Source organism: Nyctereutes procyonoides, unplaced genomic scaffold (assembly GCF_905146905.1).
Source record: "Nyctereutes procyonoides isolate TBG_1078 unplaced genomic scaffold, NYPRO_anot_genome, whole genome shotgun sequence".
Classification (NCBI taxonomy): domain Eukaryota; kingdom Metazoa; phylum Chordata; class Mammalia; order Carnivora; family Canidae; genus Nyctereutes; species Nyctereutes procyonoides.
Window position 1 is genome coordinate 90671685 of NW_026575125.1, and position 144179 is coordinate 90815863.

Below are 144179 nucleotides of genomic sequence, written 5' to 3' on the forward strand. Positions count from 1 at the left end.
ATGGTATTTCTCATAATTTCCAGTTTAAGCAGAAGACATGCCACAAAATTGTCTCAAGTAATAGATACGTTAGGAAAAGACTTTTAGAGCCCCACTCACCAAGAGGAAAAAAAAAAGGAATAAAAAAAATTACTCCTTTATTGTGATGAGCCAAATCATAGTGCCTAATAGGAGACCAAGCTTGGATTCAGTTCAGGCAGGACCCAGCAGCAAGCAATGCACATTCAGGGAGACAGCAATTTGGTTTTAGAGAATCCGAATTAGTCCATTCTTTGGCTGGACCCTCAATCAACGGCTGATCTTCACTAGAGGTAGAAACCAGCTCCCTCTCCTAGCCAAATCCTGACAAACACTGAACAAGCCTTGCCTGAGGACCTCTTATAATCCACTCACTGAGTATACAAAGACAACCCTTGCCCTCAAACAGTTCTCAATTGGCCTAGTGGGTGAGGCAGACAATTAGAGGACAGAGTGATAAAAGCTGCTGTAGGAACACAGAGAGACACCTGCACAGCCTAGGAAGGTGGGGTGGAGTAGAGAAAAGGCGGAGGTGGGGAGTTACAAAAAGCTTCCAGAGAAAATAATAGCTTCCAGAGAAAGTAATTCAATTTAAATCTGTGAGGGTAAGTGGGAATTAGCCAGGCAAGAAGAGTGGGAGGGGGCAAGGGGTCCAAAGAAGGAAAACAGGGCGCAGGTTTAAATCCTGAAGGTGAGGAAGACTAAGACATACTTACTATCTTCAAGGAAACTCGTTCTCAGGGAACAGTTTGTCCTAACCAAAACCCCTAGAGTATTGAGGGAAATCAAGGCAGCATCTCTGTCTAAAATCTGGTACAGTAATTCCTAGGCCTCTTAGCACCAGGCCTTACTTACCCCTACTTGCTGTTGGAGTGGTGGCTACTGATAATTCTTACTTTAAGCCACTAGTTCAGGAACTGGGGGGTGGAGGGGTGGGCATGAGGAGAGATAAGCATGGGAAATAAGGTAATGAGAAAGAAATGAGATAATACTTGTGCACATGTGACCACAATACTGGACAATGCTACAGGAACCAGATAAACTAAAGCAGAGTTTGGGAAAGGGCAGTCAGTTGAATGAACCCAGCCAGCTGCCTATTCTTATAAAGAAAGTTTTATTGGGGGGGTGCCTGGGTGGCGCAGTTGTTCAGTGTCTGACTCTTGGTTTCAGTTCGGGTTTGATCTCAGGGTAGTGAGATAGGGCCCCATGTTGGGCTCCATGATCAGTGCAGTCTGCTTGAGTTTCCCTCTCCCTTTGCCCCTCCCTGCTGCACGTGTGCACTCTCTCACTGAAATAAATCTTCTTTTAAAAATAAGAAAGTTTTATTGGAATACTGCCATACTCATTCATCTACATATTTTTTGTGGCTGCTTCTGTGCTAAAACAATAGAGTTCAATAGTTGGGACAGGCCATATGGCCAGCAAGAGCCTAAAATATTTCCTATGTAATCGTTTACAGAAAAAATAAATTTCTGACCTTTGCCCTTGAATATATTAAGTACTAATAATAGATATATGGAGACTGTTTAGTGGTGGCCTAAGGGGGGAAGTGATTCAAAACATGCTACAGATTTTCTGTTCCTAGTCTGTATCAACTTTGATATGGACCTCAAAACATGACAAGAGAATATTCTTTAATAGAATGACTAAATGGGAGTATATTTGCACAAAGAAATACTACACGACAGTGAAAAATTAATTACAGCTATATGCATAAATCACAAAATTAATGTTACACGAAAAAGGCAATAATTACAGAATATATGCAATTGATAATTTTTTTTTGTAAAGCTCAAAATTAAGGAAAACAATGGATAGAAAATATAGAAGGGAAAAAAAACAAAACAAAATCCAGGGTAGGGGATTGCTCTGGGGGAAGCAAAGGGGAGAATTTAGGTAGATTCAAAAGCATTGTTAAATGTTCCAGTTCCTAGTTTGGTGATGGATTCATGGGTGTTTGTTTTCTTACTATGCTCTATAAATTATATGTCACACATATTCTTCTGTATGTATTAAAATTGTATAATAGTTTTTAATTTTTATTGTTATTTTTTTCTTTAAAGATTTTATTTATTTATTCATGGGAGACACAGAGACAGAGACACAGGCAGAGGGAGAAGCAGGCTCCATACAGGGAATCTGATGTGGGACTCAATCGAGGTCTCCAGGATAATGCCCTGGGCTGAAGGCTGCGCTAAACCAGGCTGCCCCTATTGTTACTATTTTTTTAAGTAGGCTCCAAAACAGTGTGGAGCCTAATGTGGGGCTTGAACTCCTAACTGTGATATCAAGACCTGAGCTGAGATCAAGTTAGATACCTCACCTCATTTGACTTTTACTAGTTTATTTACTCACCATTATCTTCTGAGATGGCTGCATCATCTCTTCCATTCCCTGATTCAGAGAACTGTGACATGGTCCATCTTTGGAGGACTACATTAGAAAATAGAGAATTCAGGTTAACAGCAGTTCTCTCCCATATCTCTAGTTTTCTGGATCCATTGACTCTGGCCTCTCAATCAATTGCATCCTATTTCATATCTTCAAGAAAATATTCACAATTTTGGCTGGCTCATCACACCCTTCCCGGTTATCCCTTATGGTTTCGGCTCTAATATTTAGTTTTCTTCTTTCATTTAATGCTAACTTGGGAGAAAAAGCACAATTGTTCAGACTAACATCTTAAATTGGAAATCTGCCATGCCCTTTTAAATTACTATGGCTCGTGCCCCCCCCCCACTCCCACACCCACCCCGGGGGGATTCAAGGCCAACAAACAGACCCTGGTCAAGGGGTCCTCCAGCTATTTCAGAGGGTCTCAAAGTCCAATCTCACTATGATCCAAACCAGGTCTCTATCTTCTATGTTGGCCTCTTCATCAGACTACAGAGCCATGGTTGTTGGGGTCCCCCTTCCATGCTGTGGTCACCACATGGCTGAGAATTTTCTCTGCAGGTAACTATGGCTCTGACATGCTTTTGCCTAACTTACCCATATCACCAGTGAGTAAAAGCTATAACTTCTATAGCAACATACCTCTTTTAAACGTTTGAGAATAACGAAAAGAAGTATACCACAAAATAATTTAAAGTGGCCAGAGATGAGCCTTGGCTTAAAGTCTCTTGGCTCCAAGGCAGGCACACAGCCAGTAAACTCCTAAAGGATACCCTCCTCTTTCCATAATCTCTAAGGAGCTTTTAACGCACTGCCCCAAGACCAACAGGATTTGTTGTGGTTACCAGTGTTCTGTTAACATCAGAAAACCAATGGCTAGGAATACGGACAACTGACCACCGACGACCGTTAGGCATGCTAGCAATTCACGGGCTTTTTCCTAAGTAAGTCCTGCCCACTGAAGCTTGAGTTCTGGTGCTTTTAACGGTTTTCAAGGATGATTGATTGACAGCAGATCTGATCAGTCCTTTCATGGGAAACCCCACTCGCCTAACAGGGGCCTGATTGGAACCAAAAGCAAAAACATAAAACTCAGTCATCTCTCCACCTCTCTTCTCTGTATTGCCTCATTCTCTAAGACTCCTTCACATGATAGAGACATGGCTACCAACTGCTTTGGGGTCACATCCTTACAGTTTAATATCCAAGGAAAAGAGAAAGCTACTTCTTTACCTCTGATTTGGATTATTCCAAGGAAGGTCTTGTATCTCTGGCCTACCCTTTGGAGCTGCCATTGTGTCCAGCAGAGTTTGATATTATGGTTAGCCCATCCTGGGTTAGATGCAGAGCTTGGTCTGTGGAGGGTGCAATGGGGCAAGTTACTATCATTACCTGTCCCACCAGTACTATATTGAAAGGACAGTGAAGGAGAAACAGCACTCCAAACGAAGAGGAGTGCTACTACTAGAAGCAGGGAAGAAAGAATGCTGGGCAAACCAAAACAGCAGATGTCCACTATATAGCCTTCTCAGTTTTAATAGTGTTTAAATTGCATTTCTTGGATTCTCAATGCATATCATATCATCTGTAAATAATTATCCTTTTTTTCTTTTTTCCTTTTATATTTATATAACTTATTTCATTTTCTTGGTTTATTACATTTTAGAACCTTCAAAAACACTATAGAGGACATCTGTACCTTATTCCTGAAATTGATGGGAGAGAACTTGATCATGATGCTGGCACATGGCTTTTGAAACTCTTTCCTATATTTAGAAAGTTGTCTTCTATTCTTTTGTACTTAGAACTTTTTAAAGATTTTATTTGAGAGACAGAGAGCCTGACCTGAACAGGGAAGAAGGGCAGAGGGAGAGGAAGAAGCAGGTTCCCTGCCGATGCAGGGCTCAATCCCAGGACCCCAGGAATACAACCTGAGCCAAAGGCAGATGCTTAACTGATTGAGCCATTCAGGTGCCCCTGTACTCAGAATTTTTATAAGGAATAGCTGCTGTTTTTTATCTGGTACCTTTTCACTATCCATTGACAGACAAGACTATATAAAAAATAAAAATTTTGTAAGGAGTGAAGTACAGAAATCACCTGTAAACAATAAGGAAAATAAAAACAGAATGTAGACTCCACCTTCCATGAAACTAAGAGATAAATGTTACATGAAAGCATAACTTGTGAGAATGGAAAGCAGGTTGACAGGTAACTGAATGATGCTAGCTAGAACTAGCAAAAGTACTCACAATATACTATGGACTGTTCTAAGTTCCTCACATATGTTACCCCAGCAAAAAGGTTTATTATTTGTAAAACATGAACCAGAGAGTGATCCGGATGCTTATGATATGGCCGGTTCTGCTTGTGAAAGTTCATTGAACTATATGCTTATCATTTGTGCATTTCTGTATGTTACTTATAAGTAAAAAAGGTTTTAAAGTAGACTAAAAAACAAGTAAATGAAAATGAACCAGAGAGATTATAGATTTGAAGACAAATAAGGATAGTGGAGTGTGCTCCATTGAAAATAAGGGGAATAGGGACGCCTGGGTGGCTCAGTGGTAAAGTGTCTGCCTTTGGCTCAGAGTGTGATCCTGGGGTCTGGGATTGAGTCCCTGCATCAGGCTTCTTGCGGGGAGCCTGCTTCTCCCTCTGCCTATGTCTCTGCCTCTCTCTCTCTCTCTTTCTCTGTCTCTCATGAATAAATAAAATCTTTTTAAAAAACAGGGCTGCCATACATAACTGCACAGGCCATGCACTGTACAACTCTATGGAACACCATCGAAAATTAAGCAAATGGAAAGGAGAGATAATTATTAAATCCAGGGAGAGAAAGTTGCTTAAGAAAGGAAACCTAGTGGAATTCCTCGGAGGCTCAACGGTTGAAAGTCGGCCTTCAGCTCAGGATGTGATCCCGGAGTCCTGGGATCAAGTCCCACACAGGACCTCCTACATGGAGCCCGCTTCTCCCTCTGCCTGTGTCTCTGCCTCTTTCTCTGTGTCTCTCATGAATAAATAAATGAAATCTTAAAAAAGGAAAGGAAATATAGTTAATTAGAATTTAAATACAAACTTAAAAACTAAAAGAAGGAGGAGAAGGAGAAGGAGAAGGAGAAGGAGAAGAAAGGAAATGTAACCATAATATACTCCCTGGCTCAGCAGTGAATCATTTTTACATAATCATAGTGATACTAAGATAATAGTTTATCCAAAAAATGCTATGACTCTGTTGAGAAGATGAAGAGGAGAGGATGGGGGAAGCTAAGAGAGCTAAATAGTCTGTGGCCATAGCACACTGAACATGCCCAAACTCACCTGATCTTAGAAGCTAAGCAAAGTTGAGCCTGTTTAGTACCTGGATGGGAAAGCTAAACAAATCATGGTATATCTGTGCAATGAAATACTATGAAGCCACAAAAAAGAAAATGATGGAACTATATGTATCCATCTGAAAGGTATCTTTGATGCATTAAGTGGAAAATAAAACAAGTTATAGCCCAATGTGTATTAACTAATTCCACTTCATTTTTGTTTTAAATATAGATATATTTGTCTTATATACTTGCATAAGCATACTATCAGGTTGAGAAGGCAATGTAACAAGCTGTTAATATAGATAATTTCTGGGATATGGTATTAGAGAGGCAGAAGGGCATATATGCATATATGGATATATATATGGTATATCTATATCTATCTATATCTATATCTATATACCTCCTGCAGGGTTGCCAAGAGAATTACTTCTGGTAGATATGTTGATGGCCCAAGTTATGGAAATGGGTAGGTTGTGGAGAGCAGGAGAGGGAGGGGGCACTCTGGGATGGTCAATAGAGGTCTTGTCCCTAGTTTCTGAGGACAACTCCTGGAGAGGCCTATTGGCAGTTGATGGTCTTTAAGGTCTGTTGGTGACATTTGTATTAAAGACCTCTCCTCTTGATGCTGAGGGTGGCAGCTCTCTCTCCATTGAAGAGGGCCTAGACTTTAAAACCAGAGTTCCCCAATTGTTGGAGGTATGATCTCTGGCTACTCTACAATGTCAGCTTTGCAGGGGCTTAGGGAAGTCAGAGGCCTGTCTCTTGGGGCAGAGGGTGGTGAGCAGTAAAGGTTGCTGTCATAGGAAGCCTACTTGAGCAAAGTCTTTCTAAGTTTGAACTTGACCTCTTAGCCCTGTACATGTGTGGAATTGGGAGAAGCCCAAGAGGGTGGAGGCTTTGTCTCTGGGCGTTGTAGTTGGCATTAACCTAGCTACCATTTGCTGTAAATGGTTCTGCAGGATATGTCCTGCACAAGGGTACACATTTGAAGGTGTATGCAGGAGGAGGATGAGAGGAGCCTGTAGTCGGCCAGCCTTGAGCCCTCATACAGGAATGTCCCTATTAGCAGAGAAAGGCAAGCTTTTTTTTTTTTTACCCTGAAGGGGCACCTTCTGTGTGTGTGTGTGTGTGTGTGTGTGTGTGTGCGTGCGCGCGCAATTTTTCTACTCTGAGGGTTCTGACTGCTAGCAGCCAGCTTGGTTCTCTGAGAGGCACTGATATGCAGATACTAGGTTTCTAATGGGCCTTAATTAGAAGTCCTGCCAAATTAGAAGCCAGGGCTGCAAGAGGCCCTTTCCACTTGCCTCTCAGAGTGAGTCCTAACCACTCTTCTTCGCCTTAGGCAAATTGACATAAGAAAATTACTTTGGTCAGATTAGATCAAGATGAGAGTTGAAGCACTGGTAACTCTGTCCCTATCTTCTCCTCCCCAAATCTTTTAAAAGGACCAAGAGGCATAATTTAAGGAAAGTGTACCATCAGCAGTTCAGAAATTGTGAAGAATCTCTTGAGGATAGAAATCAGATCTAATCATATTGATAAGAGAAGAGGAGGAGCCCCGTCTAAAACACCCAAGAGAAAATTGATGGAGCAAATCCAGAGAAAATCAAATCTCAGAATGAATACAAAAAGCGGTGGGAAGGGGGTGGTCCCTCAGGGCAATTAAAGAATTGCATTCAGAAAAGAAGGATCAGCTTAGCCTCTGAGCGAGCAGCGGTGCCCCTCCATCCCTCGACTCATTCCAAAATTAAAGCCAAAACGTTCACACTAAAGTGAGCTATTTGCTTCTCAAAGTTGTCTTGTGTGAGTGCAGGATTCTAGAAAGAAAAAAAAAGAGCAGACCTTAGTATGTATAATCTAGACTTCCACAAAATATAGGGAAAAATAAAAAAAGAGAGCACCTCTGGCCAGGAGAGAAATAATACACTTAAGTCCTGTGCTGCCAAAGTAAAATTGTTTTGGCAATTTGCAGGAATTCAGGGGAACAGCCTTTCCATCACCTCTATACCAACCCACTTTAAAGAGAAGCCTTCAGGGGTGCCTGTGTGGCTCAGTCAGGTAAACTGACTTCCTCCTCTCCCTCTGCCACTTCCCTCTCTCTCTGTCAAATAAGTTAATTAATTAAATATTTTTTCAAAGATTTATTTATTTATTTATTTATTTATTTATTTATTTATTTTTGATAGACATATATATATAGAGAGAGAGATAGAGGCAGAGACACAGGAGGAGGGAGAAGCAGGCTCCACGCCGGGAGCCTGACGCGGGACTCAATCCCAGGACTCCAGGATCGTGCCCTGGGCCAAAGGCAGGTGCCAAACCGCCGAGCCACCCAGGGATCCCCTAATTAAATAATTTTTTAAAATAAAAATAAAATCTCATCCAAATCAGGGACTTCGATTAGCAGCTGTTCATATATCTAATAAATTTATATCTCCAGCTTTTCTCTGAGCTCCAAACGTTTTTATCCACGTGTCTACTGTACATCTCCTCTTGAATGTCTCAGAAGCACCTCAAATTCAACATATTCAAAACCAAACTCTTCTCTTCCTCTTCCCTCTAAAAACCAAGAACAATAATCTGGTCCTCTTGTAGTGTTCCTATCTCAGTGAATGGCACCATCATTCGTCTGTTTGCAAAAGCCAGAAACCAGGGAGTCATCCTTGCCATGTTCCCTCTCTCTCTTATTTTCACGCACAACCCATCCTGAAGCCCTATCAATTTTGCCTACTAAGCATCTCTTAAAGCTCCATTCTCTCTCGATGTCTACCACTCTCCCCACCACTAAGGTGCCTTTTTTTCTCACGACACATGTAGTTGTGATCTTCTAATTGAGCTCCCTGCTTTGATGTTTGCCCCTCATCTAATACCTTTTACAGATGGAATAGTCTTTACCACTTTTAATCTTTTCGATAATCTCTACTGTGCTTAGGATAAAGACACAAATCACCACCATAGCCTCTAGGGCCCTGCACAGCCTGGCCAATGATATCTACCTCATCAATGTCATTTTATAAAACACTCCACCTGCTGACTGAGTTACAGCTGCACCAGCTCTCTTTTGTCCCTCACATGCAATAAACTTCCTCCTGCCATAGGGCCTTTGCACATCCTTTCCCTCTGCTTGGAATGTCTTTTCTCCCTCCTCATCCAGTTAACTTCCATGTACTTTACAGGTCTCTGGGGAGGTTTCACTTGCTCAGGGAAGCTTGCCCTGACCTCTCATACCTTTTCTACAGAGCACTCATCACAGCTGTGATTTTACATGTATTTGAATTAGTATTTGAATAATGTTTGTCTCTCTGAGTAGACTGTAAATTTCACTGGCAGGCACCGAGGTTGTTTTGCTGGCTACTGTGCTCATAGTACCTAACACAATACCTGACACATATCAGGTGCTAAATATATCTTTTTAGAGGAAAGTAGGGAGAAAGATAGGAAAGGGATAAGGACAGAAGGAGGATAAGGAGGAAAGGGAGAGCAAGAGTGGTGACTATCCCCCCCCCGCCATGATTGGTTATTTGTAAATTTTTATTCTCCTCTTATTTCTTTTTTAATATATTTTATTTATTTATTTGACAGAGAGAGAGAGAGAGAGAGAGAGAGAGAACACAAGCAGGGGGAACATGAGAGGGAGAAACAGACTGCCCGCTGAGCAGGGAGCTGGATATGGGGGCTCCATCCCAGGACTCTGGGATCATGACCTGAGCTGAAGGCACACACTTAACTGACTGAGCCACCCAGGTGCCCCTCTACTCATGTTTCTTTTTTTAAAAAAGATTTTATTTATTTATTCATGAGAGACACACACACACACACAGAGAGGCAGAGACACAGGCAAAGAGAGAAGCAGGCTCCATGCAGGGAGCCTGATACAGGACTCGATCCCGGGACTCCAGGATCACGCCCTGGGCCGAAGGCGGCGCTAAACCACTGAGCCACCCAGGGATCCCCTCTACTCATATTTCTAATACATTTTGCTTTGTATATCTTTAATTCATTTGTCATATGCATTAATGTCCATGATTGTTACATGTTCTTGATGGAGTCTACCTTCTTTTTTTTAATATTTTATTTTTTATTTTTTTGGTAATCTCTACACCAAATGTGGGGCTCAAACTCACAATCCTGAGATCAAGAGTCATATGCTCCACTGACTGAGCCAGCCAGGCACCCTGTGTGTACTTTATATCAGTATTAAATGTCCCTTTGTTTCTTTCAATGTTCTTGGCTCTAAATTATATTTTCCTCTGATTCAGATGGTGCTCCTTTTATGCTAGCATTTGGACAACTAAAACTTTTACTATTTCTTTGCTTACTACTATTTCTTATATTCCACAGTGTTCCTCTTTGGGGGATTCATTTTTCATTTTGCTCTAATACCTACCTGAGTAATTCATAGAGGTTCTGAATCTGCCTGCAATGCATTCTGAATATACCTCAAAATGAGAATCTAAAAATCGAAGTTTTGTTCCATTTATTATTTCTTTTTTGGTTGTTGTTCCATATATTATTTCCCTCCTCCTCCCCCTTCACCACTTAGGGGCAACTGTACTCTTTGTTCATTTTGGTTCTTCTCTTTTACATTGTAGATTTTCTCCAAATATTTTTGGTAATCTTTTGTGTCCATATCTAGTAGTGAAAAAGGGACAAATCATTAGTAAACATGTATAGCTTGCCTGAGTTTCTTGTGTTCCCCTGACTGGCCTGTCCCTCGAATAGGAAGGCTCTGTATGAGTGGGTTGTATGTGTTGCTTTAAAGTGGCTGAGTATGGATGCTTCACTTTATTTTATTTTTAAAATGTATTTATTTCTTTTAGGAAAAGGAGGGGCAGAGGGAGAGGGAGAATCCTGGAGCAGACTCCCCACTAAACGCAGAGCTGATTCAGGGCTGGAAACCATGACCCTGAGATCATGATCTGAGCAAAAATCTAGGCACTCTAGTTATCATATCTCCTTACCCTCCTCTTGGCTGTGACCATTTCTTAGACCCTCCTTGTTTCGATTGTCGTTGACAATTCTAAGGAGTCTGGTCAGATATTTTGTAGATTCTTTCTTTCTTTCTTTCTTTCTTTCTTTCTTTCTTTCTTTCTTTCTTTCTTTCTTTCTTTTTGTAGATTCTCTTTCAATTTGAGTTTGTCTGATGCATCTCCCATAGGTAGACAGGTTATGGATTTCTGGGAGGAAAACTACAAAAGTAAAGTGTCACTCTTATCACATCTCATCAGAGGTCACGCTATCAGCATGACTTACCATTGATGATGTGAAGCCTGATTGCCTGTCTGAGGTATTGTGTATCAGTTTCCTTCTCTTCAGTACTACTCTTTTTCTCTTTCCAAATTCTGGTCTTCTTAAGGAAGTCATAATGTGCATACTACCCTTAATGAGTGGAGAATTATATTCTGTGGCTTGAGAGAGTACCTACATAAATTACTTGGAATTCTGTACAGATTTGTTTACTCTCCTTTTGTTTATTTATTCACATATTTGTATCAGTGTGAATGAATCAATGCCTATTTTATATTTGGGATTATAATCCAATGCTATTTTCTTTTATTGCTCATATTGATCCAACTTTGGCTATTGGGAACTTTCAGCTAGCTCCTGTATCCCTTTGACATATCTCTGCCATTGTGGGTTATTTTTTTGTCTGTATGCTTGTTTAGTTTTTGACAATTTGAAAAATTTGTGACACCCCAGGTTCATCTTATATTTTCCCTGCTCTGATCCTAGAGCCAATCATTTCTTCAGGGAGCCCAGGTTCCTTCTATTGGAGAATGGAGGAAATTTGGTAATAGCTATTAAATTAAAAATCCACTTAAACTTCAATCTTGTAGCTTAAAGAAATATCATTGTTTTGAAAGAGGTATGTGCCAGCAATATTTTGTGTCTAAGCACTTTAAATATATTACTGTATGTGTTAATAATTCATTTAACAAATAGTTCTTGAATGCTTATCATGAGTTCAGCACTATTCTAGACCTTGGGAATACAGCAGAGATTTAGACAAAGTCCCTACCCTCTTGGAGCTTACATTTTAGTGGGAGAACAGACAGTCAACAAAACAAATATGGATAAATAATATTAATGTAAGGCAGTCCTGTCAGTCAGGATACTGGCAAAAAATAGATGGTACATTCAAACATAAGAATTGTTGAGTTTAGGGGTGCCTAGGTGACTTTGTCAGTTAAGTGTCTGACTCTGATCTCAGCTCAGGCCTTGATCTTCAGCGTTGTGAGTTCTATCCTCATGTTGGGCTCCATGCAAGTGTGGAACCTAATTAAAAAAAAGAATTGATGACTTTAATGAAAGATTATTTACAAAATTGTGAATGCAGTTAAGGGAAATAACAAGGAATGATTAAGCAGCCAAGATGGGAGAGGGATGAGGAGACATTACCACACCTTGGCATTAAGAGGCAAGAGGAGGGAGAATTTAACCGGAACCTGGAAAGAAACATAGTAATAGCAGAGACTCACTGGATAGGAATGTGGCAGCTGTTGAAAAAATCACGGGAGGGAGGGAGCTGGGAAATAAATACCACAACTTCAGTCTCTCCCACCCTTCTATCTCTTGAGGGTATCTCTTATAGGAAAAACCCAAAGGGGAAGCCAGAGGGCAAGGAAGCCTATTGTTGCAGGGCTCAGAGCAGAGTGGAAAGGCATAGAGTAGATCTGGACAAAGTAAGAGTGTTCAACATAGTAGTGATAAGTCTATGGGCAAAGAAGGCTAGAACAGATAGAATAAAATGGGGCACAATTTTAGATAGTATTAGGATAAGGTGGCATTTGAGTAATGGCATGGATAAAGTGAGGGAGGGAGTCATGGGGATATCTGAGAGAAGCACATTCTAGAGGGAACAAAGGGCAAAGGCCCTGAAGTGTTACTCATATGCACAATGAAATATCATACAATAAAAATAAATGAACCATAGCAGCATGCAAATATACATGGATGAATCTTAAAAAATTAAATTTCGAGAGAAGGGCAGCCAGGTGGCTCAGTGGTTTAGTGCCGCCTTCAGCCCAGGGTGTGATCCTGGAGACCCGGGATCGAGTCCCATGTCAGGCTCCCTGCATGGAGCCTGCTTCTCCCTCTGCCTGTGTCTCTGCCTCTCTCTCTCTCTGTTTCTCATAAATAAATAAATAAAATCTTTTAAATAAATAAAATTTTAAAAAATTAAAAAAAAGACTCGAGCTAAAACCAAACATCAGAGGCTTAACTGAATGAGCCACAAAGATGCCCCTATATTATGACTTATGTTTTAAAAGGTTCACTCAAAAAAAAAAAAAGGTTCACTCTATTTGTTGTGTAAAAAGTAGACTGTAAGGTGGGGGCAGACACAGGAATGGAAGCCAGAGGCAATTTTAAAGGCTAATTTGGGAGCCATGGTGAGAGATGATAGCAAATTTGACTAGGTCACAGTGGTGGAGGTATGTGAGAAGTGATCATATTTTAGATAAATATATATTTATATATATAAATAAATGTATAAGCTGTAGGTGCAACATGGACCTTGAACTCGCAACCCTGAGATCAAGTGGTACATACTCTACTGCTTGAGCCAGCCAGGCTCCCCAGATTTTGGATATATTTTGAAAGTAAAGGTGATAGAATTTGCTGATGGACTAGATACAGGATGTGAGAGAGACAACTTAGATGATTTTTGACTCAAGAAGATAAGTGGATGGAATTGCTATTTACTGAGAAGGGAAGACAGCAGGCTGGGCGATGGGGACAGAATGGGGGATGTACAGAGCCATAAAGATGAGAGTGGCTGAGATGAGGGATGGCTAGGGAGTCTGGGGCTTTTTATGGGACTAACATAAATGGAGATAGATGTTATAATGAAGGCAATCCCTGGTGGACTCAAGGTAGATAGTGATGGTGAGGTTGTAGGGAGCACTGTGTGTCTGGTGCTCCCACTTGACTTTTGTAGATAGAAGTGAGGAAGTTTGGGGAGGCTTGAAATTTGCCCCACTCTGGGCCTCCTTTGACTACTGTTGACAGTGGGTAAAAACCTCCAGAAGGTTTTAGTCCCAGTGTGAGTTTGTTCTTGGCTTCTGCCAGGGGCAGGGCTGTGTATGGGGTCCCCAGCGACCTCCTGTTGATTCAGTTGAGGACTTTTGAGGTTAAGATAAGTGTCAGAGCACAGGGCCCTGATCCCTGATGAGAGGCCAGTGGAAGGTCTGAGGAGCATTAGAGTTCTATGGCTCCATCCTATCCTTCAATCCTCTCGTAAGTGACCATCAGAAGGAGAATACTTAAATCAATTACGGTACATACTATGGAATGTTCTACAGCCATCAAAAGCAATGAAGTGTATTTATCTATTTGCCTCTCATCTATGATCTGACAGAGAAAAATTGGGAGAGGAGCAGGCCCCAAGCAGCCACGACCTCGTGGAGCCTCGTGACCTCGTCTTCAAATTCCCGGTGATCGGCAGAGCGGGAACCAGTAGATCCCGTCTCCTGCAGCGGTTCATCGAGAAGAAGTTCAAGCAGGACTCCAAGCGCACAGTCGGCGCGGCGTCTGCAGGTCGGCTGGCCAGCGTGGGCGGGCAGCGCGTGACGGTCCACACTGGGGACGCAGCGGGCCGGCGCTCGGGGTCGTCGACACCGAGGTACTGGCGAGGGGCCCTGGGGGGTGCGGCGTCCCCAGCCCGGAGCGGCTAGTCTCCCTGGCCTGCGTCGTCGTGGGCGGCCTCCGTGGCAACGGGAAGGACGTGGGCGCGAGGCCGCTTCCCTAGAGCCTCCCGCCGCGCGGAGAAGGAGCCCAGGTGCCTGGAGACCAGCGCCCTCACGGGTGAGAACGTGGGAGAGGCTCTCCTGAAGCGTGCCCGCGCCGCCCGAGGAGAGCCGCCACCCAGGCCAGCGGGAGCCCGAGAGGGTGGGCTCCCCGGGGCTGCTGAGGTGGGCGAGCCAGCTCCCTGTTCTCCAGGACCAGCCCTGCCCTTCCGGCTGGAGCCCAGACCCAGGCCCCGGGAGGCGGGCCCCTCCTCTGCCCTGGCCCCAGACCAACTGCGCCGCCACCTGTCCCCTTCCCTGGCCTGCTGGCGCCGGGCGGAGGGCAAGACTGAGTCCGTGCCCACTGCTGCTGCCTCTGTCTTGGCTAACCCCTGACCCCCCTGAACTCCCAGCCATACTGAAGAGTTCCCGAAGCCTGAGACCAGGACATATGGCCCCAGCTCCCTGCCATATGAGTGTGTGTTATTTATTGCCTGGAGGCCTGTCCAGTCCCCACTCCACCCCCATAAAGCATTGTTTCCACACATGATAAAACCTCCAAGATATATTTCACCCATAAAGTGAAAAAAGCAAAATGACATGCATAGTATGATCCTACCTATGTTTTTAAGAAGCATGTATGTACAATATATATGTAAATACACCAAAGAATTTCTGGAAGGATACACACAAAACTATCACTAGTTATTACCTATGGGGAAGGAAGGGAAACAAAGGAAAAGCTGAGGACGGTGACGTGGAGCGGAGCAGGGAAGCACAGGGGAGAGGAGGACTTAAGGGGTTGTGATTTATTTATTTTTTTAATTTTTTTTATTTATTTATGATAGTCACACAGAGAGAGAGAGGCGCAGAGACACAGGCAGAGGGAGAAGCAGGCTCCATGCACCGGGAGCCCGATGTGGGATTCGATCCCGGGTCTCCAGGATCGCGCCCTGGGCCAAAGGCAGGCGCCAAACCGCTGCGCCACCCAGGGATCCCAAGTGTTGTGATTTAGAGAGCAGAGTTGTGACTACCTGGGTTAAATTCAGATTCTGGTACTTCATAGATTGCTAATCTTGGACACATTACTTAACGTCCTTTTTCCTCAGTTTCTTCATTTGTAAAATGAAAATAATAATAGCATTTACTTCATAAAGTCACTCTGGGAATTAAATTAGTTGATATGTGAAAGCACTTGCAACAGTGCCAGGCACAGGGTAAGTATTCAATAGCGCTATTATTATTGTCATTGTACTTCTGTGTCATTTGAATATTATAAGATGTGGGCATAATGTATTTTCTTTGAAAAAGCTGAGAGGAAGGAGCCAGTAGAGAGAAAGAGGTTGAATATATAGGAAAGAGGTAATAATAGATTGAGTAAAGTTATTGAGAACCCATATTTAAATGAGATCTGGAACACAGACAGAAGAATTAGCCTGGATTGGACCAGGTATATCTCTCGTTTTAACAGTAGAAGGATGGCTGTGAACATACTCCTAGTTTGGTAGTTGTAGGTAATAGGAAATTGGTTTTCCATGTGGAGACTCTGTCTTCTTTTTTTAATTTCTTTCTTTCTTTTCTTTTTTTTTAGAGAGAGAGGAGAGAGAGAGAGAGAGAGAATCTCAAGCAGACTCCATGCTGGGTTTGAAGCCTGATGCGGGGCTCAATCTCACGACCATTGAGATCATGACCTGAGTCAATTTTTTTTTTTACCTGAGTCAAAATTACGACGCTTAACCAACTGAGCCACCCAGGCACCTCAAGACTACTTTCTTTAAGGGATGAGTTATTTGGTAAGATTGCAGGGGCTGCTGAGGAATCAGAGTTTTGAGAATGGAGAAACTTTGAAATAATCATTGGAGAGAATAAGAGAGTGGGCTGAAAGCAGGAAAGGATTCCCCAGGAATACTGCTAGTCCACTTGTGGTTGGCAACCACAAATTCAGTGTGGTGCCAATTTATTCAACTATGTGCTTTTTCTCTTGCAGTGTTGAATAACTCTAAGGTGGAGAGGAAAGACTGTGAACCGATGCCAGGATCTTCAGTGAATGAGTAAAGGTGTCAAAGTGTAACCAAATAGTATGAAACTTAGAGGAAGAATCAGGGTTTTTCATCTGAGGGTAAAGGAAGAATTATCCGGAGGTTGTAATGTGGATGGAAAAGGATGCCTGTCTTACCTCCTGACTCTTTGGTACATGCATGTGTTGGTATAAGTCATTTTCACTTGAAAGAGCTGCTAGGGAAGTTCTATCCTCATGGAAAATCCATGAATATTCAGGGATGAGCTGGAGGATGGTAGGAGAGTTTGTTAATCACGGAATAGTGTTCTAGAAGCCACAGCAGAAACACCTGGAAGTTAAGGTACAAGTGAAAGGTCAGGTGGGGGGAGAAGAAACACAGGGAAACATGGGGAAAGCAGTAACAATATAGTAATTAATAGTAACAAAAATAGGGGTGCCTGGCTGGCTCAGTCAGTAGAGCATGCAACTCTTAGTCTCAAGGTCGTGAGTTCAAGAAACACATTGGGGGTAGAACTTACTTAAAAAAAATAACAATGCTTTGCATGAATTATCTCATTTAATCCTCATAGAAACCTCATAAAATAGAGCCTTTATCCTATAGATGAGAAGACAAGTACAGAGTTCCAGTCACTTGTCCAAGATTACATAGTAAATAAGTTGGATTGGGTGCTTACATGTTGTCCAGGGACAGAGGAAAACAAAGAGGTGAATGAGCATGTGAGTTTGACTTATCACAAGTTTGGCAGGATGGTTAGTCCTAACAGTCTTCTCCTACATAGAAGGCTGTTAGCTCTCTCCAGATTTACCTGTATTTGGCACTGGAGGCGGGAGCTGCTGTTTTGTTGGTGTTCCTTATATTGCTCAGTATTGAAGGATTCAGACATCAGTGGGCCCAGTGCATTTTCTCACCTGTGCTCTGCAGAGTGATTTGTGGTGGGGGTAGTGGTGTGATTCTTAAGTAAGCTGTGCCCTTGTAGGGTTATAAAGCCAGGCTGCAGAGGGCTCTAAGGTGTAAGGCTGAGAGGCAGTTTGTGGGAGAAGTGAACTTAATGGAAGACATCACAGGCTGTAGATTCTGAGAGATGTGAGCCCCAGCGGGGGTCTGGCAGTGGCCCAATTCTTTCTCGCAGTAAAAGCAGTTCCTCCAGTGTTCAAAGCTGTGGCCTAGCTCCTAAAGAAATGTCTCTTTACTGGGTGCTCAAGGGTTTTGGTGCCATGCTTGTTGCTCAAGGAAGCTTATGAAGAGGAAAAAGTAGTCTTACTGCACGTTTCCCTGGGCAGCATTTTAGAGCCTTGTGTCAAGATGACCCTGAAAAATCCTTTCCAAAGTTTAAGAAGGCAAATACATTTGCTAAACACTTAATGTGTACTATAGCTAGGTTATTTATTTTATAAAAATGTATGATAGACTTGGGTTTTCTGTGTGCTATGTTGCACGTACATTAAAGAACCATGTAAGTTGCACAGAACACTTATGCTCAAATGACAGTACAGAGAGCATATATGTTCAAAACATAAAGGGCCTTCATAACTACTTATTGCATGAATAAATGAAGTTCATTATTTTACTTTTTAAAAAAGATTTATTTATTTATTTATTTTAGAGAGAGAGCGAGAGAGAGAGAGAGAGAGCGCACAAGCAGGAGGGGCAGAGGGAGAAAGAATCTTCAAGCAGACTCCATGCTGAATGCAGAGCCCAAGGCGAGGCTCAATCCCACCACCCCAAGTTCATGACCTGAGCCAAAACCAAGAGTCAGGCACTTAAGCAACCATGCCACCCAGGTGCCCCATTATTTTAATTTTTTCATGATTTTTAATTTTTGAAGGGGTTTAGTTTGAGGTAGTTCTTCTTTTATGACATATTTTTTGTTATAGCAATAATTTGTTTGAAGATGAGTCCTTTGTCAGGAGCAAACCCCCAATTATAATCTTGGAAAAACAAAATCCACCTTATGATGATACCATTTACAACACAAAACCAGAAACACATTGCAGTGACACATAAGCAGTTGGGCCCTGCTTATGTATCTGTGTAGGTTGGGTATGAATGAAGGTATTCATGGACACATGCAGAACTAAATACCTCATTAATACTAATGACCTAATTTGGCATTTGTCACAATTCAGATTCAGTTTCTGTGATTATCAGAATGTATGAAAGTAGACTAAAATATGTATGTACATGTTGCTATATATCAATTCCCATGCATATGAGATTTGTCATAATTTGGACAGAGTATGCATGATTTTATAGAATTAAAAGCCAACTATTTTTTCTAGCACTGTAAATATTCGACTTTTTAATAAGTCTAAAATTAGTAGGTTTGTCAAGTAGCTCAAGAAAGTAGAAATTCCATCTAAGTATTATTAATTTTGGGGTCTATCAAGTTAAATTTTATTTACTAGTGGAATATATAGTTACTGCTATGTTGTTATCATGTATAGATTCAATGGGATCTTTTTTCCACTCATCTCAAACTACTTAATAACAGTTTTTTTGCTGTTATAATGCATTTATTGTTACATGGCAGGCTCCCAGGTGAGGAAAGCTGTTTGGCAAGAAGCCTAACAATGTAGCACCAACCACAGCTTGGGGTCTGGGCTTCAGTTTTGCATGTTCATAAACTCAATATTCTAAACATCACAGAGTTGATTGATGCTGGGAATGTAGATTCATGCTAAGGACATTTACAAGAGACTGATGTATAAATCAGAATGACAATTTATTAATTTATAGAGACAAACAATTGTTCATGAGGATTTGAATTGAAAATGGTGAATTCTTGTCAGGGAGATCTTCACGGGAGGCCAAATTATAATCAGAAGATTGTTCCTACCATAGAATCAAGGTAAGGTGAGTTAGTTGTGCAATTCAAATACATAATAGCATTTGTTACGATTTAACAATATAGACTATTTGCTCCTTGGAGAGACTGGTGTGTTTTATAGGTGAGTGTTCATCCCCTCCAATGCCTGGGTGGTGCCTGTTTAGTTAGGTTTTGTGTTTTTCTACGGTTTCCTTGCTGATCAAAATTTGGATTCACTCTTTTTAAAATTATACTAGTAAAAGGTGTTTCTTTAACTGTTATCTCTTCAATCAGATTAGTCTTGTGTTGCTTGCCTAGAGGCCATTCTATCGTCAGGGAAATTACTTCCCTTGAGTTACAGCCCAATTTATAGGTATGGTGGTGAGGCAGGGGACAGCAACCTAGCGGATAATTCTATGGGGGCACCTCACTGTGACCGGTGAATGTGGTTACCAGATTAAAATACCGGACGCCCAATTACATTCAGAGAACATGGAAATTTATTTTTAAATTTTTTTTTTTATGATAGTCAGAGAGAGAGAGGCAGAGACACAGGCAGAGGGAGAAGCAGGCTCCATGCACCGGGAGCCCGACGTGGAACTCGATCCCGGGTCTCCAGGATCGCGCCCTGGGCCAAAGGCAGGCGCCAAACCGCTGTGCCACCCAGGGATCCCGAGAACATGGAAATTTAAAAAAAATACAAGTATGTCTCAAATATTGCACGAGGTGTAGTCACACTAAAAAAATTCATTGCTTATCTGAAATTCAAAGTTAACTGGATGTCCTGTATTTTTGCTTGCTAAACCTGGCAAGCCCACGAATACATTAATAAGATGCTATGAGGCTTGCCTGGGTTCACAGTGGTCGGTAAGCACCGATCCATTTGGTTGTCTCAGGACACAAAAATCGTTCCTACCGAAAGACTGCTTAAGTCAAAAAGCAGATAGCAACCAAACACGGAATAATCTTGACCCTTTGAAGAACCCGTAACTGACGCAACTGCCATATGATCGACTACCCCACCCCCTTCATTCTTCTCTTCCTGCAACTAGAATGATTGTTCTATCTCTTCTCCTTCTCTAGTCCCGCCCTGCCAGCTCTCCTCTCCGGAGGGGACTCGGTAGCCCGAAAAGGGCCGACAAAAGCGCCGACGTGTTCAGAGGAGCGGAAGTACTCAAATTTCACCGAGAACCGTAAAGTGCGGCTGGCTGGCTTCCTTTCCGGATAACGACACAGCTCCGACTGTCAGTGCCGGCCTTCCTCGTGTTAGAGACCTGCTGGCCCCTTACTAATTCAGTTTTTTCCCCATCCGAGCCCTTCCCTATCGTCGCCCCCTTCACTTTGGATCATGTTCAAGAAGTAAGGACATGCTGTGGCCTCAATCGGCTGCTCACAAAGGGGGTGGGGGTGGGGGTGGGGCAGAGGGCGAGAGCAAAGATCTGCTTTCTCTCTCCCCCGCCCCTACCATCCTGTCTCCCTAAGGTTTTCTGTAGTACTGTGCTCTCACTCGCAGCTTGCAACACTGTAACCTTTCTATCCCTAATCTTCAATCGGGTTTTGATCCTCCCACCCTCATTTTTTTTCCTTATTTCTTTCTTTTTTTGCCCCCTCTCCCAATCCTATCCCTGTTCCTAGGGTTCTACCAATCACATCCTTGCACTGTGATTTAAGGGTCTATCCTCTTTAGCTGAGAGGAGAGCCCTGCACTCACTGCCATATGTTTATTAGTTATGAACTGAATAAGGGAAGGCTTGACTTCCTGGGTCATGAGAGTGAAGGAGTCTGGGTGACAGGAAGCAAGCGGCCTGTCCTGCCTATTGCCTAGCTGCCAGATTAACCTTGTCTTGAAAATAGCGTGATTGCCCCGTAGGCTATTTAGTGTAAGGAAGACAAAAATTCTTTGAGAACCTACCTGGTGGGTTTACCTTCCAGACTTGGTAGACGCAAAAAGCAAAGGGGGAACATGGGCAAAGGAAGGTGGGTTTTGCGCATGACATTTTGAACAAAAATAAATAGGGATCTTAGAAAACATTGTCATCATCACTTTAAAAAAAATCTCAGCAGATTTCATAGCCTAGAAGGGCCAATTTTCTGTGTTATATTTGGGTTGGTGTTTTTGTGTCTCAGCGCCTGAGAGTTTTTTGTTCTGTTTTACTCTTGTTTTTTTTTCACACAGGTTTTGTTATAGGTGGGAATCTGTTTCTTCTGGGTAGAATTGAGTAGGGTTTTCCAGGAAAGCTATTTGTGTAGCTATTTGCAGATTATAATGTGAAATATACTTCATATCCTCCCCCTGCCCTCCCCCCATTGTGTATACATGGCAGTTTTAATACTGTATTAAGACACTGATTTTGTGCTGGATAGAATTTAAAGGGAAATGGTATTTTAAAAGAATTTATTTCATAGTTATTTTAGACATCCAAATACTTGGGAATAGATGACTAATTAAAACAATACCTCTAGGTATTTTGTTACGTCTGCTAAGAAATGCCTTTTTTTCTTGCAAAAATCATTTGACAGATTTGATGAAAAAGAAAATGTGTCCAACTGCATCCAGTTGAAAACCTCAGTTATAAAAGGTATTAAGAACCAATTGATAGAACAATTTCCAGGTATTGAACCATGGCTTAATCAAATCATGCCTAAGAAAGATCCTGTCAAAATAGTGCGATGGTAAGTCTTTATTTTTCTCTATGTAAAGCTCAGAGTAACTGAATATTGTATGATTAGATTGCACTCATAATAAATGGAATTATTTTCACATTAACCATCGGTAGATTAATTATAGGAGTAGATAAATAGAATAACTCTAAAACATCAATATTTGTATTTTCAAGTTTCTCTGTGTTCCTGAAAAATATGGCTTTGTGTGCTGATTGTTTTATCAAAGAGTTAAGTGTTTTTATTCAGACTTTATTTCATATTGTTCTGTAGATATTTGTTTTATTGAATTATCTAACAATGAAATTAAAATAATAAAATGTGAAATAAAATTGACATTTTTTTTTCTCTACTAGATGGGTATGATAGGTGAAACAATTTAAACAATTTTTTTGCCTGGATATTTAAATTAAAGAGGTTACTGTATCTTTGTATATGTATGTTTCATATTTTTTGTTATTTAAAGGATGTTTGGCATATTCATTTTTGAAAGAAAATATCTAACTTGCTACTTTATGACATTTGTCTTACAGCCATGAACATATAGAAATCCTTACAGTAAATGGAGAATTACTATTTTTTAGACAAAGAGAAGGGCCTTTTTATCCAACCCTAAGGTTACTTCACAAATGTAAGTCTTGTTGGAAAATATTTATTTGGGGATATGGAAAGATATAAAAAGAGTTTTTAAAGTGATTTCTGGTAGTTAACTTACTAATACTAGGTGATATGGAATATAAAACTAAAATGAATTCCCATCTTGTGGTAAATCTTAAGATCGCAAATTCTCTCATTATGCATTCCAGAAAGGCTAAGAAAGAACATTCATTCATTCATTCATTCAGCAAATATTTGTTGAACTTACTATGTGTCAGGCACTGAGCTAGGTATTGAGAATATGATGAGAAACAAAGGCAGACATTGTTCCTGTCCCTATGAAGCTAACAGTCTAGTTGGAAGAATAGACAATTAGACAATTACACGAATATATATTCACAAACTGTGATAAGTGCTGTAAGTACTTCCTTCTTTTAAATTTATATCTAGATTTGCCTCATAGAGATAACACTGTATAAGGGAAAGCATTGGCTAATTGTGGGAGTCCCAGTTATTGTTAGTTGAATGCCAAGGTCAGGTGTTATAAAACAAAATAATGTTTCTTACATACCTACATTTGTGTGTTGTTATATTGAGTACATTACAAAAGAAAGTCCAAAGGAGATATAATCCTCATGCACAAGAGGTTTTCAACTGAGAAGTTAAAATTTCTGCTTCTCAAAAAAAAAAAAGTTTCTGCTTCTCAAACCAGTATATTTCTGACATTCTAGCTAAGGGGCAGAAAGGGAGTGACTGGTGGGCTCTGTAGGTAGTAGTGGTGACTTAATGGGTTTGGCTTTTGGTAAGAAGAGATCAATTTTGAGTTACCTAGTGGAGCCAGAGGTCTAGAGCAGTAATGAAAAGATTTGGTGATAGTAAGACATTTTGATGACGTGAATTCCTGCTCAACTAAAACAGGAGAAAGACAAAATACTTGAATGTATTGCATGAAACTAGATTGGATACTGGTTTGAAAAACAAAATTGAAGGGCAGCCTGGGTGGCTCAGTGGTTTAGTGCAGCCTTTGGCCCAGGGCATGATCCTGGAGTCCCACGTTGGGCTCCCTGCATGGGGGCTGCTTCTCCCTCTGCCTGTGTCTCTGCCTCTCTATCTCTGTGTGTCTCTCATGAATAAATAAATACAATTTTTTTAAAAAAAGAAAGAAAAACAAAATTCAAGCCCTCCTCCTCTGCCTCAAAAGATATAAAACACTTTCTTAGACTCTTGGGGGGGGAATTTGAATATGCTTTGGCTATAAGAGGATATTGTGGAACTATTGTTAATTTTTAGGTATGGTGACAGTATTGTGGTTATGTAGGAGAATGACTATTTTTAGGTGATGTACTTATGGTGAAGCGTTATATCTGAAATTTCAAATGGTGAAAGACAAAAAATGTGTGTGTATAAATAGAGATAAAGGAGGTAGAGCAAAAGGGGTAATAGTTATTCGATCTAAGTGGATGTTGTCCAAGTGTTCATTGAACTATTCTATGGTTTTCCTGTATGTTAAGCCTTTGCATAATAAGTTGGAAGAGAAAGATGTTCCTATTTAATAATAATTTGCTCAGAACCAACCTTTTAGAACATTGTGAAGTTATTGATATGTAGGAAGCAGGGTAATATGGTGGTAAAAGCATATTTGGAGTTAGGTACACCTGAGTTTGATTCCCAGTGCGTGTCACTTTTGTGAAGTCACTTAAACAGGTCAAGTCACTTAACTTGTTTAAGCTTGATTTCCTTGTCTTTAAAAATGGATATATTAGGGCAGCCCCGGTGGCCCAGCGGTTAAGCACTGCTTTCAGCTGGGGGTGTGATCCTGGAGACCTGGGATCGAGTCCCACATCGGGCTCCCTGCATGGAGCCTGCTTCTCCCTCTGCCTGTGTCTCTGCCTCTCTCTGTGTGTGTCTGTCATAAATAAATAAAATCTTAAAAAAAAAAAAGGATATATTGGACAGCCCGGGTGGCTCAGCGGTTTAGCACCGCCTTCAGCCCAGGGCATGATCCTGGAGTCCTGGGATCGAGTCCCAGGTCGAGAGCTCCCTGCATGGAGCCTGCTTCTCCCTCTGCCTGTGTCTCTGCGCCTCTCTCTCTCTCTCTCTCTCTCTCTCTCTCTCTCTCTCTTTCTGTGTCTCTCATGAATAAATAAGTAAAATCTTAAAAAAAATGGATATATTGTCCCTGTAGGAGTCTCTGTGGTGGAATCTGTTTGAAATCCTCTCTGTTTCCTTCTCCCCTCCCCTGTGTACACACATGTGCGCGCTCTCTCTCTCAAATAAATAAATAAATAAATAAATAAATAAATAAAATCTTTAAGAAAAGGGGTATATTGTATATTATATCTCCCAGAGTTGTGAGGATTAAATGAGACTGTGCATATAATGCATCTAATGTGCTGCTTGGAACACAGTAATGGCTCAATATATGATAGCCATTGTAATGATGTAGTAATTGTTCAATAAATGTCCACTATTACTATATATTATTATCATCATGATCAGGATCATCATCATTATTATTATTAAAGGACACTTATTAATGAGGATGGAGAACTAGAAAACAAATTATGTATGAATGCATTCATTCAGGTTCCTTTGTTTTCAATAAGATGTTTAATTTGGAGCCATGTTTAAATTAATTTGTAATCTTGGTAGGAAGAAGACTAACTTATTCTCTGACTAGTGGGAGAGCTAGTAGTAAGACATTAAAGTGAATAAATTTTACCAATTATTAATATTCCTAGAAAGCCCTGAGAGGTCTAAAAAGTCTCCACCCCAGTCATTGTTTTGAATCCTTCAGGGATCCTTTAATTCTTAGATTATGAACTATTAGTACACACACACACACACACACACATTTTTGAGATTATGGAAGGAATTCATGTTCATTCTAGAGGGTTGGAAAATACAGAAATAAAATCATCTGTATTTCTATGACCTGGAGATAACCATGGATAGTATATTAACGTATTTCTATCCAATTATTTCCTGTATAGTGTGTGTGTGTGTGTGTGTGTGTGTGTGTAAATGCATATATTTTTGTTTTTTAATTTTTTTTAGATTTTTGGTAAAGATTTTATTTATTCATGAGAGAGACATAGGCAGAGGGAGAAGCAGGCTCCCTATGGTGAGCCCGATGTGGGACTCCATCCCAGGACCCTGGGATCACGACCTGAGCCAGAAGTAGGCACTCAACTACTGAGCCACACAGGCATCCCCATTTTTCTTTTTTAAATTGGGCTCTCTGTTAAATAGTTTTTAATTGGGATCCCTGGGTGGCGCAGTGGTTTGATGCCAGCCTTTGGCCCAGGGCGCGATCCTGGAGACCCAGGATCGAATCCCACATCGGGCTCCCGGTGCATGGAGCCTGCTTCTCCCTCTGCCTATGTCTCTGCCTCTCTCTCTCTCTCTCTCTCTCTCTGTGTGTGTGTGTGACTATCATAAATAAATAAAAATTTAAAAAAAAGTTAAAAAAATAAATAGTTTTTAATTAATAGACTTTATTTTTTTTTAGGACAGTTGTAGGTTTACAGGAAAATGGAGCAGTGTAGAGTTCCCATGTACTTCCTACCGCCTTCCCTTGTTATTAACACCTTACATTGATGCATTTGTTATGATTGATGAACCAATATTCATACAGTATTATTAACCAAAGTCCAGTTTACATTAGGGTTCATTCTTTGCATTGTACATTCTGTGGGTTTTGCCAAATGCAAGTCATGTATCCACTGTTATAATATCACTATGTACTATCATAGTATCAAAATAATTTCACTGCCCTAAACATCCTCTGTTCCACCTCTTTGTCCCTTCCTCTTCCTCCTCCCTTTCCCCTCAACCCCTAGTACCCACTGATCTCTTTGGTACTTTTTTTATTGTTTATTTCTCTTAACTTTATATTATGAACATTTATCAGGGTATTTTGTAGTCTCCAAAAATATGGCTCATATATATATATATATATATATATATATATTATAGATATACCTTAAGTCATATTATAGGTATACCTTAAGTCATATACCTCTTTATTGTTGGACATTTAGGTTGATTCCAATTTATTTCTGTTATAAATAGTAGTGCTGCAATGAATATATTTCTACCTAAATATATTATATATCTTTAATTTTTTCTTAGGATGAAGCTGTAGAAATAGAAATACTGGGTCAAAGAATTTGAACCTTTTCAAGGCTGTTGATACATGTTGCGATGTAGTCCTAAAGGGAGGTTGTACCCAATTTTAAGCCTTCTAGCAGTGTATAAGAATGCCAGTTTTCCTACACTCTTGCTAGCAGTGGGAATTACTTTTGTTAAAAATATTTACCAATTTGATAAGTGAAGGATGGTGTTTCAGTTTTCTTTTGCATCTGTCAGAATAGTGTAGTTTGGAGAAATATTTGTTCATGTCCTTTGCCTTTTTCTGTGGAGGCATTAGTCTCATTAATTTATGTCATGTATTTCTTTTCTTCTAGATCCTTTTATCCTGCCACACCAGCAAGTTGATAAAGGAGCCATCAAATTTGTACTCAGTGGAGCAAATATCATGTGTCCAGGCTTAACTTCTCCTGGAGCTAAACTTTACCCTGCTGCAGTAGATACAATTGTTGTATCCTTCCCAAGGCTATAACTGCTGAAAAATGTATTCAAAGTATTTCTGTCATTACTGAAAGATCTATTGTCCAAGAGAAGACTAGATGTACTTTTTTTGGAGGTTACTGTTACTGTTGTCTCATGCCTTTCTGGTTACATTTCAAGGTGTGGGAAATAACATCATTTCTTGAGACTAAATTGTGTCCCATCTTAGAAGCTAAATAGGAACAACTAAAAGAGTTCTGGCTGCATTTCAGCCCAGTTACGGCCTAGTGTGATCTGACTCAGGACACAGTATAAAACTTGATTATTAATGGAGAGGATATATATGATATGATTGGATCACTTCTTTGGACATCAGCTTGCTATTTTTACCTTTGGCTTACCCATATACACTGGAGTAAAAGCACTCAAAGGGGAAAGAGCTTTGGTACTAGGTAGAGTTTAGAAGTGGTTAGAGGGAAATAAGGACAAATCCCAACTTTTATTTGATTTTTAAATTTTTATTTATTTTTTGAACTTTTAAAAAAGATTTTATTGATTCATGAGAGACACAGAGAGAAAGAGGCAGAAATATAGGCAGAGGGAGAAGCAGGCTCCCTAGGGAGCCTGAATCGGGACTCGATCCCAGAACCTTGGGATCATGACCTGAGCCAAAGGCAGATGATTAACCACTGAGCCAGCCACCCAGGTGCCCATTCTCAACTTTTATTTAATTAATTAATTTTTACAAATATTTATTTATTCATGAGAGACACCAAGAGAGGCAGAGACACAGGCAGAGGGAGAAGCAGGCTCCATGCAGGGAGCCTGATGCAGGACTCAATCCCAGGGCTCCGGGATCATGATGTGAGCCAAAGGCAGATGCCCACCTGCTAAGCTTCCCAGGCGTCCTTCAACTTTCATTTTATTTTATTTTTTATTTTATTTTGTAATTTTTATTTATTTATGATAGTCACAGAGAGAGAAAGAGAGAGAGGCAGAGACATAGGCAGAGGGAGAAGCAGGCTCCATGCACCGGGAGCCCGATGTGGGATTCGATCCCGGGTCTCCAGGATCGCGCCCTGGGCCAAAGGCAGGTGCCAAAGCGCTGCGCCACCCAGGGATCCCTCAACTTTTATTTTAAAGTTCATTTTTAAGTTGGCTATTTGGGCCTTAGAACATATTTTCCCAAAGAGAAATATTTAAGTTTAAGGGATGCCTGGGTGGCTCAGCAGTTGAACGTCTGCCTTTGGCTCAGGGTGTGATTCCTGTCCCAGGATTGAGTCCCACGTTGGGCTCCCTGAGAGGAGCCTGCTTCTCCCTCTGCCTACATCTCTGCCTCTCTCTGTGTATCTCTCATGAATAAAGAAATAAAATCTTTTAAAAAAGGAGAAATGTTTAAGTTTCAGATAGCCCTTAAAACTCATGATGTAGCTAAATAATTGTGGGTTATTTTCATTTCTACAGCGGTGGGCAGCTATATTCTAGATTAAAAAGGTTTTTGTCAACTATCTGGACAGGAGGGTATCTTCTCTTTTGTGATAGATAAAGTGGCCATTTGCTTTAGGTTGAGAAGATACTTGGTAGGAATGGGGAAATCACTGGAGTGCAAAGGCCATTGGAGTGGGTTTTAAAATGTTTCTTGTACTTGAAAGAACAGTATCCTCTTGTGGCAGTTATGTTTAAGGGGTAGTATAAAGTATATGTTTATATCTTAGGAACAGACATAGATACTGGTCGTATAATAGGTGCTCAAATATTTTTGGAACATCGAATGAATATGAATTGAAAGTGATGTGGAGAAAAGGGAGGACAGTATTCTGTGAGGACAGGTTTTTTTAATGTTTATTTTTTTTTAAGATTTTTATTTATTTATTCGTGAGAGACAGAGAGGCAAAGAAAGAGAAAGAATCAGGCTTCCCGCGTGGAGTCTGATGTGGGACTCAATCCCAGAACCCCAGGATCACAACTTGAGCCAAAGGCAGATGCTCAATCATTGAGCCACCCAGGCGTCCCATTTTTTTTATGTTTATGAGTTTTCTAAGTGTTGTAGGTTGATAGTCCTGGAGTTTCCTTTAAATGGAAAAATTTTCCCAGTACCTCAACCTTTGCTTTTTTTTTTTCAACCTTTGCTTCTTAAATAATTTTTGTTTTGAGATAGTTATAGTTAAAGTTGCAAAACTAGTTCAGAGAGATCCCATGTACCCTTGAACTTTTACTTTGTAAATGTACTGCAATGTTTCACATTCTGAACGCTTCAAATGATAACCAAGAACATTTTGGTCATTCTAGGAAGGTTAAAACTTAACTTGGGGTTCTTAAAGACAGATTGGAGATATAATTATTGTTTTAATGTTTCTATTACATAAAACCATCATTCAGTGATTGAAACAGTAGAACAATTCATATTTGTTTATTTCAGTTTTTAATTTAGACATGCAAGAAATTTTTTCTCCTTTTTGCATGACTTATTTTGGTTTTGTTGGCATTGGGTTATAGTATTAACATTTAACTTAAAAACCAGGAATTATTATTAGATTCATTCATTAGGCATTTATTGAATATTTACAATGTACCTACAGACTCTGCTAGGTCCCTGTCCTCAAGGAGTGTTGATGGTCTGGGTAAGGATACAAGATGGGTTCAAAGTGTCTTAACTAGTAATGTGATCATTGTTTGACATCCCCTCTCCAAGGCATTTTGATATATAGTTTTCTTAGCTGTGTGTTTTCAGGCAATTATGGCAGAAGGAAAACAGCATGCTCTGTGTGTTGGAGTCATGAAGATGTCTGCAGAAGATATGTAAGTCTCATGTTAGGCCCCCTTAGCTTTTGAGATCTGGGTCACCGACGCAGAATTACAGGTGAAATTTGCTTTCATTCACACCACATCTTACAAATATTTAAGCACAGAAGCATCATTTCTGATTTTTCCTAGGACTTAGGAAGCCATTGAAAATATGTTTCAATGGCTTCCTAAGTCTCTGGGATTGCATTCTTTCTTAAGCATTCTGAAAAGAACCGTGTGCCAACACAGCTGTTTTATATGTATGTATGTGGTATTTTAGGAACTTTTTATTTAGTATGATTTAAATTGGGTGGGAGGAAAGATGCTTGCCTGTTTTTTTTTTATTTTTTAATTTTTTAAAAGATCTTATTTATTTATTGAGATAGTGAGAAAGAGCATGAGCGGGGGTGGGGCAGGCAGAGGGAGAGGGAGAAGCAGGCTACCCACTAAGCAGGGAGCCTGATGCGGTGTTAGATCCCAGGACCCTGAGATCATGACCTGAGCTGAAGGCAGACACTTAACCAAACAGCCACCCAGGCGCCCTATGTTTTAATTGTTAAAAGGTTTGTTTGTTTGTTTGTTTTTAGAGAGAGAGGAAGAGCAAGGGGAGGGGCAGAGGGAGAGGGAGAATCCTTGAGCAGACTTCCCACTGAGCATGGAGCCTGATGTGGGGCTCAATCCCAGGACCTTGAGATCATGACCTGAGTCAAAATCAAGAGTTGGCCACTTAACCATCTGAGCCACCCAGGTGCCCTATTAGTTTTTAAAACAGTGACATAGTTCAGTACCACACAGTGCTTATTTTCTATTATTACCTGGTGGTGTAGAATATTAAGGAAATCTTAAAGATATATTAACAAAATATAGTCAATATACTGAAAAATTTTGGAACTCATTTGATGACCAAATTACTCCTATTAATTTTGTTTCACTGCTAAATGTAACTCTTTAGTGTTCTCCTGGTATGGTGACATCATGACTTTGTTTCTATAGACTCACTAGTTAGATCACTAGAATCATTTTAAGACAGGAACTGCAGCAGAGTAATGTAGTTTAATGTAGTCAATAATGTTAATGTAATATAAATAAATTCCCTACATGTGGCTCAATAATTGCAAAATAGCAATGCACTTTGAATTATATTTACCATAAGTAAGCCTATAAAAATTCATAACAATATGTTTATATGCTTTTTTCCTTCTACAGTGAGAAAGTCAACAAAGGAATTGGCATTGAAAATATCCATTATTTAAATGATGGGCTGTGGCATATGAAGACATACAAATGAGCCTCGGAAGGAATGCACTTGGCTAAATATGGATATTGTGCTGTATCTGTGTTTGTGTCTGTGGGTGACAGCATGAAGACAATACCTCTGGTTATGCTGAATAAATTCAACAGATGCTAAAATTCTGTTAGCTTCAAAAATTATTTTAATTTTTCTTAAAGTCAAGTTAAAATTGGGTAGCAAACTTGGACATTAAGAGGTATCTGGTAAGTAATCAAACTCAGACAACTTGATGTCTTTTCTTAGGCTAATGATGTAAAATGAAGGGTAGGACTTGGTAAATGAACTTGATAGTATATGGCTGAGCCCCAGAGAGTCTGACTATTTTTGGGGCTGGAAGCTATCCTGGGAATTTTCTCCCATTATCCCTAGAAATGCCCCTTCTATTTGTGTGTGTTTTTTGTTTTGTTTGTTGTTTTTAATTTTTTTTTGCTTTTAAATTTTTCATTATGGAAAATTCCAAACATATCCGAAAGTATGTGGGGGATAGTATAATGGACCTTTTCTGGATCCATCACCCATCTTCCATTCATGGTAAATCTTACTTCATCTGTATCTCCTTTACTCCTTTTCACCTTATTCCCCAATTATTTTGAAGCAAGTCCCAGATATATAATTTTATCCATATTTTAATATGTATCTTTAAAATATAAGTGGTTTAAAAAAAAACTATAATCACAAAATATCATTATCACACCTAAACGATTTAACTTTCTTAATATGATCAAATATCTGGTTCAGATATGTGACAAGTGAACTTGATTGCCTCTTTTGTTTTTTTAACCATTGGTTTGCTTGAAATAGGTACCAGGCAAGGTCCATATATTGCATTTGGTGGTTATTTGTTTCTCTTAAGCTAGAAGTTCTTCCTTTGTCTTTTCCCCTTTAAATTAAAGATTGAAGCTATCTGGTTGTTTTGTCTTCGTGTTTTCTCCCACATCCTGGATTTTGTCGATTGTATCATAAAGTAATTTAACTTATTTTTATGCCTTCTGTACAACCCGTAAACATATAGGCTTGATGAGATTCATGTTGAATTTATTTAATGCCCTGTCCTGAAGCTGGGTAAACTCATACTACACAGATGCCCAGAACTGTATTCCCCAAAGAACGTGTATCTCCTATCATAAATGGCATATGAATGGCATGGACCTGTATCAGTAAGAACAGTAAGCTGTTTTGGAGATTAATGATAATTAAATGGGAATTTATATAGCGACAATAGGTATTTGTTCTTAATGACCTTACTGTTTTAGTGTCTCAGCCATTTAATTTGGTTGTTTACAAATATATGATATGTGATTTTATTTTTCAGATGGATACAGACATTTACAAGATTGTGGTGATCCGTATTACAGTTAGAAGTTGATGAGAAAGGTGATGGTGGATAGTAAAAAGAGAGAGACCATTTGGCTGGCTGTTGTAGCTGGTCCCCAAAGATATAGGTGAAGGTTGTAGATCTGGGGTCTGGCTCTCAGTCTGAGAAACTTTCCCACTAATGAAACTTTTAAGACTTGGAGAGGCCCACATTAGAATGTAAATGTGTTAATTTATAGTGCTAAGTCTGCTTAGGGTACACAATTAGTGAACAGGGAGTTCCTTGGTGAACATGGATAAGAGTAAAGGAAGGTTGAAATTTGAGGGAGTATTTCATCTGGGCTGGGGTAAGGCTTAGAGAATTTTTCCTACTTCATCATTAATTAGAATGCTTATGTCTGCCACAGTCTTTCTTTCCTAGATTGTGGAGGCACCCTGATATTTTACTCCCATATCCTTTTTTAAGTTCTATGTAGAATATTTTCCTTTGTCATGACAATTATGTTCTACAACTTAGTATATTGTTCTTTTTACTATTTATTCCTGATAGATAAAGTATAAATAGTCTCATCAGTAACCCATTTATAAATCATCTTTCAGGGTAGGTTTCTTCAACAGTCTCATTTTATGATGACTTACTGGTTTCAAATTCAGATGTTTCTCCATTTGAGGGATGAGGTACCCTATTTGAGGCCTGTAGCACCGTATATTCTTAAAAAGAGAATATCTGAGTCATCGATGTCAAAACCAAACTTTGAGCCTCTATTTTTGGTACTAGGTTAATGTTAGTTGACCAAGATTGCTTGTGGAGTGTTAGCAATGAGAAACAAAGCACACACATATTAGAGAAGTTAAAACCTTTAATTGCCTGGTTTCTGAAATAATTTATCCTTATGTCTCTAACCACTGTTAACAGTGGGTGTAGGGAACACTTTAAAAATATTTAACATCATCATCTGTGCTTGTTTTTCCTACTATGCTGAGGTACAGTGACTCTGTTGCCTTGGTGATGTGGACTAAATATGTATGTTTTCTCCTTCCCCTGGGTTTGAGGCCTCAGGTCATGGTGTTAATCAGGGGTATCACTCTACACTGGGAGCCTGGTCAGTTTCTAAACATTAGATCATGCAGGAAAGCCAATTCAAAGAGGTTAAACTAGCATATCAGCCTCTTGAGGTCTTAATGCTTAAAGGAAACCTAGTCTACCCATTCCAGAGAGTAGGAATACAGGGAGAGTCTGTTTTCTCTCAGGCAATGTGTCTTCAGTTCATTTTTAGTTTCAAAATTAATTTTATGTCAGGCTAGCCTACAATCTAGCCATTTCTGTGTATCTGACACATACTTACTTAGCCAAGGTCAGTTCAGCTCAATAAACATTTATTACATACCTGCTAGGCTCAAAGATAAACAATACACAAGTGGCCCTTATCCTTAAGGAGCTTTCAGGCTAGTGAGTAAATTTACATTTAAAAAAATCTGGGTTATGGTGACAGCCCAATGCCAATTTATAAAGCCACTGGGAAGTTGCTAATGCTTTTCCACAATTTCAGTCACCAACATTTGCAGATTACACATGAGCTAAATATAAAAAAATTCCTTAGATCGTATGCAATGTGAGAAGGTTAAAAACATCCAGATGTCTTGGAGTTGCAGTGATTCAGCATTCCAACTCAGATGGTTGTCCCATTGTGCTATAATATAAAGGCCTGATCAGCCCTCTTCTAGCAGACTATTATAGTGGTTTGGTGGTGTTCTTTTGGCAGCTGCATTTTTCCTTTTCTTTTTCTTTTTTTTTTAATGTTCTGGACCCAAAACAGGCAGCTGGATTTATCCCAGGGGTAGTCATGAACGTTTCCAGTTTGAGGGATTTGATAGTCCCCAAACAGAAGGTCATATGGCATTTGTCAAATAATGATTATATCCGGTCAAGTACCTCCTCATATACAAATCGGCTACTAAGGATACAATATTTCTAAGCATAGTACTTCAGAAGATATAAGAATGGCAAAAGACTCAATTTGCATAGGTATTTCCTTACAATAAGTATTTTGTTGTTGTTGTTCATGAGAATATTAATCATGTAGCAGTTATATGTTAATGGGAACATGAAATGAATGTATGCCCAAACAAAATGTGGTAAATATTTTAACTTTGTTTATCTAGGTTCCTTAATTTTGAGAACGTATCTCTCAAGGCTCTTCAGGAAACTCAAAATGTTCCAATTTCTAGGAGTATCCACTAGAACTGACTTATAATAAAAGGAAAAAATGAAAATGTATGCATCATATGTCAATATAACCATCACTTCTGAGGTCTCAAGCAATCAAACTTATTCAAGTTATAGTCTGTAAGAATTAGGCCATTAACATATATTTGGAAAGCCCTTCAGAACACTTATGTTTAGAATGTTATTACTTGTGTTACGGTAGTAAAAATTAGATTATATATAATTGTTCTTAATATCCTAGTCTCTCAGCAATAGTTCCTAAAGAAATCATGCCTGTCAACATGGAGACTGATGCATGTGAATGTATACTTTGTATTATGTTTTTATATTTTGTATTATACTTTATTATACTTTTTATAGCAGGTAAAAGAATGACTACATACAATGAACTATAACACTAATTTGTTTAATATTATATTAAAACTAATTAAGTACTTGTAAAGGACTACAATTCCATCAGAAGAGGAGTGAATGAATGTGACTGAGAACCAGTTTTTAATCTGTGTTGAGATTATTAGGCAATCAGGTTGGTTGGTGGATTGGTTGGTTTGCTTAAAAGGATGGCCTTTTGGAGGATATAATTTATGTATGGGAAAATAGACTGGAGATGATTCGCTGAAATTCTCCTAGTAATATCCTGTTCATCCAAACTACTTAGTACTATTAATATTTGCCTCTGGGAGTGAAAACCGAAAGGATATCAAATTTTATCCTTGAACACTTTGAGAAATAAAAGATCAATTAGTGAAATAATTTCTAATTGAAACTAATTGTTACAGAGAATGATATGCCTCACTATTGTTCAACTCTAATTAAATGGGTTATTTTACATATTTTAAAATTTCATTTTAAAGTAAAACATTATGGATTTCCACATGATATCTTTTTATTGCTTTTGTTCCATTCCTCAATTTTAAAGTACTTTAATTCCAGCCAATATGTGAATAGAGTGGACTTTTGGGGCATAGTCATTCACTGCCTTCAGGTTTATTTTAAGTGTTCCCAGAACTCTACCATAGGGGGAAATAACTCTAAATTTAAAAGATGCAAAGAGGAGTTTTCTTTCCTTCTAATTTTAATTTTATCACAGGGCATGATTATGAATGATAACTGAACTTTCATTTAATCTTCTGTGGCAAAATAAGTAATTTCTATTGATTTTCACAAGCATGTGAGCAAAAAACTGTTTTAATAAGTAGTAAATCATGTAAGCACTTGCTTGGAGGAAGTGCCATTTCTCCAAACATATGCCTTGAAAACAAATCAAATTCAGTTCCCTTTTTACCTCAGGGAAAGCCATAGTGGGGAGACTTTTGAGGTCGGCAGTCTGTTTTGATTCTTCCCACTTTCTATTTCAAAAGTGGACACTCTCTGTCTTTTTTTTTTACTCTCTGGTCTTTGTCACCAAATGCTGGGGTTGTCCTATGCTGGTGCATGATGAAACCCTGAGGCTTGGAAACTTGCAAACCAGTGAGATGATTTTGTGATGAAATTGCATGTTGGATTGATACTGCCCATGAATAATCTTAAATTTGAGATAACTTTTAAAAGGAGCCCTACACTTTCTTCTAGTTTTGCTTCCCTTTTAGCAGGGCTTGAGATGTGTTTCTGCATACTGATGTCTTAACAATAATTTTTAGTTTCTCATGACCTGAAAGATTTTGTATGCACTTCTTGGTCTGGATTCTGGTTTCATCAGGTCTAATGCAGATGAATTAATTTTGTAAAGCTAAAATTCACTGTTCACTTAAACATCTGGACCAGATTGGGCAGGATGAGTAGGATGGAAGGAGAGTCCTTTTTGCCTTGTAGGTTCTGGAAGGTTACTTAGAGTTGATTTATCCAGGATTAAAAGGATGCTTTTGCCTAAGATATTTCTAAAGTTTGCTTGTGTAAGCATTTTAGATTTCAGAAGGTTCAACCTGAAATGTATATGAATATAGAGTACAGACAGTTTTATTTAGTGGGACAACAGCTGTCACTAACCCATCAAGTTAACATGTTTCCTAAATGCTTTCAAAAAGTACAGGACTAGAAAATATTTTTCACTGGCAATGCTTTATTCTGTTTTAAAAATAGTAGGGGCCAAAATCTAGTAAATACTTGCACACTTATTTTATATTGTGACTTACAATGTATAAATTTTATATTTTGTAAAATATTTTGAGAGAAGTCTCCAAAATAATTCCCCTTTCTTGTTCCCAAATGCAGAAGTCTGAGAGAAGGCACATGGCCTCACGAGCTCCTGGGTGTTGTCAAACTCAATTCTTTCTGAACTACCAAATGCCATTTACTGAGGATGCAGGAGTCTCTCTTAAGCGGTAGTTTTTGTCTATATAAAGAGAAACATCTTGATTAAAGTGAGGAGATAGAAACCATACCAATTTGGGCAGTTTGGGCTCTAATGATGTCTAATTTGCTATGAAAGGGGAACTTGTTCTAAGTTAATCTTCTTAAAAGCAACATCTGAATTTCTCCTAAAAAATACTTACTTTATAAAAAAGCGGTTTGAGGAAGAACTGTTTTATTGCATGGCACAGATTAAATGTACAGATGTTATCCTAAAATTTAAGGAGGTCCCTTATGAATTCAAAGATTAAACAGCTGTTATTCACATCAACATTTTAATATTTTACCATCTAGGTATTTAATAAAAAGGATTGATACATATTTAGCTGTGTAAAGTGTTAAACTTGTTCACACGGCTAAGAGGGAAAGGGAAATAACATTCCCTGAGCGCCTACTATATGCACAAGCTCTACTTCAAATATCTTGCTTAATCTTTAGTATGATTCTGTGAGGTAGATTTTAATTCTCATTTTACAAATGAGGAAATAAGGCACCTGAGGGATTATAGAAGTTTCCTGAAGACACATAACTAATAAATGGCAGAATTGGGATTTGAACCTAGGTCTGCCTGATTGCAAACCCTGTTTTGCAGAAAGTCTCCCCTCATATTTCATAAAATAGCCTCAGCCCAGTCATATCACCATCTTTATTTATGAATTATTGGAGAGGAGTATAAGTTGGCCAAGCCTCTGTTCCACAGTGGGAAAATACGAGTAGGATTTGAATGTGTTAAGAATGGGCTGCTTGCACAGTGTCTTATTTTGTGCTTCTGAGGGAATGTTTTCCTCTTCATCAGTGGGGTCTATGCAGAGAAGCTTTTGAAGTTGGACTCAGTCCTGAGGTCTGAACTTTTTCTATTAGTCACCTTCAAGCCAGGTGATTTGTGACCATTTAAAGATTATGCCATGTAGAAGCCCTTGCTGGATCTTTTTAGAAAAGGATACAAGGGGGAGTGTTACTTAAGTGGGGGAGATTATAGGGTGTAATGTGCAAGGGCAGGGCTAGCAGCTGCTTTGTGACTATCAATATATCCAAAACATAAATGGGGGAAAGGATTAGTGAATATTAAAATTAATGACAGGGATCCCTGGGTGGCGCAGCGGTTTGGCGCCTGCCTTTGGCCCAGGGCGGATCCTGGAGACCCGGGATCGAGTCCCACGTCGGGCTCCCGGTGCATGGAGCCTGCTTCTCCCTCTGCCTGTGTCTCTGCCTCTCTCTCTCTGTGACTATCATAAATAAAAAAAATTAAAAAAAATATTTAAAAAAAAAATAAAATTAATGACAGGAGCAGTTTGGTTCAGTTACAATCTAAGGAAAAAAGCTGAGGGGTCTAATCTATGTATTGCTCCAGATCCAGTGATTTAATTTTCAGAAAGAGGATCCAATGATTTAATTTCCAGAAGGAAGGTCCAGTGATTAAACTCGGGCAAGGAGATGGCCTGGGGCCTGCTAAAAGTCAGGTTGCAATTTACATAGTATTCAAGACAACCAGAACAATATATAGGACTTTTAAAAGAAACTTCCAAGTTTTCTCCTATTCCACATGTTAGCCTTGGGGTAGGGGGGTGGGGGGTCTTACACTTCTGGAATTGGCTAGACCTGTGCTGTAACTCTAAAATACATACTGGATTTCAAAGATTTAATAATAAAAAAATAACATAAACTATCACAATTTTTTCCCTGCTGATTACATGTTGAAATGACAATACTTTGGATATACTGGGTAAAATAAAATACTAAAAGTAATTACACCTGTGTCTTTACTTTTTTACTATGGCTACTAGAAAATTTCAAACACATGTGGCTCACCTATTTCTATTGGATGGCACTGGAGTGGAGAATGGGCAGTGTTCCTTGAAGCTTCCCTCTAGTGGTGAGTGCCTTAAGAGTGGTAAATACGGAAGATTGCCAGTATTCACTCTTCCATCAAGCGAGGACCAATTTTTCCCTTTTCCCCTCAAATCACATAGGACTAGTGTTCTATTAGAACATCCCCGTTTCTTCAACACTACCTATGTGGATGTCTCTTCTCAGATGTCACTCACTGGATCAAAGCATTCATTTAAAAAAAAAAAAAGCAAGTCCAAGGCATCTGGGTGGCTCAGTGGTTAAGCATCTGCCTTCGGCTCAGATCGTGGTCCTGGAGTCCTGGGATCGAGTCCTGTATCAGGCAGGGAGCCTGCTTCTCCCTCTGCCTGTGTCTCTGCCTCTCTCTGTCTCTCATGAATAAACAAAATCTTAAAAAAAAAAGCAAGCCCACCCCATTAAGGACAACCTTGTTCCATCACTCCTCCATCCATGCATCCAGTGAAAATCTGAGTCTTGTTGGGTCCTGCTCTTCCTGTTAAAGCTTTTGCCAAATTGCCAAAGCAATAGTGTAAGCAAATGTGGACGGACATTCTTATATGGAATCCGTGAAAACTACCAAAGAAATGAGAATTCTGTGGGTTAAAATATATAGTATTTATCCAATTGAGGACTTGTGAGGCAAAAGGAATACCATATTCTAATAAACTATAGCTTGTTTGATTGCTCATGCAGAGCTTACATGAAGTGGTTGTTTGACTCCCTATATGAATTATATGAGTTCGGGCTCTTTTTGCTTTCCACAGAATACCAGGCCTAGTGTTGAGCTCACAGATATTCAATTATTTATACAAGGAATATTATAGTATACAGATACCACACGAATAAAGTTGGATTTATATTTTTAAAGTTTATTTAAGTAATCTCCACACCCAATGTGGGGTCAAACTCATGACCCCAAGATCAAGAGTTGCATGCTCCTGAGCCAGCTAGGCACCCCAAAGGTAGATTTTTTTTTTAAATTATGGTAGAAAAAAATTATGGTAGAGACCCCAGATAAATACCATCATTTCATACTTCCAAACAAGTAATTTTCCCATTATCTTTTAAATATTTGATCCTTGATGATAATAGAATTACTATTTTTTAATGAAACTTTGGGGGACTCCTTTGTGGGAAGGTTGGCAAACATTTCTGAATTTTTCTTAAAGATTTTATTTATTAGGGATCCCTGGGTGGTGCAGCGGTTTGGCGCCTGCCTTTGGCCCAGGGCACGATCCTGCAGACCCGGGATCGAATCCCACGTCGGGCTCCTGATGGAGCCTGCTTCTCCCTCTGCCTGTGTCTCTGCCTCTCTCTCTCTCTGTGTGTGACTATCATAAATAAAAAAAAATAAAAAAACCTTAGTTTAAAAAAAAGATTTATTAGAGTGAGCTAGAGAGAGAACAAGCTGGGGGAGGGAGAGGGAGAATCAGACTCGCAACTGAGCAGGGAGCCTGATATGGGGTTCCTCAGACCCTGGGACCATGATCTGAGCCAAAGGCAGCTGCTTAATTGATTGAGCCACCCAGATGCCCCTAAATTTTCTCTCTCACATCTCACCCAGTGGGTCTCACACTTCTGGAACTGGTTAGATCTGTGTTGTCCACTATGGTAGCCCCTAGCCATATGTATAGTATATTCACAACCATGATCAATTTCCATTAGACCTCTACTCTTTGCAATTCTTTACCCAATAACAGATGAGGTTAGGATTATACTTTTTGACTATTGAATATACAGTGACCAAATCTGTAATCATGACCTCAGTAGTACCATTTTCTGTATCACTGAATCATATTTTATCTATAAGACTGGGTACAAATAAGTTCAAAGAAACAGCATATTAAGATAAGTAGCATTTTATAAAGGAATACTTGTATATAAAAATACAATCGAGAATCAATCTGGTTTATTAAACAATTTAAGATTTTATTTTTTTGAGAGACAGCACAAGTGGTGGGAAGGGGCAGAGGGAGAGGAACAAGCAGACTCCCCACTGAGCGGGGTCACGACACTGGGCTCCATCCCAGGATTCTGAGATCATGACCGGAGCTGAAGTCACTGACGCTTAACTGACTGAGCCACCCAGGTGCCCCTTAAAAAAAGTAATCTTTACACCCAATGTAGGGCTCAAACTCACAACTCCAAGATCAGGAGTCATGCTCTACCAACTGAGCCAGCCAGGCATCCCTGAAGAGGATCAGTTTGGTTTAAAAAGCCATTGTACCTTAGGACCCCCCAGGAAATCAAACAATGGAATGCATTCTCTGATATATTTATTAAATTATATCTTGATACACTAATATAATTGAAAGTGATAACTGCATAATTCTTTAAAATGTTGTTGGGGCAAGGTGACACTTACAAATTGGGTGTCATACTCAGGGAGATACTTTTTATCATTGTACTTACACTGAACATGACTTGATCTGTATTAGTTGCATCTGAGACCACGTTAGGGTGCTTGATAAAGAAGTTTTATTATTTTTTAAAATTAACAATGCTTAATTTTAAGCAAAAGCCCCAATAATGAAAATCAGGTAAATTTCTAAAAAGTGCTTTATGCACTGATGGTCAATAATTTGAAGCCTGAGGCCCTCTTGAGGAAATTCTTTCTGGTTTGCAAAAGCTGTGGGAGACCATTAACATCATGAGGCCAGTTACAGGAAATATTGATCTCTGAAATGTCATGGTCTCACACCCTATGGGGGCACTTATGGATCTGCTTTAATATAGCATGTGCAGCCCCAATTATAGAGCAAATCAGCTCCAATTATTTCACACGATTATAAGTACATGAGCTATTATATTCACCCCTGGATAAAGCTTCTGAGTAGCCACTGAAATTAGGCAAATGGTATGGTAATTCAAGGTGAATGGTGAGGTTAAGGCTTCCATACCCCAAACCACCGGATATGATGCAACTATGAGCATGGGAAAAGTCTCAAAATTTGAAGAGGTATACAAAAACCAGGGCAGACTCTACTCAGGTAAGTGAAACTGCCAGACTATCAAAACAAGTTGAAAGGAGAGTTCCAGAGAACTCATTTGCCCAGCAGGAGTAAAGAAATCTCAACTGATATAGATTCTTCATAGTGACCACTGCATAGAGAAGTAGAGTTACGCTGAACTTGTATATGCTGAGGAATGCCATTATTTTAGCTCCCAGGAAAATTATTAACCTTTATAGGTAATTTTCACTTTTTCTCCCAGGGAAAGAATTCAACTTTCACTTTAACATTAGTTGGGAACATTTCTTTTGTTGCTTGGTTGTGTATTTTGAGAAAGCAAATCCATGGGCACTTTGCAGAGGCTCATAACATATACCAGTATTATAAGTAATGGAAACACAGAGCTGAAAGTTTTACTTTACTCACAAATTCACAACTAGAGATTTTATTTGCATATCTCAGAAAGCTAAAAAGGCATGTTAATTTTCTTAACCGATCAGCAAAAATATGTGCCAAGATTCATAATTTAGAATTTATCACATAAATATATTTATAAATATATCTTTTATTTGCAAAATTATCATTCTTAAAACATTTCTTCGCAACATGTTTGAAATTTTCACGTGTTTTAAGGGAAAAAACCCCTGCCCTATTTAAAAATGTACCATTAAACATTAATGTGCAACTTAACCAGTGCCACCAAACTAAAAAAGAAAAAGAAACATATCACTGTATTGGATATGTGGTTGTTACTACAAATAGTCACAATACCTGTCCTATATGGTGATCGTATATGCTCTTCTTTCACTTCTCAGTCATTGTCAGATCCATTTGGAGGTAAGAAAACCAATGCATCGTGGAAAATATGCCCAAACGCCCTAAGACGGTATACCCCATACATCATCACATGCATCTGATTAGGAGTCAGTCCGTTAAAAGTAACAGCCATATCTGAACAGCACCCTTCTACCACAAGGTTGGGGTGATTAGTCATTGCCTCTTTAATAAAAAGCCCAACGGATTTGGTATTAAATACATCTTTTCCTTCAGAATCTTCTGCATTTTCTGCAAACACTCCAGCATATTTCAGGCAGACTGCTAGCTGCTTATCTTCAGATATCTTCCAAATCATCCCTCCCTGTTCAGGACACTTTTCAGGTATACTGAGGAGGCTGTTAAGTCTTTTCATTGATTCTATACTTAAGACAATGCCTCCATCTACACTCACATATTCAAAGTCTCCAGATTTTATAGTGTGGCCTAGATAGAAAGGTTGTGATGGATCCTTTTTTAACAAAAAATACTTTAAGTTTTCAATAATAGCAAATGTAGTGGGTCGTGCAAGGAAGAACCAGTTGTATTGGTCTCTGTATTTATCAAAGGCATATTTGTAAGCTTTTCTCATCATTAGCCACATGTCATTTGTTTCCATGTCAATTGACTCAAATACTTTAACATTTTCAGAACTGAAGAATTCTGCTTTGTCACAGTGTTTGGTCCAAGTCTCCTTCACTGCAGCCCAAAGACTCACATCTTTGGGTTTTACAAGGATGATACAGTACACTCGAAAGCTCTTACTGAGCTCCATGCGTTCATCCTCTGAAATTTTCAAGATATCTTCTTTATTAGGTGCTTGTAGGTGATGATGCTCATGGTGGTACATTCTATTTCCATGACCAATCCTAACGTGTCCTAGCATAGTGATCAAGGCACAGAAAATGCTTCCGAGCATCACGCCCTTCAAAAATGAACTGCTTTCAGAAAGCATTTTTCCTATAAAGAAGAAAAAGATCCTTAGGATACTTAATAGAAAAGAATTAGTCTAACGATCTGATTTGGTATACCTTATATACTTACATTTTGCTCTTAACATCAAAAAAAAAGTTCCCAAGTTTGAAATCAAGTTAGTTGCATAGAGTACCAAGAGGACTAAGAATCTTTGGCTTCCAATGTTATCTGATCACTGTTCTCTATAAACTGGAATTTTACAACAACACCTCTATGCACTAGAATTTTCTGGGAGGCCATTTTTGTGCTTCATCTATGGAGATTTAATTAACTAAGTACTAAATTAACCCTAGAGACACAGAACATAAAGACTTCTAACTCTGGGAAATGAACTAGGGGTGGTGGAAGGGGAGGAGGGCGGGGGGTGGGGGTGAATGGGTGACGGGCACGGAGGGGGACACTTGACGGGATGAGCACTGGGTGTTATTCTGTATGTTGGTAAATTGAACACCAATAAAAATTAATTTATATATTAATTATATATTTTATATATATATATATTTTTATATATATATAAAATATATAATTTTAATTATATTATAATTATATTTTAATTATATATTATAATTTATATATATATAAAATATTTTATATGTATATATTATATATATATTTATATATATATATATTATATATATATTTATATATATATTTATATATATATAAAATATTTTATATATATATAAATATATATATTATATTTTAATTTAATTTTTTTATATATATATAAAATATATAATTTATATATATTTATAATTTATATATTAATTATATATAAATATATATTAATTATATATTATTATATATAATAATATAATTTATATATTAATATATATTAAATATATATTATATATAATTGGTATATATTCAATTATATAATTGGTTTCTAGGGTTAGAAACCAATGTTACAGAGGTGGTCAGTGCATCATTCTCTTTAAAGGAATTTCATTTCACAAGTTTGCATTATATTATTTAAATACTTCTATAGATCTAAATGGACTTTACAACAAAATCTTATTGAACAGATAAAATCACCTACTATTAGCAAATCACCAATGGTATCTGTGCTGGCATTTCTGTTCACAACCTAGTGCTTTAACTGATGGCTGCTGTCCTTAGATGTTTGAGTACATCTATAGCAAATTTGTTGAGATTGATACATGTTAATATGTACTCTTTTGTTCCTAAGACTAAATGCTTTGCGATACAGTATCCCAACTAACTGATGTAATAAAAGTCCATAATGAAAACAGTTAAATTATTTAGATGAGAACTGACTCAATACAAGCACATCCGGGGAACCATTAATAAACATTTTTATTTCTTCCAAAGGCATTTTCTTATTCTTTGGGGAAGTAAAAAGGGAAAAAGTCTACACTTCTATTTCAATTAGAAATTAAAAGAAAAGTCAACATTAAATACAACTGTTGAGATTTTACCAGTCTCCTATTTCCATAAGGGATGTTCTACTGAGCTACTTAGACTTCTCCGTTTGTGTCTTAAAGTTGAAAGAAGTCTTAAAAGGTAACTAATATCATTTCTCTCATTTTACAGATAGGGAAAGAGAGGGTCCACAGAGGTTAAGTAACTGACCCAAAGTCACACAGTCGGTGGTAGAACTGAGCCAGAAATCATATCTCCTGATAATAGTGTAATGGTTTTTCTATTACAGAATAATGATCTGAAGAGTGCTTCTACTCATAGTGTTGAAAATTAAACAGATGAGTTACAGAGTAAATTTGTTTTCCTACAAATGAAAAAAAAATGTGGGGTTTGTTTAACTATAATTGACATTTTGCATCCATCACAGCATCCTGCTGTAAGGAAACCACTCACAGGTTTTCTTCTAGAGGAAATGGACTTTGACTTTTACTAGAAGGCCAAGATGTGGAATAGTTTGGCAGAGGAATTCCTGGATAGGGCAGGCAAAGAGGCAGGATGCTTTTCCTGTGTCACTCACAGAACTTGGTCAATAAATAGCTTTAAGAAGGAAAAGAAATGACAGAAGACAAGTTCTGCCCAATATCACAATTATCAGATGCACTGTAAAAGTAATTTCTATAGGATTTTGACATTTCATACTACACAATCTTCATTATTTCTGGCCCGTATATTTTAATTCACACGAGTCTCTTGGCTTGAGAATAGCATATGCATGTCAGAATTTTTCCCAATGGGATCATATACATAAGTTATTCTAAGGAGTAGATTCTTTCCCATCGCGGGGGCAAAAACAAAATGTAACACTGGGGATGTATGTACATGATAGGATGTTTGGTGCAGAGAAGAGGGAAACTTAAACTGCACACGGGCACAAATGAGGCAAAAACTACCAGAGTGGCTTCTGAGATGGCATCTTTTTAGAAGGTGAAGGTGGCTGGGTGGAGTATGGTGAAGGGAGGAGGACGAAATGGAGAACAAAAATGAGAGGGAGGCCGTGGTCACCTCAAAGCCCCACTGAGGGGCCAAGGCAACGCCTCCACGCAGGCGACTCTCCCTCTCCCCCCGCTAACTACTGCTCCTACTGCACCTGCCTGGGTACCCCGCGTGGAGCATGCTGGGACTGAGCCAGAGCCCAAGCCTTCCCCCCAGGAGAAGTCCGCTCAGGGTGCGGGCCCACGCCCCGGCACTCACCCGCGTCTAGAACCGCTCAGGGGCGGGAAAGCGCAGCCGCGCACGGCTTTCCTCTCACGTTCCCGCGCCACCCGGCTGCGCTCTCGGTCGGGCTGCTCTAGATGCAGGCGGCGTCCTCTCGTTGGTTTCACTAAAGGCGGGGAGGGCCAGGAAGTGAACGCTGCGGCGGCGCGAGCAGCGGGGCGGAGCCACCGGCCCGTGCTGACGTCGGAAGGGCCCGCACGCACGCCGCGCTTCCTTATTCCCCGCCTCCTGCTGAGTTCAGAGAAGCCCGGCTTGCCGGCGTGACCCGCACGCCAGCCTGTACCCAATGGGACGCCCCAGAGGCGTGCGTGCGTGCGTAAGACCCGCTGACACCTCCCACCTCTTCACCTTCTCTGCGTGGAAACCGCGAGATCGAGGAAGAGCCTTGCTCCTTGCCGCGCTAGTGACAGGTTTCTCTAACGTGCCTCCTGCGTCGTCGTTGCACCCTCACGTCGACGGGAAGGGTGCGCCACCCAGTATTCCTGGGCTGGGATCAAAATGCAAGCCCCAGAAATATTCCTCGAGGTATGAGGGCAAGGATTTTCTATGGTTATTGGAATGGCATCTGAAGCCCCACTGACTGGAATCCAGCCCTGTCTTCACCGCGTCCTTTGGTATGCTGGGAAAGTTACTTCACCTCGCTATGCCTCAGTTCCCTCCTTTGTAAAGTCCAGAAAATAACACGGTTGTGCTAACTCATGGGAGATTAAATGAGAGAGTGCCTAGGATTCCGTTAGTAAAAGACCAAGCACAGAGTAAGCATTCATTAAACGTTGGCAGTTATTATTCATCCCTCTGTCACTAGCACCTAGCCTAGTGCCAGCGCGCAGTAGACAGAACATATTTGTGGAATTAATGCATGTTAGAGCTACAGATGAGGAACCCAGGACCGGAAAGGAAAGGAATTTCCTAAAGGCCACACAGTAATTAATGTTGGAAGTGGGACTAGAATCCAGGTTTCCTAATTACAAGCGCAGAACTCCCTGTTAAACGTGTGATCGTTTAAAACTTATTTTTTGTGGTAGTGAGGGGTTTTGGCTAAACACAAATTTCCCCAAATATTTAAAATGTACTGTCAACTGGTTCCATCCAAATACCATTGAGTGGAGACTCTCAGGCCTGAGTTCCTAAAGATAAATGAGTATCGACAGTGACTCAGTTCAGGTAGACTGAAGGTTTCAGGAAGCACTGAAACAATGAACAAATAGGCTTTAGGCAATTACTGTCCTAGCAGCACTATCCTAAATTCTGGTGATACAGGGGTGGACAAAATTGGCCCCTGCCTTCCTGGAGTTCTCAGTCTAGAAGGGAAGAAAGACATTGAACAATTCATTACACATAATTATAATGGTAGTATGTTCTCTGAAAGAATACAAAAAAAAATTTTTAGAACTGGAAAGAAACTTAAGACTGTAGAGTATCTCCACTATATTTTGTTAAATACTATATATTGTCATTGTCACATATATATGTGTATGTATATATGTATGTATATAGTGGGGTGAAACAAGTTGCAGAATAATGTGGACAGTATGCTTATACTTTGGTGTAAACAGAATTTTATATATGTGATCTGTTTGTATGAGCAGGGAAGGTTGTGGAAGACTCAGGCTGTTAATATTGATTACATTAGGAGGTTGAGGTGGAAGTGATTAGCTTTGTCTTTATACATCCTTGTATTGCATTGTTTCACTGGTTATAACAAGTGTTGGTTACTTTTGAAGAACAGCAAATAAAGGGATCTTCAAGATTAGAGGGACAAAAAGTAAAAGAGGAAAAGTTACTAATAAAAATATCTTTTTGGAGGTGCCTGGGTGGCTCAGTTGGTTGAACACTGGACTCTTGGTTTCAGCTCAGGTCATGATCTCAGGGTCATGAGATTGAGTCCGGCCTCGGGCTCCCGGCTCACTGGGGAGTTTGCTGGAGACTCTCTCCCTCTCCCTTTGCCCCTCCCCCCTGCTTGCACTCCCTCTCTCCATCTCTCTCTAAAAGTAAATAAATAAATAAATAAATCTTTAAAAAAATACCTTTTTAAAGGAGTGCAGAGAACCACTCTCTGCTTGCAAAAAAGAACTAAGGAAGGACAGATTGAAATGGAATTCAGAATTCAGAGATTGACAAGGTGACAATTCAAAATGCCACTTCCTAGTACAGGACGGTATATCAAACTGGAAGTACTGATACAGGATGCTCTGAAACAGAATAAATCATGGGATTTTTAACACCAAAGGCACTGTTAATGGGAGGTTGTCCAAGAACTCAGTTCTCTACTTAAGTCAGAACTGAAATATACTTAGCATTTGAGTTTTTTAAAAAGATTTATTTATTTATCTATTCATGAAAGACACAGAGAGAGAGGCAGAGACACAGAGGGAGAAGCAGGATCCACACAAGGATCCTGAAGTGGAACTCCATCCCAGGTCTCCAGGATCAGGCCCTGGGCTGAAGGCGGCACTAAACCACTGAGCCACCCAGGAATTCCCAGCATTTGAAGTGAAGTTAGTAAGATGATTGACTTGTACTTAGGTAATTACAATTTTAATTTTTTTAAATAAAGATTTATTTATTTGAGAGAGAGTGCAAGCAAGCACACCACGAGGAGAGGCAGAGGGAGAAGAGAATTTTAAGCAGGACCCTGAGATCACAACCTGAGTGGTAACCAAGAGTCTGACCCTTAACCAACTGATTGCATTTTTAAAACACCATTCCAGGGGCACCTGTGTGGCTCAGTTGTTTAAGTGTCTGCCTTCAGCTGAGGTCACGACCCTGGGGTCCTGGGATTGAGCTCCTCATCGGGCAACCTGCTCATCGGGGGTCTGCTTCTCCCTCTCCCTCTGACCTTTCCCACCATGCTCACTCATTCTCTCTGTCTCTCTCAAATGAATAAATAAAAAATCTCCCCAAAAAAATCCCCTACACCATTCTACATTGTAGCCCTAATTTAAAAATACATGCAATTAATATCTATTAAAATTAAGAAGATTTATTCTCTTGGCCCAGCCAACCCACTTCTTAAAATCTCTTGCCCAGAAATTAAAGCACCAGAATGTAAGGGTAAATGTAGAAGAGTAAATGCATTGTTACTTATAATAGCAAAGGTGGGAAGCATCCATCAATAAGAGAATGGTTGAATTAATTATAGCATATCCTTATGGTGAAATATTAAGCATAAAATAAACAGCTTATTTCACTTTCCTACACTAAACACTTCGCTAAACACACTAGCTTGCACCTTGTGCAGGAGGTTGCTTCTGAGTTTGGTTGTCCTCAGGTACCTGGTGCTTAAGGCAAGACTGCATTTAAAACTGACAATTCTGTGTTTTTGATAAAGACCTCCTGTCAGGTGCATGCATTATTCAGCATGAGAAGTCATAAATTTCTAGTAATTGGCAATTTACTTGCATGTGAGCACTCAGATTTTCAAAATCTGTCTAAAGGCCTTTGGGAGGGATCCCTGGGTGGCGCAGCGGTTTGGTGCCTGCCTTTGGCCCGGGGCGCGATCCTGGAGACCCGGGATCGAATCCCGCGTCGGGCTCCCGGTGCATGGAGCCTGCTTCTTCCTCTGCCTCTCTCTCTCTCTGTGTGTGTGACTATCATAAATAAATAAAAATTTAAAGGCCTTTGGGAAATTAATACGGCTTTCCACAACAGTTCACTGGAATAGTAAATATTGAAGAAAATGTAAGGTGGATTGTTTTCTGCATAACATCTTTTTGGAGGGTAAAAATGTCTTCTATGTTTACCCAAATTAAGTACCTGTAATGTATGTACCTCTTCTGCTCAGACTTTCACAACTGTTCATCTTAAATAAACAAATTCCCTTGTCTGGGCAAATCCATTATTGTTTCCATTTGAGTATTGTTTGGTCCCTAAATGAATCTCATTTGTGTTTTCAGGAATATTCATGCTTGTAATCTCATTTCCAAGATGTTTTTTCCATTTGATGGCCATCTGAGAGCTTTCTTAAAAAAAATTTGCCTGCCAGCAGATACATATTAAATATTTACAGTATGTCAGTTACTGTGCTAGATATTGTTTCTTTTAAAAACTTTATTATGGGAAATTTTAAACATACACAGAAATAGAAGAGTATAATGAAATCACATGTACTTTTCTTTAAAGATTTTATTTATTCACAAGAGACACAGAGAGAGACAGAGGCAGAGACACAGGCATAGGGAGAACTAGGCTTCATGCAGGGAGCCCGATGTGGGACTCGATCCCGGGACTCCAGGATCACGCCCTGGTCTAAAGGCAGGCGCTAAACCACTGAGCCACCCAGGGATCCCCCAAAATCGCATGTACTTTTAAGGAAGCTTCAACATCATGAGTTCAAAGCCAGTCTTGTTACATCTATACCCCTTCCACTTCCCTCCCTTCCAAATGATTGTGAAGGACCTTCAGGACATCATAATTTAATCCACAAACATTTTAATGTGCATCTATAAAATATCAGAGCTTCTTTAAAAATAAACCTACAATACAACTAGACAACTAAAATTTGATAATTTCTTAATATCAAACATCTAGTGAGTATTCAAATTAGTATGTTTCTCAGTCCTTTGTGTTTCTTGTAAATGGATAGTTAGATCTAAAGTAGGATTGCCAGATTTAGCAAATAAAAATACAAAGTACCCAGTTAAAACAGAATTTTAGATGAACAATGAATACTTGTTAGTAAAAGTGTATCCCAAATATAATGCATGAGACATATGAAATATTGCATAGGATATACTTGCTCTAAGAAAATTATTTGTTGTTTATCTGAAATGCAATTTTAATTGGGCTTCCTGAATTTAATCTGGCAATTATAACCCTAATCTAAAAGCTTTGTTTGATTAGGGTTCAGTTTGGGGTGTGGTGGGGGGCAAAATTAACTTCATAGATTGTGGTGTGTGCTTCCTTCAGGAGCCGTGTAATGGTTGTCTCTGTGATGATAGCTGCATTGATGCCTAGTACCTAGATATGTAATTCATTAGGGTTATAATATGGTGATCTTCTAATTTTCCAAGGCATATTTTTCCAGTTTTTAAGTTTTTTTAAGCTCTAAGCCCAGTGTGTGGCTTGAACTCAGGACTCTGAGATCAAGAGTTGCATGTTCCACGGACTGAGTCAACCAGGTGCCCCTCAAGGCATAATTTTTAAAAATATTTCATTTATTTATTTATTTATTTTACAGAGAGAGAGGGATGGAGAGGTGTGAGTGGGGGAAGGGGCAGAGGGAGAGGGAGAGAATCCCAAGCTGACTCCTGCTGAGCATAGAGCCGGACACAGGGCTCAATCTCAGGACCCTGAAATCATGACCTGAGCTGAAATCAAGAATTGGACGCTTAACGAATTGAGCCACCCAGGCACCCCTCAAGACATTAAAATTTTGTTTTACTATATTTCTCTCTCTCTTTTTCTCTCTCTATATATACACACATACATAAATGGTGATTTTTTATGTTTATATTATTTGCATATATGCTCATATATATGTGTGTATATGCATATACATGTATAGATTGATATGGATATATAGTGATTTATTTCAATGAATTGGTTTACTCAGTTGTGGGATCTGTCTGGGCAAGTCCAAAATCCATAGGGCTAGAAACTCCTCAAGACGTATTTTTAAGAGGAACTTTGGTGTTATGATTAAGAGGTCAGGTTCAGGCATAGGGAAGATTAGGCTTGAGTTTTGGCTCAACTGTTTCCTAGCTGTTTGACCTGGGGCAAGTTAGTTCACTCCTCTCAGCTTCAGCTTCCTCATCTGTAAAACAAGGTACCTGTCTCATAAGATTTGTTTTAAAGATTTTATTTATTTCTGAAAGACGAAAGAGAGAGAGAGGCAGAGACACAGGCAGAGGGAGGAGCAGGCTCCATGTAGGGAGCCCGATGTGGGACTCAATCCCGGGACTCCAGGATCACACTCTGGGCTGAAGGCAGACGCTCAACTGCTGAGCCACCCAGGCGTACCGTCTCATAAGATTTTGAGGGGATCAAATGAGTTAAGATATGTGGAGGGTTTAGAACAGTACCCAGCACACAGTAGATGCTTATGAGGGCTAGCTAAAATGAGACTCTTAAAGAATTATGGCCTTTAAATTCAGCATTTTTTTGATATTAGAAACTTTAAATCCTCCATTCAACAGTTAAGTTATATTTGCACATTAATAAAAACAGTCAAGATTTATTGAGTGAATAGCCTCTCATATTTGTTTAATACTTTGCAGTTAACAAAGGCCTTCTTCACATGCATCCATCCTCATTTGATCCTTATACAGCCTTTTAATTGGAAGGACTGGTCTTACCGTCTTTTATATCTGAAATCACACAAGAGAGCAGGGACTGAGTCTTAACCCACTTTACTTTACTTTTGATGGAAAACATTAAGTGAGCAAAATTGTGTGGTCCTCCCTCTGTGTAATGCTTTCATTTCTTGGCTCCAGTGACATCACTATCTTGTTTTCTTTTTCAGCTTCTCACTTCTTTCTCAAACTACTCTCATCCCCATCCCAGAGGGCTCTTTCTTCTCTTCCCGAAGGTACTTGTTCTCCAAGGTTCTATCCTTGGGCCATTTTTATTGCTATAATCTCCTTCCGTGATATCTACTTAGTAGCTTCATTTATTCAAAGAGCTTCATCATTCTCTCCGGGAAGATGATTTCTAATTTGTATTCCTGGCCCCTACCTCTTCATTGAGTTTTGGGTCCAAAATTTCAGTTGCCTGCTTGAATGTCTACATGGCAGTTTTACACAGAATCTTACAGTCCATGGGTCTGTTTACCTGGATCCTAATTTCTTTTTTTTTTTTGGATTCTAATTTCAACCAATCAACTACAAATAAACAAAGAGAGCATTGAGGAAATTTGAATACTTACTGATGACATGAAGTATTTGCTGATTAATTTTTTTAAGTAGGATAATTGTATGTGGCTATGTTGAGTATCTTTTAAAAATGTATTGTGAAGTGTTTATGGATGGTGTTATGTATCTGGGATTTACTTCAAAATAATCCAGTTGGGGAAAGGAGGAATAGGTAAGGGTATTGATGAAACAAGATTGGCCATGAACTGATAATTGTTGAGCTAGGTAATTGATATGTACATAGGACTTCAATATCCTATTACCTCAGTTTCTCTCTATGTTTGAAAATTTGTATTATTCCCTTCCCCTTTGCCCCTCTTCTCTCTCTCTCTCAAATAAATAAATAAAATCTTAAATTTTTTTTAAAGATTAGATAGGTTCAAAACCAAATTGGTCAACCGTGCCTATGTCCATCTCCTGAAAATCATTTTCCTATTAATGTCCCCAATCTTCCCAGTCACTTATTATGAAAACCCAAAGTTCTCTTGGTTTCCTTCTCCCTGACCTCTGTACCTAATCAATTGGTAAGTTAGGCTGAAACTCCCTTCACAGTGAATCTTGCTTATTCTTTTCAATTATCAGTAGAATTGCTACCATTCTAAGTACTTCGTTACTTCTTGTCTGAATTAGTGTGATAGCATTAATAAATTTCTCATTTCCAGTCCCTCCTCCCTTGGCATATGTAAAGCATCTAGCATAGTGCTTGGTACTTAGTCCCTCCTCCCTTTTTCCTGAATAGTGAATTCATCTTCTTTACTGCTGCCAGCTTCACCCTGATGATAACATCTCCCTTCCCCGAGGGGAATGCTCCTCTCTCTTCTTTCAGCTTCCTCCCTGTCCCTCTTGGATCCTTCCACCTCACTGCTGCCTCCACTCCACCCCAGCTGCCATGCTTTGTGGAGGAAGCATGTGTGTCTGAATAAAGACTGATTTCTCAGTTCCAAATTTAGATATAAGAGCAGGGTTTTTCCTAGCTGTAGGTGAGTGGGCCTTTACATACAGACAAAACAGGCATATGAAGTGTGAGTAAGAGAGAAACAGGTTTCAAAGCTACCTCTTTTTCCCCCTAACTCAGTGGGGAAGAAAAGATATTGATTGACACCCCCCCCCCCAGGCAGGGTCAGGTAAATGCAGATGGCAAAGAAGGAGCTGGGTAGTTAGTATTGCAGCAAGCTGGGGACTTCTTGAGGAAACACAACTTGCCTAGTCTGGCCAAGGAGGAAGAGCATGAACTGCCTTCTTTGGGTCACAAAGGGCCAACCGCAGTACGGATTGGGTGAACATCACATAGCGCAGGCTGGTCCTAGGAAGATAGCTACAGAACTCTTGCTTTTGGTGGCCTGCCTGGGTGTAGTTCTGTCTGTTATGGGGAGAAGCCAGGCATCCAGGGGCTGGGCTGGTCAAGCACAAACAACTCATCCTTTAAAAAGAAAATGCTATAAGTCAATCACATTCTTACATTTTAAGCATAACACTTGCAACTAAAACCAAACTGCCGTATCATAATCAAGATGCATCCGCCTATTTTATATTTAAGGCCCACAGGCTTCAACGAATTGAGGGGACCATCTGGTGAGGAAGAGAGAAAGTCTCATTACAAAGTGGCATTTGTTTGCAGGCTGAGGCCTCAAAAGGGATTGTCTTGGGAACCTGGACAAATGTCCTGTGTTAGTGCTCAGTGCTCCCAACCCTAGCACTTAGGTAGAAAGAGCACAGCTTTGGAGTCAGTTAAGATTGAATTCCTCCCCCAGCATTCACAGACTGGGTGCCTTGAGCCACAGGACTTTGGAGGTTTGAGTTTCCTCAGTTTCCTCATATGGAAAATGGGAATTCAATTATACCTGAAGTTGTTGAGAAGATTAAAGAAGATCAAGTGTCAGAAGCAGCCCAGAACTATTGCTTCCTTTCCCATGCATGACCCAAAACTTAATTCTCCATCTTATTCCCTCTGAGCTTTGCTCTTCTTGTCTTCTTTGCCTAATACCCACTTTCTCATGCATAGACATGGCATACTTTTATTTTTTATTTTTTAAACAATTTTTTAAAAAATTTGTTTTTTATTTTTTTATTTTATGATAGTCACACAGAGAGAGAGAGAGAGAGGCCGAGACACAGGCAGAGGGAGAAGCAGGCTCCATGCACCGGGAGCCCAACATGGGATTCCATCCCGGGTCTCCAGGATCGCGCCCTGGGCCAAAGGCAGGCACCAAACCGCTGTGCCACCCAGGGATCCCCATGGCATGCTTTTAAACAGATGTTTTTTAAATTTTTAAAAAAGATTTTTAAAAAAGATTTTATTTGGGATGCCAAGTGGCTCAACGGTTGAGCATCTGCCTTCAGCTCAGGGTGTGATCCTGCAGTCCCGGGATCAAGTCCCACATTAGGCTCCGTGCATGGAGCCTGCTTCTCCCTCTGCCTCTGTCTCTGCCTCTCTCTCTCTCTCTCTCTGTCTCTCATGGATAAATAAAATATATTAAAAATAAAAAAAAGATTTTATTTATTCATGAGAGACAGAGGCAGAGGGAGAAGCAGGCTGCCTGTGGGGAGCCTGATGTGGGACTCAATCCCAGGATCCTGAGATCACAACCTCAGCCAAAGGCGATGCTCAACCACTGAGCCACCCAGGTGCCCTCAGATCTTTTTTTAAAAAAAAATTATTTCTTTGAGAGAGAGAGAGTGCATGTACACATGTGTGCATGAGTGGGGGGAGGGGCAAAGGGAGAGAACCTTTAAGCAGATGCCCTGCTGAGCATGGAGCCCAAGCAGGGGGAGGGGCATTCAATCTCAGGATCCATGAAATCATGACCTGAGCTGAAACCAAGAGTCAGAAAGCTCAACCAACTGAGCTACCCAGGCGCCCCTAAACAGATCTTTGAGCAAAAGATCTGAAAAATAGATTTTGTTCTAATGCTGTTATTTGTTCACCTCTCCAGAAGATAAGGAAGTGAAATGGAATTGCCCTCAGATACACTGGTCAGAAGGCAATTTTGCCTCTTGTGCAGCATGATGAACAAATATATTCACAAAGTCTCCCTGTCTTATGTTCCTGTAGTTGAGAAAGGATTAGATCAGTTAGCTGGGAAAAATGCTGGTTGCAACTCAGGGGTGGGAATTGAGGAGCAGGTTGGTTAGAGATGGGGAATTTGGGAATGGGGATGCTTTTAGATTAGATTCTAACTAGATAACCGCTACTGAGGTGACAACTTTATTTCAAGTGAGACTATGAATTTGGCTGTATTCCTAGTGAGAACTCAGTAAAATTTCCTCTAAATCAAGAAACAAAATTAAAAAGTGATGATTGAGATTGGCAGAATGTAATTGCTGAAGCTGAGTAATAGATACCTGGAACTTAATTGCATTGTTTTCTATACTTTTACATGTATTTGAAAATATCTAAAATTGGATGTTTTTTGTTTATATGATAAGTATGGGACAACAGAGGTAACTCAAGAACTGGAATTTTGACTGTCGTGTAAGAAAAAATAGTAGAAGATATTTGGACCAAAAGAATTCCTTAGAGATGTGATTTCTATGCTTATGTAGTTAACTGGATTTATTTGAAGGATTAAATAGTATGCAGATAAAATATTTGGTGGATGTTATATAAATTGATCTCATGAAACTTTTTTTTTTAATTTTTTTTTTATTTGTTTATGATAGTTACAGAGAGAGAGAGAGAGGCAGAGACACAGGCAGAGGGAGAAGCAGGCTCCATGCACCGGGAGCCCGACATGGGATTCGATCCCGGGTCTCCAGGATCGCGCCCTGGGCCAAAGGCAGGCGCCAAACCGCTGCGCCACCCAGGGATCCCTCATGAAACTTTTTTAAAAAGATTTTGAGAGAGAACGAGCAGTGGTGAGGGGCAAATGGAGAGAGAGAGAGAAGCCAACTCCCTACTGAGCAGGAAGCCCAATGTGGGGCTTGAACCCAGGAGATCATGACCTGAGCCAAAGGCAGACCCTTAACCAACTGAGCCACTGAGGTGCCCTGACCTCATGACTTTTGATGTCACAACCACTGTTTTTAAGGGAATTGAGTCATTATAGGACTGTGACCCTCTTTCCTCTGAGTAGATATTGCTTTAGAAGTATGAAACAAGGGACGCCTGGGTGACTCACAGGTTGGGCAGCTGCCTTTGGCTTGGGTCGTGATCCTAAGATCTGGAATCGGGTCCTGCATCGGGCTCCTGCAGGGAGCCTGCTTCTCCCTCTGCCTGTGTCTCTGCCTCTCTCTCTCTCTCTCTCTCTCTCTCTGTGTGTGTGTGTGTGTGTGTGTGTGTGTCTCATGAATAAATAAATCTTAAAAAAAAGAAATAGGAAATAAAGGTAGGGATAAAGGAGGTTAAAGATATTTTAACATTTCAAAAGCATGATTTCTTAGGAAGGGGGAGTGGCTAGTTTTTAAAAAAATGTTTACAAAATATCCAAAGGGAGGAATACGCAGTGAAATCTCCAAGTGGAAGATTATATGAAACTTTCTGACAATGAAAAGCTTAGTTGATGGAAATAAATTATAAGGAGATCTCATGGCTATGGTCATGGGCTCATTACTGAATACCTAAAGACTTTAACATAGGTAATGTACGTATATGTGTTTGATGCTGGAGTAGTTGCTGGGATTGGTTGTGTTACTCAGCAGAACAGGTTTTTCCCCTGCCAGGATTGGCATTTTTTAAAAAATTTTATTTAAAGATTTTATGTATTTATTCATGAGAGACACAGAGAGAGCGAGGCAGAGACACAGACAGAAGGAGAAGCAGGCTCCATGGAGGGAGCCTGACGTGAGACTCGATCTAGGTCTCCAGGATCACACCCTGGGCTGAAGGCAGCGGTAAACCGCTGAGCCACCCGGGCTGCCCAAGGATTGGCATTTTGGAAGGTATAGGCAGATACTGGAAGGGATACTCGTGATCCATCCTTTTGGGGACTGGGAGAGAGTATAAAGCTAAAATCTAATTGGGAAGAAAAATAGTTGGTCCTCAGAAGCTTTCCTTCCTCTTCCAGGGAGAGGGTTGATCAGCCTGCTGACAGTGGAAAAAATGAGTCAAAAGCCTCCTTGTCCAGAAGTTTTCCTTTTTGCATGAAGGAAGGAAAATGAAAACAGCAAGTTCTCACGGTGGTGGTTGCAGAACAACACATTTCAGGATGACAGCTGAAGAGGCAAGGTGTACTCCTGACAGGACCAGCTACAGAATCTGCAGGATCCAGTGCAAAATGAAAATGTGGGGTCCCTTATTCATGAATTATTCAGAATTTCAAAATAGTGACAATAGGGTATTAAACTAAACATGAGCTCTTGTAAGCATGGAGCTCTTTGTGATAGCATGGGTTCTATGCCCATCAAGCTGACCTTACTCCTGCTGCCCAGGAATAGTGATAGCAAAGATTCAGAAGGCATTAATGGAAAATGACAAGACAGAAAATCAATATCATCTGAAATTTCACCACCTGGAAACAACTGTGTTATCCTTTTGGTATATATCCTCAAGATTATTCTATATACGTATACATATGTAGACAAGTATTCATACAGTTCTTATACGATGGAAATGGTATATCATATATTCTCTTCTGTAGCCTTTTTTTAAAAAAAACTTAATTATATTTTAGGGAGCTTTGCATGTAGTAAATATAGATCATTTCAATCCTATTGTATACAGGTTCCATGATTCATTTAATCAAACCCTACTGTTGGGTGTCTGAGGGTCTTGAGTTTTTCATTATTACAAATGATGCACATTGAATATCAGTAAAACTGAGTGAGAATTGAATAGGTTAATCAGTACAAAGCCCTCCACAGAGTACTTGAGTACTTAACAAAGAGCAAGGTCCTTATAAATGCTAGTGTTATTTTTATATTGTCAAATAGCCCTGTGTAATGGTGAACTAATTTATGTTCCCAACAGCAGGGTAAGAGGGCTTGGTTTTCCTAACTCCTTGCTAGTTGTTTCAAGTTTTGCCTTTTTGTATTTCTTTCTCTGTTAATGGCCTGTTCATGTTCTTTGCCAGTTCTCCTGTTGGATTCCTCTTGCTTTGACATTTTTAATTGATTTCTGTATTGGGGCTATCAATCCTTCATAATATGAGTAGCAAATACTACCCCCCCCCAGGTTTTTTTTTGTTTGGTTTTGTTTGCTTTAACCTCATAGATATTTTTAAGTTTAGTATGGTTAAATCTGTCCCATCTTTTCCTTTAGGATTTCTGTCTTTGCTGTCCTCCTTTAGAAAGTCTTTTGCCACAGAACAAGTTTAGAATTCAGTGGTGGGGAAGGCTTTCCTGCCTTAGATTAGCTTCAGCAGGTTTCATCTGAGGCTTCATTCTTCTGGGGTGTGGTTTTCCAAATTCTGTCAATGGAATTCACAACTCTAGACTACTTAAAACGTATATGGGAGGGGAATACCTTTATTAACTTTAAATCTACTTGTGAAGACGCAAGATGTATTAAAAATGAGTGTTTTTCTATCTTCATCCAACCGAGAAAATACTTTAGCTCCTTCAATATTTTCTGCCTTTATTTGCTTTCTATGGAAAGGTCTGTTTTTGCTGAAGCTATTGTTTTGGGGGATCCAACCAAAGAGAAATTGAGTTTCAGATGCATTGAATTGGGTTAGCAGGATATATTTATGTGGTTTGCTATCACTTCTGCATGTAGTTAAGTTATTGGTGGCTGTAGCAGTGTAGAAATGACTTGTGGGAATACTTTTAAAGCAGTAATTCTAAAGCTTATTTATGATTAGTCATTACATAAAAAACTTGACATAGCCTAAAATCTTAGAGCTTATATATACAAGAAATGATAGAGATTTGATATTTGAGATTTGATAGAGATTTCCCAAATTTGACAATAATCAAGAATATCTATGTGACATCAATCAGTGATGGGTTGGGAAACCGAAAGAAAACTTTCTAAACTCTTGGGAAAAACTAAATTGTTTCCCTGTTCTCTCTGTAGACATTATAGTACAAAAGTGGTTTCAGACAAAGAGGTGATCAAAAGATTCAGGCAAAAAAATATAGAAAAGGTAGCAGGAGGGAAACTGAGTGGGGAAAAGTTAGAGAGGTAGACAAACCATGAGAGACTCCTAACTGGGAAACAAAGGGTTGCAGAAGGGGAAGAGGGTGGGGGGATAGGGTAACTGGGTGATAGGCACTAAGGAGGGCACTTGATGGGATGAGCACTGAGTGTTATACTATATGTTGGCAAATTGAATTAAAATATTTAAAGGAAAAGAAAAGGTAGCAAGGAGTTGTACCAGTTAATATAACAAAAAGGAATGTTTTTAAAATATTTTGTAATGTTTGTGGTTTTTTGTCAGTTTTTAAAACTTGTAGTTTCTTGTCATTTATTGTAACATTCTAAATAGATATTCAGGATTACACCTAATTTTCCACTTTAACAGAAAACTTACTTAACCCAAATGGTATGAGCTTCAGGCCCCAAAAAAGCTGGGCCTACCACTTCCTATGTAGTTAAATATTGATAGTCATTTGGAGTGTTTCATGTCACAGATGAGGGCACTGGCTTGCCCAAGCTGGCAGAGATGGGGGAGAGCCAGGATCCAACCCCGAGTCTGTCTAGCTTCATGGTGTGCCCCCCACTTTCCAAAACTGTCTTTCAGATGAAAATGTATAGTAGTCAACAAATTATGGTAATAATGATCATCTACTGGCCTCTTCATGGCCATACTCACAGTTGCCACTGAGGGCCCTTTGCATTAACACTAAAGAACTCTTTCTTCCTTTTACCCGTCCTGCTTTTTGGGCAACACTGACCTTTTAAACTATTTTGTTGATGTCAAATGTGGATGTTAGCACCTGGGCTGCCATGGTACCTTTTTCTTCAAGAAAGGTAGACCCCCAGGGCATATGCCTGGATCATGCCAGTTCTTTTTTTTTAAGATTTTATTTTATTTTACATTTTTAAAATTTAAATTCAATTTGCCAACATATAGTATAACACCCAGTGCTCATCCCATCAAGTGCCCTCCTCAGTGCCATCACCCAGTTACCATAACCCCCCGCCCACCTCCCCTTCCACAACCCTTTGTTTGTTTCCCAGAGTTAGGAGCCTCTCATGGTTTGTCTCCCTCTCTAATTTTTCCCACTCAGTTCCCCTCCTTTCCCTTTCACTATTTCTTATATTCCACGTATGAGTGAAACCATATGATGATTGTCCTTCTCTGATCGACTTACTTCACTCAGCATAATACCCTCCAGTTCCTTTTTTTTTTTACCCTCCAGTTCCATCCATGTCAAAGCAAATGGTGGGTATTCATCATTTCTAATGGCTGAGTAATACTCCATTGTATATATAGACCACATCTTCTTTATCCATTTATCTGTCGAAGGACATTGTGGTTCCTTCCACAGTTTGGCTATTGTGGACATTGCTGCTATGAACATTGGGGTGTAGGTGTCCCGGCGTTTCACTACATCAATATCTTTGGGGTAAATACCCATTAGTGCTATTGCTGGGTCATAGGGTAGCATTATTTATAACTTCTTGAGGAAACTAATGAAAATGAAAATACAACTGTTCAAAATCTTTGGGATACAACAAAAGTGGTCCTGAGACGGAAATACATCACGATATAAGCCTCCCTTAAAAAATTGGAAAAAACTCAAATACACAAGCTAACCTCTCATCTAAAGGAATTGGAGAAAGAACAGCAAATAAAGCCTAAACCAAGCAGCAGAAGAGAGATAATAAAGATTAGAGCAGAACTCAATGAAATAGAGACCAGAAGAACTGTAGAACAGGTCAACAAAACCAGGAGCTGGTTCTTTGAAAGAATTATTAAGATAGATAAACCCCTAGCCAGTCTTATTAAAAAGAAAAAAGACTCAATAAAATCACAAATGAAAGAGATCACAACTAATACCAAGGAAATACAAATGATTTTAAAAACGTATTATGCGCAACTATATGCCAACAAATTAGGCAATCTAGAAAAAATGGATGCATTTCTGGAAACCCACAAATTACCAAAACTGGAACAAGAAGAAATAGAAAACCTGAATAGGCCAATAACCAGTGAAGAAATTGAAGCAGTTATCAAAAACCTCCCAAGACAAAAGTCCAGGGCTAGATGGCTTCCCAGGGGAATTCTATCAAACGTTTAAAGAAGAAATAATACCTATTCTATGAAAGCTGTTTCGAAGGATAGAAAAAGGGAGGGAATACTTCCAAACTTGTTTTATGAGGCCAGCATTACCTTGATTCCAAAACCAGACAAAGATCCCACCAAAAAGAATTATAGACCAGGGACGCCTGGGTGGCTCAGCAGTTAAGCATCTGCCTTCAGCTCAGGGTGTGATCCTGGAGTCCTGGGATTGAGTCCCACATCAGGCTCCCTGCATGGAGCCTGCTTCTCCCTCTGCCTATGTCTCTCTGCCTCTCTCTCTCTCTCTCTGTGTGCCTATCATAAATTTAAAAAAAATTTATTTATTTATTCATGAGAGACGCACAGAGAGAGGCAGAAAGACATTGGCAGAGGGAGAAGCAGGCTCCATGCACCGGGAGCCCGACATGGGATTCCATCCCGGGTCTCCAGGATCGTGCCCTGGGCCAAAGGCAGGCGCCAAACTGCTGCGCCACCCAGGGATCCCTCATGAATAAATAAATAAAATCTTAAAAAAAAGAATTATAGACCAATATCCCTGATGAACATGGATGCAAAAATTCTCACCAAGATACTAGCCAATAGGATTCAACAGTACATTAAGAGGATTATTCACCATGACCAAGTGGGATTTATCCCTGGGATGCAAGAGTGATTCAACACCCGTAAAACAATCAATGTGATAGATGACATCAATAAGAGAAAAAAACAAGAACCATATGATCCACTCAATAGGTGCAGAAAAAGCATTTGACAAAATACAGCATCCATTTCTGATTAAAACTCTTCAAAGTGTAGGGATAGAGGGAACATTCCACAATATCTTAAAAGCTATTTATGGAAAGCCCACAGCGAATATCATTCTCAATGGGGAAAAACTGGGAGCCTTTCCCCTAAGATCAGGAACACAAGAGGGATGTCCACTCTCACCACTGCTATTCAACATAGTATTAGAAGTCTTAGCCTCAGCAATCAGACAACAAAAAGAAAGAAAAGGCATTCAGATTGGCAAAGAAGTCAAACTCTCCCTCTTTGCAGATGACATGATACTGTATATAGAAAACCCAAAAGACTCCACCCCAAGATTGTTAAACTCATACAGGCAATTCAGCAATGTGGCAGGATACAAAATCAATGCCCAGAAATCAGTGGCATTTCTATACACTAACAATGAGACTGAAGAAAGAGAAATTAAGGAACAATCCCATTTACAATTGTACCCAAACCATAAGATACATGGGAATAAACCTAACCAAAGAGCTAAAGGATCTATACCCTAAAAACTACAGAACATTTCTGAAAGAAATTGAGGAAGATGTAAAGAGATGGAAAAACATTCCATGCTCATGGATTGGAAGAATAGATATTGTGAAAATGTCTATGCTACCCAGGGCAATTTGTACGTTTAGTGCAATCCCTATCACAGTACCATGGGCTTTCTTCACAGAGTTGGAACAAATAATCTTAAGATTTGTATGGAATCAGAAAAGACCCCCAATAGCCAAGGGAATATTGAAAAAGAAAACCAGAGCTGCGGGCATCACAATGCCAGATTCCAAGTTGTACTACAAAGCTATGATCATCAAGACAGTGTGGTACTGGCACAAAAACAGACACATAGATCAATGTAACAGAGTAGAGAATCCAGAAGTGGACCCTCAACTCTATGGTCAACTAATATTCGACAAATCAGGAAAGACTATCCACTGGAAAAAAGACAGTCTCTTCAATAAATGGTGCTGGGAAAATTGGACAGCGACATGCAGAAGAATGAATCTAGAGCATTCTCTTACACCATACACAAAGATAAAATGGACGAAAGATCTAAATGTGAGACAAGATTCCATCAAAATCCTAGAGGAGAACACAGGCAACACCCTTCCTGAACTTGGCCACAGTAACTTCTTGCAAGATATATCCATGAAGGCAAGAGAAACAAAAGCAAAAGTGAACTATTGGGACTTCAGATAAAAAGCTCCTGCACAGCAAAAGAAACAGTCCACAAAACTAAAAGACAACCTACAGAATGGGAGAAGATATTTGCAAATGACCTATCAGATAAAGGGCTAGTATCCAAGATCTATAAAAAACTTATCAAACTCAACACCCAAGAAACAAAAAATCCAATCATGAAATGGGCAGAAGACATGAACAAATCTCACAAAGGAAGACTAAAGCCAACAAGCACATGAAAAAATGCTCTGCATCACGTGCCATCAGGGAAATACAAATCAAAACCACAATGGATCATGCCAGTTCTTACCTTCTCAGCTTGGAGGAGAGCAGGACCTCCAGGTCACAGCCTTTCCACATTCCAGCGTAAGATTTTATTTTATTTTATTTTTTAAAGATTTTATTTATTTATTCATGAGAGACACAGAGGCAGAGACATAGACAGAGGGAGAAGCAGGCTCCACACAGGGAGCCCGATGTGGCACTCGATCTCGGGACGCCAGGATTATGCCCTGGGCTGAAGGCAGGCGCTAAACCGCCGAGCCACCCAGGTATCCCATCCACTGTGATATTTTAGCCTGCAGATCTCAGCAGGGCAGGTGGAAGCTGAAATAAGCATTTTGAGGGACTGTGAAAAAATGTGAGGCAGGGCTTGCCTTCTTAAGTTAGAGTTACTTGACTCCAAGCAAGCTTAGGGAAAGCATTTTGCAGGTGTCTTCTCAATCCCAAAGACTGAGCCTATACCTGACTCCTTTCTCCCCACTTTCCTTACTCTGCCAATAGTTCAGCTCTACACCATAAAAGAGATGCCCTTTCCTCAGTCAACCCAGGCTTGCCTTCAGCTCCAAAGCTCTGCTTTCCAGGACACTAAGTACCTGAGGGTGTTGCCTGTAACTGTCCACTTTGTGCTACAGACTCAATTTTTAAAACTGGATCCCGAGTTTCACCAGCTTGACAGACCTTACTTGGCAAATGCAGTGGTTATCCTAAGTTCTATGTCTTTATGACATAGCACAGATCTCTAGTCTTCAAAATTGCCATCAATTTATAAAAGGCTGTGGTGGTAGAGGACAACACGTGCTAAAACAGATCCCTGACCCAGGTGGCCTGCCAGTTTCCAAAAGCTCAAGACGAAGGGTGCATGAGAGCAGTTTGCCTAGGTGAAAACTGCTTTGTTTGCTTTTGGGGGTTCCTCCCCTCCCTGCCACAAGGGCAGCTTTATTCTGATATGCAACATAGTTGTGCCCCAAGCACAAGTCTTCCTGACTGCCAGGCCCTGGTATTTTGACCTGTATCCCTTCCCTCTTCTTTTTTTTAATAGTTTTTTTTTTAAGATTTTATTTATTCATGAGAGACACACAGAGAAAGAGGCAGAGACACAGGCAGAGGGAGAAGCAGGCTCCATGCAGGGAGCCTGATACGGGACAGGATCCTGGGTCTCCAGGATCAGGCCCTGGGCTGAAGGTGGCGCTAAACCACTGAGCCACCTGGGATGCCCTCCCTTCCCTCGTCAACTTGTGTATGCTCCACTTCTGATGTGATCACCATGGGCTAACTCCTTAAGGGTTTTGCAATCCTTGAACAACCCTTCAGCCAGCTCCTGTAGTGTCTGTTGAATCCCCTTTAATGTTTTAAAATGTTAGGGCCTGACCAGTCAGTGACATTTCCAGAGTCTGCCCAGCCCCTGTTATGATTTTATATATCCATTGTATTTTATTGAGGTCTAGCAGGCCTATCAAGGGACAGTTTTAGACTATTACCCAGGTGATCCAGTAATACAAGGAGCCATTGTTCTCCAAAGCTCTGCCAGACATAATTATGCCATCTAAACAAATAAGCATCTCACGGTAATTCATATCACCAAAAGCTTTTTCCATCATACTCTTCAAGGTGTCTGTGGCCCCAAAGATGTGTGGAGCCTCCTTTCAAATAAGTAAAACCTAACAGAACAAATGCAGGCTGTTTTGTTTGGCCCAGTCAGACACAGGGATGCAATATAGCACTTCTCAAACATAGTGCTAGAAATTACTGAGTTTCTCCCATTCAGTCTAGAGGTTAATCTGGATGCAGAAAACTCTGTAAGGTGGAAGAAGATGATAGAACATTAGTACCCCTGCCTTGCACCCCCATCTCCTTGCAGTCCTGAGTCTGCTTTCTTCTAACATGAGCTTTCCTTCTTCTCCTTAACATACTTGTTTATCCAGCTAAATGGCAGTTCTTAACCCTGACTGCCTATTATATCTGTGGAGTTTGTTATAAAACATGTATCCCTTGGGCCTCACCCTCCCCCAGAGATCCTAACATTTTCTAAACACCTGGTCTTTGCCCTATGCCCTGCCCTAGGAGTAGAGGCAATTTAGTCATGGTCCCTGCCTCCACATAGTTCATAGTTAAGAGGCAGAGGCAAATATATTAAAAAGTATAATTCACAGAGAAAATATGGCATAACTCCATGTTTTTTTCTTAATCTAGCTTGTTATTCATAAAACTGCCAATATTAGTAAGGTAAACATGGATTTGTTCAATAGGTTCTAGTATATAGGAGGAGGAGGCTTTCTTGGATTCTTGGGTAAGCAATTAAGAATTTATTTTTATTTTTTTAAAGATTGTATTTATTCATGAGAGACACACACACACACAGAGAGAGAGACAGAGAGAGACAGAGAGAGAGAGAGAGAGAGAGAGAGAGAGGCAGAGACATAGGCAGAGGGAGAAGTAGGCTCCCTGCAGGGAGCCTGATATGGGACTCGATCCTAGGACTCTGGGATCATGACCTGAGCCAAGGGGAGACGCTCAACCACTGAGCCACTCAGGTGTCCCACAAATTAAGAATTAAAAAAAACAGTAAAATATAAATGTCCATAGAAATTTTATTTGTAATAGCCCAAAACTGGAAATAACCCAGATGTCCTTCAGGAAATGAATGGTTACACAAACTGGTATATTCATACCTAGGAATACTACTTAGCAAGAAAAAGGAACAATTGACACTTGTGACAACCTGGATAAAATCTCTAGACAATTACTCTGAGTTGAAAAGGCTAATCTCATTCTTGAAATGACAGAATTATAGTGATGGAAGGATGTTCAGTGGTTAATAAGGGTTGAGGAATTGGAGAGGGAGGCAGGTAAGTGTGGCAATGGAAGTGCAACAAACGAGAGCCTGGGTGGCTCAATTGGTTAAGCATCTGACTCTTGAGCTGAAATCAGGGTCGTGGGCTCAAGCCCCATGTTGGACTCCATGCTCCACATGGAGTCTGCTTGTCCCTTTCCCTCTGCTCTTCACCCTGCTCATGCTCTCTCTCTCTCTCTTTCAAATAAATAAAATCTTTTTAAAGAGTGCAACATGAGAGATCCTTGTTGTGATGAAAATGTTCTAGATCTTGATTGTGGTGGTGGTTATGCAAGGGTATACATCTGATAGAATTATATAGAGCTAAACACCCACCCACACACAACACCCAGACACAAATGAGTACATGTATAACTGGTGAAATCTGAGGAATAAGCACTGAGGATTGTACCAATGTCAGTTTCTCGGTTTTGCTACATTGGGGACTGCTGAGGAAATAGTGCATGGGACTTCCCTATACATTTCTTGCAAGCTTCATTGAATGTATAATTATTTCAAAAAAATAATAGGACAAGTTACTAACCAGAAGCCAAAAGGATTAAAAATATTAAACACATTTACAAATGCAAAACTATAAATGGCTACATTAGGAGAAGCTGGGAATATAGTTATTCTTTGATGTTATAAGGAAGACAAACAGTCCTCAGGGAATATTAAATTTAAAAAATAGTTTCATTGTTTTTTCCCAATTAAAAAAGAATGTTTCTTGTGGAAAATTTAGAACATGTAGCTCAAAAAAGGTCATTAATGATCCTGTCATTTGAGATAACTGTTTTCTTCAACATTTAACATATATCTTTCCAGTCTTTTTCTATGTGTGAAATTAAAACAAAAATTTTCACAATCAGCAATAGATGTTCCCTTTCTTTTTTTTTTAGATGTTCCCTTTCTTTTTTTTTTAAATTTTTTTAAATTTTTTTTTTATTTATTTATGATAGTCAGAGAGAGGCAGAGACACAGGCAGAGGGAGAAGCAGGCTCCATGCACCGGAAGCCCGATGTGGGATTCGATCCCGGGTCTCCAGGATCGCGCCCTGGGCCAAAGGCAGGCGCCAAACCACTGCGCCACCCAGGGATCCCAGATGTTCCCTTTCTTTAAAGAGTCTAGTATTGGGGCAGCCCGGGTGGCTCAGCAGTTTAGCGCCACCTTCAGCCCTGGGCATGATCCTGGAGACCCAGAATCGAATCCCAGGTCAGGCACCTTGCATGGAGCCTGCCTTTCCCTCTGCCTCTGTCTGTGCCTCTTACTCTCTCTGTGTCTCTCATGAATAAATAAATAAAAATCTTTAAAAAATGAAGAAGGAAAGACTATCCACTGGAAAAAAGACAGTCTCTTCAATAAATGGTGCTGGGAAAATTGGACATCCACATGCAAAAGAATGAAACTAGACCATTCTCTTACACCATATACAAAGATAAACTCAAAATGGATGAAAGATCTAAATGTGAGACAAGATTCCATCAAAATCCTAGATGAGAACACAGGCAACACCCTTTTTGAACTCGGCCACAGTAACTTCTTGCAAGATACATCCATGAAGGCAAGAGAAACAAAAGCAAAAATGAATTATTGGGACTTCATCAAGATAAGAAGCTTTTGCACAGCAAAAGAAACAGTCAACAAAACTAAAAGACAACCTACAGAATGGGAGAAGATATTTACAAATGACCTATCAGATAAAGGGCTAGTCTCCAAGATCTATAAAGAACTTATTCAACTCAACAGCAAAGAAACAATCCAATCCTGAAATGGGCAAAAGACATGAACAGAAATCTCACAGAGGAAGACATAGATATGGCCAAAAAGCACATGAGAAAATGCTCCGCGTCACTTGCCATCAGGGAAATACAAATCAAAACCACAGTGAGATACCACCTCACACCAGTGAGAATGGCGAAAATTAACAAGGCAGGAAACCACAAATGTTGGAGAGGATGTGGAGAAAGGGGAACCGTCTTGCACTGTTGGTGGGAATGTGAACTGGTGCAGCCACTCTGGAAAACTGTGTGGAGGTTCCTCAAAGAGTTAAAAATAGACCTGCCCTACGACCCAGCAATTGCACTGCTGGGGATTTACCCCAAAGATACAGATGCAGTGAAACACCGGGACACCTGCACCCCGATGTTTATAGCAGCAATGTCCACAATAGCCAAACTGTGGAAGGAGCCTCGGTGTCTATCGAAAGATGAATGGATAAATAAGATGTGGTTTATGTATGCAATGGAATATTCCTCAGCCATTAGAAACGACAAATACCCACCATTTGCTTCAACGTGGATGGAACTGGAGGGTATTATGCTGAGTGAAATAAGTCAATCAGAGAAGGACAAACATTATATGGTCTCATTCATTTGGGGAATATAAAAAATAGTGAAAGGGAATAAAGGGGAAAGGAGAGAAAATGAGTGGGAAATATCAGAGAGGGAGACAGAACATGAGAGACTCCTAACTCTGGGAAACGAACAAGGGGTGGTGGAAGGGGAGGTGGGCGGGGGGTGGGGGTGACTGAGTGACGGGCACTGAGGGGGGCACTTGATGGGATGAGCACTGGGTGTTATGCTATATGTTGGCAAATTGAACTCCAATTAAAATGAAAAATAAATAAATAAAGAGTCTTGTATTAATAGGACTTTAATAATATTCTATCATATGGGTACGGAATGAATATTTACCTAGCCCTCTATTTTGGATAGATTGTTTCAGTGTTTTAAAAAAATATTTAATTTATTTACTTGAGAGAGAGCAAGACAGCACAAACGGGGAGCAGCAGAGCGAGAGGGAGAAGCAGGCTCCCTCCTCAGCAGGGATTCAGGGCTCTATCCCAGGACCCTGGGATCATGACCTGAGCCAAAGGCAGACAATCATCTAAGCCACCCAGGCACCCCTAGATTGTTTCAGTATTATCAATAATTCTGCAATACACATCATTGTGCTTGTATCTTTCTATATATCTCTGATTGCTTCCTTAGTATAAATTCTTTTTTTTAAGATTTTATTTATTCATGAGAGACACAGAGAGAGAGAGACAGAGAGGCAGAGACACAGGCAGAGGGAGAAGCAGGCTCCATGCAGGGAGCCTGACGTGGGACTCGATCCTGGGTCTCCAGGATCACACCCTGGGTTGAAGGCAGTGCTAAACCACCGAGCCACCCGGGCTGCCCAACCTTAGTATAAATTCTTAGGAGTAAAATTATGGGTCAAGGATTATGTAAATTTTTAAAGCTTTTTCTACATTTGGCTAAAGAGCTTGCCAGAAAGGTTGTATAAATGTTCCATCCCTGTTTTTCCAGAGCATGTTTTTGTTGATAATGGTAGCAACTGGGTTGTATGCTGGGTAGATCCACTTTGGCGATTTTTCTTTTCTTTTTTTTTCAAAAAGTATTTTTTAAAGACTTTAATTATTAGAGATTGTGAGCAGGGGGAAGGGCAGAGGGAGAATGAGGAAGGAAGAGAAGCAGAGAGTCTGATGTGGAGCTTGATCTCACGACTCTGAGGTCACCACCTGAGCTGAAATCAGAGTCTGATGCTTAGCTGACCGAGGCACCCAGGCACCCTGGTGGTAATTTTTCTGTTCCTTGATACAGTGCTATAGGATCTAGCCCCATGCTGGGTTCACACTAGGTCCCTAAAAAATATTTGCTGATTTAATATCCTTCATAATACGTTCCTTGAAACTCTTATGTGGGGCATGTGGGAAACAAAATCATCAAAATATTAGTGTGCTTTAACCCTGAATTATATCACTGAACCCTGATACAGAGTATGGCCTTCAGGGAATAGACAGGTACATTTTGATTGGGAGGAAGAACTTGGGAAAAGTTCAGAGGCTCTAAAGTGGGATGTGTGAAAATAAACCTCATTTAAAATGGAGTATGGTGGGGGGGGGGCGCCTGGGTGGCTCAGTTGGTTAAGCTTCCAACTCATGATTTTGGCTCAGGTCATGATCTCAGGGTCATGAGGTCGAGCCTTGAGTCGAGCTCCATGCTAAATAGGAGTCGGCCTGAGATTCTCTCTCTCCTGTTCCTCCCCTGCGTGTGCTTACTCTCCCTTTCTCAAATAAATTAAAAAAAAAAATCTTAAAAAAATTTAAGAATGGAGTCAGGGAGGTAGCCCTGAAGGGGGAGCTCTCACGTATTACCACTTGCTATAAGAAGCATACTTTACCTTCCTCAAGAGGAAGCAGCTTACCTTATAAGACCCCAGCAGCAGGAAGAATTTCTCCTTGCTCAGCAACAGCCCAGCCAGTGAGAACTCAGGAAAAAAGCGCCTCCCAGCTTCTTCCTTTTCCCTCCTTTTTTATTTTAATTTTTAAAAAAGATTTTATTTATTCATGAGAGAGAGAGAGAGAGGCAGAGACACAGGCAAAGGGAGAAGCAGGCCTTTTTTTGTTTTATGACTTCCCCCCACTGCAGGAAGCCCGATGCAGGACTCTATCCCAGGACCCCAGAATCACACCCCAAACCAAAGGCAGATGCTCAACTGCTGAGCCACACAGGCGTCCCTTCCTTTCCCCTTCTTGAGAGCAAGCCCCTCTTCTATTTTCTGGGTTGGCCTGTGACTCGTTGTACTTTTCCTGTTCTGAGTTGTAATTCCTCTGCTATTTCTGAATAAAGTCATTTTGCTGGTAAAATAACTGGCTCTTTTGTTTTTGAAGGTCAACATTATATGGTGATCCAGATGGGACCCAAGGGTGGTGAACCCCAAAGGAACCAACAACCCCCAGAACCCTGTCAAGTACCCACTTCATTGCCTTGTCTCTGCTTCCGTGAGTCATCTTTTTTCTTTCAGTTCGGTAAGTCTCCTCTCGGATCTGAGCTCCCTCCTTCTGGTTGAGCTCTCCGACTTTATTTGGGATCTGCTTAATTTTTTTTTGTTTGTTTTATGAAAGTGTCGTCCTTCCTGGTGAGTACTCTTCTGTTTCCTGAATCTCTGGTTTTGAGTAATGGGTTCTCAATCTGCTAATTCTCTCAGGAGGGTCCTCCTTCTGGGATTCCAGTCAGTTTTACATTTAAAAACTATGGTCCTTCCTCATGTGCATTTTTAACTAGTTGGATCAACTTAACAAAAAATGACTTAGGACTCAGTGGCTGTTATGGGGAACTTTTGATCTTCCCAAACTTGCTTTTCTTAGAACCAAATTAGAAGCTCTAAAATAAAAATAAATAAATAAATAAATAAATAAATAAATAAATAAATAAATAAATAAGCAAGCTCTAAAATAAAATGAACTGAATGGGATACCTATTTCAATTAATATCTTGAAGCTTCCAAGAGTATCCAAGACTCTAAAATCATCTCTTTATAAAATACCATTTTAAATTAACCAAGGTGAACAAACAATTGAAAGAATGCAAAAAAAAAAAAATCACCTTTTCAGGGTTCTTTGTCCCCTGCCCTCTTGTTCTCCAGCCCTATATCTTTTTTCCCTCTGCTTCCTCATTCTGATTCTCACAGTAAGCTTCCCCTTTTCTCAACCTCTCCCTTCTCTGAACCCAGTAGAACCTGCCCCTTTAAAATTACTCTCGGAGGATCCTGATGCTAAGTCCCTAATTTCCCATGTCCCCTGGACTAAGGCTGAACTGAGCTGTAGTCAAATATTTTCTTGGAGTTACTGAAGATCCTCATAGATTTGCCAAGGAATTTTATACAGTCATCCAGACCTACCAACCAGGTTCCTCAGATTTGTATCAGCTAGTTCACACACTTGTTGGCGAAGACCAGGCCCAGCACTGGATGAAAGCAGCTAATTGGAATGATCCTGAAAAATCTTTAGAACTTTATTTTTTTAATACTTTATTCATTTATTTGAGAGAGAGCATGAACAAGCACGAGCAAGTGAGGGAGCGTGTGTCTGCGCGCACACACACACGGAGAGTATGCCAGCACAAACAGGGGAGAGGGAGAAATAGGCTCTCCTGTGAGCTGGGAACCTGACGTAGGCTCGATCCCAGAACCCTGGGATCATGATCTGAGCGGAAGGCAGATGCTTAACCGACTAAGTCACCCAGGTACCCCCCTCTTTAGAACTTTAAATGAGAGACCAACCCCATGCCTTGTATTATGATCAGTCTGGGCAATTACTAAACAGCTTCACCTGGCAGTCTCTAGGGCTCTCCTAAACCTGTTGACTGAAATAAGATTGAGGCTTGCACTCAGAAACCTAGTGAACCTGTGCACAACTATTACAGTCCTCTCCAAATTATTTTTAAGGAAAATTCTGGCCTCTCTATGAATGTCAAATCCACTCAGGTACCCTTCAATTCTGTGTTCATTAAAGAGCTGAACTGGGATTTTTCCCTTGTAGTTAAAGGATGAGGATGGAATGGGAAACTGTCTACTTCAGATTCGGTTAATTTAGCAATGTGGCCCACCCACATCCCAGAGAATTCAACTATAAGGAAGACCACTAAAATCCTTAATTTTCAACTCCAACAAATGGAGGGCCCCTGAAATAAAACCAACCCCATCTTGGTCTCTGCTATTGTTGCAAAAAACCAGGACATTGGAAGAAAGATCGTGCCAAGTGGAAGCATTCTAGATGCCTTCAGCCCTCCAACAAGCCTTTCCAGGTCCCTCCAAACTCCTAGCTACAGGACTCCAAAGAACTACAGGCGCTCTTCCCAATCCTTCCTCTCCACCAGCTTGGAGAAAAAACTCTCTAGATTAGGGATGAATGTCTCTGTGTCCTTATCAATACTGGAGCTACACTCTCCGTGTTCATCCTCACTCTTATTAAACAGCCCCTGCTCAAAGTACTGGAATGGTTCAAGTTGTGGGGCTCTCTCACAAAACTCAACAGGTTTCTATCTTTAAACCAATTCCTTCTTGTTTCCTTTAAGAGATACTTATTCCTTTCTTCTTAGTTCATCTGCCCCATTCATTTTTGGGGGCTGAGATTTCTTAGAAAAATAATGTATTGGACTTTTTTTCCTACTGAAAGGGGGAGATAATTCTAGAATTTGATAGCAACAACTGAAATTGCCAACTAGGTGAATCAGATGACCCTTCAGTATCTTTTATTTTTTCCATCAAATTTTTCACTGTGATTGATTTCTCTGTGGATAAAGCCAGTCGATTATCCCTTTGCCTTTTGGGGAAAGAATGCAGTGTACCTGGAGGGTAATACTCGTGGGTTTTGCTCAGTCTTTCCTACTTTTCCCAAATTACCTGAAAGTTCTGCTTTATTACAATACTTAGGCAGCTTGCTTCTCTTATCCCCTTCTCAGGTGTCTTTGCAGGGACAGCATCCATCCATTTAGGCTGTTAGCCTTAAAGGGACACAAAGTTTCCAAGGAAAAACTACAGTTTGTTCAGACTCTGGTTTGATATTTGCAGCACCTGAGTTCAGAACAAAGGCTACATGTAGATTCAAATAGGCTTCATGGCATCCTGAACTTCCCCAAACTATGCCAATTATAAGGTTTTCTCAGGCTAGCTGGCTACTGTGCAAAATTGGATTCCAAACTCTCTAGCTGTAATAATCTTAACCCTGCCACCATTCTTCCTTCTTTGCGGCCAATACTCCTCATGACTCTTGGACTCCTCATGATGGCTTACAGAATACGCCTTTGGATAACGCAGACTTTTGGTGGTTACCAAGAGCTCTTATTTAAAAGGTGAAAATAGTAAATATTATGTTGGCTATGCTATTACAACTTAAAAAAATTTTTTTAGAAATTTTAATTTATTTTTTATTTTTAGACATTTTAAAATTTTATTTTATTAAAAAAGTTTTTTAAATTTAAATTCAGGGATCCCTGGGTGGCGCAGTGGTTTGGCGCCTGCTTTTGGCCCAGGGCGCGATCCTGGAGACCCTGGATCGAGTCCCATATCGGGCTCCCGGTGCATGGAGCCTGCTTCTCCCTCTGCCTGTGTCTCTGTCTCTCTCTCTCTCTGTGACTATCATAAATAAATAAATAAAATTAAAAAAAAAATAAATTTAAATTCAACTTGCCAACATACAGTATAACACCCAGTGCTCATCCCATTAAGTGCTCTCCTTAATGCCTGTCACCTAGTCACTCCATCCCTCCACCCTCCTCCCTTCTGCAACCCTTTGTTTCCCAGAGTTAAGAGTCTCATGGTTTGTCTTCCTCTCTAATTTTCCCTCACTCAGTTTCCCTCCTTTGCCTTATGGTCCCTTTCACTACTTCTTATATTACAATTGTTTTGAAGTTGTCAAGGCAGCACCTTTGCCCTCAGCTATCTCAGCCTAACAGGCTAAATTATATGCTCATGCTTAGACCTACATTTTAGCCAAGGGCAAAACTGCAAATATCTATACTGATAGCAGGTAGGCCTTTGGAGTAGCTAACGACTTTGGAATGCTATAGAAACAGTGAGGCTTCCTTACTTCTAGTGGGGACAAAATTAAAAATGGCCTTTATGTTCAGGAATTATTAGATGCCATACTCTTGCCAGGTGCTTTGGCCATTATCAAGGTCCCTATGCATTCCAAACTGGATTCTTTGGAAACCAGAGGAAACCACCTTGTTGATATTTCCACAATAGATGCTGCTCTCAAAGGAACCAACAAACAAATCTCTGTCATGGTCCAAAGGGATGTTCCCCTTTTCAAATGATAATCTAGAAAAATTGACTAGAGATGCCCAACAATCAGCCCCAGGAAAGGAAAAACAATATTGGAAACCTAATGACTGTAGGTTTGATTGAAAAAAGAAAACTCTAGGTTGGGCCAAATAATAATCCAGTGCTGCCAGAGACTCTAAAGTTCCCATTACTGACTAGAGTACATGTCATTGGTCTGCTGAGAAAATGAAAACCTTTTGAGCCAATACTAGTGAGTAAATATTTACAAGACCATGGAGTGACTGCTTTGCTTGCCCCACCTGCCTGAAATATAATTGAAGGAAACTTGTCTACACCGCTCCTGGACACTTTAAGATGCCCAATGGACCAAAGTTTGGAAGAAGTGTTTTATTCAACTTCCCTCATCTCATGCCTATAAATATGTCTTTGTAATGATTTGTATGTTTATCAATGGACTATTTTTGTGGCTAAAATCCTACTAGAAAAGATCATCCCTACCAGGGTAATCCCCTTTCAAACTTCATAGTGACCAAGGGACTTGCTTCAGCAGGTTTGTGCTGTTAGGCCATTGTTACAAAACTTCCACTGTGCTTACTACCCTTTATCCTCAGGGCAAATCAAACATACTAATGGTACCATTAAGCAAAATTTGTAGAGATCCTTCAAATACTCTGGCCAAAAGCCCTGATGTTAGTTTTCCTACTTATTAGGTCTACCTCTTTGGAACCTATAAACTCTCACCCTTTGAGATAATCACAAGATGGCCAGTGTAGTTGGCTCCTGCTTCTTCTGATCCACAAATGGTAAAGGGGGATATACTTCAATATTGCAAAGACCTAATTGCTTCTGTTGAGAATAACCATGCTTTAGTAGAACAATCTTTCCACAGTGCATTCCCCGGAGACAAAGACTTCAAACATCACAGTCCAGAGATTTCATCTATTGGAAAAGATATCTCCAGAAAGACCCTCTTGAACCCTGTTGGAAAGGCCCCTATCAGGTACTGTTAACCAACCCCTGTGCTGCCAAACTCCAAGGAATGACTCTTGGAGCCATGTGTCACATCTTTTTCTTTTTTCTTTAAAGATTTAACTTCTTAAGTCATCTCTCCATCCAATGTGGAGCTTGAACTCATAACACCGAGATCAAGAGTCGCATGCTCCTCCATCTGAGCCATCCAGGCATCCCCCCACCATGTGTCACACCTTAAGGAAGCACAAAACCCTGATTAGATCTGCACACCAACTGCATACCTGGAATTAAAGATTTCCAGGAATTGAAGCAGACAGCCAAAGGAGACAGCTTTCTCAAGATGACTGGACCAGACCTGTATACCATTTCTTGCTGTTGGTTCTTAAACCTTATTTCTCCCCTTTCTTTCATGATCTAATCTATTGCAAAAGCAGAACCTTTCTGACTATTGGATCTGACACCAGAAATTTTGATTCATTCTTCCCTATTTATTATTTGTTCCCCTGCACCCAAGGGAAATACAAACAAGCTAACTCCTCTTTGCAAGGCTTTTTAAAAAGAGTTTTGTTTATTTGAGAGAGAGTGTGTGACAGAAAGCAAGAGAAAGCAAGCAAGCAGAGAGAGGCAGAGGGGGAGAGAAAGAGTCTGAAGCAGACTCCATACTGAGGGTGGGGCCTGACTTGGGGCTCAATCCCACAACTGGAAGATCATGACCTGAGCTGAAACCAAGAGACTGATGCTCAACTGACTGAGCCACTTAGGTGCCCCTGCGAGGCTTTTAGAAAAGACCCCTTTAGGTGGGATGGTTCCTTCCAGAAGTTCTCATCTTATTCTATATAATTATTTTTTTAAAGATCTTATTTTTAAGTAATCTGTGCACCCGATGTGGGGTTCAAACTTATAACTCTGAGATCAAGGGTTATAAACTCTACTGACAGCCAGCTAGGCATTCCCTCTGTATGATCATTTTTTAAAGTAGGCTCCCTGCCCAGCATAAAGTCCAATGTGGGGCTTGAATGCATGACCCTGAGATCAAGATCTGAGCTGAGATCAAGAATTGGACGCTTAACCAGCTGAGCCACCCAGGCTCACCTGTATAATCATTTTTAAGCTTTATATCTGTTGCCTCTCAAACCTTTGTAGAAACGATGTGCCCAAATAGGATGATGCAAGCTTAGCACTTCAAGATGATCTTCAACATTTATCTCAGATTGGAAGTGCCTGATAGTTCTCCCTCCTACCCTTCCCCATACTCATATGTGACCTCAGGGATTTCCAATCTATGTACTTTCCCTGATATGGGACATGACAACCAGGAAGAGTCCTTTCTGACACCAAGGGGACAAATCCACTAAATATGAAAAACAACAACAACAACAAAAAAACAAAAACAAACCCAGCACAACCCTGACTTTTGATTAGGAATCCTTTTTGAAGAAAGACCTTGATCGAAAGGGAGAAATGTCAAAATAAAGGAAACCTTATTTAAGATGGAGTCAGGAAGCCCTGAAGGGGGAGCTCTCATGTATTATTACTTGCTGTAAGAAGCCTCTCACATTTCCCAGTAAGAGCAGCTTACTTTATGTACCCCAGACAGAGGAAGGAAGAATTTCTTGCCCAGCAACAGCCCAGCCAGTAAGAACTCAGTGAAACAGCCCCTCCCAACTTCCTCTTTTCCCCTGTAAATTAAGCCCCTCTCCTGTTTTCTGGGTCTGCCTTATTTTGCTTGTCTTGAAGTATCATTCTTCTGCTATTTCTGAATAAACTCATTTTGCTGGTAAAATAACTGGCTCTTTTGTTTTTTAAGGTCAACAAATGCAGAAACCACCTGAGGTTTCTGGGAACAGACCGAAGGCGTCTGAAAAACTGAAGTTTGCTGGGGAGGGAGGTAGTGTCTGAGGCATTATGGTAGTTGTTGTGGGGGGTGGGAGAGATCAAAACTCCTGCCAATTACCAGCTTCTCACTACCCCACTCCTTTAAGCTCTCAGGATGTTAATTGACCTAGTGTTTTTTATGTAAAATATTAGTGTACAAAAGTCTCCCAGCAGAAATCTGGGCATAATTATACTGAGTTGTGCTTTTACTTTTTGGAGGGGTGGTATACGAGTTTCATCTAAATCCCCCCCCCCCTTGTGTCATCCATGTGTATTACTAGTCAAGTGGGACCAGTGGCCAGAGGTCTGGGCTTCCCCTCATTGATGCTCCATCCACCCTGTGCCTGAAATACAAGTAGGGTGGGCAACCACACAGGCCCCAGGACTCTCCAGCAGGAGCCCATCATAGTTTTAGGAAAGAATAGGCCATGGCTGCCTGTATTTAATTACCAGATGTGATTAAATAATAAAAATATGTGAGCACTCAAATTATACCAGACTCTTCTTGGATGACTTTATGTCATCTCAGTTAATCTTTCTAACAACCTGGTAAGATAGATCCTTATCCCCATTTTACAGTTGAAGACATGGACTTAATTAACTTACCTGAGTCACCCAACTTGTATGTTGCTGATTTAGGATTTGAAATTGGATTTGAAACCTCATCCATCTGATTCCAGACAGAATCAAACTACTGCCTGATTTGAAACACAGGGTGATGTGCTCTTCCTGAATCCATTTCCTGCATCACACATCTTATTTTCTTAGATTCTACCATTTGAGATTCAATCCTTTGGATTCTGAAGGCTTTTCCTACCCCAAGATCTCTTTTTTCGAGGTACCTATCAAAAGGAGCAGCAATGGCTTAAGCACATTAGATAGCATTTGAGTGGAGGAAAATTGGTTATTAGCTAAGTTCCCTAAACAAAGGACACAGGCGGTTGTTTCCTCAAGGTAATCAGTTTTGGCAAATCAGGGACACAAAGGTCCAAAGAAGAAGACATAAGATTAAGTATAAATGTTATATTGGTATCAGACATTTGCTACTCCTTAGGAAGCCAATTCTTTGGGGCTTACTTCATTGGTTTTGCATTCCAGATATGCTTACTTCATTGGTTTTGCATTCCAGATAACTTATTAGCAGATAAAGTAAACACTACATTTTAATTCTCAGAGGCCCCTGATTTCACCTTATGCCTTCCTTGCCTCCTTCAAAGCTCCCTTGATTTCTCAAGATTACAGGAAGATTCAGTCAGGTTTGTATATCATGGGGGAGTTTTTCTCCCCAGCAGGCTGAGATAACGTGCTGTCACAGGTCCTTCAATATTCTGCTTTCGCTGTATATTTTAATAGGTACTTGCTCAGATTAATCAACAATCTGTATGATGTAACAGTGTATTATTGAGTGCATGTTATAATCCAGACTCTGTACTAAGCACTTTCCATGCATGATCTCATGAAAATCTCATGAGTCTGAGAACAAATTCTATCCCAGAAAGGCCAGCTTGTTCGAAGTTATAAAGAGAGCAGAATGAGGATTTAGGTCGAGTCTGACTTCAGAGTCTCATAACCATGCTTGGTGTAACTGTAGTTAGACCATAATAATTTACCTAAATATAGAAATAGGGGTTCTAATAAAAGGTGGTAGGGTATTTACTGACCAACAGCATGGCCTGTGCTACTATTGTGTTGGTTTCTGTAGGGAGGACTATAAATGAAATAGCACATTTATAATAATTAATATAATTTAATAATAAAGAACAATTATAATTAGTATTTTATTTGTAACAGTAGCTAACACCTCCTTCATTTAATCAACAAATATTCATTGAGTGCTTCCTATAATATCCAAAGATTGGGCAAGGTTCTGGGGATACAAAAGCAAGCAAAAAATATGTGTTTCTTGCTTTCTTGTGCTTATATAGTTTAGTAGCAGAAACAGACATTAAACAATCACTCTGATAACTGTAATTACAGAGATAAGAGATCGGAAGGGAAAGGACATGATTCTTAGTGGGCAAATAACGAAAGAACATGAAATAGATGATGGGTTGGGATCAGGATAAGGCTTTCCCTGAAGAAGAGAAGGGTAGTTGCAATGAAGTAGGTGAGGAGGGGGTGGGAGTGGAGCTGAAATGCACATCTCAGGGAGGGGAATAGCATTAGCATCTGTCTTAAGGATTTGGTCTCTATGCTGAGAGCACTGAGGAGTCACTGGAAGGTTTTAAGCAAAGGCCAGCCGTGAGCAGATTTACATTTGAGTAAGATTTCTGGAATTGTTGCAGGGATGATGGATGGGAGGGGAGCAAAAGTGGAAGTTGGGACCAGTGAGCAATAGTCCAGGCTAGAGATGATAACTTAGACTGGGGTTGTGGCAGTGGAGGTGGAAATGTGTTTGGGAGGTGGCAGATTTCTTGGAGGTGGTGCCGATAGAACTTGGTGAGAGATTCAATAAGGTGTGGGATGGAGGAGGGCAGTGATGCCCTTTCATCTTCATGGCTATGCTATGAGCGAGGTGTTGCTATCCCCTTTTATGAAGAAGGAAACAGACTTCTCATTGCTTTAGCATAAAGTCTGCAGGCTTCCTAGGACGGTTGGGACATTCAGCCAGACTCTATTGACTTACATATCCTGGTGTCCTCTGCCAGTATGCCCCTAGCTCTCTGTGCTCCAGCTACAGTTGCCCTTTAGTTATTTGTCATGCCAAGCTCCTCCTAGTCTTAAAGCCTTTTCATATGCTATTCACTTGACCTGAAATGCTTTTTTTCCATTTCTTTGCCTGGCTCCCTCTTTCCTTGGGGAAAACCTCTGATCTATCAGACTGGGTTAGACCTTTAGGTTATTTGCTCTCCTGTCTCTCTACACTTTTGCACTGATTACACTTGTATCTAGTTTTTTGTGTGATTATTTTTGGTCCGTCCCTCCTACAAAACTGTAAGCTCTGGAGAAGGGATCTTGTTTGTCCTTATTTCCCTATTCCTAATGACTAGCATAGGGCTTAACATATAGTAAAGTGTTACGTACATGTTGAATGAATGACTGAAGCTTTTAGAGTCTAAGCTACCTTGCCTACTGTTAAAGAGTAAGTGATCCAAGACTTGGACTAAGTCTATCTAACAGGAGAGCCCAAGCCCTAACCACTACACAAGACTGTCACTGTTCATGTTTGCAACTGGAATATGTCAAAGCCATACAGCAATTGCAAAAGAACTTAGAATCCGTTTTCTTTTTTCCTCCTCTCCCCTCCCTTCTTCTTCCTTTTCTTCCCTCCTCTCTCCCTTCTTACATCCCCACCCCCCCCTCCCTGCCTGCCTCCCAGTGTTTTTCTTTTATAAGATTTGGAAAGACTGTAAGAAGTCATCTTGTCCAACCTGTGCATTTTACGAATGACAAAACTGAAGCTTGACCAAATTGCCTGCCCAGAGGCCATAGTTATTGGCAGACTTAATAGATATATTTTTCTTTTATGGTGGGCATCATTCTAGCAAAATCAATGGAGATCTAATTAATTTCAATCTTGTTTACCCAATGTCCGTTTGTTATAACCAGGTTAGTCTCATCACTGACCTGGGTGCATGCTTTGCTCATTTTTACCTCAGAAACATGATACACACTGGTCCCTTTGCTTGGAACTTATTTTTTCTTTCCAACCTATCTATTCCTCCTTCAAGCCCCAGCTCAGTTCTTATCCCTTCCACGCAGACTTTCTGGCTTACTGTAAAGTCATACAGCAGTCTCTATCACTCATTTGGCTTATAATCACACATCAATGTATATTTTCTTTTAAATGTTCTTAGGTGTGTTTTTTTCTTCTTTGTAGACTGCCCTCACTCCAAGCTTCTCAAGGGCAGGAACCATTTCATATTGTGTACCTCTTTTATAATCCTTTGGATCTCTAGAAAAGCACTATACATATAGTAGACACTCAAAGAATAATTCTTGAATGAATGAATGAATGAATGTGAGCAAGAAAAAAATGAAATGGTAAACTCTGCCATCTTGTGGCTATCAGTCTTTAGTGTTGCCATTTTCACTTTTTCATGTTGAAATTAGAAAAGTGGCACATTGTAATAAACAAAGGTGATGGTGGTGAGGTGGGAAAGGTTTCTTTTCCTTTTGCTCAATGTGCCAACAGCATGGCTACTGAAATAGTATATATATGTTTAATATTTTCATCAAAGAAAAAGAATGATTATACTTTCTATTTGTACAACACCTAAATGTTGATAAAGGTCCTGTAAGGCCATTACCTATTTTGAGTCTCATAGCAACTCTAGGAGACAGGCAGGCAGATATTGTTACTGTCAATTTACAGATGAAGCTTGGAGATTCTTACTCAGAGTTAATAAATATACATTGAGGACCTGTTACATGTCAGGCAGACTGATAGGTACTTTCACACTGCTAAAGAAGTTAGTTGCCCGAGATCACCTGGCTGGTAAGTGGTAGCGTCTGTAATCTGACCCAGGTCATCTGACTTTGGAAGCCAGTGCTCAGATGCCACTATCTTTAGGTCAGTCAAATTCCTCTCCTGGAGCCATTTAATTGTTCTCTCTTTTTTGTAGAATGAAATATTTTGTGATTTAAGGTCTGAAGAGCAGAGCTTGGTGTAGGTTATAAGCCTGTACTCTACTTAGAGCAGTGCTTGTCCATTAACATCACTTGGGGAGTTAAAAAATAATTACCCATATCCTGGCCACAGAACAGAGTAATTAAATCAGACTCTGGGGGTGGAGCCCAGGAAAAAGTTGTGTGTTTTTTGTTTGTTTTAAAGCTAATTCCAAGGTGCAGCCAGGGTTGAGAACCACACTGCTCTAGCAGAAAGGTCAGCAAGACAACATTGTAACAGTTGATCCAACTTTTTCAGAGATTGGTCCTGGCAAACATTAAGAGCATTCAATGGCGAAGAGGGAAGAGGGCCAAGAGGGAAGAGGAGTAAAGAAACACCAAAATGTAATTAGTTGGGTCTGTTTTTGGTTGTGCAAGCAAACTGAATAGCAGCGACAGAGGCAAATCATCAGAGCTAAAGAAGACCCAGGAAAGAAAAGGACATGGATCTCACTTTGAGGTAGCGAGAAGGATAACAGGCACTTCCTTCTCCAGAAGAGCAAACATTATAAGCCCCTATTCATCCATCCATCTGTTCATTCATTCACTCAAATTATTCACTCATGAAGTATTTACTGAGCATCTACTATATGTCAGGCACTATTCCAGGTACTGGAGATATAGCAGTGAACAAGCCAGAAACAGACTTTTAGTCTCATGGAACTTTCATTTCAGTTGTGGGTGTAGGGGAATGGTTCTGCTACAGTGTTCTAGTGAGCTTGAACATCTCCCTATAGGCCATATAGCCAAGGCTCAACCACGTTCTGACTCAAGCCTTGGAGGAATGCCCCATAATCCCCTTTGGAAAATGGTAAGATAAGCAATTGTGAGTTGTTACAAAAGACCATTTCTTATATACCTCCCTATCTAATGGGAGGCTGCCATGAGGCAGTTTCTCATCTGCCTCCCCGGTTCTGGTGAGGCATAGAGCTTTCTACCATCATGCACACAGTCTCCTTCAGTATAGGTGCAGTATAAACTGCTTGGCTGTAGTTTAGAGCTGGCTCCTCCACAACAGTGACCCACTCACTGTTCATGTCATCTGTCATCTGGTCCCTCCAATTCAATGTCCTGTGGGATTAGGGACGTGGGCGTGCTGACACCATGATGATCTTGCTTTTGCTGCCTATGTAAGTAATAAACTGTATCCATTTGGACTCATTGTCTTCTTGTTGGCTGAATCTATGGAAGTGTAGTAAGCCAGCCTAGCAGCTGCCAATGTGCTGTTGTTTAGGGACTGCTTGACCGCTTGATAGTAGTTCCAGACTGTATAGTTTGATCGGAAAAACTTAGCAATTGGCAGAACCCTTACATCGGTTGTTTGGCCAGTAGAGTAAGAGCTGTTGTAGGAGGAAAAGCCAAATAGAAGCCTCAGAAACTCCTCACCCCCATCTACCAACACAATAAGTAAATAAAAGTTAAAAACCGTATTGCATCCCCTGGAGAATTGCAGAATTTAGTGATCTGCACTTATGCAGTGCATTCCCCCATCAGATACCTATTAAATGCACTAGTTGTGGCCCTGAAAAAAAAAAACAGATGAATCATGGCAGGTGACAATATGAAGTACCACAAATTTTATTAAGTAGTACCAACTACTCTGTCATATTCGCTACAGCAGATTAATACAGCTATGTGTATGTGGCTGTTGATCTACTGAATGCGTTATTTTCCTTACCCATCAGAAGGCGGATCAGAAGGTATATATTCACGGAGTATGGCCATCAGTGCATATGGCAAATGCTGTAATGTGCTACCCAGATTGCTTTTCGGCAACAAAGTCATTATTCCTCCAGCTGCTGGGAGCACATCTAGATGTCCCTTAGGTATCAACCCTCTTTATGAAATGCCTCAGCTAAAGAAAACTGCTTCACCTGAGATCATGCCTCCTTCCAAGGGAAGCCCACATCCAATGACTAGTAAATTCAGCTGTAGAAAGGCCCAGCCCTTTTAAGATAATTTGGGATTGGGATTGGCAACAAGATACTCTAGTTCTACAGCCTACCATGGGGTTGGCTGAGGCCTTCGTTAGAACTGTAGCATAGCTTCACTCCTCCCTCTGCCCAGTGCTTTTCCTCCACCTCTTTTCCACAAGTATGGATCACAGAGGCACTCCCTAATAAATATCTTGTGCACAGCTCTCCATCTGGACGTCTGCGTTTCTTGGGGAAGCCAGACCCTGTGACAGTTGGTGCCAGGAGTGGTCTGAGGAAGCGCGTGTTATAATGTGATTTTGGACCTGGTCCACTCACTACCTGGTTGGCATTGAGGACCCCATACTGGTGGTAAGTGGAGCATAGATATTCCCTGACACAAGGTAGCAGTGCAATGAAAACTTTCATTGGTGGGAGGAATAAAATCAGCTATTGGGATACATCAGACATTTGAGAAATATAGGGAGAACAGTAATCTTTAAGAGAATGGGATTTGGTGGCTATTCCTAAATTTGACTGACACTCTGGAAAAAGATAACAAAAAGCTGGAAATGATTAGCTGGCAATTTAAAACGTGAAAGCCACAGAACCTCCTTGGCAGCATATGCAGAGGCTCACCTCCTGAAGCAGGATGATAAAGAAAGCAAAGGACTAGGCCCAGGACTTTAATCATAAGAGTAGTCAGTCTCCAAGGGTGGTTAAAATCCCAACTAAGGCAAGTCTACTATGCCAAGGTCAGGATTCCGGCTGGGAAAGAATGGGACTCTGACATATGAGAGAGGGACTTCTAGGCCTTGAAAACATCAAATTCCCCTATTCCTCTGAACCCTCTGAGAAGTGGCCCACTCTTCCCTATTAAGAGCTAGAACACCCTGTTTGTTTGAACACAGTACAGAGGCCTCTCCCTTGCAAAACAACATGTGCCTATCCCCTGTCCTATTCCTCCTAGACAGTAGGCCAATAACTAGGGTTAAATCACAATGTTACCCAACGGGGGATGTGCTCTGCCTGCTAATATAGGAAAGGGACAATACCCTGATAAAACCAAAACATCTAGTCAAAATGTCACAGCAGGAGCTGAGACAGTAGGTATGGATAACGATTTTGCTGATTCAAGGGAAATAGAACACAAATTTGGATAAAAGGTCATTTGTAAATATTAGTCTCCTGGGATATAGGATTTAACAGCCTGGCAGAGACCCTGAAAGATGTTGCAGACACACTGCTAGGATGGATCCTAGAAGCATGGAGAACATGTTGGCTAAGTTGGGTAGAGATACCTGGATTGTCAGTACAGACAGTGGATTAGAAGGCTCAGGGTGGAGCCTGCTGAGTTGATATGTTACATGAGGCCGGAAGATGTACTGGAGGATCGTGTTGCATGGAAGTGCTCAGGGAACACACCGTTCACCAAAGCCATGAAGTTTGTGCTGGTCAGTGGGGCACCAGTGTGACTGAGAAGTTCATGTGCAGGCCACATGCAGTCACAGAGCTGAGCTGATAACTAGCAATGGGGATGATGGGGAAACAAATAACAGAGGCCAGGTGGCTACACTCAACTGCCAGAAGCTGGATGGATGCAAGAATCATAATGAGCTAGGTCAGAGTGGCAGCCAAGGGGGCCTGACCTAGAAGGAGTTATGGAGGTTAATAGAACATAGAAAACCTAGGAGCAAAATAGATGAGCAGATGACAGGAACACTGCTCAGTCTGCAAAATCAAAAGCAATAAAAGTTTAATCAGGAGGCCGAAGGGAGTTGCTCCAATACCAAGTCATGACCCCTTGCCGAGTTGCCGGACATATGCCAGTTTTCAGATCTGAAACCCATGGACTAAGTGGGGCCCAAGTCCCCTGAAAGGGAGTAATGATTTCTTCAGTCCTCTCCCAGAAGGACTCATGGCCATTTACTTAGGTAGCTGTGCACCGGAGAAAGGAACCCAAACGTTTTGAAAACCATTTGACTGATGGACACAGGGGTACAAAACGTTTCCTCAAGCTGGGGAGGGAGAGGGGAACACTCTGTGCTGCAGTTTATACTGCAGAGGATCTCCATGGGATCAGACTGAAACTAGTATCCAGCTAAGACCAAATTCTTGACTACCTCTCCCCCTGGCCCTATCCTGCTTGACGTACTCCCTTCTCCTGAAAGCACCTCCCCAGTAAATCATGTGCACCAGGAATCCTTGTCTCAGGCTCCATTCTGGCAAACCTAACTCGAGACAAACTGTCCGTTAATACATGAAACTTTCATAGTAATGCACAGTATGGTTGTGTCCTACATGTAACCATTCTCCAAGTGGTGGACATTTGGGATTTATCTTGTCTTTTTCTATTACAAAAATAATAGGCATCAGTGAATGCCCTTGCATCTGACTATGTCCCTTAGGTCCTCAAACTTCTTTATATAACTTGCCAGCAGAAAAATTCACCTAGGATTCCAGGTAGTCTCAAGAGGGCTATGAATATTAGTTTTGTGGGCTGTGGCTATATCCAAGGAAACTAATTACCTAAGGTAAGTAGTAAGAAAGTCTATGAATTCTGGGGCTACACAGAGGCATTTGTGAAAGGGTCACAAATTAGAGAAAGGAAAGGATGAAGGATGATTGGAGAAATAAGATAGTGAGAATAGTCCAGGAAAGCTTTGAGAAAGTGGGTAAAGTAGCATTTAGGAGTATTTTTACTAGGGGGAAAATTAGAATTTGAGGTTAAGTAGGACTAAAGGGCAAACTAGGACTAGATTTGAATATTCTGGTTAATTAGGAGACTGGCAAGATAAGAAGAAGGACTAAAGTGAGGATCTTAAAGTACAGTATTGGAAATTACAGTCAAAATGGCTGAAGTCAACAGATGCACCTAGGAATGAGCCAGTAAGGAATACAAATGCCTAAGAATCATTTTTCTTGAACTCATTTCCTGTAGTCCTTTTCTGAAAGAACACTGTGCACCTTTCTAAGCTTAGTTTCTTTGTTTTGATCATCATTCCTCCCTCACTTCCTGTCTTTGTTGCCAAGACCCAGGAGGCAAAGATAGGCAAGAGAACAGGTCATGGACTATAACTGGACAAGCTGTGTGACTCAGGAGGACAAACAAAGGTTGGGGCATGGGAACCCTGCTTTGGCTATGCTCCTACACAAATGGGGCACCCAGCCTAATTTTTGTTCTATGTATCCATTAATATGACAATGTACATTTCAGGATTGTTCCATTCCATGTGTTCCAATGGCATGCTGCTTTTATTCCCATTATACCACTGTTTTCATTCCGACTTGCATTATAGTTAAATTATTTACTATTCTGGGGCTACAGAGTGGTGGCTGATGGGACACCTCTGGCCCATACATATGCTTCATTAAGCTAACACATGTTCACATTAAAAAAAAAATAGTTGAGGCAGCCCGGGTGGCTCAGCAGTTTAGCGATGCCTTTAGCCCAGGCCATGATCCTGGAGTATGGGGATCGAGTCCCACATTGGGCTCCCCCAGGGAGCGTGCTTCTCCCTCTGCCTGTGTCTCTGCCTCTCTCTGTGTGTCTGTCATGAATAAATAAATAAAATCTTTTAAAAAATAAAATAAAAATAAAAAAATAGTTGCTGGTATTTCAAAAACAGGAGGGTTCATGCAAAAATATGGATTCCTGACTTCTGAAAAAACAGAATCTGGCACATAGGGCCTCCATTTCCTTATGACAACTGGAACTGAGCAGTGGCTACTCTTGTTTTTGACTTGACATTGAACCTGAAAGTCCCTTACTGGTTTTCATGAAACTGGCATTGTTGTTCTTATAATGACATTTAGAAGAGAGTGAAACATTTTTCTACATCCAGTTTATATAAAAACCGGGAAAACAATAGCTAGGCTGAGAGGGGAGAAGACTGTTGTGATTTAAGAATTAAAGGATGGATGAGTGCCTGGGTGGCTCAGTCGGTTAAGCATAGGACTCTTGGTTTTGGCTCAGGCCATGATCTCAGGGTTGTAAGATCAAGTCCCGTGTCTGGCTCCAGGATCTGCACAGAGTCCGCTTGAGAGTCTTTCCCAATTTTTCTCCCTGTCCTGTGCTCTCTCCCCAAATGTACTCTCTCACACAAATCAATCTTTTTGAAAAAAGAATTAAAGGACGGAGGTGGGGTGAACACCGTTAGGCTAGGAATGAGAACTTGGGCAAAACTGCTGATATGGCAGAGGAAGAAGGTAGAGGAGCTAGCTCCGTCACTTCTCTTACCAGGCTTTTCTTTCTTTTTTTTTAAGATTTTATTTATGAGAGACCGAGAGAGAGAGACAGACAGACAGACACAGGCAGAGGGAGAAGCAGGCTCCATGCACGGAGCCCGTCGCGGGACTCGATCCCAGGTCTCAAGGATCACGCCCTGGGCTGAAGGCAGCGCTAAACCGCTGAGCCCCCCAGGCTCCCCTCTTACCAGGCTTTTCATGGGAAAAACCACTCCTAGGACATATTGTACTGTTTCTCTGTCTTCAACTGAAATTTTCATTGTCTACACTGTGCCAGGCACTGGGGATGCAGAGCTGAGCATAGGAGACATAGCTTCTGCTCTCATGGAGCTCACAGTTGACTGGGGGAGCCAGACATTGATAAATACTATGAGGGAAGATAAGAGGATGCTAAGGAGACAAACCCTGGAGAAACACTTTTCTAGTCTAGGGGATCAGGGCAGGCTTCCCTGGGGAAATGACACTTAAATTGGAGCCTGACAAGTAAATGGGAGTTAGTCAGGTGAAGAGGTGGGGATAGAGCTTTACAGACAAAGGGCAGAACATGTGCAAATACCACAAAACAGGCAGGAGTTTGGCACCACTGAAGACCTGACAGGAGGTCAAGTGGCTGCAGTTTGGAGCAGGGAGGAGAGTGGCTGCGAATGAGGCTGGATCTTTTCTTCAGAGCAGTGAGAGTCACCAACAGGTTTTAAGCAAAATGCACCGTGATGTGAATTGTAATTCTTTCTACAGCTACCCAGTAGTGAGTTCTTGTCCACCGAAGGCTTATCATTCTCATTTTATCTTAATTATTCCTTTAAAGGCCCTATCTCTAAATACAGTTACAGCCTGATGTATTGGAGGTTAGAGCTTCAATATATGAATAGGAGGGGACATAATTCAGCCCATAAATGAGCCGTGTGCACTACAAATGCCTCTGGTGCTCATAAAGAGTGTTAAGAATCTTGTGCTTCATCCCAGATTCACTGATTCAGAATCTACTTGTCATGAGTCTGAGGACACGTGGGTCGTTTAACTCTAGAAGCCTTTGAATTGGCAGGACTTCACACTCTCCTCTTCACCAAGAGTACATACGCCTGAGGGGAAATCATGTTTCCCCCTTCGTTCCTATCAGTGCTAGGAGGAAAGAATCGCACTCCTTTGTTGGGCTCCTCTTAACCTCTTGGCATAGGCCAAGGCCCTGGTACGTGCATTGCCTCTGCCTCGTAACCCTGGACAGAAACCCCCGCCTAACTTCCGCAAGATCAGAAGGCATGTACTACTGTCTACTCCGTTTCAATTGCTTTCAATAGACTTCACATTTTTACCTATGTAGGAATATCAGTAATAATAGTAATAGTAATAGAAATACTGTCCAATGTATACTGAATGATACTACATTTCAGGAATTATGTTAAACATTTTATATTATTGCATTGAATTTTTACAACAAAGCTATGGAGTTAGTTATACTCATTTCTATTTTACAGATGAAAAACAGGATCAGAGAGGTTGTTACTTAGTGAAGGTGGCACAGCTAATAAATGGCAGATTCTGGACTTTAACCTCCGTCTGTATATCTCTAAGTACATGTTTTTCTACTGTGATGGGGATCTTGCCCCTAGGTTCATGAAAAATGCTGGTCTGTAAATTTCTTTTCTTCTACTATTTTAGTCTGGTTTTGCTATCAGGGTCATGCTGGCCTCATGAAATGAGGAGCTTGCTCCTCTACTGTCTTCTGATAGAGATTGTGTAGAATTGATGTTATTTCTTCTTTAGATGTTTAGTGGTGAAACAATCTAAGCCTAGATATTTCTTTTTTGGAAGGTTTTAAAAATTTGACTTCAATGTCTTTAATAGTTACAGGAATATTTAGGTTGTCTATTTCATCTTGCATGAGTTTATATAGTTTGTGATTTTCAAAGAATTAATCCTTTACATAAAGTTTTCAAATTTCAAATAGAGTTATTTGTAGTATTCTTTTATTTTCCTTTTAATGTCCAAGGTGTTTCTGCTGATAGTCTCTTTCATTTCTGGTATTGGCAATTTGTCTTATCTTCCTTCTTTTATCAGTCTTTGTCAGGTTTATTAATTTGATTGATTTTTTCAAATCATTAACTTTTATTTTCATTTATCTTCTCTATTGTTTTCTGTTTTTAATCTTATTAGATTTTCCTCTTTATGATTTCTTTTCTTCTGCTTACTTTGGGTTTATTTCATTCTTTTTTCCCCTAACTCCTTCTTTTTTAAAGATTTTATTTATGAGAGAGAGAGAGCGAGAGAGAGCATGAGCAAAGGTAGATGCAGAGGGAGAAGCAGACTCCTCGCTGAGTGGGGAGCTCGACATGGGGATCGATCCCAGGACCCTGGGATAATGACCGGAGCTGAAGGCATATGCTTAACCTACTGAGCCACCCAGGTGCCCCTTATTTGCTTTTAATCCATCAAGTGTACTTTTCACTTCAGTTGTAGTTTTTCATGTCTAGAAGCTCCATTTGAGTCTTTTTATATCTTCCATTTCTCATTTCATCATGCTTGTGTTTTTCTCTGCCTTCTTGAACATATAAAGCATATTTACAAGAGCTTTTTTTAAAAGATTTTATTTATTTGTTCAAGAGAGAGAGAGAGAGAGTCAGAGACACAGGCAGAGGGAGAAGCAGGCTCCATGCTGGGATCCTGACGCAGGACTCCATCCTGGGACTCCAGGATCACGCCCTGGGCCAAAGGCAGGCACTAAACCACTGAGCCTCCCAGGGATCCCCCCTACAAGAGCTTTTTTTAATGTCCCTGTCTGCTGTTTCTATCCTTTTGTTCATATCTTGTTCTCTTTTTATTGACTTTTTTCCTGATTAGGAGTCATATTTTTCTGCTTCTTTGTGTTCCTACTAACTTTATATGGAATGACAGACATTGTTAGATTTTTGTTAGTTGCTGGACTTTATTACGTTCCTTTAAATAGTGTTGGATTTCTTTTTCTTTTTATTTGGTTATTTATTTTAAATTCAAGTTAGGTAACATATAGTATATTATTGGTTTCAGAAGTAGAATTTATAGCAGCAATGTCCACAATAGCCAAGCTGTGGAAGGAGCCTCGGTGTCCATCGAAAGATGAATGGATAAAGAAGATGTGGTTTATGTATACAATGGAATATTACTCAGCCATTAGAAACGACAAATACCCACCATTTGCTTCAACGTGGATGGAACTGGAGGGTATTATGCTGAGTGAAGTAAGTCAATCGGAGAAGGACAAACATTATATGGTCTCATTCATTTGGGGAATATGAATAATAGTGAAAGGGAATAAAGGGGAAAGAAGAGAAAATGAGTGGGAAATATCAGAGAGGGAGACAGAACATGAGAGACTCCTAACTCTGGGAAACGAACAAGGGGTGGTGGAAAGGGAGGTGGGCGGGGGGTGGGGGTGACTGGGTGACGGGCACTGAGGGGGGCACTTGATGAGATGAGCACTGGGTATTATGCTATATGTTGGCAAATTGAACTCCAATAAAAAAATAAAAAATAAAATAAAATAAAATAAAGAAGTAGAATTTAGTGATTCATCACTTACATATAACCCCCAGTGCTCATCCCAACAAGTACCCTCCTTAATGCCCATCATTCATTTAGCCCATCCCCTGCCCTCCAGCAACCCTCAGTTTGTTTCCTGTAGTTAAGAGTCTCTTAGGGTTTGCCTCCCTCTCGGTTTTTATTTTCCTTCTCTTCCCCATGTTCCTGTTTTGTTTCTTAAATTCTACATGAATGAAATAATATATTTGTTTTTCTCTGACTTATTTTTCTTAGCATAATACATTCTAGTTCTATCTGCCTTGTTGCAAATGGCAAGATTTTATTCTTTTTGATGCCTGAGAAATAGTCCATTGTATATACATACCACATCTTCTTTATCCTGTCATCTGTCGATGGACATTTGGGTTCTTTCCATAATTTGGCTATTGTGATAGTGCTGCTATAAACATTGAGGTGCATGTGCCACTTTGAGTCAGCACTTTTGTATCCTTTGGATAAACACCTAGTGCAATTGCTGGGTTGTAGGGTAGCTCTATTTTTTAACTTTTTGAGAAACCTCCATACTGTTTTCCAGAGTGGTTGTACCAGTTTACATTCCCACAAACAGTGCAAAAGGATTCCCCTTTCTCTGCATCCTCACCAATGTCTGTTGTTTCCTGACTTGTTCATTTTAGCCATTCTGACAGGTGTGAGGTGTTATCTCATTGTGGTTTTGATTTGTATTTCCCTGATGATGAATGATGCTGAACATTTTTTCATGTGTCTGTTAACCATTTGTATGTCTTCTTTGGAGAAATGTCTGTATCTCCTTCCCATTTCTTACCTGGATTATTTATATTTTGGGTGTTGATTTTGATGAGTTCTTTGTAGATTCCAGATACTAGCCCTTTATCTGATATGTCATTTGTGAATATATTTTCCCATGCCATTGGTTACCTTTTAGTTTTGTTGATTGTTTCCTTCACTGTGCAGAATGTTATTATCTTGATGAAGTCCCAATAGTTTGTTTTTGCTTTTGTTTCCCTTGCCACTGGAGATGTGTCTAGTAAGCAGTTGCCGTGGCCAAGGTCAAAGAGGTTGCTGCCTGTGTTCTCTTCTAGGATTTTGGTGATTTTATGTCTCACATTTAGGTCTTTCATCCATTTTAATTTATTTTTGTGTGTGGTGAAAGAAAGTGATCCAGTTTCATTCTTCTGCAGGTGGCTGTCTGGTTTTCCCAACACCATTTGTTGAAGAGACTGTCTTTTTTTCCAGTGGATAGTCTTTCCTGCTTTGTCAAGGATTAGTTGACCACACAGTTTTGAGGGTCCATTTCTGGGTTTGCTGTTCTGTTCTATTGATCTATGTATCTGTTTTTTTGTGCCAGTACCACACTGTCTTGATAATCACAGCTTTGTGATATAGCTTGAAGTCTGGAATTGTGATGCCTCTTGATTTGTTTTTTTTTTTCAACATTACTTTGGCTATTTGGGATCTTTTCTGGTTCCATAAAAATTTTAGGATTGTTTTTTCCAGTTCTGTGAAAAGTCCTGGTGTTACTTTGATCGAGATTGCATTGAACATGTAGATTGCTTTGGGTAACATAGACATTTTAACAATATTTGTTCTTCCAATTCATGACCATGTAATGTTTTTCCATTTCTTTGTGTCTTCTTCAATTACTTTCTTTTTTTAATTTTTATTTATTTATGATAGTCACACACACACACACACACACACACACACACACAGAGGCAGAGGCATAGGCAGAGGGAGAAGCAGGCTCCATGCACCGGGAGCCCGACGTGGGACTCGATCCCAGGTCTCCAGGATCGCGCCCTGGGCCAAAGGCAGGCGCTAAACCGCTGCGCCACCCAGGGATCCCTTCAATTACTTTCATAAATGTTCTATTGTTTTCAGTGTACAGATTTTTTGTCTCTTTGGTTAGGTTTATTTCTAGGTTTCTTATGATTTTGGTGCAATTATGAATGGGATTGATTCCTTGATTTCTCTTTCTGTTGCTTCATTATTGGTGAATAGCAATGCAGAATCTTTCTGACATTGATTTTATATCCTGTGACTTTGCTGAATTCATGTATCAGTTCTAGCAATTTTTTTGGTGGAATCTTTTGGGTTTACTACATGGAGTATCATGTTGTCTGTGAAGAGCAAAATCTTGACGTCTTCCTTGCTGATTTGGATACCTTTTATTTCTTTTTGTTGTCTGATTGCTGAGGCTTCCAGTACTATGTTGAACAACAGTGGTGAGAGTGGACATCCCTGTCGTGTTACTGATATTGAGGGAAAAGCTCTCAGTTTTTCACCATTGAGGATGATATTAGCTGTTGGTCTTTTATATATGGCCTTTAAGATGTTGAGTTATGTTCCTTCCATCCCTACTTTCTCGAGAGTTTTTTTTTATCAAGAAAGGATGTATTTTGTCAAATGCTTTTTCTGAATCAATTGAGAGGATCATATGGTTCTTGCCCTTTCTTTTATTGATGTGCTATATCATGCTGATTGATGTGTGGATACTGAACCACCTCTGCAGCTCAGGAATAAATTCCACTTGGTCTTGGTGAATAATCCTTTTAATGTACTGTTGGATTCAATTAGCTAGTATCTTGGTGAGAATTTTTGCATCCATTTTCATCAGGGATGTTGTTCTGTAATTTTCCTTTTTAGTGGGGTCTTTGTCTGGTTTTGGAATCAAGGTAATGCTGGCTTCATAGGGAGAGTTTGGAAGTTTTCCTTCCATTTCTCTTTTTTTGGAACAGTTTCAGAAGAATAGGTATTAATTCTTCTTAAAATGAGGTACTAATTCTTCTTAAAATGTTTGATAGAATTCCCTGGGAAGCCACCTGGATCTGGACTCTTGTTTGTTGGGAGATTTTTTTTTATTACTGATTCAATTTCTTTGCTGGTTATGGATCTGCTCAAAGTTTCTATTTTTTCCTCCTTCAGTTTTGGTCATTTATATATTTCTAGGAATTTATCCCTTTCTTCTAGATTGGCCAATTTGTTGGCATATAATTGCTCATAATATTCTCTTATAATTATTTGTATTTCTGTGGTGTTGGTTGTGATCTCTCTTTCATTTATAATTTTATTTATTTGGGTTCTTTCTCTTTTCTTTTTGATATGTCTAGCTAGGGGCTCATCAATTTTGTTAATTCTTTCAAAGTACCAGCTCCTAGTTTAGGTGATCTGTTCTACTGTATTTTTTTTATTTTAGTATCATTTATTTCTGCTGTAATCCTAATTATTTCCCCACTACTGGTTTTAGGTTTTATTTGCTGTTCTTTTTCCATCTCCTTTAGGTGTAAGGTTAGGTGATATATTTAAAACTTTTCTTGCTTCTTTTTTAAAATTTAAATTCAATTAATTAACATATAATGTATAATCAGTTTCAGAGGTAGAGGTCAGTGATTCATCAGTCTTACATAACACACAGTGCTTATTATATCACATGCCCTCCTTAATGTCCATCACTCAGTTGCCTTATCTCCCCCCTTCCTCCCCTCCAGTGACCTTCAGTTTGTTTGATTAAGAGTCTCTTGTGGTTTTTCTCCCTCTCTGATTTTGTCTTGTTTTATTTTTTCCTCTTTTCCCCTATGATCCTGTTTTGTTTCTTAAATTTCACATATGAGTGAGATCCTATGATAACTGTATTTCTCTGATGGACTTATTTCACTTAGCATAAAATCCTCTAGTTCCATCCATGTCATTTTAAATGGCAAGATTTTATTCTTTTGATGGCTGAGTAGTATTATACATATATATATATAGCACATCTTTATTCATCTGTCAATGGACATTTGGGCTTTTTCTGTAGCTTGGCTACTGTGGACATTGCTGCTATAAACTATGGGGTGCAGGTGCCCCTTCAGATCATTGAATTTGTATTTTTGGGGTAAACACCCAGTTATGCAAATGCTGGGTTGGAGAGTAGCTGTATTTTCAACTTTTTGAGGAACCTCCATACTGTTTTCCAGAGTGGCTGCACCAGCTTGCATTTCCACCAACAGTGTACAAAGGTTTCCCTTTCTCCACATCCTCGCCAACATCTGTCGTTTCTGACTTGTTCATTTTAGCCATTCTGACAAGTGTGAGGTGGTATCTCCTTGTGGTTTTGATTTGTATTTCCCTGATGCTGAGTGATGTTGAGCATTTCTTTGTGTATCTGTTGGCCATTTGTATGTCTTCTTTGGAGAATCATCTGTTTGCATCTTCTGTCCACTTCTTAACTGGATTATTTGTTCTTTGAATGTTGAGTTTGGTAAGTTCTTTATAGATTTGGGTACTAGCCTTTTATCTGATATGTCATTTGCAAATATATTCTCCCATTCTTTCAGTTGTCTTTCAGTTTTGTCAACTGTTTCCTTTGCTCTGCAAAAGCTTTTTATCTTCACGAAGTCCCAGTAGTTCATTTTTGCCTTTGTTTCCCTTGCTTTTGGAGACATGTCTAGTAAGAAGTTACTGTGCCCAAGGTTAAAGAAGTTGCTGTCTGTGTTCTCTAGGATTTTGATGGATTCCTGTCTCACATTTAGATCTTTCATCCATTTTTAGTCTATTTTTGTGTATGGCGTGAGGAAATGGTCCAATTTCATTCTTCTCCATGTGGCTGTCCAATTTTCCCAACACCATTTGTTGAAGAGACTATTTTTTTTTCCATTGGATATTCTTTCTTACTTTGTTGAAGATTTGTTGACCATAGAGTTGAGGGTCCATTTCTGGGTTCTCTATTCTGTTCTATTGATCTATGTGTCTGTTTTTGTGCCAGTACCATACTATCCTGATAATTACAGCTTTGTGATAGAGCTTGAAGTCCAAGATTGTGATGCCACCAGTTTTGGTTTCCTTTTTCAACATTCCTTTGGCTTTTCAGGGTCTTTTCTGGTTCCATACAAATTTTAGGATTATTTGTTCCAGCTTTGTGAAATGAGCTGATGGTATTTTGATAGAGATTGCACTGGATGTATAGATTGCTCTAGGTACCATAGAAATTTTTAACAATATTTATTCTTCCAATCCATGGACATGGAACATTTTTCCATTTCTTTGTGTCTTCCTCAATATCTTTCATGAGTGCTCTATAGTTTTCTGAGTACAGATACTTTGCCTCTTTGGTTAGGTTTATTTTGGTTAGGTTAGGACAATGAGTCTTTTAAGTTTGTTAGATTCTGTTGGATCCTATTGGCTAGTATCTTGGTGAGAATTTTTTCATCCACGTTCTTCAGGGATATTGGTCTGGGGTATAATTATAAATGGGATTGACTCCTTAGTTTCTTTCTTTTGTCTCATTGTTAGTGAATAGAAATGCAACTGATTTCTGTGCATTGATTTTATATCTTGCCACTTTGCTGAATTCCTGTTCAAGATCTAGCAATTTTGGGGTGCAGTATTTGGGGTTTTCCATAATAAAGTATCATGTCATCTGCAAAGAGTGAGAATTTGACTTCTTCTCTGCCTATTTGGATGCCTTTTATTTCTTTTTATTGTCTTATTGCTGAGGCTAGGACTTCTAGTACTAAGTTGAACAGCAGTGGTGAGAGTAGACATCTCTATTGTGTTCTTGACCTTAACGGAAAGCTCTCAGTTTTCCCCATTGAGAATGATATTCTCTGTGGGTTTTTTGTACATGGCTTTTATGATATTGAGGTATGTTCCCTCTGTCCTTACACTGTGAGGAATTTTAATCAAGAAAGGATGCTGTACTTTGTCAAATGCTTTTTCTGCATCTATTGATAGGATCATATGGTTCTTGTCCTTTCTTTTTACTAATTTAGTGTATCACATTGATTGATTTGTGAATATTGAACCACCCTTACAGCCCAGGAATAAATACCACTTGGTCTTGATGAATATTCCTTTTAATGTACTGTTGGATCCTATTGACTAGTATCTTGGTGAGAATTTTTGCATCCATGTTCTTCATGGATATTGGTCTGTAATTCTCTTTTTTAGTGGGGTCTTTGGTTTTGGAATCAAGGTGATGCTGCCTTCATAGAGAGAGTTTGGAAGTTTTCCTTTCATTTCTCTTTTTTGGAACAGCTTCAGAAGAATAGGTATTAATTCTTCTTAAAATGTTTGATAGAATTCCCCTGGGAAGCCATCTGGCCCTGGACTCTTGTTTGTTGGGAGACTTTTCTTAATTCTTGAGGAAGGCCTGTATTGCTCTGGTCCTCTTAGGATGTCCTTTGCTCTGTACCTCCTTTGCTTTTAAGACCTCCTTTGCTCTGTCCCTCCTTAGGACCTCTGGACAGTTGTGTTTTCATTTTCATTTGCTTCCATGTATTTTTTTATTTCTTCTTAAATTTGCTGGTTAACTCATTCATTCTTTAGTAGAATGTTCTTTAATCTCCATGTTTTTGTGGTCTTTCCAAATTTTTTCTTGTGGTTGACTTCATGTTTCATAGCATTGTGGTCTGAAAATATGCATGGTATAATCTCAATCTTTTTGTACCAGTTAAGGCCTGATTTATGATGACCCAGTTTGTGATCTATTCTGAAGAATGTTCCATGTGTACTCAAAAAGAATGTGTGCTTGTTGCTTTAAGATGTGAAATGCTCTGAATATATCTGTTAAATCCATCTGATCTAGTGTGTCATACAAAACCATTGTTTTCATGCTGCTCTGCTTACATGATATGTCCATAGCTGTGAGTGGAGTGTTAAAGTCTCCTACTATTATTGTATTGTTATCAATGAGTTCCTTTAAGTTTGTTATTACTTGATTTATATATTTGGGTGCTGTCAAGTTTGGGGCATAAATATTTACAATTGTTAGATCTTCTTGTTGGATAGATCCCTTTATTATGATATAGTGCCCTTCTTCATCTCTTATTACAGTCTGGTTTGTTTTTTTAAATAATTTTTTAAAAGACTTTATTTATTTGAGGTAGAAAGAGACAGAGAGAGTGTGAGAGAGAGAGAGAGAGAGAGAGAGAAAGAGAGAGAGAGAGAATGAGCCATGGGCAGGGGGAGAGGGAGAATCAGGCTCCTCACTGAGCAGGAAGCCTGATGTGGGGCTTGATCTAGGATGTTGAGATCATGACGTGAGCTGAAGGCAGATGCTTAACTGACTGAGCCACCCAGATGCCCCTAGAGTTTTTGGTTTAAAACCTAGGGCAACCCAGGTGGCTCAGCAGTTTACCGCCGCCTTTGGCCCAGGGCGTGATCCTGGGGACCCAGGATCGAGTCCCACATCGGGCTCCCTGCATGGAGCCTGATTCTCCCTCTGCCGGTGTCTCTGCCTCTCTCTCTCTCTCTCTGTGTGTCTCTCATGAATAAATAAAATATTAAAAAAATAAAATCTAGTTTGACAAAAGTGTGATTACTCCAGGTTTCTTTTGATGTCCATTAGCATGATAGATTATTCTGTACCTCCTCACTTTCAATCTGGATATGTTTTTGGGTCTAAAATGAGTCTCTTGGGGTGCCTGGGTTGCTCAGTTGCTTAAATGTCCAACTCTTGATTTCTGCTCAAGTAATGATCTCAGGGTTGTGAAATAGAGCCCCATGTCAGGCTCTGGGTCAGTGGGGAGTTTGTTTGAGAGTCTCTTCCTCTCCCTCTGTCCCTCCCCCACTCTCTCTTTCAAATAAATAAATAAATAAATAAATAAATAAATAAATAAATAAATCTTAAAAGAGTCTCTTGTAAGCAGTATATCGATGGGTCTTTTTTTTTTTTAAATCCATTCTGATACCCAGTGTCTTTTGATTGGAGCATTGAGTCCATTAACATTCAGAGTAATTATTGATAGATATGAATTTAGTGCCATTGTATTACCTGTAAAGTCGCTGTTCCTGTAGATTGTCTTCCTTTCCAGTCTTTGTTGCTTTTGGTCTTTCTTTCCTGCTCAAAGGGTCTCCTTTAATATTTTTTGCAAAGCTGGTTTAATGTTCACGAACTCATTTAGTTTTTGCTTGTTTTGGAAACTCTATCTCTCTTTCTATTCTGAATGACATCCTTGCTGGATAAAGTGTTCTTGGCTGCATATTTTTCCCATTTAGCAGATTAAATATATCATCCCACTTATTTATGGCCTGTCAATTTTCTGTGGACATATCTGCTGCTAATCTTAATTGTCTACCCTTGTAGGCTAAGGATCTTTTGTCCGGAGCTACTTTCAGAATTCTGTTTATCTTTGTATTTTGCAAGTTTGTTTTTGTTGATTTTGAGGGGAGTTCTCTGTGCCTCTGGCCTTGAATGCCTGTTTCCTTCCCCAGATTAGGGAATTTTCAGCTATAATTTGTTCAAATAAACCTTCTACCCCTTTTTCCCACTCTTCTTCCTCTGGAACTCCTATGATACAGATATTATTGTGCTTTCTGGAATCGCTGAGTTCCCTAAGTCTATATTCATGACCTAATAGTTTTCTTTCCCTCTTCAGCTTCATTATTGCCCATAATTGTATCTTCTGTATCACCTATTTGATCCTCTGCTTCTTCTATCCTTGTTGTGGTTGCATCCAGTCGGTTTTTCATTTTAGCTATAGCATTTTTAATTTCAAAGGTCTTTTATCTCTGCAGCCAGAATGTCTTCCATGCTTCTTTCAAGCCCAGCTCGTATTCTTATGACTGTTATTCTAAATTCTTATTCAAATAGATTGCTTATATCTGTTTTGAGCAAATCCCTGGCTGTAATTTCTTTTTATCTTCCTTTTGGGGAGAGTTCCTCCATATATATTTTTAAGATTTTATTTATTTATTCATGGGAGACACACAGAGAGGGGCAGAGGCATAGGCAGAGGGAGTAGCAGGCCCCCTGTGGGGAGCCTGAGGTGGGACTCGATCCCATGACCCCAGGATCATGACCTGAACCGAAGGCAGAAGCTCAACCACTGAGCCACCCAGGTGTCTTGAGACTTCATCCATTTTGTCATTACGTCTAGGTTTCTGTCTTTTGTGTATTATGAAATCTTGTTATGTTTTCTGTTCTTGAGAGTAATACTGTGTTAATAAGGGGTCCTACACTACACTGTCAATGACCTGGTGTTTCAAGAAGTGTTTCTGGTATATGCTGTGTGCACTCTGCTATTGTGTTTTGGCTGCTCTTTCCCACAGGTCAGTTCTCTACAGAGTTCCTCTTTGATTGCAGCGGGAGTGTTTGGATCTTTAGCTAGGTGTGCTTTGATTTGTTTGTTAAGATTAGCCTGATTTAAATATTACTCAGCCATTAGAAATGACAAATATCCACCATTTGCTTCAATGTGGATGGAACTGGAGGGTATTATGCTGAGTGAAATAAGTCAATCAGAGAAGGACAAACATTATATGGTCTCATTCATTTGGGGAATATAAAAATAGTGAAGGGGAATAAAGGGGAAAGGAGAAAAAATAAGTGGGAAATATCAGAAAGGGAGACAGAACATGAAAGACTCCTAACTCTGGGAAATGAACAAGGGTTGGTGGAAGGGGAGGTGGGCGGGGGGTGGGGGTGACTGGGTGACGGGCACTGAGGTGGGCACTTGACGGGATGAGCACTGGGTGTTATTCTATATGCTGGCAAATTGAACACCAATAAAAAATAAATTTATATTAAAAAAAGATTAGCCTGATTTTAAAAAAAGCATGATACAAGAAAAGAAAAAAGGAAAAGGGACAAAAAAGCAGACAGAAAAACCAAAAACTATAAGCCTGATTCCAAAGAAAAAGGAAGAAAGAAAAAAGAAAAAGAAAAAAAAAAGCCTGATCCAAAAAATAAGAAAAGGAAACAAGCCAACAAATGAACAAAAAACTCTAAGCCTGATACCAAAGAAAAAAGAAAAAGAAAGAAATGGAAAAAATGAAAAATGAAAAAAATTACAGAAATAAATAATTGGAATGCCTAGGTGGCTCAGTCGGTTGGGCATCTGCCTCTTGATTTTGGCTTGGGTCAGGGTCTCGGCGTTGAGCCCCACATCGATGGGGAGGCTGCTTGGGATTCTCTTTCTTCCGTTCCCTCTGCCCTTCCCCTCACCCCCCTGCATGCTCTCTCTCTCTCTAAAATTAATAAGTAAATCTCTTTTTAAAAAAATAAAAAGAAAACCTAGTCCTATTTACATCAGAACTGAAGGTGATGCTTTAGAGCACTCTATAATCCATAGATTTGGTAAATGCGTGTGTGTGTGTGTGTGTGTGTGTGTGTGTGTGTGTGTGTGTGTGCAGCGCTAGTGTTAGTCTTCTGAGAGTCCCGCTGAGATGGCTCAGTCAGACCTGCCTTTGCAAAGATGCCTCTGCTGGGTGCAGGGAGGTATGGTCTGCTGTAAGCAACTCCAGCCTCCACTGGAGACTATGTTTCTCTCTGAAGTCAGACAGTTCTGGTGGGTGGGAGTAGAAAATGGTGTCAGGCCGCCCTCTCATCCTGGGGGAAGGGAACTTCCAGCACCCGCTGTTCAGGAGGCCCTCACAGTAAAGCCAATGATCTCCCCTCCTATGTCCCAGGCTTTTGTCAGATCCCTGCCCTCAACCTGTCTGTGCCTGAGCAGTCGGCATGCCTAGCGCCACAGTTCTCCTGTTTCTGGTCTGTGCCTGGGATTCAAAACTCCAAATCTTAAAGGACCCATCAGGGCATGGACTTGTGTCTCTCCCCCCGGAGGAGAGCCCTGTCCCAGAAAAGCAGTCATATAGCATGTGCACAGTGGTCAGAGCCTATGGTGAAGTCTATGGTTACCTGCCCCCTGCACAAGCCTCTGTCCCCTGCTGTTGAATGGCCATTCAATGGCTCCTGGCAGTCCTTTTGTCCTTCGAGAAGCAAAATACCCTCTTCCAAATGTACTCCAGGAAGGGTAATGTTCTCTCCCAGTGTGACCCAGGGGACCCTCACCCAACCGCATCCTCTACAAACCCTACCTGCTGCTGTCTCTCCTACTCTCTCACTGTCTCCCTGACTTCCCTTCCAAGAAAATGGGTCTCTCCTATTCGTGGCACTGTGACTCTTCTCTCCCCCAGTTCACATCTCTGAACCTCGAATCTGCCACATTCTCTCCTTCCAATTGTGCGGATTGTTTTCTTAAACCTCAGGTCGATTTCTTAGTTGTTTGAAATGATTTGATGTTGATCTAGCTGTGTTTGAGGGATGAGGCAAGCTCACCATCCCCCTACTATCTGCCATCTTAACTCCTCCCTTGGATTTATTTTTTCTGATATGCAGTTAAGTTACTTAGACTTAGTTTGATCCTTTCAAAGCTTGCTTTTAAACTTTCTCAGGACAAGTCCAAAGCAGCCTTTAGCTTAGGGTTAATTTTGTTCCTCTACATCTTCTGAGGATTCCACTGGATGATCTGTGTATTCGGATATTTTTCTACTATGGCTGGTGAGGACGTGAAGTATTATCAGCCTTATATAAACTTCAAGTATTATTCTAGTCTGTCTTTCTGTCTTTCTTTCTTTTCTTTCTTTTCTTTTCTTTCTTTCTTTCTTTCTTTCTTTCTTTCTTTCTTTCTTTCTTTTTTTTCTTTTTTTCTCTTTACCTGGCTCTGGGTGTTTTCCTCTCACATCTGTGCAGATCAATGCTTAGCCAAAGACTTAAGAGGACCCTTCTGTGTATCTCTGGAACTCTCTCTGTGTAGCTCGCTGCTCTCTGGTGGTCTGCCCCACAAATTATAACTGTCTTGGCTTCCCTGAACACCAGTCTCTGTCACTTCAACTCAATGAGTGCTATGTTTGGGTTCCTTCTCTTTGAGCTGCATCCTGGAAACTGCCTCAAGACAGTAACTTGGTGCGATTTTAGGGTTTGCTTATTTACATATGCTTGAGGTTATAGGCCTTCCCTGCCCAACATCTGAAAAACATTCTTTAATAAGTTTTGTACCATTTCATAGTTTTTGAGGTAGAGAGATAAATCCACTCCCTGTTACTCCATCTTGGCTGGAAGCAGAAATTCAATTAACTGAATTCAAATTTTAGCTTTGTTTTTCTTATCTTGCTATGCTTAGCTTTTAGGAGAAGGAGGCAAACAATATGAAACCAAAGCTGTGTTAGGAATTTATTTTTAAAAATAAATTTGTAGGGACACCTTGGTGGCTCAGTGGTTGAGCGTCTGCCTTTAGCTTGTGATCCCGGGGTCCTGGGATCAAGTTCCGCATTGGGCTCCCTGTAGGGAGCCTGCTTCTCCCTCTGCCTGTGTCTTTGCCTCTATGTGTGTCTCATGAATAAATAAAATCTTTAAAAAAAACATTAAAAAACCCTGTCTTCACAGAATACTGTTGTCCATTTTCTCCATCTCACTTTCATACATTCGATGTTCCAAAAATATTTGAGCACCTATTATATGACCAATATCTATGTCTGTTCCTGAGATATAAACATATACTTTATACTACCCCTTAAACATAACTGCTACAACAGAAGATACTGTTCTTTCAAGTATAGGACACATTCTAAAACCCACTCCAAGAGCCTTTGCACTCCAGCGATTTCCTTATTCCTACCAAGTATTTTCTCAACCTGAAGCAAATGACCACTCTATCTATGACAAGAGAAGATATCCTCTTGTCCAGATAATAGACAAAAAACGATTTAATCTAGAATATAGCTGCCCACAGCTGTAGAAACGAAAATAATGCACAATTATTCAGCTACATCATGAGTTTTTTTAAAATTTTTTATTTATGATAGTCACACACACAGAGAGAGAGAGAGAGAGGCAGAGACATAGGCAGAGGGAGAAGCAGGCTCCATGCACCGGGGAGCCCGACGTGGGATTCGATCCCGGGTCTCCAGGATCCAGGATCAAAGGCAGGCACCAAACCACTGCGCCACCCAGGGATCCCTACATCATGAGTTTTAAGGGCTATCTGAAACTTAAACATTTATCTTTGAGAATATATGTTCTGAGGCCCAAACAGCCAACTTAAAGAGGAACTTTAAAATAAAAGTTGGGAATGGGCACTTGGGTGGCTCAGTGGTTGAGTGTCTGCCTTTGGCTCAGGTTGTGATCCCGGGGTCCTAGGATGGAGGCCCAATTCACGCTCCCTACAGGGAGCCTGCTTCTCCCTTTGCCTATGTCTCTGCCTCTCTCTGTGTGTGTCTCTCATGAATAAATAAATAAAATCTTTAAAAAAATCAATTTATAGAGCATGGCCTGGGCTCAGTCCACACTCAGCCAATCTGAAAACTATATGCCCTAGATGTCTAATTTTTCATAATTGATAATAATGACCTTAGACTCTTTTTTTTAAAAGATTTTATTTATTTATTCATGAGAGACACACACAGAGAGAGGCAGAAACATAGGCAGAGAGAAGTAGCTCTATGTGGGGAGCCCAACGCAGGACTCGAACCCGGGTCTCCAGGATCACGCCCTGGGCCAAAGGCCACACTAAACTGCTGAGCCACCCGGGCTGCCCTAGACTCTTGACCAGTAGAAAAATACTGTCTCACTTAGAGTCTGCTCACTAAGAAAGGATGAGCTCACATTTTTAAAAATGGCTTTCCAAGGGAGGTGTGTGGTTGTGAGGAGGAATCCAAAGGGGTTTCTGCTTAACAACTTGCTAGAATATTTTATTGCCTAAAAGAATTGCTCCAAGATTGACAGGCACTGAGGGGGGCACTTGACGGGATGAGCACTGGGTGTTATACTATCTGTTGGCAAATCGAACTCCAATAAAAAAAATATAAAAATAAAAATAAAAAAAGAATTGCTCTAAACTTTCCAAGTAGCCCGGTTTTTCCTGTACTCAACATTTATTACCTTGTTTATTATCTCTAAATATAGTTGCTTCTTATCCTCTTGTGTTCTTCCTCACCATCAGTGCTTCTTCCTCATAGACACCATTTCTTCCTGGCTCCAGCATGTCAGAAGCTGAGCTATGTATCCCAACTCCTATTAGGCATGAATGTTGATATAACTTTAGCGGTACTTTCCACTGTACTCTGCCATGGTTCCTCTACAGGCTGGTGTTCTCACTGACTTTTGAATACGTTGTACTCATTTGGAATTTTTTTTAAATTTTTTTAATTATTTATTTATGATAGTCATACAGAGAGAGAGAGAGGCAGAGACAAGGCAGAGACATAGGCAGACACATAGGCAGAGGGAGAAGCAGGCTCCATGCACCGGGAGCCCGATGTGGGATTCGATCCCGGGTCTCCAGGATCGCACCCTGGGCCAAAGGCAGGCGCCAAACCACTGTGCCACCCAGGGATCCCCTCATTTGGAATTTTGAGTTCATGCTCATGCTGTTGCCATTGCCCACAATGTTCTTTGCCACCATAAATCTTGAGTGTCCTTTAAGGGTCAACACAAATTGCATGCAGGGGTAAATGCTCAGAGTCTGAGAGTGCAAATAAACACTCCGCTGCTGGCTCAGGTGCTTAGTGGGTAGGGTAACCAAAACTTATGTGGAATGGAAGTAGGAACAGGAATCAGAAATTGACCTCTGCAGGTGTAGAGCCTGGGAAGGAGGTGAGGACATGGACGGGGGCATTTTACATCATTAAACTCACTGGGGAAGCTTCAAGAGACCATTTTCAACTATCTTTGACAGAGGAAGGCCAGATAGACAATGGGAAATTCTTCAGGAAGGAGAAGGGGCAAACCTGGTTGGGGAGGGGGCTGCAGCCAGTTTCTTTTTTAGCATGGTGAGAAAGCCAGACCACCAGGTCCGTCCAGTGACCCTACAGCAACAGTATGATTTTTTTGCAGCTTAGAAATCACCTTTGTGCCCCCACCAGCTCTTCCTTCTGCTTCTTGACTCTTGGTGTGGGTGCTAGTCTCTGACCTGAGGAGATGGACAGCTCTGTGACCTGGAGCCCTGTCCCTTCTTTTGTGTCTCTGGCATTGCTGGCAGAGGTAGCCTCTGCCTGGGACTCTTGGCTCTTGGGAGGGGGTGGGGTGGGGGGATCTTTCCTTCCTGGTAGGCTGCTCAGTACTTCCAGCCTGACCTCCTCATTCTCCTACTCCCCTTGGTGAGTGAGGCTAGAGACAACATCTTCAATCTCTTTCTGGTTTCTTTGAAGGAAAAGCCTCTCTTTGAAAGGCTCCAATAAGGGGAATTATTTCTCTTCCTTCTTCTCCTCCTCCTTTTCCACATCTCTTCCCTCCTTCTTCTCCACATCTCTTCCCTCTTCCTTCCCCTCCTTCTCTTCTATCTTCTCCTGAGTCTCTTAGGAACTCTTTTGTGGACTCAAGAATGAAAGGTGCTGGCTCAGTGGCACCTCTGGCAGCTTGGGCTGCCTCATCTGTCCTATTCAGGGTGGGGAGACAACTGCCCCCCAATGCTGCTTTGCCTATGGATGTTAAATCTTTACTCCTTTTCTTTCTTTCTTTTTTTTTTAATTTTTATTTATCTTTACTCCTTTTCAAGTGGCTATTCTCCTGTCCTTTGTCCTTGGTGGTGGGATGGAGTAAGTGTTTACATTGCCTACGATCTCTGGATGCTCATACTGAGGGTTTGCTGGGGGAATACCCAGAGTATCCCCAGACCCACACCCCTGGAGAGAGCCTGGTGCTAGTGGAGTGGATTACTGAAGGAGTAGAGAGTCAGGGGAGGAGCTGTGCCAAAATTTCTCATTTAATTCTTAAAACAACCCTATGAGATAGATAACTTGTTATTCTTTATACGAGGTTCATAAAACTGAGTCTCAGAGGAATTTAGCCACTTGTCCAAGGTCACACAGCTAGTAAGTGACTTAAATTAAAACCCATGTTTGTCTCTAGAGCCTGTGTTCTTAACCAGGACAAGTTAGGCTACTCTGACTGCAAACTAGTAAACTATGTGAATGCTGGTACTGGCAAATATGACTTTTCTTGCCACTGACTATGGGTGTAAGAAGATGTATTCTCATCCCCTCTGAAGTTCAGATGTGTGGCAGATGTGACTAGGACCTCTGAAGGGAATTGGAGTGGTTGTCACTGGATGACAAAGTTCAAGTCACGGTGTTCTCGTCAAGAGAGCCATAGGAAATGCTGAAGGAAGCACAAGTTTAGTTGTGCCCATGAGGGAGAAATACGCATTGGAGCACAACTCTTCCTGCTTGCCAGGTTTCTTACCAAAGGTTATCCTGATGAAACTCGTTTGGACTTTGTGTCTTTTGTTGAGTGAGTCAGGTGGTTAGAATGTGGGCATCTGGCTGCCAGCAGGGTCCTGCAGCCCCTATTGGAAGGTGCCAGCTAGAACGTTCCTGTGAGTGCAGCAATTACTGAGCCTTTATTGAAATGGGCTTTGGAAGGAAACTTGTTTAAGGGTTTTATATCCTGGGAACTTTTACTCCTCCAATGTTATTAAAACTCAGTTGCTGTGTTCTCGGTTAGGCAAATGTTAGAGGAAATGAAATATAAACAGAGATGAATTTCTTTCCTCTGACGTTTGATTTGCATTAGTTCCAAGTTATACCACGTTCCTTCTAAAAGCTCTGTTTGACAGACTTAACGTATGTATTTTTCTCTTTTGAGATCGAAAATGGACTTTAAAACTACGTTTCAAAAAAAAAAAAAAAAGCTTTGACGTGACCTGCTGTTCTTTGGTTTATCCAAATGGTGTATTCTTGAATATGTCTTTTGGGGCAGAAAAATAGCCAAGTAGATCCCTTCACTCAGAGCAAAGCATAGTGTGAAGGGGGATGCAAAAGCTTCCATTGGTGGCTCCCCACTGTTTCAGTCATCTTTCTCTACCACCCCCTTCCTGTCTCCAGCAAGCTTGCACCATAGACTGCTACTCTGCCCTCCAACCCATTGTTGTGTGCCCCCTCTCCTCTCTCTCTGATTCAGGAACTTTACTCCCATCAAAATGTCTTCCCCCAGGACCTCTACTCTGCCACCCTGGCTTTGTCTTATCATTCATTTTCTTTCATCCAAGACTGGAACTGACTCCTCCTATCTCTTTCTCCTGATCCGGCCCCTACATGACTCAGTTTTCAGCCTTGCTATACCCTATTCTATGCAATAGCATAATAGAGGCAATAATAAATATGTGTTGAATCAATGAGTAGGTAAATGAATGAATTTAAGTAATTCTGATAATTAAACAGCATGTCAGATCCTTTATTTATTACTTCTAAATCGCGTTAGTATGAAAAATTTGAAATATACAGAAAAGTAAAGGAGTACCATAAAGAACCCAATGTGCTTATCACCCGACTTCAGTAGTTTTCACCATGTAGCCACTCTGCATTTTTACCTCATCCACCTTTTATCAGGTTCTTTAACTAAGTGCAAGGGTTCTGTGCTCAGCTGGGGGGTGGGGGGGTGGGGTCCGCTTCTCTCTCTCTCTGCCCCTCCCCCCATGAGTGAGCTCTCTCTATAAAATGAATAAATAAATCTTAAAAAAATCAAGGGGTCAATAAATTTTTATGGGGAAAAATACAGCTTTGCTTTCATTAGCCTCTAACTGAAATCTAACATTTTCTTCTATCATAAGTGTAAGCAATGAACCACAGTAGTATTCACAGTCCCTGCAACTTTGAAGCTAGTAGAAATTTTTCAAATCAAATGACAGAAGTTGTAGAGATTTCAGAATGCCTCTTATGCTCATCACTGCTTTGAAATTATGGTAGCTATTATACCCACTACTAGATCTTATTTAATGTGTTAATAAAAAACCACATATATTAATATATAAAATATCATATAATTGTATAGCATTATATTTCGTTTCCTTTGTAATCCATTGTGCTTTATGCATGTAAAAATATTATTCTGAAAAGAAATCCACAGGTTTCACCAAACTGTTAAAGGGGTCTGTGGCTCAAAAATGATTAGGAACCCCAGGTCTAGACACTTTGATTGATAACATATTTGAACTCTCTATTCTAACTTTGATTTGCTGTATTCTTCTCCACCACGATGCCCCCTCCGCCCTCCACCACACTGTTTATTGCTTGTTTTCTGCCTGACACAGGAAGGAAGCACCTCTCTTCTATCTAAATCCTGCCTGCAGGGCTGATTGCCCAGGGCCTGCTCCTTTTCCTTTCTGCCAAAAAGAAGAGCCCGAGGAACCTTGGCTGGCAACCCCAGAAAATGGATTCAGCCAATTATCATTTACTAGCAATAGGAGGGCGTGATGGATGACTTTAATATATTTTAGTTTTCTACTGCTCAAGTAATTCTCATAATTCAGCTGGTTTCACATTGTAATCTATTTTAGACCCTGCCTGTTGGGTAAATATTTAATCCTTGACTCTTCTGTGGCTTTGGCAAGCACCCAGCCCTTAGAATTGTAAAAGAAGAAGCGGGTTGGGTTGGGTGCCCTCCACACTTTCTTTTATCAATGCTTCCCTCACCTTTTCTGTTCCTTCTTTGCCTCCTTCCTCTTTGCACTCCAAGACAGTTTCATTTCTTCTGGGCCCAGATGTCTGCTAGGTGGGCAACAGGCAAATCTAGTGGGCCTCATAATCTGATGGCCCCTGCACTGAATTTATAGGCATGAGCTCTAGGAGCACAGCTCAGAGTGAAAAGGTTGGCCATCCCAGCCTCTCTGTAGGGAGGCTTTGTCTCATTCTTTGCCTCAACTCCACCTAGCTGTATTCATTTTCTTTACCTGCTACCACTGTTAGCCTTTAGGACAGTGACCAGACCTGGACAGCTACCACATGGGCTTGGTCACTCTGAAGGTGGGGCTTCCAGAGCTGGTACTAACACCTGGGAGCTTCTGTTTCATGTAATATTCAATTTTCAGTATCTACTATCCAGTTGTCAGGTAATAGATAATTTCTGTCTGTTCTGTTTCTGAAGTCCCTGTACCTACCATAAAGCATCCTCTAAGTTCTTTTTATTATGTCTGAGGGATGCTGCTATTTCTATAGATCATTTGCAGTGGAGAAAAGATTGACATGCCCTGATTCTTCCTTTCTTCTGCTAACAGCTCCTGTCAGTTTCCCACATGACTTTTCTCCTTAAAAGGGAATGTTCTCAAAAGAATCTAATAACTATGATTTATAATGTCAAAACACCCTAAACCTACTGTTCTTGTCAGACCTTTAAATGTAAAATCAGGCATGAGGATCCTATAAAACTCTGAGGCAGACAGCTCAGGATTAATTCAGGTCCATTCTAATTCCCTTCGTGTGTTAGCTTCCCTGCATCTCTCCCACTTTTACTCTTGTATGTTGGCTCTCCCATTTCTGCTAACCCCTCAGACTCGGGGGATCTATTTTTGGGGCACCATACCAACTTGCATCATGGCGTCCTCAGGACACAGCCTTTGGAATCTGCTCCTTGGCTCCATCCATTGTAACCCTGGGCAGCAAACACATTGGCTCCACCCACAGTCCTCGGAGCATCCTCTCTTCCTGCCTAACACAAATGCTGAGTTCATTCACTTTCCAGGGCCTCTTGAGATCCCTTGTGTGGAGTCCTGGATCATGCACCCCACCTTACAGCTCAGCAAAACAGCATCTGATGAGAATGAGGCAGAAGTTGAACCAGCCCAAGAAACAAGATAGGAATTGCTGGCACTGTCCTCTCGGGCCTCCTGTTAAGATGCCCTTGGGCTGCTTCCGCTTCTGTCTTGGCTTCTCACTTTGAATATAAGCATTAGCACAAATAAAGCAATTGCTTTTTTTCTATTGTGATAAATTAAGTATGATGCAAACTTTGCCATTTTAACCATTTTAATTGTACAATTCACTGGCATCAGTTATGTTCACCATGTGGTGTGACCATCACCACCCTTCATTTCTACAGTTTTCATTGCCCCAAACGGAAACTCCATACCCATTAAGCAGTAACTCCTTCCCATCCCCAGTCCCTGGTAACCTCTAATTTATTTTCTGTCTCTATGAATTTGCCTATTCAAGTTCTTTTGTATAAGTGGAATCATATAACATTGTTCTTTGTGCCTGGCTTATTTCGCTCAGCATAATATTTTTAAGGGCCATCCTGCTGTAACAGCTATCAGTATTTAATTCCTTTTTTTTAAAAAAAAAGATTTTATTTATTTATTCATGAGAGACACAGAGAGAAAGAGAGGCAGAGACACAGGCAGAGGGAGAAGCAGGCTCCATGCAGGGAGCCCGACGTGGGACTTGATCCCAGGTCTCCAGGACCACGCCCTGGGCTGAAGGCAGGTGCTAAACCGCTGAGCCACCTGGGCTGCCCTTAATTCCTTTTTAAGGCAGAGTAATATTCTATTGTGTGGATATACCATATTTTTTTAATCTATTCATCTGTTGGTGGACACTTGAGTTGTTTCTACCTTTGGGCCATTGGGAATAATGCTGCTGTGAGCATGCATGTACAAATACCTGTTTGAATCCTTACTTTCAGTTCTTATGAGCATATACCCAGAAGTAGAATTGCTAGGTCATAGAGCAACCCTATTTTTAACTTTTTGGGGAACTGCCAAACTGTTTTTCACAGGGACTGCATCATCTTAACATCCCCATCAGCAGTACATGAGTTTCAGGTACACATCCTCACCAACATTTATTATTTTCTGATTTTTAAAATATTATAGCTGTTTTAGTAGAAGTGAAGTGGTATATCTTTTTTTTGTTTTTATTTTATTTAAGTAATCTCTGCACCCAACGTGGGGCTGGAACTCACAACCCTAAGATCGAGGGTTGCACACTGTCTCGACTGAGGCAGCCAGGCTCAACAAGGTGCCATATCTTTGTGATTTTGCTTCACACTCCCCTAATGTCTAATGATGTGAAGTATCTTTTCATGTGCTTCTTGACCATTTACATGTCTTTTTTTGGTGAAATGTCTATTCAAGTCCTTTACCCATTTTTAAATTAGGTTGTTTGTCTTTTTGTTGTTGAGTTGTGGGAGCTCTTTATATATTTTGGATATTAAGCCATTATCAGATGTGTGATTTGCAAGTATTTTCTCCTATTTTTATGGGTTGTCCTTTTACTCTCCGAATAATGTCTCTTGGTGCACACAATTTAAAAGAAATTTAATGAAATGCGATTAAGTTTTTTCTTTTGTTGCATGTATGTTTGGTGTGATAATTAGGAAACCATGCCCAAATCCAAGGCCATGATGATTTGCCTCCATGTCTTCTTCTATGAGTTTTTATAGTTGTGACTTTTAAATTTATGTCTTTGATCCATTTTGAGTTAATTTTCATATGTGGTATAAATTCAGGTTTCCTGCTTTTGACAGTCTCAATTCCTAACTTATGGCTCTTTCTCCAAATTTGGCTTCATACCATTGTTCCTAATATTTTTATTATTATCTCTTTAGTCTGCACTGGTTATGCAGGTTATGGTTATGCAGTCGTGACTTTGGCTCATTAAGTCTCTGTAACCATGAGTTAGTGTCAATTAACTGATGTGCTCTCTACCATACCAGACATAAACATAGAGTACCAGACAGTTGGTCACCAATTCTAAGAGATTTTCTTACTTTAGTATGCAGGAGAACCATGTGCCTACCACACACCTAATTCAAGCCAATATAAAAGGATATTGTGATACAGAATTCAAAAGGGTTGAAGAATCATACATAGATTGTCCACAAAAGAGCCATAAGAACGGAGATCTCCCTCCACGTTAATGGGATGACCCAATCTCTGCTGCATGCTAATCCTTGATAGTAGAAAAATATCCTAACTCTTTAAAGAGTGAAGCCTCTTCGGAGCAGATAAGGCAAACGTGACAGGCCACTGCAGGTTCGCCACAATGTGCTGCCAGTTCTTGGCTGTGACAGCCAGGAAGACCAAGGCCCTCTGGAGGGAGTAATGAATTTGCATCTAATGTGAGAGAAAGTGACTTGAATGAAAGCCTTGCTATGTCCCCACTCCTGCTGTAGATGATAGCACCTCTCTCAGTTCCTCTACTGCCTAGGGTTGTGTTATCTGCCAAGGAAGTTTGGGAATCTCTTCTTTTGCAATTCAGTGAAATTTCACTGAGTAGTCTACTCTGGGCCAGGCTGTCCACTAGATTGGGAATTGATTGAAAGTTGGAAAGGACTTTATTCTTTCTGGGAGCATTTTCCCACAGTCTCATCTCATTGCTGCCTCTTGCACTATTACATTATGGAAACATGAGTGCTTCAGTCTGTATTGATTTCTGGGGATATTTGAAGTAGACTACATGGCATAGAAAGTCAGGATTTTTATGCTCAGGTTTCCATAGAGGAAATGAGCTTTGAGGATGCATGTAAGAAAGGTATAGATTTGGGGCTCCTGGGTGACTCAGTTGGTTAAGCGTCTGTCTTCAGCTCAGGGCACGATCCCGGGGTCCTGGGATCCAGCTCCAAGTCAGGCTTCTGCTCAGTGGGGAGTCTGCTTCTCCCTCTGCCCCTCCCCTCTGCTCCTGTTGTGCTCCTGCATGCTTTCTCTAAAATAAGTAAATAAAATCTTAAAAAAAGAGAAAGATAGATTTGACTAGGGAAACAGGGCATGCTCCTATAAGAAAATCTTTCTGCCAACCACTGTATAGTTGTGTCTTCTTAGATTGTTGGGCTTTGATCGTGTATTAATAAACAATAATAACACTAATGATAAAAACAGTTAACAGTGGGCATTTACTTTTGTCAGGCACTGTACTTAGCATTTTATTTTATTTTTATTTTTTTAAGATTTTGTTTATTTATTCATAGAGACACAGAGAGAGAGGCAGAGACATAGGCAGAGGGAGAAGCAGGCTCCATGCAGGGAGCCCAATGTGGGACTCTATCCTGGGTCTCCAGGATCACACCCCGGGCTGAAGGCGGCATTAAACCGCCGCGCCACCGGGACTGCCCTGTACTTAGCATTTTAGATGTATGAACTCATGAAATCTTTGCCGCAACTCTATGAAGTGGGTGCTTTTATCATCCCCATTTTATAGATGAGGAAACAGATTGATGCACTGGTTTTGCTGTCTATAGATTTATATAGATAAAGCGGCACCCTTGGAGATAGACATTTTCCTTTCAGGGGTGCCAGTCCAGTCAAGCTCTGCCTGAATAGAGGTTGCACTTATTGCCTGAGAATCTCTGGCTACTGTGTTGATCCTGTTGGCATGGAGGGTGTCCTGGAGGCTGTCTGAATCCTTCTTAAGAAACCATGCTTATTCTGCCTTTACCAGGAACTGCTTCTGCTTAGGGGGCTATGTGACTGGATGGGTGAGGCTAATGTAAAATTGTGGGAGAACAACTCATTATACTTGACTTAACTTCATTTGAGAGATCTATGACATTAGGATTTTAAAGTCACAGGTACTAACTCTGTAAACCCTAATTAACCAAGCCAATTTCTCCCTAATTGTGCTTTGGAATTTTTTACCTGTCAGATTTCTCTGGCTAGTGAATTTGTTAACTGTTAATGTTGAGTGTTTTTTTTTTTATGTCATCATTGGCCAAAGGATATCCTTGAAAGCTTTTTTTTTTTTTTTTTTTTGGTTGGGCAGGGGGTAGCTGAGTAATAAATCAAAACATTCCTGAAATAGAACATTCCCTATCTTCCTCCTTTCTATTCTCTCTCTCCTGTTTTCTTTCATACAAAAACCCTCAGTCCAGTGCTCTCACCAAAATATACAATCTGCCTTGTAAATAGATAGAAAGAAACTGTTTTGATGGCCCCCAGTCCCTTCTTCAGTTGTGATGTGAGCAGTGAGCCAGTTTTACAAATTGTGCCAATTATATAAAGAAACACCAGGTAAATTACTTTTAAAGTGGAACAGATAAAATAATGTTATTAAATCCCTGGTGCTGGAAATATAGTAATGGTCGGCAAGTATGTATATTTCTCTCATATGCAAAGCTTTCTGTGAAATGCTACCTTGTAAGAGATAAAAGAAGACACAGTTTCTGCCTCCCACCAGACATTTAACCTCAATCTCCCCTATTCTTCACAAAATCTCTTGAATTGCCTGTTCTGTTTCATTCTCATTGCCAAGGTGGTAGTGTGGGCTGCTGTGCCATGGGAGCTGCTTTGCCGCCAACAGTCTCCCAGCCCACTTCAATCTCATTTCAGCCTCTCTTGTACACCATTGCCAGATTCATCTTCCTAAAGTCGTGTTTCCCAAATTGTACTTTGGGGAAAGTTAGCTCTGATACACGCTCCCTGTTAAAAAGAGGATTTTGTGCCAATGCAAGTTGAGGAATCAGAGAACATTGAGATCCCTCCTAAAGATTCACAGGGTGAATCTGATTAATATGTTAAAGGATCTGAGAAGTCCTGCAATACAGAAACATCTTTAACTTTCTTTATGCCAACTTAATTGACCACAGAACTTTTTTGTCATGTAGCATTAATTAATAGTGCACACAATACTTTTTTTTCCCAGAAATGCTGCCCCAAATCATTATTTTAATCATGTCACTTTTCCAATTTTAAAATCTCCAGTGCTTACCCATTTTCCCACGGGAGAGGGCTATCCACCCTGTCAGCCTTCTATCAAGGACCTTTGTAACCTGATCCTAATTTAATCCAGCTCAATTTCATTTCCTGCAGCTTCCCTACTTGGACCATTTTTCCCCAACTAGACTGCTCTGCTCATCACTCTGTGCTGATAAACAATTAAGGTCCAGAGGAGGAGGTAGGCCAACAATGGTTGGGGACAGAGATCTGGGGCTTTGAGCAGCAGTCATTTGTGAGTAGGTTATACTGGGAAGGCCCAGCAGCAGGAAGCTGGGAGTAGGACCTCAGTAAGATACAGTGGAGGTAAAGTCCAGGGTGAGTAGGTGTGGGAATCCTCCTAGCCAAAAATGGCTTATAACTTAAGATATAATCATGAGCATGTGGTGCGAGGCTAGATAGCTGGAGAAATGAACATCAGGACAGGGAAGATTTCAAAAGTAAATGCCAAAAAAATGAAAAGAAGCAGTGGTGGGATCAAGTCAACTATTTTTCATGTGTAGAAGCAGCTATGGTGCCTGCCAGGATGGGATCAAAAATGAAAGCATCCCAGACTCCTGGGTGGCTCAGTCGGTTAAAGATCTGCCTTCTGCTCAGGTCATGATCTTGGAGTCCTGGGATTGACATTTCCCCTCTCGGGGTTCCCTTCTCAGCGGGGAGTCTGCTTATCCCTCTCCCTCTGCCCCCTGCTGTAGGCTCTCTCTCTCAAGTAAATAAATAAAAAAAAATTTTTTAAATGAAAGCATCCCTAAAGACAGGGTGTGTGTGTGTGTGTGTGTGTGTGTGTGTGTGTGTGTAGGTGCACCTTTGTTTAAGGCAGTGATTGTTAATATACTTTGAGAATCTGATGGAAGTTATGAGGCTTCTCAGAAGGATGCACATACTTCTGAGAAGCCTAAAATAAAATTTTAGGGATGGACTCTGAAACCCATGGGCCTAAGTTTAATAAAACCTTTTTAGTTAATGTTTAAGGGAGGGAGAAAGTGAGAGGATAAGAGAAAGAAAGAGAAAGGGAGAGGAAACTTCCAGAATAGAGATGCTAGCAGGCCAGTCTCTTAGGTATATTGTTCTCCTTTACGTCTTCAAAGCAGCCCCAATTATAAAAGCTAGCGACATGACATTAATCAAATTGTACTTTATTTCTGCTTATTGATTTACTCTGCTACCACTTCTAGAATTGATTCAGGGACCTGTTCTCTGTTATACTTTTCCATGTCCCTGAGAAATCCATACTCGGTGACCTTTCCATCTGTGAAACACACACGTACACATCCACACTCACACAGAGTTGCTTAGATACCTCCATGTCCAGTTAGTATCCTGGAGAGAAGGAAATACATGAAAGAAAACAAAGTGGTGTGTGAATCAGATCCCCAGGCGACTTTAAGGAGAGGGAGTTTTGTGTGTGTTTAAAGATGGAGCAGGGTGTGAATGTAGTTGCTGTGCTGGGTGAGCGAGCAGGGTGGTGAAACTTGCTTCAAGGAATGAACGTGCTTGAGTGGTATTCACATTAAAGGGCGAAACTTTTAAAATATCTTTTTTTTTTTTTTGCTTTCTCCCAAAGCAATGGTTGTCAACTCTATGTATTAGAATCACTTGAAAAGCTTTAAAAATATGCCCATGTCCAGGCCCAAACCCTAGGGACTCTAATTTAATTGTTCTGAGGTGTAGTCTGAGCATAATTAGATTTTATAAACTGTAAAACATTTAACTTAAAAATGCTACTCTACATATACTAAAAATAGCTCCAATAAACACACATAAGGTATCTCTAACTACGGGTTTCTTTGCTTAAAAACATTTTATCTATTATCTAGTATCTATCTATCTATCTATCTATCTATCTATCTATCTATCACCTAATCATCTAAGGAAACTCTAAGTTTCACCTATGGAAAAGCCTGTATTCTATCACAAACATGTATGGGCAGATTCCTCAGACTTTCCCTCCACTCCCTTTCTAGTAGATATATTTTAGATTTTTCATTATGATACAAAAGTAGACAGAACAGTATAAAGAACCCCTATGTTCCCATCACTCAGCTTAAATAATTATTAACCCATGAAAAAAAATTATTAACCCATGGCCACTCTTATTATATCTGTATCCTCACTACTTCCTGTGTATTTGTTTCTTAGTCTGTTCGGGCTGCTATAGCAAAAATACCATAGACTGGGTGGTTTAAGCAACAACCATTTGTTCTTTATGGTTCTGGAGGCTGACGAAGTCCAAGATCAGGGCACCGGTAGGTTCTGTGTCTGGTGAGAGCCTGCCTCCTGGCTCACAGATGGCTGTCTTCTCATTGTGGCCTCACATGACAGAAAGGGGAGGAGAACTCTCTGTGGTCTCCTCTTGTAAAAGAGGGCTCTGCCTTCATGACCTCATTACCTCCCAAAGGCTTCATTACCTTCACATACCATCACATCGGAGATTAAGTTTCATGATATGAATTATGAATTTTGAGGGGGACACATTCAGCCTATAGCAACATATATATATATTCCTTCAGTTCTATTCTTTTAAAAATATATTTATTTTTATTTTAGAGAGGGGGGAGAAAGAGAGGGAGAGAGACAGAGGAGGGGCAGAGGGAGAGGGAAATAATCCTCAAGCAGACTCCTCACTGAGCTTGGAGCTTGACATGGGGCTCGATCCTAGGACCCCAAGATCATGACCTCAGCTGAAATCAAGGTCAGATGCTTAAGTGATTTAGCCATCCAGGCGCCCCTCAGTTCTGTTATTTTAAAAATAGATTTATTGAGGTATAATTTACCTTCTTTTACTATAGCATCTATTAAGTTTTGAAAAACTAATACATTTGTATAACCATCACTATGATTAAGATATAGAACATTTGCATCACCCCTAAATGTTCCCTTATGCTCTTTTTTTAGTAAGTAGTATCACATGGTATGGATGTGTCACAGTTTGTCCTTTCATCCATTGAGGACTTGGGGGTTGTTACCAAATAAAACTATTATGGATAAAGCTGATATGAACATTTGTGCATAAGTTTTTGTTGGAACATAAATTTTAATTTCTTTTGTGTAAATATCTAGAAGTGGGGGGCCCCCTGGCTGGCTCAGTTGGTAGAGCATGCAACTCTTGACATCGGGGGTTGAGTTCACTCCTCGCATTGGGTGCAGAGTTACTTAAAAAAAAAAATCTAAAAGTGGAATTTCTGGGTCACATGGAAGGTATTTAACTTTATAAGAAATTGTTTGGGATCCCTGGGTGGCGCAGCGGTTTGGCGCCTGCCTTTGGCCCAGGGCGTGATCCTGGAGACCCGGGATCGAATCCCACGTCGGGCTCCCGGTGCATGGAGCCTGCTTCTCCCTCTGCCTGTGTCTCTGCCTCTCTCTCTCTCATTCTATGTGACTATCATAAATAAATAAAAATTAAAAAAATTTAAAAAAAAAAAAAAAAAAAAAAAGAAATTGTTGTCCTTATAAGTATTTGATATTGTCAGAGTTTATTATTATTATTATTTTTATTGTAGCCATTCTAATAGGCATGTGGTTTTAATTTGTATTTTTTAAATAACTAATAATGTTGAGCATCTTTGATGTGTTTATTTGCCATCTATACTGGTTGAATAGTGTCTCCTCTGAATTCATGTTCACCTGGAACCTGTGAATGAGACCTTACTTGGAATTAGGGTCTTTGCAGATGTAATCAAGCTAGGATAAGGTCATACTGGATTAGGGTGGGCCCTAATCTAATGACTGATGTTTTTATAAGAAAGGAGAAATTTGTGCTCGCTTTGGCAGCACATATACTAAAATTGGAATGATACAGAGAAGATTAGCATGGTCCATGCACAAGGATGACACGCAAATTCGTGAAGCATTCCATATTTTTAAGTTTATAAAAACAAGTCTGATTAAAAAAAAGAGAGAAATTTGGACACACATAGTGGTCTGCCCTTATCTGTGGGGGATATGTTCCAAGACCCGTGAGGATCCCTGAAACCATGGATAGTATAAAACCCTCATATGTACTATATTTTTTCCTATATGTACATACCTATGATAAAGTTTAATTTATAAATTAGGCACATAAAAGACTAACAGCGATAATAATAGAACAATTTTAATAGTATACTGTAATAAAAGTTACGTGAATGTGGTCTCTCTCTCTCTCTCAAAATATCTTATTGTACTGTACTCACTTTTGTGATGATGTGAATTGGTAAGATGAAATGAAAGGAATTACGTAGGCTTGTGACATCGCGTTAGGCTACTATTGACTTTCTGATGCTGTGTCAGAGAGAGGATCATCTGCTTCTGGATTGTCGTTGACCAGAGGTACCTGAAACTGTGGAAGGCAAACCGCAGAAAAAGGGTGACTACTTGTATATACACAGAGGGAAGACAAGCATGTAGAGATGGCGGCAGAGATTGGAGTTACGTTGCCACAAGCTAAGGTAAGCCAAGGATTGCTGGCAATCACCAGCAACTGGGAAGAGGCAAGGAAAGATCCTTCCCTAGAGCCTTCAGAGAGAGCATGGCCTTGCAGACACCTTGATTTTGGACTTCTAGCCTCAAAAATTATGAGAGAATAAATTTCTTTTTTTTTGAGGGAATAAATTTCTGTTATTTAAGCCACCACGTTTGTGTTGCTTTGTTACAGCAGCTCTGGAAAAGTAATATACCATCTGTATATCCTCTGGTGAAATGTGTGTTCGTGTCTTTTGGCCATTTAAAAATTGTATTGTTTGTTTTCTTATTGTTCATAGTTTTGTTCAACACTCTACTTTTGGATAGCAGGAAGACCTGTATATCTAAATAAGTCTTTAATATAATCAAATATTCACTCATGTATAAATTTCCAGTTGTCTCATAAATGTCATATTTTTTTTCTGTTTGCTTGTTTGAATGCAAAGAAGGTCCATACATGGTAATTGTTGATATGTTTCTTGTATTCTTTTAATTTATAGTTTCCTCTCCTATCTTTTTATTCTTCACAATTTATCTGTTGAAGAAACTGGTTCTTTGTTTAGTAGAGTTTTCCACAGCCCAGATTCTGCTGAAAGCTTTCCCATGGTATCGTTTAACATGTTCCTCTGTCTTCTGTGTTTCCTGTAAATGTGTAGTTGGATCTAGATGCTTACTCAGGATCAGGCTCATTTTTTTTAGCAACTTCAGTTATTAAATATTTGGATTAAGCCATAAGCAATGTAATTGCAAAAGGGCCCTCTACATATTTAATCAGTTCTAGTATTGTGATTGCAACCAACAATTCACGAATGTACGGAAACAGGCATTATGAGGAGCAAGAAGTATCACTCATTTGTTTTGTAGATGAGCAGTTTGCAACTCTTGAACAACAGTGCTCACTTCACTGGATCTCTACAGTCACTTTTCATTCATCTTGAATGAATAATGGGGTGACTTAAGTTCAAATGCAGCATATAAACATTTTTTCTTTGCCAAAAAAGCACAAGTTAAAAACAAAATATTTGCATAATTTCCTGTTTAACACCATAAAAAAATTGCCCTAACTAAGCTCTTTCCACCATATTGAGCAGGCTAATAGGGAATCTTAGGGCATGATAGAGACTCTTATCACAGATGACTCACAGGTTAAAATCTTTGAATAAGAACACCATGTGTGCTTCACCAGCTTTCTGAAGTACACTATGGCTACACTCAGGAGGCTCAAATCTATTTTGAATTTCCCTTACCAACTTCTGGAAAGAAAGCTTTGGGATTAGAAGCTCTATTGATTTCCAGCCTGTATGACAAGACTTTTTTAAAGTCTCTGCTTTACTGGCCATCTATTTTCATGGAGGTTTTCCAATCAGTGGATTTGTGAGCACAGTGTTTTTTTGTCACCAACTTCCTTTAACCTAATACCAAAGTCTTGAGTTACTTCTGTATCTGTCTCTGCTGCTAAAACATTCATGTGCTCTAGTAACCAAGCTAAGAAAAAAAAGTTGCTCTTCAACCAATTTCAACCAATACCTAACCTTTCCACTCTTAGAATCAATATCTTTAAAAAAAGGAAAAAGATTTCATTTATTTATTTATTTATTTATTTATTTATTTATTTATTTGAGGGGGGGGCATGAGCAGGGGGAGGGGAAAATGGAAAGGAAGAAGCAGACTCCCTGTTGAGCAGGGGGCCGGATTTGGGGCTCCATCCTAGGACCCTGGGATCATGACCTGAGTTGAAGGCAGATGCTTAACTGACTGAGCCACCCAGGCACCCAGAATCAATGTTTGTTTTTTTTTTTAATTTTGTATGTATTTGTATGGGTACACACATAAATAGTGTATGTGTGTGTAAGCCTGTGCATATATACAAACACAGATATCTGTAATTTAAATAACTTTTTAAAAACAAATAAGGACTTTTAAAATATAACTACAATGACATTATCACTTCTAATACCCAGCCTATATTCAATTTCCCCGGTGTTCTCAAAAAATGATTATTTTGAGGCAAGTTCCAAATGACAGCCGCACAATTCATTTTATGGCCATGTTTCTTTTTTTTTATAAATTAATTTTTATTGGTGTTCAATTTACCAACATACAGAATAACACCCAGTGCTCATCCCGTCAAGTGTCCCCCTCAGTGCCCGTCACCCATTCACCCCCACCCCCCGCCCTCCTCCCCCTCCACCACCCCTAGTTCATTTCCCAGAGTTAGAAGTCTTTATGTTCTGTCTCCCTTTCTGATATTTCCCACACATTTCTTCTCCCTTCCCTTATATTCCCTTTCACTATTATTCATATTCTATGGCCATGTTTCTTAAGTCTTTTTTATTCTACAACAATTTCCTCTCTTCTTTTTCTTCCCCATGTATAAGGCTAAATGTTTGTGCTTCCCCACAAAATTCATATGTTGAAATCCTAGCCCCTAGTGTGATGTGTATGCGGAGGTGGAGTCTTTGGGAGGTGAGTAGGTCATGAGGGTAGAGCCCTCATGAATGGGATTAGTGTCCTTATAAAAGATACCTCAAAGAGCTCTCTCGCCCCTTCCACCCTATAAGGACACTGCAAGACGATGGCTGTCTGCAACCAGAGAGCAGGCCTTCACCAAGAACCCAACCTTGCGGACACCTCCGTCTTGGTCTTCAGCCTCCAGAGCTGTGAGAAATAAGTTCCTGTTGTTTATAAGCCACTCAATCTATTATACTCTGTTAGAGCAGCCTGAACTAAGTAAGACACCATGCTATTGGAGAAATTGGGTCATTTATTTCTCAAAGTGCCCTGCTTTCTGTATTAGGCTGATTACCTCCTTCTGGTACTGTTTAGCTTGTTCCTCTATCTCTTTTATTTCCTATATTGGTGTTTAGGTCTAGACTAGAAGATTGATTTGTTTTAGGTTCACTGCTTTTGGCAAAAATACTTTGTAAGTGGTGCTGTGTACATTCTATTGCATCAATCAGAAGGCACATCATATCTGGTTTTCTCACTTTTAGTGATGAAATTTATTTTGTGGTGAGATGGAATAGGCCTGTTCCTTGTTAAACTCTCAGTTAATCATTCATTGATGATTTTTGCCTAAATCCATTAGTTCATTAGGAGTTGCAAAGTGGTGATTTTATAATCCTCTCATTCATTGTGCATTGATTAGTGGAATTCTCCATAATGAAGAACTTTTCTTTTTTTAAAAGGTTTTATTTATTTATTTATTTATTTATTTATTTATTTATTTATTTGACAGAGAGAGCACAAGTAGGGGGAGCAGTAGGTGGAGGGAGAGGGAGAAGCAGGCTTCCCGCTGAGTGGGGAGCCCCATGTAGGGCTCAATCCCGGGACTTGGGATCATGACCTGAGCCGAAGGCAGATGCTTAACCAACTGAGCCACCCAGGCACCCTAAGAACTTTTCTTATCAACTTTTTGATGTCTTTGAAGTACTGTTTGACCATGAACTGAAGAATCAATGCTTAATTCTTTAGCTTTATTAATTTTTAATGTATGAGTTGTTGCTCTGGAAACTTCTAATCATGATCAATGAGTGTTTTCTTGAGTGTCCTAATGAATTTATAGAATTTTATATATTTGATGTGTTTCAATCAGTCATTTTTTAAATGCTCAATTTGATAATTTTTGGCTAAGAGAAGCCCCTTTCAGTCACCTCCTGAATCCTTTTGAGGTATCCCCGGTAGTCTTTGATAGTATCCTTGCTTTCTGGTATGACAACATGCCCTAGGCTCATCTTGAACATTCCCTACCCTACACCAGGAATCAGCCATTTCTCCAGGGAGCCATGGATCCGTTTAATGAGAAATGCAATAAGCATAAGTAATTTTGTTTGGTTTTGAAAAAGACTTTATTTTTTGGAGCAATTTGGGGTTTCCAGAAAAATTGAGTCAAAAGTATAAAGAATTCCTATATATATATCTTCTCTCCCTCTTTCACAGTTTCCCCTATTAACATCTTGCATTAGTCAGGTACCTTTGTTACAAATGATAAGCCAGTATTGATACATATTATTCACCAAAGTCCATAGTTTACAATAGGGCTTACTCTGTGCTGTATAGTTCTATGCATTTTGAAAAATGCATATTTCATGTGTACACCATTATAGGATCATAGAGAATATTTTCACTGCCCTAAAAATGCTCTATGCTCCACCTGTTCATCCCTTCCTCTTTCTCCCTGAACTCCTGGTAAGCATTGATGTTTTCACTACCACCTTAATTTTGTCCACAAATATTTTTTAAAAGTTTTATCAGATGAAGGAAGTTCCGAAAAGACCAAAAGTGAGGGTGAAATGTTACTCAGAGGAGACAACTGAAAGGCACAAGCCCCTGCAGAGGCAAGAGCAGATGGAGTCTAGAAGGGATTCACCTCCAGCTAAAGTCAGGAAGAATGTGGATAAGAGTTAAGATCATAGGATAACTGAGCCTTGGGGGAAATACGGCCCCAAGTGGACTTTCTACTACCACCTCCAGGTATTGAGTGGCGCACAGATCCCAGATACTTTCAGAACCTACCTCTTGCACCTTTGTGTACCCAGGCTGAGGGGACCTAGCCCTTCTCTCTTTTTCCCTCAGAGTCCTCTCCTTTCCTCCTCCCTGACTCTTAGACAATCCAGTTCTACTATTTATCTCTAGGATGATTGTGAAGCTTAAGTGAGGTAATACATATAATATGCTTTACACACAGAAAACAATAATAATCAGGTGTCCTTGTTGTCATTACTGAATTAAGGCCCCAGAACTTTCAGATCTTGAGGTTCTTCACCCTTTATCTGTTCTCAGGTTTAATTAGTACCAAGGCTTGTAGGATTTTAATTAGTGTCAGTCTGTGTGATGAGGCCTCACCCAATTCCCTTACTTATATTTATCTTTGTATAGTAGCCCATATATGAGGACCTTTTAACTTAGGGCCCAGGACAAATGACCACTGTTTTCCTTCCTACCCTCCCGATTTTGCAAAGGACCTTCAGAATCTCGAATGCCTTGTCCATGGTGAGAGTATAGGTGAAACTTCTCTTTCACGGGAAGCAGGTCACCAAGGCAGCCAGGCTGGCCAAGGCAGCTATAAAGTAGCCTCACAATTGGCTGAGCTGTATTTGAAAGGCTGTCCTTTGTTGTATGGATGGGCAAAGTTGTGAGTATCCTCGAACTCACTGGAACTTTTCCATTCCAAATATGTGCTTCATCCTTCAAGATCATCCAGCAGGCTTAAGATGAGGGAATATGTCCCTTCACCAATACTTATTTAGGCCTTGAGCAGTGGGGTAAAACTAGAATTTCTTGTCTCTCAGAAAGAGTAACTTGCTTTGAGGAGATCCAGGCTGATGGCTACAATTCTACCCCTTGGGGAACAATGGCTGAACATTGTCTTGAGAGTTTACCCAGTAGAGAAGACATGGAAATATCAGACATCATGAGTCCAGATAGGGTGGGCTGTGCTGCTGCTATTGCTATAGGCCACAGGCTGTGTGGACAGAAGTCAGCCAAGATGAAGCCTACTGCTCTTCAGAACCCCAGGTCTGGACCTAGAACCAGACCTTCAGCAAGTATCAGCATAGGAAATACAGAATAGCTGCTCTGCCTGTTTCCCAACCTGGGTGCCTTAGATTTTCAAAGGTAAGGTCTAGGTCATCTGAGCCCCTACAGACAGTGATGCAATGCTCCCATGGAAGTACTATGTGCAGACAATGCCTCTGGGGCTGTTTCTGGAAGAGTGGAGCTTTGTGTCTACAGGGCCATTATATATATATTTTTAATTTTATTCATTTATTCATGAGAGACACATATATAGAGAGAGGCAGAGACACAGGCAGAGGGAGAAGCAGGCTCCAGGCAGGGAGCCCGACGTGGGACTTGATCCCGGGTCTCCAGGATCACACCCTGGACTGAAGGTGGCGCTAAACTGCTGAGCCACCCGGGCTGCCCTACAGGGCCAATCTTTACCAGCCACTTAATGGAATGATCTCATCAGCCAGAACGTGGTAGCTTCCTCCCTGAGCTCCTATGGTAACTAGGATTGGGAATGACAGAGCTGCTGTGAACTCCTTCAGGAGGTGCCTCTAGCACAAGTAGCTCATGAGATGATGTCTAGGCCTAGCCAGTGAAAGCTTAGGCATGCTGGGTAGGAGGGCCATTTTGGAGGGAAGTATCTGAGTAAAAGCATATTGAACTCCAGGTCAAGTTAGATGGGTGATGCCCAAAGTGTTAGTGAGGTGGAGATCCAAAGTTAGGATGCCGTTACTGGCCTCAGTGTGATGGGGTTCTAGATCCCTAAGCTCTCCAGACTAGAGACTTTGCATTGCGACAAACTACAGAGGAGTTAGAGCTGAAGGCTGAGGGACCAGGCTACCAAGATTTAGAAATCTGCAGTGGAGGAAGCTAGGTAGGCTTGAAACTAATCTTTTTGGGCATTCTTTCAAGAAGCATTTTTTAAAAGATTTTATTTATTTATTCATGAGACACACACACACAGAGAGAGAGAGAGAGAGAGAGAGAGAGAGAGAGAGTCAGAGACACAGACAGAGGGAGAAGCAGGCTCCATGCAGGGAGCCTGACGCGGAACTCGATCCCCGGTCTCCAGGATCACGCCCTGGGCTGAAAGCGGCGCTAAACCGCCGAACCACCTGGACTGCCCTCAAGAATCATTTTAATGGCCCAACTGGCATCCTGAAATCTAGACCCTCTTCTGGTACCATCCCTCCTCCCTTCTCTGGGCAACTAATTATTTTATAATTAACAATGGGTTGATTGCTTGGAAATGTTTACTTGACTGAGCCAGCAGGCACTCCAGGGTCCATCTCTATTAACCTCCAATTAGGTAGACTTGTGAAGAGAGCTAAGAACTTCATTGTTCAGCATCATCAGCAAGTCACTTATTTTAATCTCTCTTTGATAGTTACCTATAAATTAAGTGAGAATAAAGAGGAGAATAATTGGGGATGGATTTGCCCAGACTGTCTTGTGCCTTGTAGAGTCAATATTCTTGGCTATTAATGAGATCTTGGATAAAAGGAGGTAGGTGCAAAGAGAGGCAACCAGCTAGAGGTGCTGCCTCACTAAGAGCATTATGATAGGCTAGATGGACTCAGAGTATTCTGCATCTTCTCCTAACTTTTTCAGAAATCCTTTCCTCTGGGCTCTACAACATGAGACCCAACCCTAGGGTTATTCCACTATAGACAGAACCTCATGATTTCGCATACAATTATTAAGAGTATGGGTTTGGTGTCAGATCTGAGGTAGATTCCCAGCATGGTCATTTACCACCTGTGTGGCCTAGAGTAATATCTTTGTTTCCTCAGCTGCAAAATGTAGTAATAATAATTCCTAACCCTTGATTGTTCAGAGAATTATATGAAATTAATGCACATAAAGCACTTAGCGTAATGTCTGACAGATAAAAGTTACTCAACAACAAATATTTGTTTCTTTTCATGCTTTCTGAGGTGGAAAATCCCAATTGCTCATTTTTTTGTTGTTGTTTTTTGTTTTTTTTTTTTTACACATATTTCTTCTGATAAGGCTGCTACCAGTGGGGCTTGATGAACCCCTGGGCCCTACTTAAGGTCATGGCCTGGCAGCCCCTCTGTCTTTGACAAACCCATCTCTACTTTTTCCAGTATGGTAAAATAGTTTTGAGTGTGGGCTCTAGAGTTAGATCTGGTCTGGATTCCCAGCTCAGCTACTTCCTGGCTACATAACTTTGGGCAGATCATTTAACCCTTCTATGTCTTAATTTCCTAATGATAATATTAAGTTACCTCACGGGCTTGTTAGGAGGATTCAATGAGGGGATACACGTAAAGCACTCTGAACAATGTCTGGTACATGGTGAGTGCTCAAAAAGTGGTAGTTATATTATTCTTTATATTATTTTCCTCATCATGGCTCCCATTTTCTCAGTGACCTAAGGGGTGTCAAGAGTTCATCTGGCAAAATCATATAAGCAAACTCTAAATGGTTTAAGTCCCTCCTCTTCCACTACCATGAAACCAGAGATATCATTAACTAGTGACAGGTTATGAGTTAAGCTGTGCCATTTTATTTATTTTTACAGATTTTATTTATATATTAGAAAGAGAGAGAGAGCATGAGCAAGGGGAAGGGTAGAGGGAGAGGGAGACAAGCAGCTCCCCCCTCAGTGGGGAGCCTGACGTGGTGCTCTACTACATAGGGCTGGATCCCAGAACCCTGAGATCATGACCTAAGCCAAAATCAGACACTTAAGCGACTGAGCCACCCAGGCACGCTAAGCTGCGCCATTTTAAAACACGGCTCTCATGTTTTTTTTTTTTTAAGATTTTATTTATTTATTCACGAGAGACACAGAGAGGCAGAGACACAGACAGAGGGAGAAGCAGGCTCCTTGTGGGGAGCCCGATGTGGGGCTCGATCCCAGATCCCAGGATCATGACCTGAGCCAAAGGCAGAAGCTCAACTGCTGAGCCACCCAGGTGTCCCGGCTCTCAAGTTTTTGACACTTCTCTCATTGAGAGGTGATGTCTAGCGCCCTCCCCTTGAATCTGGGTTCTGTGAATGCTTGGATAATAGAATAGGGCAGAAGTGGCACTGTGCCAGTTTCTGGGCCTATGCCTTAAGAAACTGGCAGGTTGGGCAGCCCGGGTGGCTTGGCGGTTTAGCGCTGCCTTCAGCACAGGGTGTGATCCTGGAGACCTGGAATCAAGTCCCACATTGGGCTCACCTGCTTCTCCCTCTGCCTGTGTCTCTGCCTCTCTCTCTCTCTGTCTCTCATGAATAAACAAATAAAATCTTAAAAAAAAGAAAGAAACTAGCAGGTTTTTCTTCTTGTCTCTAGGGGTGTTTATTCTTGGAACCCAGTCACATGCTGTGAGGAAGGACAGTCAGCCCACGGAGAGGCTCCTGCAGAGAGGAACTGAGACTCCTGGTCCTCAGCTCTGGCTAAGCTCTTAGTTGACAGCCAGCACCAACTTGCCAGTCAATGTGAGTGGGCCATCCTGGACATAGATCCTCCAGCTCCCAGTTGAGCTGCCCTAGCTGACACCACATGAAGCAAAGATCAACCCACCTTGCCAAACCTCGTTCATTGTTGTGACCAGTATGAACGCTGTTATATTAAGCCACCAAGTTTGGGGTGGTTTGTTATATAGCAATAGATAATCAGAACACAGATTATGGGTCGCTGGCCAATAGGTGGGAGAGACCTTTTGGGTCAGGCTGTTCTGTATATTGTGAGCTATATCTTGCAAGTGGTAACTGGTTTTTTTCTATGTGTAGGACTGGCCTTTGACTGAATTAAGAAATGGAATCGTCATGGGATGTGGTGATGAAGTTTACTGCTTCAGTCTCTAAAAATAAACCACAAACACAAAATGTTTTTGACCAAAACTGTTGGACAGCATTGCACCAAATATTGACCTTCTCCCTGCCAAATCTATTCCTTTCCCATTCCCCATATCTCAGAAATGATATCATGTCCCATCCAGTTACCCAAGGAGAACACATAGGGGTTGTCCATGAACCTTCCCTTTCCCTGATTCCTCATATCTAGGTTGTTAGAAAGTGCTCTTGGTACAATCTTCAAAACGTATCCCAAATCTGTTCACTTTTCTCCATCCCCACCATTGCTATGTGAGGCCACATTCTCCTTTAAAAAATTTTTTTTAAATTTTATTTAAAGTCAATTGGCCAACATATTGTATAACACCCAGTGCTTATCTCATCGTAGGCCACATTATCCTTTGGCTTACTTGGACTAACCTGTATGGGGCACAAACTTGTACGCCTTCTCAGATTCTTTTCTGAGGTTCTACCCCCTTTCCAAATTGTGCTGGCTCCATTCCATGTTCTGGCACCTCCCCCTCCCTTCCTGCTGAGCTTTCAGAGCCACATGGTAACGGTCTACATTGAAGCCCTACACCTGCTTGACTCTCATGTCCTATACACGGAGCCCATGAATGCCACACTTAGGTAGAACACCATACTGTGGGTGTGGGGTCAGGCATGGGGAGAAGCTGCCAAGGGACCAGATGAGGAAACTTGGGAGGGGGAGTCTGCCCCTTGCAGTGTGCACCTTGAGAGTGGAAACAAGGAGGCATGAGGGATCCCAGTGGATAAATTTCTCTGACTTTCTTCCTTTGTGTCCAACTCTGAAACATGTGCAAGCCTTTTCTTTTCAACAATTTTGAGCAGACTTACCTGGCAAGTGACCTGAAGTTTGTGGAGCAGTGTCCAGTGAGGTGATGCATTGCATCACGTTGTTTTACATCTTTCCTGGCCTTACTTACCCTTCCCCTCATCCTTGTTGCCTTAGGCTTCCACAACTCCCAGATGCTTAGTGCTGGGATTCCTTTTTTTTAAATATATATTTTTTTATTGGAGTTCGATTTGCCAACATATAGTATAACACCCAGTGCTCATCCTGTCAAGTGCCCCCCTCAGTTCCTGACTCAGGCTCCATGTTAGAAAAACCTCGCTGAGGGGCGCCTGGATGACTCAGTGGTTGAGCATCTGCCTTTGGCTCAGATTGTGACCCCAGGGTCCTGTGATGGGAGTCCCGTATGGGGCTCCCTGCAGGGAGCCTGCTTCTCCTTCTGCCTATGTCTTTGCCTCTTTCTCTGTGTCTCTAATGAATAAATAAATAGATTCTAAAAAAGAAAAAAAACCAAAAAAATAAATAAAAATTTTAAAAAGAAATAAAAGAAATACTTGGCTGAGACATGTGGTATTAGCAGTGGTTCTAGAAAACAGACGTCTAGGATGGGGTTTTGAAGTTGGATTGTTTACCCATCTAAAACCAATAGGGATCTTGTGGGCGGTGTAAAGTGTGTGGAGACAACCCCTGACACAAAGTGCCGTGGCAATTACTTGAGCTTTCCCCTGTGGTATGTGGTATTTTATTGGTATAACGTGGAGGTGCAGGGCAAGATAGGGGAGGTCAAGTGGCTGTGGCAATTGATCAATATACCAACAATATTATTTATAAGGATCTTGGAGTAGAATGGCTGCTTTTGACAGCAGTAGAAACTCTGCCTCCTTGGCAAATTTAATGGAGATCCTTATATCCTACAGCTGCAGGACAGATTGGACTAAAAATCTGGCTCAGGATCTCATAAGGGTGGCAGAGATGCAAAAAAGGCAAAATATACAACCTTGTAAGATCTGTTTTTTCCAAATCAGATAGGGAATGAGTTGAACATGGAGATCTGGAGTGGTTGTTTGGGTGGGTGAATCCAAGTATTATGAGCCCTTCAGTTTCCCCCTGGGCTTCTCTTGGTGGCAGAAGCATCCCCCTTGTCCCTGGCCAGAGGAAAATAGCTTCCATTTTTGTGGAAACCGTGTCATTATTTTACCCGAAGGAGTTGCCTTGTGAGATGACATTCTTTCTCAAGATGTGCCCCACCATCCTCATTACCTCCAGGTCACTAACCAGAATCATAGCACAACTTGAATAGAGAAGTACACATCCTGCTCTGGAAATTTTTTATGCTCATTAATAGGGAGAATCAAAAGCAGTTCATAACCTCAGAACATTATTTGCATGCAAGAAGACAGATACGCACAAAAATACACACTGCATGGTTCCATTTACTTTTTAAAGATTTTACTTATTTATTCATGTGACAGAGAGAGAGAGAGAGAGAGAGAGAGAGAGATAGGCAGAGGGAAAAGCAGGCTCCCTGCAGAGAGCTCAATATAGGACTTGATCCCAGGACCCTAGAATCATACCCTGAGCCAAAGGCAGATGCTCAACCACTGAGCCACCCAGGTGCTCCTGTATGATTCCATTTAAATGACTTCCAAGAATAGATAATACAAATCTTTGGAGAAAGAAATCAGAAAGTGGTTGCCTCTGGTTGGGCATCAGAGGGTTAACTGGAAAGTAAAGGAGGAGACTTTCCAGGGTGATGAAAATGTTGCATTATCTTGTTTTTTTTTAAGATTTTATATATTTGAGAGAGAGAGCTAGCACAAGCAGAGGGGAGGGGTAGAGGGAGAGCAAGAAGCAGGTTGAGCAGAGAGGCCAATGAGGGGCTGATCCCAGGACCCCAGGATCATGACCTGAACCGAAGGCAGATGCTCAGCCGACTGAGCCACCCAGGCGCCCCTGTATATCTCGTTTTGAGTGGTGGTTACGTGGGTATGTACAACTGTCAAAACTAAGGTCTTCAGGCTCCTGGGTGGCACACTCCGTGAAACGTCTGTCTCTTGATTGGCTCAGGTCATGATCTCAGGGTTGTGAGATGGAGCCCTGCGTTGAATTCTGTGCTGGGTGTGGAGCCTAAGATTCTCCCTTTCTCCCTCTGCCCCTACGCCTGCTCCCTTTCTAAAAAACAAAAAAACAACAATTACGGTCTCTATTTTTTGTATGTAAATTATATGCCAATAAAAAATAAAAAATTAAACAGTTTACCCTTATATGGCAAGGACACAGTCACTGTCTTACCTTGGAGCTCTTTTAACTCTCAAGCTTTCTATAATATTATTGGATGTAGGAAACTTAAACATCCTCAAATTCTGCAGAATATCACACTAGCCCACTTCATTGAAGAATATATTTGCATCATGAATTTCTGTAGATTTGGGGGTCTGGGGTAGAATATCCTCTCTAAGGTAAAGGACAAAATATAGTACTTTGCACTCTCTACCACTAAGAAAGTGGTGCAGCACTGGTAAATCTTTTGGGATTTTGAATATAACACATGGGAACACTGCTGTGACCCATTTGTTGGATAACCTAGAAGGCTGCCAATTTCAAGTGAGGTCCAGGGCAAGAGAGGGCCCTGCAGTAGGTCTAGCCCACATTATAAGCTGATATGCCTCCTGGGTGATATGATTTCTCAGATACAATGGTGCTAGATTAAGTTTCTGGCAAATCCCTAGGAAAGTCACAGTGTAGATCTCTATTGTTCTAGAGTAAGGCCATACCCTTGATGGCAGAGAACTGTTCTTTTAAATATACCACCCATCATCAGAGTGCAAGCAATCAGGTTTCCCCATTCCCCCCATAAGCAGTTGAATAAAGAAACTTTCTCTGGAGAAATTGAACAGCTCGGTGATGTTAACACTTAAGGGAACCTACCAAAAAATGCTGGAAGGCCACATGTGTGTTCTAACATGCAGCCCACCATTTGGCAAACTCTGCCCACACAAGAGATTCCATTCAGCATTTAGAAGCTCAATTTATTTTTTAAAAGTTTTTATTTAAATTGCAGTTAGTTAACATACAGTGTAATATTAGTTTCAGGTGTAAAATGTGGTGATTCAACACTTCCATACAACACCTGATGCTCATCACAAGTGCACTCTTTTTTTTTTTAACTCCCTCAGTTTTTATTTTTTAAGTTTTTATTTAAATTCTAGTTAGTTAACATACAGTGTAATATTAGCTTCAGGTGTACAATATGGCGATTTAACACTTCAATAAATGAGCAACCGAAGATTGCTAGTCATTTGAAAAATGCATCCAAAATGAAAGACAGAGACAAGAAGGGCACAAGAGAAGCAAATAAAAAGAACAAGAGATAGTTCAAAAACTTAAGGAAGCTTCAAAGAGAATATAACATTCTTAGAGTGCTAAGCTATACTATCTACTAGACGTGAACAGGATGCTATATAAAAGGAATAGAGAACAAGTGACTTTGGAATTCATTCTAGAACACAGTTTTGGTTTTTGTCCTCTAGTTGCACACACCATGGTGTGAGAAGGTAAGAATGCAAAGTTATGAACCTGAGTACCATACCAAAAATAGGGGATGTAAAGTGGCCAAAATGTGGACTGAATATTATATGAAAATACATTCCTACATTTCCTCACATTATAAACAATACATGTTTAATTTCCTTTAAATTGTATAAGAAAGAATATAAATTATCAACCAGTCATAGAGCTTAGGGCCTTTTCAGCTGTTTTTTTGAACATGCACCCAGTTCTGAGCATGAGTGTGGCCTTTTAGATTCCCAGGAGTATGTGGAAGCTTTTCAAAACCCTTATTTGCCAAAGTGTCTCATGGCCCAGCCTTTCCTGGTTTAGTCTATTATTTGCCCCAACTGTTATCCCTTGACCCAGGTGATAGCAAATAATTTTTTTGTTCAGATGTTTTTGAGAATCACCCTTAGGTTGTCTTAGTCTCAGCCCTAGGAGAGTTCTGAGGCTAAATAAAGGCAAACTTTCCAGGGCGGGGAGTCAGCAGGCAAGTCCAACAGACACAATTCTTTGAGAACAGGTCTGTTCAGCCTCCTCCAGTACTGGGTACTGGGTACTACATACTTGTACCACGAATGTGGACTGTTGTTTTCAAGGTCACTGCTGAGCTGGGGAGCAGGGTATGTGTCCAAGGTAAGTTAAAATGCCGCAGAGCCCTCTTATCAAGATCCAGTGGCTTTTTCTCCATTGAGCATACCCTGTTTCTGTAAGATTTTGATTAGGATCCAGAGTTCTGAAAAAATGAATTTTTTTAAAGATTTTATTTTTAAGTAATCCCTACTTCCAATGTGGGGCCCAAGCCCACAACTCCAAAATCAAGAGTCGCACACTCCACCAACTGAGTCAGCCCCTGAAAAAGTGAATTCTGATGGGTTTTACCAGTTTATTCATTGCTTTTATGGAGGGAGGGACTTTTGGAGTTCCTACTCCACCATTTGCACAGACGTCACCTGGAGTATTTCCTTGTCTTTGGTGGCCTTGACAGTTCTGGGGAATACCAGTCAGGTATTTTTCAGAATGCTCCTCCATTGATATCCATCTGCTGATTTTCTCATGATTATACTGGGCCTATGGGATTTGGGAGGAACACCATAGAAGTAAAGTACCATTCTCACCACATTATATCACAGGTATATACTTTCATCATGACTTGTTACCATTAAGAAGAATAGAATTAAAGTGTCGTAGTTTAGGGGTTTGGGGTCTCACGTCAAACACAATAGAATTCAAATCCTGGCTCTTCTAGTTGCTTGAATAAGTGATGCGACTTTTCTAAAGCCTCAATTTTCTCATATGTAAAACAGGAATAATAATAGTAGTTACTGCATAAAGTTACTGTGGAGAATCAAATGTGAAAATGCATGCAATTAACATAATGTCTGGCACATAGTAAGTGCTCAATATATGTGAACTAGGGGGATAAGAGGATGTGTGTGTATATATGGATATATACAAGAAAAAATTTAAAGATAGTATCAAGAGAATCTGAAATGATCTTTGTGATATTAAAAAGTGCCATAATTTCTCGGGAAGATTTGACGGGAAACCCAGAGTTCCATGGAATTAGGTCTGTTTGGATAAAACAGGAAATTTCATGCATGGGGCATTATTCCTGAGGGCATGCTGGATGGCTGCTGTAGCTGGAGCTCTTGGGTAGCCAGAAGTTATTGTAAGGCCTGGCAGTTGTGGTCAGGAGGGACCCTAGAAAGAAAGGAAGGGGTGAACACTATGTAGTTAGTAGTTAAAAGCACCTCTATTGGAATCATATAAACCAGTGATCAAGTTCTGAAATTCCTTTCACAGGCTCTGTGACCTTGGGTGAAGTGACTTATTTTCTGTCAGCTGAACTGTCCTCATCTGTAAAATGGAGATGATAAATTGAGGATTAAAAGAAATAACCCACGTAAGCAGCCAAGAACATTCCGTCACATAGTGTCAGTGTTAGCTGGTCTTTACTACTTAATAATGGTGACTTTGTCAAGTAGGGAGACACATCACAGTAGTCATAATCTTTAAGCCTGGGAGAGAGGTGGCTTTAGGAAGCTTTGCCTTTCAATATGGAGATCATTTTGGGCTCCTCCCCTTTCTAATAGTCTCAGTCCCTTGCTCAGGCCTGTTGCAAGCTGCCCTGGGGCAAGGTGCTTTTGTGATATTTGTGATGGCTAAACATCTTTTTAAAAATGACTTTCCATGTACAATCAGAAAGAAAATGGAAACCATATGGAAAATTTAGGCCATTCCAATATGTTCTTAGTCTCCCATTCTATATCCTGCTAGGCCCTCTTCTGCAGATGATGGCTGAGAATATCCTCTTTAGAGTAATAAATCACAGGAACATTAAATGCATCCTTGCAGCTGCACCACGGCTAGTTAGAGGCCTATTCAAGAGAAGGACTTATGTGGAGGGTTTTTTCCCCCTCCTCCTTTTAAAAAGCCACCTGTACCATTTTTGTCTTGGTTTTTAAGTGGAAATGATTTTAAGATGTAATTTTCTTCCTCTACTTGTGTTTATGATGTACAAATAGTTCTTTGTTAATAGGACAAGAAAAAAAAAAACCCAAATCCAAATGCCAAACCCAATTAAGTCTCTTTAGAGAAAGTGTGCCTCTTTAACTTTCCAACTTCCTTTCTGAGTTAGTAATTTGGGGGCTGGACAAGATGCAGGTGGAAGGAATTGCTTCCTTGACAGCTGGCCCTGAATCTTTCAAATTCCTGGAAGTGTACCAGTTCAGGGGTACAGAGCTATCTGGGAGAACTAGGACTAGTCTGGAAAGAGCACATACTGTAATCTAAATCCCTTTCCTGTTGATTGGCAAAATCCCAAAAGTTCTTTGAGGCTAGGAGAGATAGCTTTGAGGAGAAAATTGGGACCAGATAATCTAATCCAGATGTCAAAAACCAGGCCTTGAGGAGGAAAAAACCTTTTTATTATAAACTAGGCCTTGAGGGAAAAAAATCTCTTCTTTATAAACTAGACCTTGAGGAGGGAAAATCCTTTCATTATAATCATATCAATTCTAGTTAGATTCACATAATGAGGTTAGCCGTGCAATTTGGTGAAGATGATGATCAGCCATGTAGAATGATTTAAAGAGTTCCAGAAGGGCTCCTTCTGCACAATATAATCATCCCTACTTGGGTTCACAGTGCCTGATATTTCTTCATCAGTGGTTCTTAACTCTTTTCTAGTCAAGGGCTTGCTTTAGAATCTGGTAAAAGCTACTGACCTTTCCCCCAGAAAAATGCACATGTGTATTCACACACCAGTGTGTATTTTTATAGGGTTCACAGACTCCTGTGAACTGCCCTGGGGAGCTTTTGTACAGCCAGTGTTTTTCATAGTTGATTTTTAAGACCTATGTAATGGACACCCTGCCCACACATAGACCCTCATTGAGGTAACTGAAAAGGAGTTCCACCACATTTTTATCACCATTACATTAAAATATTTAAAATAATATATTAATAATAATTTCATATCAGGGAGAAGGATGATATTTAGGGGAAATATTTCACCAAGGCATATAAGTCTACCTTGGTGATGCACAGCTTAATTGTAGATCAGCTTCCATTTTGAGTTGGTTTCTTTCCTATTTTTAGTAACTTTTAAAAAATATCCAAACTTTAGGGATGCTTGGGTGGCTCAGTGGTTGAGCATCTGCCTTCAGCTCAGGTCATGATCCTGGGGTCCTGGGATCGAGTCTCACATCAGGCTCACTGCAGGGAGCCTGCTTATCCCTCTGCCTATGTCTCTGCCTCTCTCTGTGTGTCATTCATGAATACATTTTTTAAAAGTCTATATTTATTTATTCATGAGAGACACAGAGAGAGGCAGAGTCATAGGCAGAGGGGGAGACAGGCTCTCCGCAAGGAGCCCAATGCGGGACTCGATCCTAGGACCCTGGGATCACGACCTGAGCCAGAGGCAGACGCTCAACGACTGAGTCACCCAGGCATCCCTCATGAATACATTTTTTAAAAATCTTTAAAAAAAACCCAAACTTTAAAATACTCCGGGATGGGTGGACTGGCTGGTTTAGTCAGTAGAGCCATGTGACTCTTGATCTTGGGGTCATGAGTTAAAACCTCATGTTGGGCATAGAGTTTACATAAATAAACAAGTAAGTAAGTAAATAAATAAATAACCCTGGGGTAGATGAAATAAGAATGACAAAATTTGGTAACTATTTGTCTTAGATCCCCCCAAGCAGCGTCTGAAGTAGTTAAGTATGTTTGCATGGTTGTCCCAGGAAACAGGAGTGAATTAATAGGGAGAAGTAGAAAGAAAGGAAAAGTCAATGCAAGGGTGCAGTGTGACGTTGCTGCATTGGGCAACAAAGGCTTGATTCTGGTCAGATGTCCTCAGAAGGATACCGAACATCTCCCAGAACTGTTCCCCTGATGGATGAGAGGCTCATCCACTGGTTGAAGACTGTTCACAAAGGTATTAACACTCCCACACTTCCAGGCTGTACTTTCATGTGGACTGGTTTGGGAGAAGACCCTGGGGCAGAAGCACAAAGAGAGAAGCTTGATCTTGAAGTAGGATGTTGTCAGTGTGATGTGAGTCTGAACTTACCTGGAACTGTCCATCACAGCTCTGGCTGAAATCAGAGGTGGACTGATGGGCTGTGATGTAGGGCACTAAAGGCATTAACCACACTACTGAATTTGAGTAATGGGTACATGGAGGCTCATTATTGTGTCCATTCTTTTTTTTTAGATTTTATTTATTTATTCATGATAAATGAATGGATGACCCTAGGATCATGCCCTGAGGCGAAGGCAGACGCTCAACCGCTGAGACACCTAGGTGTCCCTATCGTGTCCACTCTACTTTTGTGTATGTTTGAAAAATTTTCATAACAAAACGTTAAAATTCCTAACTCAGAATCATAAGTCACTGGGAACTGTCTTAAGTATTTAGTGGCTTTATTATATAGTTTTATGTGTCAGGAGCAAATTACAATGACAGTTCCCATAACACTTTGAAGCACTCTATCAGATGCTAAACTCTTTGAGCAAATCACACTTTGTCAAAGGCTGGAAGGTTGAATAGCTCAACTTGGAAAGTAGATGGATGTGGATTCCTGATCACCTCTTTACATTCAATTCTAGAAAGCATGGTGGCACGTTCTACTGAAAGACTTGGCTGTGATGTTTAAACATATTCAATAAAAAAACATACTCAATAATATGTAGTCCATTTCTTTTTGTGAGAAGTGAAGAAATCTCCACATGTTGGAGAAGAATCAAATTCTTAGTGATAGGAGCTCCTGGGTTGCTTAGTGGTTGGGTGTATGCCTTTGGCTCAGGTCGTGATCCCAGAGTGTTGGGATCGAGTCCCGCATCAGGCTCCCCACAGGGATCCTGCTTCTCCCTCTGCCTATGTCTCTGTGTCTCTCTCCGTGTCTCTTATGAATAAATAAATAAAATATTTTTTAAAATTCTTAGTGATAAAGCTGCATCATAGTTTGGTCTTTTTATTTTTTTATTTTATTTTTTTATAAATTAATTTTTATTGGTGTTCAATTTACCAACATACAGAATAACACCCAGTGCTCATTCCGTCAAGTGTCCCCCTTAGTGCCTGTCACCCATTCACCCCCACCCCCCGCCCTCCTCCCCTTCCACCACCCCTAGTTCATTTCCCAGAGTTAGAAGTCTTTATGTTCTGTCTCCCTTTCTGATATTTCCCACACATTTCTTCTCCCTTCCCTTATATTCCCTTTCACTATTATTCATATTCCCCAAATGAATGAGAACACACACTGTTTGTCCTTCTCCGATTGACTTACTTCACTCAGCATAACACCCCCCAGTTCCATCCACGTCGAAGCAAATGGTGGGTATTTGTCGTTTCTAATGGCTGAGTAATATTCCATTGTATACATAGACCACATCTTCTGTATCCATTCATCTTTCGATGGGCACCGAGGCTCCTTTCACAGTTTGGCTATTGCGGACATGGCTGCTAGAAACATCGGGGTGCAGGTGTCCCGGCGTTTCACTGCATCTGAATCTTTGGGGTAAATCCCTAACAGTGCAATTGCTGGGTCGTAGGGAAGGTCTATTTTTAATTCTTTGAGGAACCTCCACACAGTTTTCCAGAGTGGCTGCACCAGTTCACATTCCCACCAACAGTGTAAGAGGGTTCCCTTTTTTTTAAAATTTTTATTTATTTATGATAGAGAGAGACAGAGAGAGGCAGAGACATAGGCAGAGGGAGAAGCAGGCTCCATGCACCGGGAGCCTGATGTGGGATTCGATCCCGGGTCTCCAGGATCGCGCCCTGGGCCAAAGGCAGGCGCTAAACCACTGCGCCACCCAGGGATCCCAAGAGGGTTCCCTTTTTAAAAGAAACTCTGATAATTTTAACATTAATACTGATTTTACTACAGAAGTAATACTTGGGATCCCTGGGTGGTGCAGCGGTTTGGCGCCTGCCTTTGGCCCAGGGCGCTTTCCCGGAGACCCGGGATCGAATCCCACATCGGGCTCCCAGTGCATGGAGCCTGCTTCTCCCTCTGCCTGTGTCTCTGCCTCTCTCTCTCTCTCTCTCTCTCTCTCTCTCTGTGACTATCATAAATAAATAAAAAAATTAAAAAAAAGAAGTAATACTTGTATCCTCTTCAAGACTCTGAGTATATAGCCATGAAACACCTCTTGGGGAACACATTTAAAATCTGAGAAATGAGCTCTAGTATTATTATTGTCATAAAGTCTTTGTTTCTCATCCCTTGTTTCAGTAACTTGTGGAAAAGTGGTTCCTCTCAACAGCTGGTATGCTTAGAATGGAAAAGTGGAGTTCAGTTTTTTTTTTTGCCTATTTCTTTGTACAGCATACTGTGAAAACATACCCTTAGGGGCCACAATTTGATTATATTCACAATTTTTAGTTTTCTTCAATACTGAATTACCATCAGCAAACATATTGCTGATCGCTGTTATCAGTGACTCAAACAGCAAGTGGCTTGGCATTTGGATGCAACCTCTATTATTTGCATAGCAACATATTTCTGGGTTGTGCTCATGGGTAATTTTCCTCAGAATTGATCTCAGTGCTCTCATTCCAGTCTACTTTGTGATTTGCAAAAAATAAAAAAAAAGCTAAAAAAAATAAAAACCTTTCCTCTTATGGAGAGAAACTGGATCACTCTTACCTTGCTAGTGAAAATGTAGAATGGCACAGCCACTCTGAAAAATAGATGGACTTTTTTTTTCTTAAAAGATTAATCTATTTATTTTAGAGGCCAAGGAGGGGCAGAGGGAGAGGGAGGCTCTTAAGCAGACTCCACCCTGAGTGTGGAGCCCCATGTGGGGCCTGATCCAATGACCCAGAGATCAGGACCAGCCAAAACTAAGAGTCGGGCACCCAACCAACTGCGCCACCCAGGTGCCCCAAGAGTTGGACTTTTTTTTTTATAAATTTATTTTTTATTGGTGTTCAATTTGCCAACATATAGAATAACACCCAGTGCTCATCCCATCAAGTGCCCCCCTCAGTGCCCATCACCCAGTCACCCCCACCCCCCGCCCACCTCCCCTTCCACCACCCCTAGTTCGTTTCCCAGAATTAGGAGTCTCTCATGTTCTGTCTCCCTTTCTGATATTTCCCACTCATTTTTTTCTCCTTTCCCCTTTATTCCCTTTCACTATTTTTTATATTCCCCAAATGAATGAGACCATATAATGTTTGTCCTTCTCTGATTGACTTATTTCACTCAGCATAATACCTTCTAGTTCCATCCACCTCGAAGCAAATGGTGGGTATTTGTCGTTTCTAATGGCTGAGTAATATCCCATTGTATACATAAACCACAGCTTCTTTATCCATTCATCTTTCGATGGGCACCGAGGCTCCTTCCACAGTTTGGCTATTGTGGACATTGCTGCTAGAAACATCGGGGTGCAGGTGTCCCAGCTTTCATTGCATCTGAATCTTTGGGGTAAATCCCCAGCAGTGCAATTGCTGGGTCGTAGGGCAGGTCTATTTTTAACTCTTTGAGGAACCTCCACACAGTTTCCAGAGTGGCTGCACCAGTTCACATTCCCACCAACAGTGCAGGAGGGTTAAGAGTTGGACTTTTTAAAAAGTGAAGTATGGTTGACATGCAATATTATATTAGTTTCATATATAGAACATAGTAACTTGACATTTAGATACATTATGAAATGCTCACCATGGTAAGTATAGTTACTCTGTCACATATGAAGCTATTACAATATTACTGACTATATTCCCTATGCTGTACTTTATATCCCTGTGACTTATTTATTTTATAATTGGAAGCTTGTAGCTCTTAGTCCTCTTCCAATATTTTGCCCACCCCCACCCCCTCCTCTCTAGCAACCACCAGTTTGTTCTCTGTATTTAAGTCTGATTCCAAACATATATCTTTCTTGAAATGAAAAAATTATGGAGATGAGGAACAGGTTAATGAGTGTCAGGATTAAGGGGGGGTGGAAGTGGAGGTAGGAGGGGTGGCTAAAGAAGAACAACATGAGGGATTTTTTAAAAATTTAATTTCAAGTTAGCATACAGTACAGCACTAGTTTCAGGAGCAGAATCCTGTGATTTGTCACCCACATACAACACCCAGTGCTCATCCCAACAAGTGCCCTACCTAATGGTTATCACTCATTTAACCCATCCCTCCCACCTACCTCCAGCAACCCTCAGTTTGTTCTCTATAGTTGAGTCTCTTATGGTTTGCCCCCCTCTTGGCTTTTATCTTATTTCATTTTTCCTTCCCTTCTCTTATGTTCATCTGTTTTGTTTCTTAAATTCTACA

The 144179-nt window shown here is 40.5% G+C and overlaps 2 protein-coding genes, 1 long non-coding RNA gene and 1 other non-coding gene across 4 annotated transcripts; 3 read left to right on the forward strand and 1 right to left on the reverse strand.

Annotated features, from left to right (window-relative positions):
* Positions 1-20315: 20315 nt before the first annotated feature.
* MCTS1 (MCTS1 re-initiation and release factor) lies at positions 20316-31315 on the forward strand. Its single transcript, XM_055338719.1, has 6 exons — positions 20316-20647; positions 21809-21961; positions 22483-22580; positions 27016-27149; positions 29850-29917; positions 31109-31315. Exons 1-6 carry the CDS (start codon positions 20637-20639, stop codon positions 31188-31190), a joined length of 546 nt encoding a protein of 181 aa, XP_055194694.1. The 5' UTR covers positions 20316-20636; the 3' UTR covers positions 31191-31315.
* A 9503-nt stretch (positions 31316-40818) lies between these two features.
* C1GALT1C1 (C1GALT1 specific chaperone 1) lies at positions 40819-46467 on the reverse strand. Its single transcript, XM_055337345.1, has 2 exons — positions 46305-46467; positions 40819-43655 (listed from the first exon to the last, which is right to left on the reverse strand). The coding sequence occupies exon 2, from the start codon at positions 43648-43650 to the stop codon at positions 42694-42696; it is 957 nt and encodes a 318-aa protein (XP_055193320.1). The 5' UTR covers positions 43651-43655; positions 46305-46467; the 3' UTR covers positions 40819-42693.
* Positions 46468-46658: 191 nt separating this feature from the next.
* LOC129518447 (uncharacterized) lies at positions 46659-78689 on the forward strand. Its single transcript, XR_008666198.1, has 4 exons — positions 46659-46942; positions 72042-72179; positions 76827-76937; positions 77024-78689. It is a non-coding gene; the product is annotated as an uncharacterized LOC129518447 (long non-coding RNA).
* Positions 78690-121015: 42326 nt separating this feature from the next.
* LOC129519032 (U6 spliceosomal RNA) lies at positions 121016-121122 on the forward strand. Its single transcript, XR_008666329.1, has one exon. It is a non-coding gene; the product is annotated as a U6 spliceosomal RNA (small nuclear RNA).
* Positions 121123-144179: the final 23057 nt, after the last annotated feature.

Excerpts from the sequence above, each read along its gene's own strand:
- MCTS1 (XM_055338719.1), top strand. Across the intron at positions 22,581-27,015 it reads CCTAAGGTTACTTCACAAAT|ATCCTTTTATCCTGCCACAC; the intron begins GTAAGTCTTGTT and ends CTTTTCTTCTAG. Across the intron at positions 29,918-31,108 it reads AAGATGTCTGCAGAAGATAT|TGAGAAAGTCAACAAAGGAA; the intron begins GTAAGTCTCATG and ends TTCCTTCTACAG.
- C1GALT1C1 (XM_055337345.1), bottom strand. The coding sequence starts at position 43,650 with ATGCTTTCTGAAAGCAGTTCATTTTTGAAGGGCGTGATGCTCGGAAGC.